Source organism: Danio rerio, chromosome 2, assembly GCF_049306965.1.
Source record: "Danio rerio strain Tuebingen ecotype United States chromosome 2, GRCz12tu, whole genome shotgun sequence".
NCBI classification, from domain to species: Eukaryota; Metazoa; Chordata; class Actinopteri; order Cypriniformes; family Danionidae; genus Danio; species Danio rerio.
The window spans coordinates 13,651,747-13,795,925 of record NC_133177.1 but is presented as its reverse complement, the minus strand read 5'-3'; the positions used below and the strand labels follow the sequence as shown (position 1 = coordinate 13,795,925).

At 37.2% G+C, this 144,179-nt stretch overlaps 2 protein-coding genes across 14 annotated transcripts; both read left to right on the top strand.

Annotated features, from left to right (window-relative positions):
* The first annotated feature begins 26,734 nt into the window (after positions 1 to 26,734).
* Positions 26,735 to 108,434, top strand: vps4b (vacuolar protein sorting 4 homolog B). Of its 12 annotated transcripts, none has more exons than XM_073913982.1 (15): positions 26,735 to 26,929; positions 65,728 to 65,839; positions 65,958 to 66,058; positions 71,948 to 71,971; positions 96,666 to 96,777; positions 97,348 to 97,495; positions 97,875 to 97,933; positions 98,065 to 98,184; positions 98,771 to 98,927; positions 99,210 to 99,358; positions 102,741 to 102,822; positions 105,222 to 105,441; positions 106,612 to 106,752; positions 107,206 to 107,316; positions 107,409 to 108,431. In XM_073913982.1, the coding sequence occupies exons 1-14, from the start codon at positions 26,768 to 26,770 to the stop codon at positions 107,305 to 107,307; spliced, it is 1,689 nt and encodes a 562-aa protein (XP_073770083.1). In that variant the 5' UTR covers positions 26,735 to 26,767; the 3' UTR covers positions 107,308 to 107,316; positions 107,409 to 108,431.
* Positions 108,435 to 109,672: 1,238 nt separating this feature from the next.
* On the top strand, positions 109,673 to 140,185 carry kdsr (3-ketodihydrosphingosine reductase). Of its 2 annotated transcripts, none has more exons than XM_073914333.1 (10): positions 109,673 to 109,792; positions 111,700 to 111,789; positions 112,268 to 112,324; positions 112,424 to 112,489; positions 112,618 to 112,713; positions 121,791 to 121,982; positions 122,070 to 122,153; positions 122,269 to 122,352; positions 126,750 to 126,851; positions 139,136 to 140,185. In XM_073914333.1, exons 2-10 carry the CDS (start codon positions 111,739 to 111,741, stop codon positions 139,253 to 139,255), a joined length of 852 nt encoding a protein of 283 aa, XP_073770434.1. In that variant the 5' UTR covers positions 109,673 to 109,792; positions 111,700 to 111,738; the 3' UTR covers positions 139,256 to 140,185. The 2 variants fall into 2 exon arrangements, with proteins under 2 accessions (XP_073770434.1, NP_957433.2); NM_201139.2 differs by having other exon boundaries at positions 109,678 to 110,096; positions 139,136 to 140,183.
* The last annotated feature ends 3,994 nt before the right edge of the window (positions 140,186 to 144,179 follow it).

The window sequence follows — 144,179 nt, the reverse complement described above, 5'->3', positions numbered from 1 at the left end:
AGGTGATTTTAATTTCATAGTCAATACCTAATAACTCATCCTATGTTGTATTAAGTGGAGTTAATAAATAATAAAATTCAGTTAAGATCTCTGAACAATTAGATTTTTGTTCACATCAGATTGGGACTTCTTATTGATTGCCTTGGCCTGTGTGGAAACAGTAAGTATGATTAACTGTAGTTTGCACAAAAACTAATTGCATAGTGCTTGTTGATCAAAATTAGTCCATTTTCAATCATTTTTCTGTGTAAGCAATTAAACTAAAAATGATCCATTTATGAGGAGCGATTCATATACAATCATGGGTAACACTTTACAATAACAGTACATGAATAATGATGTATTAATATGTAAACTAAACATTACCTTATTATGAATTAATGAGTTAAGACATGCACTAATCATGAAATAATTTTAACTACAACATGAGTTCATGTTTGAATAATGGCTACCTTAATTACTTGTTTGTACATGTTGTTAATTAATGTATTAATTAACATTTAAGTTTAGGTTAAATGTAATCAACATGAACTCATGAGCGGTTAATGTATAATTATGTTGTGACTTTACTTGGAGGGGCACATCATCATGAACTCACCCTTAACTACTCATGAACTCCTGAGTTTAAACTGGTAATGTTGATGTTGACAGAAAACTTTTCTATTGTTATTCAGTGTTAACACACTAGACAGACGTGGAGTTCATAAGGAGTTCATGAGTAGTTAAGAATAGGTTAATGAGGATGTGCCCCTCCAAGTAAAGTCATTATATAATTATACATTAACTTATCATGAGATTGTGATGGTTAAATTAAGGATAAACTAATGAAGTACTTTGTACATTAATTAACAAACAATCATGTACTAACAAGCGATTAAGGTAGCCGTTATTCACGCATAAACTCATCTGACTTGTTGTAGTTAAAGTTCATGATCAGAAAATCCCTTTACTCATCATTAATTCATAATAATGTTTAGTTTACATATTAATACATCATTATTCATGTACTGTTATTCTAGTGTTACTCAATCATGTGTATTCCATAAATATCATACATTTACATTGTTTGCAATATTTGCTAAATGGACCTCTAATTGCAATAAAATTTGAATCACCCCATTAACCTATCAAGTGTGGGAGCATATACATATCTTTTTATTTTAGTTTGTTTGAGAATGGAGGATTTTAAAAACCCTGTAGGATCAACCAACTGAAGGAGCATACTCGAGGAAGAGCAACACTTTACATTTGTAAATTTAATAAATTTAATACATTTGTACAAACAGAAAATACTGTATATATACAAATATTCTTTTTTTTTGAGTGTATATTTGACTCTTCTTACCAAATAATTGCTCCACGACATGGATTTTCTAATACCATCAATACCATAATAAATCAATTATATGTGCCCGAAATTTAAGCTATGCGACCTCATAATATACTTGGGAACATTTAATTGTTACTGCATATAATGGTTGTAGCGCGACCTGTTTAGATTTTTTTCTAAAAATGTGCTGAATCGCTCTTCCCTGCCACTATATTGTTTCATATTAGCTGTCAATCACAGAAGGCTTTCCACTAACAAATGACTGGGAGCTTTTTTTGACTGCCGGGAATGCAAACGGCTGAAGAGTGAAAAGCACACGGGATTGCAAACCCCACTTAGTTATAATATTAATAATAATAAAGAAGCAAATGAGAGCGATCATGAAATGTGGTGAATATTGATCCGCCAGCTGAGACCAATCAAGTGTTTTCGGAGAAGGCACCCAAATCTCAATGCATTGCATTCACTGCGTGTTCAGCGCAAATGTTCGCTAAATGTAAAATCTAATACTGTAAACATCATCGCTAAAGAAGCTCGCCTTAACTGAGTTTACACTAAAACTGCAGCTCGTTACAAAAAGCGGTATTGGTCCGATGATCATTGCGAGAATCCTGCTCTGCCTGCTCATATATTGGGTCAGCTGACTCGCCTGCTTTCCACAAACACAGAAAAATGAAGATCAGCTTTTAAAGCATTTAAAATGACACAGACCGAAAACAAAACCTTTAAAGAGTGGCAGAAGTGAGACTTTTCTTACTTTCTTTTGTCATCCTTTTTTGAGATGTATATTATTTTGCTATTTAGTTACTGATGACTGTTTTGCAGCTTTCAGCATTGAATTGAATCATTTATTGTAATCTTTCATTTGTTTTGTAGCAGAAATATTATTTATTATATTGACATGTATATAAAAACAATAGTTCAAAATAAATATTTCTTACTGCAATGCTTCATATTTTAAATAATTCATAATTTTATAGCAGATAACTCACATTCAAGCACATTGTATAGGCAGCATTTAATGAGAAATGCAATTCATTGTTACTATTATTGTCATTTTCATCATCATTAATATTCTATAATTATTAGACATACATATTGGAATTATTGCATACAAATATCAATGTCATCTCAGCATTAGTTAGATAGTTATTTCTGGTTTTTGTTAGTTTTGTTGATGTTGTTTTAAAATACAATAAATCCCTTAAAATACAATTTGCAATGGTGCTCATTCATTTTTGGTGGGTGCTCCCAATTTTTTTCTGGTGCTCCTAAATTCTTTTTGGTGCCCCTAAATATTTGAAGTTGGGAGCACTGGTGCTACCAAATAAAAAAGTTAATTTCGAGCCCTGTTACTTTATATCTTGTAAATAAAAAAGTAAAACATATTGGTATTAGCTTTGCCTATGGTAGGCAAAAGGGTTAGTGGCCTTCAAATGACTAATGAAACATTGTGAAGAAATGTCTGGCCTGTAGCCTATACTATCTAAAAAAAGATGAGTGGAGTGTCAGAACCAGACGGAGAGACAGAGGCCGCTGTAGTGGAAACTGCAGCAGGGCATTGACATGGAGCTAGATGGCTATGTTCTGATGGTAACGGCGGACAGTGACTCTGATCCACTGGAGTGGTGTCGTCTCCAATGTTCCCACTTCCCGTACATTAGCCGTCTGGCAAAAAAATCCCAGCCACAAGCTCACCCTCCAAGCCTGCTTTCAACTCGGGGGGCAATATTGTAACAAGCTGCAGGGCATCACTGAAACCAGAAAATGTTAACAGGCTGGTGTTCCTGGCAATGAACTCGGATATCTAGTTTCATCAGAGTTCAGATGAAGAGAGAGTTTTAGTGAAAAGTACACATTATTACACTGTTCTTTTGTTATTACACTGCTAATTATTGTTTTGTTGTACACTGTTAAGTAAGATCTTTAGTTTTTTGCAAAATAAATATGTTGAGAATGCATAATACTCTCCCATGTCTTTTTTTGATAAAGATACCTACCATTTACTTATTATATTATAAAAATATTTAATTTATTCACATACTAAAGGGACACGACAGGCTACTCCTCCCAAAATGTACCAAAAAGAAAAAGCTTATAAGCTTATTATACTGTGATATTATACCGTCACCGTTTGTTCAAAAGATGAAAAATACTGTGATATTATTTTAGGTCACATCACCCACCCCTATTATTTAGACAACCTTAGTTTCCATGGTTGATTGTCATGATGAATAAAAGTTCAGCCAGTGTGACACACAAAATGACAAAAATCCTTTTTTTTTTTTTTTTTGGTGGACTGGGCCAAATCACTGACACATTAGCTGCTTTTCCACTATCGTGCCAAACCGTTCTAAGAACACTTCGATACGGTTACGGTTGTTTCTCCACTGAGCCTGGAACGGCGCGGCACGATTACAAACCGTTCTCGGCCCGGAATTCTCAGCACGGTTAGACAACCGTGCTGAACTGTGCTGACAGATTCTGTGTGTTGACGTCGCGACTCGGTTGCTAAGCTACCACAGCTGGCTCAGCAGAAGCGTGCTAGTCATCAGACATCCTCAATAAACTACAGTACATTTAATATAAAATAATGATCCAGGTCTAAACGATACAGTTTGAAAAGGGTTTTAAAACCATAGAGCAGTATAATAACTCATCACATTCTTACGGAGATATATTATTCATTAAAGTTATTATTTTATTGACTTGAATACAGACCTACTTCGCCTGCCTGAATGTGAGTTTATTGCAAACAGCGCTGTATTTCACAGCACAAAACTCGCTCTGATCCGGGAGAGACATGCCAGCGACTTGCGCTGCTGACTTTTTTTCCTGCTGCGCATCGAATAAAGCAAATAAAGTCACGCCTAGCATCATCGATGTCCAAATTCCACAACAACATCACTATATCCATGGAACACGAACTTTAACCACGAGGAAATATTTGCACTTTTTAATTCAAAGCCAGGACAGCTTGTTAATTTTGTTCTTGGTGATCTTTAATATAGCTACGCAAATATTTTCTAAAACGTCAAGCAATAATCCGCCTACAGCTTGTTAGTTAATTATGAACACAAAAATAATTATAATAATAAAAATAAATTGATCAAAATAAAAAGAAAATAGAGCAGCATTTTGCTAAATATAATAGTGCTTTACATGCTTTAAATCATGCTATATATGTGTTGTTTCATATTCGTTTTTATTTCACTTGCTGCATTCGTTATTTAATGTTTGAATAGTAAAACAAATAACAGCCATCGCTTAATTGGTTTCATTTTACCGTCAAAATGTAGTATATTATATATCATTATCAACTTTTGATATAAAAACGCGGTGTAATTTAATTAATTGTTAAAAATGAAATAATTTATGTGCTGTATTTTTATTAGTGAACGTGCCCGCTCACCTTTGACAAGGCCTGTCCAAAATGATATTTCTTCCACTATAATACAAATGCACTATTATTGTTGTCTTATCATTGTTTATTTTTCTGTTATGTTCAGAGATTTTAAATATTATTTATTTCCCCAATTATTTTCAATCATCACGTTACATTTTGGTAATTTTCCCTCCAAATAAAATTTAGCCAGAGCTGCGCAACATATAAATAAATAAGGGTGCACATGTACCTATATTTAGCACCCCTATTTGATAGAGCGGCATAACAGTGTTTAGTCACATGGTTGCTTTGGCTTCTATGAAAAAAAAAAAAAAAAAACTAGTTTCGGCTCTTATTTAACTTTAATTGAACAAAGGGAGCCTTTTACATTGCGTTACCAAGGCAACTACTGATGCATTTTGTGTAATGTTTTAAAGAGCTTTGTCGCAGCACGACAGTGGAAAATGAAACCGTATCCGTGCTGTCTGGCCCAGTTTGGCACGGAATGGAACAGTTCTGTTTAAAAAACGATTCAGCACAATAGTGGAAAAGCAGCTTATAACTAGGTTTTGAAGCATGTGTGAAATGTTTTGGGTATTACATTTTAAAGTTCTAAAGTTCCAGAAAACGGAAATGACAGTTTTACTCACAGTTTAGAAAATGTTAAAGGTACAGTACACTGTAAAACCTAAAAAGTTAAGGTAACTCAAACAAATTGAGGAAACCAATTGCAACAAACCATTGAAGTTCAAAAACTAATCCTAATGAGTACTGTAAACTCAATCCATTTAAGTAAACAAAGCAATTTGAGCACAGTAAAACCCAAGAAATGAAGAGAACTCAAACCAACTGAGTACTGTAAAACCCAATAAGTTGGCTTTCTGCACATCTTACTCAGATGAAAAAACAGTTACGTCACAACCGCTCGCATAACCGAGTGACATGTGCATCACAGAGGCCAGCCTTACTAGGTGTACGCAAAGCACTTGATTTGCGGTTCAAATTTAATCCTGCTGCCAATCTTCAATATTAGGATACATTTACACTAACACTTTTGTTCTGCACCCGGGTTCATTTGAAGTCATAGTACGGTACGTTTAGCTAGTGTGAACGTGTCTTCTGAACTCGGATGTGCACCGCGAACCGTACCCGTGACTGCCAGGAAGAGGTGACAATTGAAGGGTTATATTGAATTTGATTACGTTTGGTTTGCTTGGTTTGTGCTTACAAACTCTGAGGTTTTCACATCATTACATCTTCTCAACCTCTTCAAGTTTGCCATTCTCCCCTATGCTTGTATGAATGTGTGTTTGTGTTAGGTGTTAGTTTATGTTAGATTAGTCAATAAAGTTTAATTTTGTATAAAGAAAGGTGCCTGTGTATATTAATGAATCTAGTGTCTTAAACTTTGATCTTGCTACCCTGCTCAAACTTTGTTGATAGCATCGCTGAACGATTTGTTTGTTCGGATCAAAAGGGTCGATTCATTTGAAGCCCCGTTCAAATGAATCATCCTCCCACTAAGCTATTCCGCTATATAATGTTCCAGAAAGGTACGCGAACATTGAAATCTGAATCATAACTCGCAACATTATAACGGCAGGAAAGACGCGGGAAGAATACCCTTGAGCTAATTTACTACAGTAATAATGGTGTAGATATGCGAGCACTTTAATCTACATTATAATTTGTTACAGATTATTAATGTGGATATGCGTGCAGGTTAATCTACATTATTATTATAATTTGCTACATGTTTATTTGTGGAGAATAAACAAAGCATGAAATATGTAATTTTACAACTGTATAGTATAGTAATGTATTTATATATATTTATATATATTGGTAGTTTATATTTAGCTTATATTTGTATTGGTAGTTTATATTGAAATAAAAATAGTGAAATCTTCATTAAGAGTTAAATTTTTTTTGCTGGAGAAATCAGCTGTGATGATGAGGTGAACACCAAGGAAACAGTAGATGAGTAATGACTGCTCCTCCATGACACCGGGGTACAAGTGATAAAAGTCTAATCTATGGCAAAGAACTGCAAATGAGCAGAATTTATAGCAATTTATCGACAAACTCACGCCTCGTTCTCTCACTCTTCACAGCTGTGGTTTGTTGGTCAAATGACAATACACAATAAGAATTTGCTGTTTTCACATTAACGAATATTTTCATACTGTCTTGCCAAAATATTTTTAAAAAAAACATTTTATGCTTAGGGCCATTTGATATTTCAGTTATCTGTGTTTTTCTGTTAATATGTTGTAAATGATTTTAGCAAATGGCAGCATTAAAACAAAGAATGAAAAACTTAAGTGGGTCTGGATACTTTCTGTATATATATATATATATATATATATATATATATATATATATATATATATATATATATATATATATATATATATATATATATATCCTGTTTATAATGATTCTATTGAGTAATACTAGAAATATATTTTCAGATCTTTACAAATATTTGTTGTTTTCCAGCCCAACTGTGTTTGTATACATCTTGTAGTAAACATTGCACGTAAGAGATCTGTGTCTCTGTCAGCAGTCAAAAGGTTAAAGTTTCAATTATATTTTTTCATCAGCTTTTTTACAACAGACTGAAAAACCAATGCAACAATAGGAGATATTATGTGATTAATTAAGTGTTATTGATTATTGATGATAAACACGTTTAAACAAGCAGAATCACAGAAAGAACACAAAACTACATTGATTCAATTTGACTTTTTCTGTCACACGGCTATACAAGTCTAGTTACATATTCAGAAAATACTAATTTTATTAGCAATCACCACTTTGGAAAACAGTGTGAAATTTAATTGACTTTCCTGATAATGTTACAGCATGTTAATACTTTTTAAGATCATTTTAAGACGCACAAAAGGAAATTTAATACCAAGAATAAATAGTATAATTTTATAGTACCGATTTGCAAAAAAAATAAAAAATAAAAACACAACAAATTTATCACAATCTGATTATTTAATTTACTTGGATTTGCCTATTTCAATCTGGCTGACAAATAGAAATAGATTTATAGCTTCTGTAGCGTACTACTTCGAAATGAGAGTCAAACACTACAATTTTACACCTGTATAGCACAAGACAAGGCAATCAAAAGCAATTGATTGCCGATCACAACACTGTGTATACATTCGTACGATCTAATTCGTACAATTTAGTACGATTTGCTTATCCCCCAATGACGGTTGGGGTTAGGGGTGGGGTCAGGTGCCACGCCTCCTTTTTAAAATCGTACCATTTCGTACCAATTAGCCACTAAACTGGCAAAACGTAAAATACTTACGTTTTCTCGTGAGATCAGGCTGGTATATCCCATAGATTCATAGTCTATGTACTTAATAACATGGATAAACTTAAATATGTTATTAAGTTATACACAGACATAATCTTTGTTCTGCAAGTGAAACAACTAATGAATGGCGTAAAAATAAAGAAAGAAGAAAGAAAATAATAAGTAATAGACAGACATATAAAATAAATTGCTTAAATAAATTTAATAAGTAAATATAAAGTAATAATAACACCAAGCTGATAAGCCATTTCAGCTCAGAAATCATCCAGAATCACGTCTAGCTTACCCCATCTATTTTCACAGCCATTCAACTTGTAATTTCACTCGATATAAATTAAGGGACTCCTTTCAAAACCTTTGGCTACTCCTCAATGCTCCTTGCACTACCTTCAGTTTCTTTATATCTATCATTTAAGTTTTCTATAGAAATTAATTGGAAAAATCTGTGGAAATGCACCAGCAGTGCCCCTTTTACTCTTTCAACCCCTAAGCCTTTTCTAATCCTTGGTCCTCAATCCCTCCAAGTAGTTCTATCATAAGGTTTCCAGGTTGCCACTGCTAGCAGCAATCGCCCGATGTAAATGGACGAAAAAAAGCTCCTGCTGGAGATGCACTCCTTATTACGCACCACTGCTAGCACAGTGAGTGCTCCTATTAGAGACGCACACCTTTATACGCTCCACTGCTAGCGCAGTAACTGCTTCTACGGGAGACACACACCTTATTATTATGCACCACCACAAGTGCAGTAACCGCTCCCACTGGAGACGCACACCTTATTATGCATCAGTGCCAGTGCAGTGACCGCTCCTACGGGAGTCGCACACCTTATTATTATGCACAACTGCAAGCGCAGTGACCGCTCCTACAGGAGTCGCACACCTTATTATTATGCACCACTGCCAGTGCAGTGACCGCTCCTATGGGAGTCGCACACCTTATTATTTTGCACCACTGCAAGCGCAGCAGTCACTCCTACAGAAAATGCACACCTTATTATTATGCATCACTGCAAGCGCAGTGACCGCTTTTACAGGAGTCGCTCACCTTATTATTATGTACCACTGCCAGTGCAGTGACCGCTCCTACAGGAGTCGCACACCTTATTATTATGCATTACTGCAAGCGCAGTGACTACTCCCACGGGAGACGCACACCTTATTATGCACCACTGCAAACGCAGTCACCGCTCCTACAGGAGACACATACATTATGCACCACTGCAAGCACAGTGACCACTCCTACGAGTTACGCACACGTTATGTACCACTGCAAGCACAGCGACCTCTCCCACTGGAGACGCACACCTTGTAACGCACCACTGCCAGCGCAGTGACTGCTCCCATGGAGACACACACCTTTATAATGCACCACTACAAGCACACACCACTACAAGTGCAGACACTTGAACACTCAAACACTTACACACTTTTGCTTCCATTTTCCATGACCGTTAGATTTTACTCACTTTCACAACAGTGACTATTCCTAACAATGAGTCCACATGAGTGGCATGAGCCCGTATCTATATTGAGTCCCCGCTGCATATAGGACAACTTATGCTGGAGGCCAGGTATATATGGCACCATCATAGATCACCATTACAACAGCGACTGCTCTCAATCGAGCTTGCGTATACGTTACATCGCTGACAAATGGGAACCACACCAACTAGAGCATATACATTGCATCAATGACAAATTAGCTTTAACTCCATCAATAGCCAATATTCATACTGCATCACAGTATAGCTGCATAGCAGCAACAGCTACTGCTCCAACAGGAGCCCACATATTACAACACTTCACTATCGTTCACTGCCACAGCAGTGAAGGTTGCTGGCTAAGTTGCTGGAGCCCACATAAACATGCATCAGTTAAGACCATTGCCTCGGCAGTGACAGCTCCCCTTAAAACCCACATATACATTTAAATAATTTTAGATCACTATAACAGCAGTGACTACTCCCACGTGAGCTCATAAATAGTTAAATTATCATAGATCACCATCACAGCAGTGACTGCTCCCACAGGGGCCCATATACACATTAGATCATCATAGATCGCTGCCAAATCAGTGATTGCTCTCAGGAGCCTATATTCACACAAAATCTTTATAGATCAGGATAGATCATAGATCTATCTGCATGAGCTGCATGACCTCACATATACTTTGCTTAGTACATACACTTCCATATCCACACTTCACTACCGACATACCCTCCGTATTTAGTGCCGAAGCAGTAACCACTACTGTTGTAACTCATATATACTTCTCTGCCACAGCAGTGATGGCTCCATTGAAACAATATAGATCGCTCTCACAGCTGTGACCAATCACATATACATTTCATAATCATAGATCACTGCCTCAATTGTGACTGCTCCCTCTGGAGCCCATATACAAATCACATCACATAAATAATCATCATAGCTACCCCTGCTCCCACAGGAGCTCACATACAGTCCAGATTACACCACTGCAGTCTGCCCCCACAGAAACCCACATATACAAATCTTCAGCAGTGACCACTCCGGTTGGAGCTTACATTCAGTTCCAATCATCGTAGATATAGAAATCTTATCACACCGGAGCCATTTTTCTCTCTTTCCCAATGCGGTACAGCACCCCTCCAAATTTTCAAGTGTGGCAAATTTTGGGGGGTCCGTGAAATCTGTCTGGCTGCTGCTATAAATTGCATCTTGAGGGAGCATTCTGGAGCCGGGCTAGGCATTTTCTTTCCATTATTCCATTATTCTGACTATCTTTCTTTATCCTAATAAGGGCAATAACATGAGTTAGGGTTTCATCCCGAGCTCAGAGCCCTCTCCCCAGACAGCACCCCAAATACTCATATTCATATTCAGTCAAATATCTGTGAGTGTGAACTCGTGAAGTGATGTTTTATAAACAAATTGCTGGAAGGGCACGATCAGTCTTTGATGAGGCTAATTCATCACACACACAATCATACTATTATCCAATCAGCTCAGAAGCAAACCCCTATAAATGGTCAAACACGTCATACCTCCATTTTCTCTCGACTACAACGTCCCTCCACCACCCCAGCTCCACACTATTAAATCAGATACCTATTTAAATCTGAGGGGGGAGTGTTCTGGAGCCGGGCTAGACACTGCGCTTGGACCCTATCTCTCTTTATCCTGATAAGGGAAATAACACGAGTTAGGGTGTCTTGCCGAGCTCAGAGCCCTCTCCCTGGACAGCACGCCAAATACGCATATACTATTCAGTCAAATATCTGTGAATGTGAACTCGTAAAATAGTGTGTCAAAACAAGCAAACCATACATACAATTTTAATAACTTTTTTTTACAAGCTTTAAAAACTTAAATAATTAACTATAAAAAACTGTAAATATCAATTTTGTAAAACTTTTTTTTGTAAAAAAAAATGTTGTCTGTCTAGGGCAGTGACCTCACCACATTTGGTCTATAAATACATGGAGAACTTACAAATGTTATTGTAAGGCAGACAATCAGAACACAAATTTTATGCTGCAGTGCATGTGTAACACAATGAATAAATATATTGCCTCACAAAGGAAATGTAAATAAGAAGAATTTAGCACCAGATTGCTTCTGACACTAACTATATATTGAAAAAAGAGAGCGCAGTTTTAAATTACGCCAGCAGATGGCGGTAGAGTAGCGTGGTAAGGTGCAAAACGGAACTCTCACTAAATCTCGAGAAAATAAGATATTTTTATTTATTTATTAATTTTTTTATTAATGCTTAAAAAACAACATTTAGAACAATACAAAAATAAATGGAGGAAAAGAAAAAAAAATACACACACAAAGAAAATAATAATAATAAAAATAAAATGTCAGGGGTTTACAGAACAAAACATGTACAAAACAATGTGTATATATACATACTAACAGAGAAGGGCCTTGTGAAATTACACGATCTTGAAGGTTTCAAGTAAAAAAGCGGTTTTAATGGCTTTTTTATTAGTGCTTTGCTTTATGATGTTTGTATAGTGTTTTAATTCAATTAGTATAGCAGGATAAAATGGTTTTTGATTATTAAATTTGCATCTGTGAATATGGTACTTTGTAAAAATTATCAAAAGATTAATGACATAAGCTTCCTTCTCTATATTTTTGTTGTAGATCAAAAACCCAAAAATAACATGTTGGTATTCTCAACGGAAATTCGGCAATAATTTTTAATTTATGAAATTGGTCATCTCGTACCATATTTTCTTCGTGAACTCGCAATTCCAAAACATATGCGACACAGTTTCTGGCTGTGACAAACAAAAAGAACAGTTTTGATCTATATCCTGTCTAAACTTGGAAAGAAAATGTTTGACAGGGTAAAATTTATGCAGAATTTTAAATGAGACCTCTTTAAATTTGTTTGTAATAAAGAATTTGTTAGGCAATGACCATACCTTTTTCCAATTTAAATCCCTGATGAACCCAGACCAATACGAAATTATGTAGGGTTTAATAACTATAAGTGACTGAAATAAGGAACGTATGGCTTTATTTCGGTGAGAAGGAAAACTAATTTTCCCACATAGTGTATCTTTAGGGTGTAACAAAGAAATATTTCCTGAATAAGAGTAACTTTTACCTAGTGAGACAATACATAGGGGAATATTAGCAAATACTATTGCAAATTCTTAATGGGATACATACTGTAAAAAATAAAAAGTTGAGTAAACTTAAAATTTTAAAGCAACCGGCTGCAAAGAAATTTTGAGTTTACTCAACTTCAGTGGTTGAAGTTGTGCCAAATTATTTTTTTAAGTTGACTGAAATGGCTGGTTTAAGTCATGACAACTTTCAAGCCTAAGTTCATCTAACTTGTCATTATGAGTTTGCCTAAAATTAAACAGGGGTTGAGTAAACTGTAATAAATGAGTTGGCACAACTTAACAGAAGTTCAGTTAACTCAAAGCTGTGCAGCTGGTTGCCTTAATTTTTTAAGTTGATTTAATCTTTATCTTTTAATTCATAATTTTATGGAAATCTTATATCTGCGCTTCTCAAACAAATACCTGTATGACTCTAAGTATGAAGTTAAGAGATAACAAAACACACTATAAAACACAAAAAATATATACAAAGAATATATTTATTGACAATTCTGCAAACAGTTTTCTGTCCAAATGAAATGTACTGCAGTCCAGAGAAGGAAAAGAGGCAACAAAAAGGTAAATCCTCAAATCCTATATTGCCTTTTAAGTGCTCGAGTTAAGCAAAAGTAATATTTAAAATGCTTGCACTATCAACATTTTTTTCAAAGTGCAAGAGTAATTAGTTTTGTCACGATATTTTAATTTTGTTACCCATCAGTTCTATAATTTTAAAAACGTCCATTTCCTGCTAACATTTGAGCGTTGTTGACCATGTTTTAAACACTGTTATATTGCCATTGTGTTCACATGCTCAACAGAAAAGACTGATTGGGCGTGAAGATCATCAGTTCACCAAACTCACTGCTGTTTACTGAGTGTAACCACAGATACAGGGACACTTAAGAATTTCACATTGATCAACTGGTCTGTGTATAAGCTGACACAAGTGTGTGTGTGTGTGTGTGTGTGTGTGTGTGTGTGTGTGTGTGTGTGTGTGTGTGTGTGTGTGTGTGTATCTGTGTTGCACTCCATGAACATCAGTGAAGAGCAGTGAAATGGTGAACTTCTCAGCCAATCACAGTCATTTATGTTGAGCGCTTGAACACAACAGCCAATCTATCAATTGGTGGGAAATGGATGTTTTTAAAATTTGAAAATGTAAAATCAAAACTGAATTTAAGTTTGGTGACAACACCAAGAGTAACACTATTTCAGTGTACAAACAAATGCATTCAAGGCCAATAAACACTTTCTGAATAGTTTCAAAGATGTGTTTCAGTTCTTTGGGGTAGTTCATAATGAGGAAATTAATCAAACCAAAGAGGAGAACAACAGCTGTCGGAAGATCTTTTCCAGCACGATTTGCTCTTCCAGAACCACAGACAGGCACCTTACATTTAGGTTGGTCTGAAGAGTGGCAACATCATCTTCAACAGTGCTAAGGATGTCCATCTCCATCTCTATTGTGCAAGTATCTTCTGGCTCTGTGTCCTGCAGTAAAAAGAAACATAAAAAGAGGATGAAAAACTATTTTTACTGCTAAATCACAAACATCTCCAAAAAGCAAGGTAAAAAAAAGAAAAGGCAAAGCAACTTAATTTGGAAACTGAAGGTAGTAATGTCAGTAACACAGTCATTTATATACCTTCTATTTATAAAACATTTCAGGTAACACTTTTATAATAATGAATCATTTATTAAGCATTAGCAAATAGTGAATTGATTATCTGTTAAGCATCAACTCTACATGAATAAACATTAGTAAGCTATTTAATAAGTACTAGTATCTAATAAATAAGTACTAGTATCTATTAAATAGATACTAGTACCTAATGAATAAGGACTAGTATCTAATACATAAGTACTAGTATCTATTAATTAGGTAGTAGCATCTCAGTAATAGGTACTAGTACCTAATGATTAACTACTAGTAGATAAAAATATGCACTAGTCACAGCTGGAATACATACTAGTCAAAACTGAATAGTTGATATCTCAATTAGAGATCCCATAGAAATGAATGGGAAAATTTTTAATTCATTACGAGTAACAACAGAATAGTTACTAGTCACTATTAAAATAAGTACTAGTAACTAATAAATAAGAACTAGTATCTATTTAATAAGTACTAGTATCTAATAAATAAGTACTAGTAACTAATAAATAAGTACTAGTAACTAATAATTAAGTACTAGTAACTAATAAAAAAGTACTAGTAACTAATAATTAAGTACTAGTATCTAATAAATAAGAACTAGTATCTAATAAATAAGAACTAGTATCTAATAAATAAGAACTAGTATCTAATAAATAAGAACTAGTATCTAATAAATAAGTACTAGTAACTAATAAATAAGTACTAGTATCTAATAAATAAGTACTAGTAACTAATAATTAAGTACTAGTATCTAATAAATAAGTACTAGTTAGTACTTAATGGAAAAGAACTAAGAAAATGGATAAGTACTAGTAACAAGAAAATAGATACTAGCACGGGCTATAGAATAAAAGTTAAAACGGCTTGCCATAGGTCATCAGCTATTGTCACATTAAACCAGATGCTCAGACCCCTGAGAGATGACAGGTGGCACCACTTTACAATTGAAGGGCATTAATTATGGTTATTCACAGGTTAGTCATTTTGATCAGAAATTCCCAACATGTTTTAATTATTAAAAATGAAATTTGCTTTATAATTATTGTTGCAGCACCTGTTTTCACTCCCTGGTCAGCCGGACTCAGTCATGGTTGTTCTACTAAAGACTAAGTGATGAAAATGTAGCATCCTTTACAGAGGTGAAAACAGTGCTACAAACTTTTCTTTTAGGGAACAAACTGTTTTGTAACTTCAAAGATTAATTACCTGCATGAATTCCAATATTGCACACAAAAAGAGAAACTCCATGGTAAACTCCATAAAGTTTAATATGCCCCCCTTTAATCAGTGATATGATTGAATGCTAAATAATTACTTGATTGTCCAGTTGGTCCAGGGCGGTTCTTATTATCTCTCCATATCGCCCACCACATGATCCATAAAACTTGATAGCGTATTCATCCGAAAAAGAGAAGATATCTTTGAGGTTGGTTTGAGTAATCCTGTAAAACTCAGCATAGACCTACAAACAGACCATAAAAAAATGAATAGTATGAATTGTGAACAATGGTTATACATTTTAATAAACAATCTCAAATGCAAACTTGCCTGAACTCTCAAAAACATGCAGGCCACTGTTTTCGGACATCAGCTACAGGAGGTTAAAAAAATCAAATAGTCAGTAACTGCAGCAGACTGTTAATGTGCTAATGTCAAATGTGATTTTAATGCACCTACAGTCTTTAAAGTGCAGAAGCAGTCTGCGAACAAACAAGGCTGCTGCCAGGATGGTCCTTGATAGCGATGTAGTCTGTAGTGTAACTTCTCAGCTACTGTTTACAAATTTGCAAAACTTACACTGCATTCCAAACCTATAAAAAAGTAAATAAAAATGTAACATTGCAGGTCAAATTGTTTTCATAAATTAAACTGATGTTTTTAAAAAGCACAATATAAAATAAATATTGCAAACATAAAAAGAGAAGATTTAAATAATACATACATACATGTTACTTAACTCATAAATGGTTAATGTATGCCAAATAAATAATCATAAAAACCACAAGCTCCTGGAATACTATATGTACACTTCTAGTGACTGTATATTTAAAGTTGTATGCTAAATATTATTTTGAAGTGGTTTTAATGTTATCGCATTGCTGTTTTAATACAGACACAACAGGGTTAACAATACAGTGGTGACCGGCCGCTCAGATATGTCTGTTTGCAACAACAATATTTCACTACATTTCCCTCCAGTTTAAGAAGCAAATTAACGTTAAACAGTCCTTCAAATGAAGCAAACTTCACAGGTGGCTAGCTTGTTAGCCCGAGCTTGTCAGAAATGATCTTCACACGATGTAACTTAGTTTTTTGGGAACATAACATTACATTTTACTTTAGATTTGCACGCTATTTAGATTAATTTTGACAATAAAGCTAAAACAAAGCTTACCTGAATCAGGAGATGGCAGCTGCTGCTGGTGAGAGGACACCTCGTGCAAAATGGCACCCGAAGACAGACTGAGCATGTGCAAAGACGGGAAGTAGATGATCCAGTGAAGAACTCAAAATGTAAAGTCTGCTCAACTTAAGTATTTACTTTCATTGAACAAACCAGTTTTAAACCTTCAGTTAACTCATTTTTAAAAGTAAACTCAACACTGGGCTCAAAATATGTCCACCCAACTTACAATTTTGATTTGAGTTAGCAATTTGCAAGTTGGATTTTTTACAGTGCAGGAAAATTAAAGTGTGATAAAAATTCTTCATAAGTCATTAAGTAACCTTGGGAATTTAGTACCTGTCCCACCAAAAAAATTCCCTTTTCAAACCAATTTTTTTAAGAACAGGCTTTTTATGTTTGTACAAAATGTTACAGTTGTTCAAAATATAACATTGGTGTGGAGAGAAGTTATCTTGGTATACTAATTTCCAAGCTAAAAGAGCTTGTTTGTGAAAGGCTGAGAGTTTAATTGGAAGTTTTTCTGCTTAATAGTCACACAACAGCAAGAAAGGAAGACCACCCATTCGGTCAAATACAACTTTAGGGACTATATTCCAAACTGAGGAGTAATTATTTTAGAAATATTTTAGCCATTTAATTTTAAAGGTATTATTTAAAGTAGAAAAGTCTAAATAGTCTAAACCACCATCTTTGTATGAATTAACTATCACAGACTTTTTAATATAATGCACTCGGTTTTTCCATACGAATTTTATCATTATTTGATCGATTATCTTGTTTATTTTATTATCTGTATGTAAACAGAAAGCTATGTATGTCAGCCTAGAAATTCCTTCTGCTTTGGTTAATGAGACATGGCCTCTTAATGAAAGATCTCTTTGTAACCATCTGTTTAAACGATTTTTAGCAATTTCAATAAGCGGATTAAAGTTAAGTGAGACTCTATCATTTTCATTTTTTAAAATAGTAATGCCTTAATTTGGAATGGTGGCAATGAATTTGTCTTGACAATATTTTAATGAAAATAACTCACATTTATGCAAATTGAGACATAATCCGGAGGCATTGGAAAACATTTTTGTTAAATTAACAGCTGATTGGATCTGGTGGCTATTCTTCAAAAAAAGGGCAGTGTCATCAGCTAGTTGACTTATTAACAAGCTTTTTTCATCAATCTGTATACCCTCTAAAGGACTCGACTTAATAAAATTGCAAAATGTTTGAGCAGCAACAAGAAAAAGATAAGTTGACACTGGGCAACCTTGTCTCACGCCTCTTTTTAAACAAAATCTTTTAGTGAAGCCTTGACTTAATATCACAGAGCTATTGCCATCAGTATATAAGGTTTTTATTGCATTACAAAACTGTGAACCAAAGCCAAAAAGATTTAAGCAATGAAAAATAAAAGGATGTTCGACAGTGTCAAAGGCTTTAAAAAAACCTAAAAACAAAATAAAACTGTTATCTTTAATTAGGTCATTGTAATCAATTAGGTCAAATACTAGTCTTATATTATTAAATATAAGTCTCTTGCTCATTAAACCAGATTGATTTTCATCTATTATTGAATCAAGTACTAATTTAAATCTTTGAGCATAAATAAGGGCAAATATTTTGTAGTCATTATTCAATAAGCTAATAGGTCTCCAATTATCTAAAAGTAATAAATCTTTCTTAGGTTTTGGGATTAAACAAATTACTCATTGAGTAAAAGTTGGAGGTAGATTACAGCGATTTAAGCTTTCACAGTAAACTTCAAAAACAAAGGGAGTCAAAATATCAGAAAAAAGCTCATAAAATTCAGAAGTAATGCCATCGTTACTTGATGACTTATTAAGTTTTAAGTGTTCAATGGCTTCTTTGATCTCATTAGTGGAAATTGGAGATTTCGCATAACGTTTTGTCTTCTTGACTAATTTTCTTCATATTACCTAATTGTTTACAGAAGGCCGACATAATAGTTTCATTATATGAGGAAGAATAAAGATTAGAATAATAACTGAAGCAGAAATTTGAAATTGTATTAAAATGATCTGTGATGTTACCATTAATATTTTAATGTGATGTTACCATTAACATTTTAACTTAAAAATTGAATTTAATTTCGCTCTAGACTTTTCGAGTTTAAAAAAGTAAGCGGACATCTGTTCGCCGTGTTCCAACCAATTCTTTCTTGACCTTATAAAAGCTCCTTGGGCTTTCATTTTGTACATAATATCAAGTTGAGTTTGTAGATCAGTTAAGCGCTGTTTTTCTAAAAATGAAATGTTATCAGGGGGAATACTGGAAATAGATAGAATGTCTTGTACAAGTTTTTCTTCTTTAATTCGTTGCGCTTTAGCTAATGTGCTGCTAAACTTTCTCATATAATTTCCTATTTCAAATTTTATAGGTTACCAATTACTACTATTTTTTTTTCTTCTTTAGCTTTATTCCAATATAAAGTTATCTGTCTTTATAATTCTTGTTTTACCTCATTTAGTAAAAGTAAAGAGCTATTCATTTTCCAGTATAAGTTATATTTCATATTTAAGTTAGGGGAAAAATTAATATTGATCTAAATCAATTTATGGTCAGTTAGAGGGGTCGAACTAATTTTGACATCAATGTAATTTTTATCAATACTATTTGACACTAGCCAAAAATTAATTCTGGACCGTTTAGAACAGTGGTTACCAGACTTGTTCCTGGAAGGCCGGTGTCCTGCAGATTTTAGCTCCAGCCCTAATCAAACACACCTGAACAAGCTAATCAGGCTCTTACTTGGTATACTTGAATCACCCAGGCAGGTGTGTTGGAGCAAGTTGGAGCTAAACCCTGCAGGGACACCGGCCCTCCAGGACCGAGATTGGTGACCCCTGGTCTAGAACCATCTTTATTGCTCCAAGTGTATTCTAAGTCAGCTGGGTGTTTTTCCCTCCATTCATCAATAAGGTCAAATCAATTCATAAACAATTTTAAATTAGAATTCAGCACTGAAGTTTTACCAGGAGGCCATCTGTCCCTGATCTCATTTAAGACAACATTAAAGTTGCCTCCTAAAATTAGGAAAGCATTAGGAAATTTAGAAACCCAATAAAGAATTATTTTCTCCAAAGTGATCAAAAGAAGATCGTTATCAGGTTTGTTGTTAAACCCATAAACATTAACTATTATAAATGATATACTGTCACATTTTAAAATTAATAATACAAAATGACCATTTTCATGACACTCTGAAAACAAAACTTTACCTCTGAAATGATTCTTTAAGCAGGAGACCCCAGCCGAACGCTCTGAACCGTGAAATAGCCAGTCATCCATCGCCCCATTGTGACCGCCAAAAAATCTCATCTGTAGTAATAGAAGGTGACTCTTGAATAAAAACAAAGTCAGAATTAAAACGTTTCGTAAATAAAAAACAAGGCCTTACGTTTAACATTATCCCTTAAACCCCTGACATTCAAAGAAACAATAGAAAGTTACATAAAACTTATAACATAAAACTTATAACCTACAATTTGTGATTGGAATTAACGAGAATTACAAAAGATCAGTAACGTTATTGTCAGATGGCACCATCAAAAAGTCTTTAAGCGCAAATAAGCAAGTATTTTGTCATACTGCTGAGTTCGTCATAATAAAAAGGTGGATTCCCGGCGAAATCCTCGAGGTGAAATTACACACAAAAGAAAGTCCTTAGTTGCCCATAAAGATTTATTGATGATTATTTTTAAAGTCCTTAAAGAGGTAATTAAAGAGAGGCAATTAACAAAGCCTGTCGAGGATGAATTAAATGTCGAGGATGATTTCTCCTTCTCCCTTCACAAAAGCTTTAGCTCCTATAAAGTAGGCTATTTTCCCAGCCTTGCATGCTTTTTGCACCTCCGGTTAGAGTTTCATTCTTCTTTCATGGGCACTTTTAGGAAGGTCTTCTTTGAAACGCATCTCTTTTTCCCGCAAAATGGAAGAAGTTTTGGCGGCTTTCCAGACAGCATCTCTGATGGTGCGCGAGGTGAACTGGATAATGACGTCTCTAGGTTTGTTGTTGTTGCCATTCTGCGCTGGTCTTCCAAGACGATGAGCAACATCGATACTTCCTAATAGGTTTTCTTTCTCCGTAGATAAAAGTGTCTGACAAATTTTAGCAGCTTCGTTGTGAATATCCTCGCTAATCTTCTCTGGAACACCAACAAGCCTGAGGTTACGTCGCCTTGTGTATGTTTCTACATCTTCCAGCCGTCTTTGCATTTGAATTACTGGTTCCTCAACTCGAGTTATTCGTTGTTCTAGGTGTGTCACCTTTGTCACTACAGAGTGTAGTTCAGTAGACATGGTGTCAACTTTTTTGTTCAGATCGAAAATCTTCTGTTCAATTTTGTCAGAGCGCGAGTTGATCAACAGCAATATGCTGTCTAGCTGGGAAGCAATGTCAACGCTTACATTTTCACGAACCTTTACTTTAGCAGCTGGAGATTTACTTGGAGTGATGGGTAAACTTGGAAACTCCTCTTCGGTTATACAAAACGAATCCTCCTCGCTCATAACAACATAGTCGTGGCCGCCGCTAACCAGAGAGCATGTGCTATTACTGACAGTCTTAACTTTTTCAGAGAGAGCCAACAGTCCACGCTTTCGACCCATAGTAAAGCCGGAGCTAATTAGCAAAATTATAATGAGGGAGTGCAGCTATATAATTCAAAAAAGCTTATTTGCGGCATTTATAAAAATGTTTGGTGCCTTAGCGCAAAATTACGTCTACTCAGGTTGCCATCTTGGAACAACCCCCCTCGAGAGAATAAGATAGTAAGAGTTGGAGGGTGATGACGAGGAGGCAGTTTGGCAACAGCTTATCTGTGACTGGAGAGTGCATGGTAGGAGGTAGCTTAGATTCCGGAAGCATTCCGGAAATGGAGGAAGAAATGGAGGAAGAAATGTCAGACGCGGATGAAGGGGGAAATTCAAAAAATTAATGGATTACAGTAGTAGAAAAACGGAAAAGAAACAGAAGCTGGAGTAATACATCTAAGACTGACAGTGAGAATGGAATGCATCTGACAAGACGAAGAAAAGAAGAATTTAAGGTAGTGATGAAACTCGATTCTGGTTCCTTTAGCTTTATTAATCTGCTGAAGATGTCTAAAACAATCAAGGAAGAGATAGGATTGGTAGAAAGTGTTAAAAAGTTGAGAGACGGCAGGCTGCTAATATACTGTAAGGACAGCAGACAACAAAAAAAGGCTGTAGAAATTAAATCTATCATCGGGCAAAAGGTGACTTGTAATGTACAGGAAGAAAAGAAATGGGTTAAAGGAGTAATCACTGGCATCCCTACCGATGTTACAGTCGAAAAGATCAAACAAGGCCTTACAGGTGCTGCTTTAATTGATGTAAAAAGACCTAAATGCACCAGAAATGGTGAAAGGGTAAGATAGTCTTTCAGTAATGATTCACTTTAATGAAGACAAACTGCCAAGTAAAGTATATCTGGGATTTGTGAGTTATTCTGTGAGGTTTTATGTACCTCCCCCTTTAAGGTGTTATAAATGCCAATACTGCGGCAGCAGTATGCAGAGGCAAGCAGAGATGTGCTAAATGCGGAGGAGAGCATGAGTATAGTAAATGTGGTCAAGGAGTCAGTCCTAAATGTTGTAACTGTGGAGGAGAGCTAAGAATTCAAGATTCAAGAAGAAATGTCATACTCAGAGGCCTTAAAAAAAGTTGGAAAGAGTGTAGAAATAGGTAACAAGAGCAAAGAAATCATTCAACAGAAGTCGGAAATGGATAAAGAAAATAAAAAAGAGAGATTTGAGATCAAGAGCAATGCTGCATTTATTACTTTTTTGGCTGAAGTAGTGAACTGTTCAGCACAGACGAAAAGTCGGACTGAGAGAATCAGAATAATAATTAAAGCAGCAGAATCTGCTATCTAGAGATTGAGGGTATCTCAGTGGATTTGATAAATGAGAAATTAAAGATGCAGATTCCATCCTCTCAGCAAGTATGTGGTGGCTTTTAATAGTGTTATTAATATTACAGTGGAATGCGAGAAGCTTAATAGCTAATGGGCAAGAATTTAAAAAAGTAATTTCCAATTTAGAAAACAAACCAGATATTATATGTGTTTAGGAAACATGGCTTAAACCACAGTTAGATTTTGTACTACAAGGGTATGTGGTTACTCGGAAGAATAGAAAACAAGGTAATGGAGTTTGGGAAGAGTGTTGTAGTATTAAGGTAATTAATTTTTACAATCCACGTTAAAAAATTATGTAAAGACAAATTAGAAGTCATAAGAGGTAACATTAGTCAGAAAGTAGTATGGTGTGGTGATTTTAATGCTCACAATACTTTATGGGGATATTTACCAAATTGGGGTGGACATCATCAACACTCTGATAGAGAGAATTTTAAGATGGAAATTTAATGATGCTAACTGGGAACTATTTAGAGATGTGTGTCATGATAAAATGTGTGAAATGGTCAGTGACAATGATAACATAGAAGAGTTAAATGAGAAAATAAGTGAAATATTAAGAAAAACTGCAGAGGAAGTTACTGGCAAAAAGAAAAATGTTAACAATAAAAAAGCAGTTCCTTGGTGGAATAAAGAATGTAGTAATCCAGTTAGGGAGAGAAATAAAGCAATAAAGAAAGCCAGGAGATCTGTATTGCTCAATGATTTTATTAATTATAAGAAAGCTCAGGCAATAGTTAGGAGAGAAATAAGAAAAGCAAAAATACTTTACTGGAGAGAATTCTGTAATAGAATAGGGGAGGAAATTGAAATTAATGAAGTTTGGAATATGATCAGAAGGATGGGAGGAATTCAAAAAAATAATAACATTCCAGTTTTAGTTAGTAATGAAAAAATAGCAGTTAATAATAATGATAAAGCATAAATGTTGGTGGAATCATTTGCAAAAGTTTATAATAATAAAAATATTTCAGATGACATGAGAAAAATCAGGGAACAGAAAATTAGGGAAAAATTTCATATATATGAAAAGAAGGATACATCAGGAAGTGTATTAGACTCAGAGTTCACGTTATATGAGTTAAAAAGAGCTATCACAGGGGTTAAACATACTTCTCCAGGAAAAGATGACATATGTTATGAGATGATTAAACATCTGTCAGCTGTATCTTTGAACACCATTTTGATTTTGTTTAACAAAATTTGGGTGAAAGGAAGTTTGCCAGCAGATTGGAAACATTGGGTTGTAGTGCCAATAGCTAAACCTGCAAAAGATCATTCTCAGCCAACTAGTTATAGACCTATTGCACTGACATCAAATTTATGCAAAATTATGGAACGGATGGTTATGGATAGATTGGTTTTTGTGTTAGAGAGTAGAAACATTTTTTCAGCATGTCAAAGCGGATTCAGAAAAGGGAGAAACACAATGGACTCAATCTTGTGTTTAGAAAATGAAATTCAAAAAGCTCAAATTGGGAAAGAGGTTCTTGTGGGAGTGTTTTTCGATGTGGAAAAAGCTTATGATATGTTGTGGAAAGAGGGTCTTCTTTTAAAACTGGAAAACATGGGAATAGATGGGAGAATGTGCAATTGGATTCTGAGTTTTTTTATTTGGTAGAATGATTCAAGTAAGAGTAGGGACTGCATTTTCTAAGATTCTTCCAATTGACAGCAGACCTCAGGGAAGTGTGAGTAGCCCAATTCTGTTCAACCTAATGACATCTTTCAAAATATTGAATTAGGAATAAGAAGATCACTGTATGCGGATGATGGAGCGATATGGAAAAGTGGACGAAATGTTACATTTGTTGAAAATAAAATGCAAATAGCAGTGAATGAAGTTGAGAGTTGGGCTAATAAATGGGGCTTTCGGTTTTCTGTTGCAAAAACGCAAGTAATATGCTTCTCAAAAAAGAAAAATGTATGGAACTCGGTTAGAGCAAGTAAATGTAATCAGGTTTTTAGGTTTATGGATGGATAATAAATTAACATTTAAAAATGTAAAAAAAGGAATAAATGTTTTAAGGTGTTTGGCTGGAGTTGAGTGGGGAGCCAGTAGTATAGCATTAAAAAGAATTTATAATGCTGTGATAAGGTCAAACATTGACTATGGGTGTATAGTATACAGTTCTACTAATAAAACATTGATTAAAAAGATATAAGTCATACAAAATCAAGCTCTGAGAATTTGTTGTGGTGCTTTTTGATCTTCTCTGGTGGCATCATTACAAGTTGAAATGGGAGAGATGCCATTAGAACATCGAATGTATCAGCTGAGAATGAGATATTGGATAGGAATAAAAGGACATTTGGAAAACCATCCTGTTAGACGTCTTTTAAAAGATTGCTGGGTGTATGTGTACAAAGAAGTAGCAAGTTTTGGTTGGGTAGTAAGAAAGGAAATAAACAGTTTAGAATGGAAAGATCTGGAAGGTACTCCATCTGTTGTTATACCAACAATTCCCCCATGGGTGTTTCCTATGCCAGTAGTAGATCTGCAAATTCACGAAAGAATTCAAAACAAGGAGATAATTATTCCAACTAATTTATTAGTTCAAGAATATATGCAATAGCATTATTATTCTGTATTACAAATCTTTAAAGATGGGTCGAAGGAACCTAAGGATGGAAGAACTGCTGCTGCTGTATATATTCCACAATTTAACATCAAAATTGCAAAGAGATTATCAGATCACGTGTCACGTGTTTACTTCTGAATTATTAGCTATTATTATAGCACTTTAATGGATTGAAAAAATTCAACCAGAACAAGCAGTAATTTGTTCGGACTCAATGGCTGCACTTAATAGCTTTGAAAGTGCCAAATCTGAAGCTACACAAGATTTAGTATTTTAAATTTTACAAAGTTTTTTTCAGAATTAGGCAGTTAAGAATAATGGTTTAATTTCTCTGGGTACTGGCACATGTGGGTGTAGATGGGAATGAGGAAGCTGATATGCTAGCAAAAAAAGCTTTAAATAATTTGCAATGATTGCAGTCGAAATATATAAGAAATGGCAACCGGTGTGGAACAAGGAGACCAAAGGAAAACATCTATACCAGATTCAGGAATTTGTAGGAAACGGGAGGAAAAGATACGGATATAGAAGGAAAGATGTCATCATAACAAGATTAAATTACAAAAATAAATTACAGCTTGTATAAAATAGGAAAGCATGAATCAGGGAAGTGTGATAATTGTGGAGAGTTGGAAACAGTCAATCATATAATTTTAGAATGCCTTGCTTATGAAGGAGAGAGGTTTGAGTTAATACAAGAATTAGGACAGCTGGAAGATGAGGTAATTTCTTTGAAAGTCTTGCTAGGAAATGGGCTTAGACAATCAAGAATTCATGAAATATTAATGAAACATTTGGGAAATATAGGAATAATGCATAGAATTTATTTTTTTATTATTATTATTATTTTTAATTAATTATTATAATTATATAGTCATTTAATTTATATATAAGTGTTTTCTTTCTACCCCAATTATGTACAATCCACACTCCAGATCAGTAGGTGGCGGTAATGCACCTATTCGTTGGTTTGCCAAACCGCCATAAAACACCAGAAGAAGAAGAAGTGAGAGTTGAAACAGGTGTGGAATAAGGAGACCAAAGGAAGACATTTATATCAGATTCAGGAATTTGTAGGAAACGGGAGGAAAAGATACGGATATCGAAGGAAAGATGTCATCATAACAAGACTAAGGATAGGCCATACGTCATTAAATTACAGCTTGTATAAAATAGGAAAGCATGAATCAGGGAAGTGTGATAATTGTGGAGAGTTGGAAACAGTAAATCATATAATTTTAGAATGCCCAGCTTATGAAAGAGAGAGGTTTGATTTAATACAAGAATTAGGACAGCTGGAAGATAAGGTAATTTCTTTGAAAGTATTGCTAGGAAACGGGCTTAGACAATCAAAAATTCATGAGATATTAATTAAATATTTGGGAAATATAGGAATAATGCATAGAATTTAGTTGTTTTTTTTTTTGTTTTTTTTTATATATAATTTAATATAGTCATTTAATGTATATATAAGTGTTTTCCTTCTACTCCAATTATGTACAATCCACACTCCAGATCAGTAGGTGGCGGTAATGCACCTATTTTTGTTGGTTTGCCAAACCGCCATAAAACACCAGAAGAAGAAGAAGAAGAAGTGAGAGTTGATGCATGCAAAACACAAGTGCCGCTACTAAGACAATTAATTCATGTTTTTCAGGTAAGCTGGTGAGAAATATAAGAGAATAAGTGTGTTAATGTTTTGTATGGTTATATGTATAGTTCCCAGCATGTGTGAAGAAGTGAGTGAAGCATATATTTGTTAAAAATTCACCATGTTATGCATTGATTTAGAAGTTTGCATGTGTAGTATGGTTTCATGTGAGGACACGTATGTTGTTTATTAAGTTGTTGTTCAAAGTAATACTGTAATAGAATAAAAAGTAATAGTGTACTGAATACATACTAATGCAATGTTAAAAATAGTACTGTTTGATACATATAAAAATATAGAGAGAATAAGATAGTTAGAGTTGATGCATGCAAAACACAAGTGCCGCAATTAAGACAAATATTTTATGTTTTTCAGAATAAAACAATCATCTTAAATGTGCAACTGCCCACTGTGAGTTCATTACTGCACTCTGGGAAGTGTTACACATGCTCGGATAGTAATAAAAAACTGCTGTCAAAGTGCATCTCATTCTGTAAAACCACAACAATATTATCTTTTTCATCAGTATAGACAAAAAGATTTCACATTGTTCTCATAATCATAATCTTGAAATAAACTCACTGGTTAATTAGTCAAATGAAAACAGAAAGAATCATTTGATGATTTTATTTTTCTTGTCATAACAGTTTTGAGAATAAAACGGGAGAAACTGAGATAAAACAGAGAAACTAGCATTAGAAATGAAAATACAGAGAGCTCAAATGAAGCAAATGCTTTTCTCCACAATGTAGTGGAGGGTCAAACAGTGAGGGTCAAAATGTGTTAGCTATGAAAATTAGACATGATAATTTGTGTCCAAATATTGAAAAAACGTCTACATATTGAAAACATGTAACACATGGTTACATATGTTGAAAATGTGGAATTGTTTTTCATGAATCATGTTCATTTGATAAATATAAAATTCAAAATCAACATTTATTACAAATTGAAACTGTCTTGATTGTCTACAGTCATGTTTAATGTGTGTGGCAGCAGCATCATTGATTTCCTATAACCCTGATTTTAATCTGTTTCTTAACAACAAATTTCTGGCTGATTTTATGCTTGTTTCGAGCATGTCTCTTTCCTCTCAATAGTGGTACTTAAAGCGTGTTGTTAGTACCCAAAATTAGTACTCTAAGGTACCTATATGTATCTTTTGAAAAGGAACTGCCACAGTGACAGCTCCTGTACCTTTATTTCTGAGAGTGTACTTTTAAACTGGAATTTTCAAAATGTTTGACAGATGTTAGATAGATATAAAGTGTGTAAATGTCATAATTGTGTAAAATGTCTATTATTACTTCACTTTTAACTGAAAGTTTTAAAGAAATATTTATTATTACATAACTTTACCATTTAGCTCCATGATTCATTAAAGAGCAGAAACATTGTCTTTGTCACTCCTTTTTAATTGTATTAAAATATACACATACTTGTGCACCTAGCCTGCTGTTTTGCTTGAAATAAAATATGTGAAAGCATTATAATGTATAACCTTCTATGACATTTATTTATTCATCCATTCATTCATTTTCCTTTGACTTAGTTCCTTATTTATCAGGGATAAACTGTAAAAAAAATTTAATTTTCACCACTGTCATTTCCACCACGCTGCCCAACGTGGTGGAAAAGACAGCATGCGGTGGAAATGACATTTATGGTTTCAAAACAATCAATATGGATTGCAAAATTATAAGGGTTGAACAATGACACTGAAACACTGGCCAATTGTGTGTTAAAGGTTTTATGTCTAAATTTGAGCAGCTGGTGGCCAATCTTCATTGATTTCACATATCACCAGAAAGAGCAGAGCTGCTCAAGTCACTGCAGAATTAAATGTGTACTGCAACTCTCCTGTTTCCACCAAAACTGTTGGTCGGGACCTCCACAGGGTCAATATACATGGCCAACTGCTCACTCGTGCCAATGCCAAACGCCTGTTTCTATGATGCAGCAGCCAAAATCATGTGCTGTGGATAATGTTAAACATGTTTTCTTCTCTGACGAGACCCACCTTCACTGTATTTACCACATCCAGTAGTGTTCTGGTGTGGAGCCCCAAAGAAGCATCCCACCAAGACTATTGATGCCCAGAGTAAAACATGGGGGGAATCAGTGATGATTTGGCCTGCAATATCATGGCATTCCCTAGGTCCAATACTAGTGCTAGATGGAGCATCACTGCCAAGGACTACTGACGTATTCTGAAGGACCATGTGCACCCAGTGGTTCAAACATTGCATCCTAAAGGCGGTAGCATGTATCAGGATAATTATGCAAAAACACACACCACAAGACTGGTGACTGAGTGGTTTGATGAACATGAAAGTGAAGCTGAACATCTCTCATGGCCTGGAAAGTCACCAGACCCAAATATTATTGAGCACTATTGTGGGGGAATGAGTCAGGAAATGTTTTCCTCTAGCAGCATCACGTAGTGACCCTATAAACTATTCTGCAAAAAGAATGGCTCAAAATCTCTCTGGCCGCCTATGACAGCAGGACTGTCATTCCTGAGATGAAATGATGGTATATTGTCCGCAAAAGGAAGTCCGACACCATACTTACTAATTATTAATTTGTTCATTTTCTTTTCGTTTCAGTCTCTTTATTTATTAGGGGTCACCACAGCGAAATGAACTGCCAACTTATCCACCTTATGTTTTACGCAGCCGATGCCCTTTCAGCCACAACCTATCACTGGAGCACACCCATACACTCTCATTCACACACATAACCTACAGTTAATTTAGCTTACCCAATTCACATATAGCGCATGTGTTTGGACTGTGGGGGAAACCGGAGCACCCGGAGGAAACCCACGCAAACACATGGAAAAAATACAACTTTTACACAGAAATGCCAAGCGACGCAGCCGGGGCTTGAACCAGCGACCTTCTTGCTGCCTCAAGACAGATTTATTCCCACAGCATCTCTGTCTGAGTGGATAGGACAAAGGTAAACCAAGCTAAAAAACTAAAAAGTGTGACAACAACTGAAACTGCCTGAAAAACTGAAACTGAAAAACCATGTGGACTTAACATGTAGCTATTATTGAAAATGGATTTGTCAAACATCTTACATGTTTGTTAGTTCTTTAAAAACGTTACTCACAAATTTGCAAACGTTTTTTATACCTTTAGCTCAGAATACATTTTGAAATAAACACAGAATTTTGCTTCAAAACTTCTTACAGTACATTCTTACTCATCACAGTTAAAATGAAAATGCATTTAGGATGAATACCATTTAAATGATTATATTGAGTTATACACATTGAGCACATCAGTTCGATTGGAATAATATATTTTCAATTTAATTTAGCAATTTATAAAGTGTTAAAAATTTTATGTAATTTACTTGTTAAAAATATTGTTTAACATGGCAAATCAATTCTTGTATTTAGGCCTTCATTGTACATTACATTGCAAGTTTGCACCAAACTACGCTCATTTGTGAGGGATTTTACTTCTTACAAGTTTCGACAGAGGGTGCTGTTTCTTGTTTTTTTCAATCATTGTCATGTCTGATATGTGAGTCGAGTGGGTGTTAACAACACTGTCAGACTCCATACTGTCAACGCCAGAAGTACCGAAACTGAGAGCGCGGACAGACCTCAAACAAGACAAATAAGCGCGACATGGAACCTACAAATCTACAGGTAAATATATTTATGTAGAAATCATGAACGGCTTAAAACAAGACGAAGTGTTGCAGTTTGTAACATAGTTTATTGTCGTGATTTAGTTTGTTGTTTGAAACAACTTTCAAGTCAGCTTTATTGTCATATTTTTACAACTGATAGATTGTGTTAAAGCCGCTTTACATAGATGAACAGAAAAAATAAACAAAAGCCGTAGCTACAAATATTTAAGACACTCACATAGCCTATCAGGCAGACCTGGTTGTAGAATGCTGGTGTGGTTAGTGACATGCCCCATGTTTTAAAACCCAGTGAGCTACCTTCTTAGACATCATGACGTGATAGACTTAACTTTCATGTGATGCTTACAAACTGCGTTGGCTGGCAGCACCATTTTTTTTTTATCTGCGGCCAAACTAACCCCAGACATAAGATTTCTAGGATCAGCTCGGAAACTCTGTTCAGAATATAAATGTAATCAGAGATGGCAAAAGTACACATATCCTTTTACTTAAGTAGAAGTATATACTCATGTTTAAAACAACTCTGGTAAAAGTTGAAGTACTGACTACACTTGTACTAAAGTAAGAGTAAAGAAGTACCGCCTAAAAAAATGTAGGCCTACAAAAGTAAAAAATACCCATTTCAACCACAGTCCAAAGACATGCGGTATGGGTGAATAATAGGTAAATAAATGGGTAGTAGTGTGTGTGTGTGTGTGTATATATGAGTATATACCAATGCTGGGGTGCATCTGGAAGGGTATCCACTGTGTAGAACATATGCTGAAATAATTGGTGGTTCAATCGGCTTTGGCGACCCTTGATAAATCAGAAACTAAGTTTAAGGATAGTGAGTAATAAGGGTAGCTATACCGAGATCTTACATCCTATTGATACAATAATATAAACTAACTTGCATTTTAAATTTTCTATATATATATATATATATATATATATATATATATAAGGAAATAAACTGCAGTGCACAATTTTTTATGAAATATTTGATTGATATAGGACTATGTACAAATCTTTACAAAAAAGCACTATTTTTGGTATTAGAATGAAAGACAGAAGCCTGTGCAGTATGATCGGAAGCATACAAAAGGCTTAAGCATTAAACAGCATGTTTTTGAACTGGAATATGTCTCTCTTGTTTACCTGTGATCCGAACGAGTAAAAGATGTCTTATTATTCTGTAAACAGGGCATCATCAATCATATTAAATTCGCAGACTCCCTTTGTCACATCTACGTAGTCATCCTAGCCTTTCTCATAGTAATCTTCATAAACTAGCCCAATTACAGCAGCATGCAGTACGCAGGCACACAATGAGAAAAATAGATTGATTGAATCCAAAATGTGTTCATATTGCGCAATGAAAAATAATAATATAGATCGTGCCACCAAACACATGAAAACTAAAATAATTAGCGTGGTTTAAATAATGTGAGGAGTAGAAAGTACAGATATTTGTGTAAAAATGTAAAAAGTAAAAGTAAAAAGTTATCAAAAAATAAGTAGTGGAGTAAAGTACTGATAACAGAAAAATCTACTTAAGTACAGTAACGAAGTATTTGTACTTAATTACTTCCCATCTCTGAATGTAATATAAAAAGAATATGTCACTCTTAAATACTTACCGGTTATTTGACCATGGATTTGAAAGACCATTTAAAGTGAGTCCCTTAGAACATTTATGTACAGTGCTTCAGCCATATAATCATTGGCATAGTCATATATGATCAAGATAGGGTAATGACAAAACACATGGAGATTCAACTAGAGATTTATGCTTTGTAAAATAGTTTATTTAAACATGAAATGCATGATTATATTCGTTTCATTTATATGCAATGCTCTTTTGATGTTTAACTTACAAAACATATGACAAAAAATATAGTTATGGTAGTTTTATTAAATATTATTAAATACTACTGAGCAGGGCTGCATATACGTTTTTGTGGCATAGGCAAAATGCATTTTTGTTTCCCCACCTTAAATCATCATTGAAGGGATGTAAAATTACTGTATGTGCAATAGATACCGGTAGTTTAAACAAACTGAAGTACATATTTTACTTTTTTTTTTTATCTTAATATTTTGTTCTTTAAACAGCCTAGGCCTTCAATTGGCCGAATGATAAGTGAGTTGGACTTGTTATCCAAAGGTTGCTGGTTGTTGGTTGTTGGTTCCCATAGTGAAAAGATAGTGAATGAACCGCATTCTTTCCATTTTTGATACCCAGCTGAGGTGTCGTTGATCAAAGCACTTAACTATGAAGGTATTTTGGTGCAAAACTACCAAGCAGCTAGGGCTGGGTGGTATATTGAGTTCTGGGGATAGATCGATATGATTCCTCAACGCGATGCGAGATTATCCAATATCTTTTATATATCTTTTATATATCTATATGGTTTGAGGCCTCACATGCGCATTCTGCATAAAACAGGCCAATTCTAGGTAGCATGCAAGCTCATTCATTTTCTTTTTGGCTTAGTCCCTTTATTAATCCGGGGTCGCTACATCGGAATGAACCACCAACTTATGTAGCACGTTTTTGCGCAGCGGATGCCCTTCCAGCTGCAACCCATCTTTTGGGAAGCATCCACGCACACTCATTCACACTCATACACTACGGACAATTTAGCCTACCCAATTTACCTATCAGACCGCATGTCTTAAAACTGTGGGGAAATCCGGAGCACCCGGAGGAAACCCACGCAAACGCAGGGAGAACATGCAAACTCCATACAGAAACGGCAACTGACTCAGCCGAGGCTCGAACCAGAGACCTTCTTGCTGCGTCGTCGCATGCAAGCTCCACCTGCACAAATGTGTGCATGTGCAAATAAATGAGAGGACTTGTTCTCGAGTCATACAAAAGATTTGTTCAAAATGAACGAATCTTTCAGGAACAATGCATCATTACACGAGACATGGAGGAACATGCAGTGCTGGTCAGTAAAAAGAATAACAAGGGTTTACTTATCTGGAAATGGTTCGGATTTAAAACTTCTGATGAGCTACAAAAACAGCCCATCTGCAGGGAATGTTAGAAATCAGTAATATCAAAATGTGGAAGCATGTCAAGTCTGTTCCACCACTTACAGCTTTACCATAAAGTAATGTACGGGGAGTATTTACAACAATACTACGCAGGCTTATCTTTTACCCAAGGTGTGCCTTCTGAAAAAGAAAGTAGCAAGGGGCACGATATAGTGCGTCAACGTATCAGATTGTTAACGACATGATTCCTATTGCAATGGTGAAAAAAGAGGGTTTTGAAACCTTGCCAAAAACCATTGACCCAAGATACAAGCTACCTAATTGCAATTTATTTATATCAGAAGCTCTGCTGCAAATGTACATTGAGGTCATAGGGAAGCTTTCCGAGTCGCTTGCCAAAGTGGCTCATTTCTTACTAACTGCAGTTTTATGGCCTGACTTCTTGCTTTGTTTTCAATGGTTCTGTTTAGATTGTTATTTGCACAGTATAAATTTGCATAGTGTTAAGCAGGAAAAAAACCTGTACTGTATTTTTTAAAGATTTATTTTAATAATTTTATAGCTTTAATTTCATAAGATTTTTTAGCATTTAAAGTTTTGTGCAGCTTATAGTGTTAAGCAGGAGATACACCTGTACTGTATTTTATTTATCAAAGATTTTGTGTAGCTGCTTTATTTGTTTTGCAGCTGTTTAATTGTAAACAGGGAGATTAATCCTTGTTTTTGAAATATATTTTGCTCAAAAACGGTTTAATAAAAGTTTAATAAAGACTCTCAAGTAACTGGAAAAAATACTGGAAAAAAATACTAGATTTTTATCATATACAATTATTCCTTCTAAAATTTGTAGTTGCAAAGAACAGCCCCAAATGCGTATCAGTAAATTTTTACTCAGCAAATTTGCAAATGTGTATGTAATTTTTTTTTCTTCAACAAACACAACATTTACAGCTTTTCAAATTTTTTTTTAATGCAGGTCCACAAATCCTATTAGACGAATCACAATTAAAGAAACTCATCCATTCATGTTCTTTGCTACTACTGCTGCAGTGAATATGGTGCAAAACACATTCACACACCTGCATCCTGTGGAACCGGTATGCATCGAACCGAATCAGCAAATGAATTTCAGTGCCTATTCTGATGCCATCGGTGCTGCGACAAGAACGTAAAGCAGGTCGCGCACCGTCGCGAAATGCAGCGCCATGCATTTTAGAGTTCGCAAGTCGCCCAGCCACGAATCAGGACACTGTTCATGTTTCTGCCGCACCACAGAGCGCCATCTGAATAGTTTCATTTTAAATAACATACAAATGTGCGTATGTACTGTATGTATATTTTACAAGCAAGGATTCTGACACACCAACATGCAGCAGATGCTTTACAAAAGTTGCGTGTAAGGGGGGAACACGTCAAACTTATGAAATGTGAGGGCTCATGGAATCAACTTAAAGGTGAGGAATGGACTGTCTTTGACAGCTTGTGGCATCATCTGGCACTTTCAGTGAGTATGTTTACATGGACACCAATACTCTGATTTTAATATGTTTAAGACAATAGTCTGATCAAGAGTCTACGTATACAGTGATTTTTAATTATCTTAAAGGACCGCAGACACAAACTGCAGAGAAAACATTTATAGGCTGGTGACGCAATGACGTTAATGGATTTATGTGCTATAACATGTAACTGGAAATCATGAATGTAATATTCAAAAAGCAACTCATGTAAACACCTGAATCATATTATTGTCTTATTCAGATTAAGGGAAATCATTAGATCACTGATGTTTATGTAAAAGTCACAAGCCCTTAACCCAGAAAAATTTTTGTTCCCTGATTTTGATGACAGCCTTTTCTTAGGTTCTCAGGTTAGTTGTAAGTTAATGTAATGTTAATAGCATAATGCAAATCTTGCATTCATGCTAACAAACAAATGATCAAAGAAATATATTAATGGAATTTAAATATATAAAATATGAATAGATGTTAGTTTTAAACTTATTATAAAATATTTATATTGTTAAATTATAATGGTTAAAATATTTTTGTTTTGGTCAAATAATTTTGTGCCTAAAAGCGGTTCAGGCACCGGTTTGGCTTAGCATGATTTAGCTTATTGATTTAGCACCGGTATCGAAATAACCACCAACGATACCCAGATCTAGGTACCCAACAGTTTTGTCTGTAAATTCGCAATTTTTGGTGCAGGTGTGTGAATTTGTTTTGCAATATATTCACTGCAGCAGTAGTAGAAAAGAACATAAGTGGATGAGTTTCTTTATTTGTGATTTGTCCTATAGGATTTGTGGACCTGCACTGAAGGATTTGAAAAGCTGTAAATGTTGTGTTGGGTTTGTTGGAAAAAAAAAACACATTTGCAAATTTGCTCTGTAAGTACTAATTTACTGATAAAACACATTTGTGGCTATTCTATACAACTACAAATTACACTTTTACAGCTGCTTAATCTTGCACCAAAAATACCTTCATACCTAACCCATAACTGCTCCATGGCCACTAAAAGCAATTGTTGCCCACTGCTCCGGGTGTATGCTAACTATGTGGGTGTGCTTTCACTTCTCACTCAAAACAAATTTGAGTGTGTGCATTTGGGTAAAGCCATACTCAATTTTCACTATTTTCTTAGTTTTTTAGCATTTCATTCATTCATTCATTCGTTTGTTTGTTCATTTATTGATTCATTCATTTTCTTTTTCTTTTTTTTGGCTTAGTCCCTTTGTTAATCAGGGGTCACCACAGCCGAATAAACTGCCAACTTATCCAGCTAATTTTTTACATAGAGTTGTCTTTGAGTTGCCTTTCCAGCTGCAACTCATCACTGGGAAACACCAATACATTCCTAATCTTATGGTGAACAATTAAACCACTCAAAAAGCCTACACATAAAAGGCTGTAATCAAGATCTTTATTTTTATTTAGTTTTTTACTTTTACTTAAGTACTTTTTTGACAACTGTACTTGTAATTATTTTATTAGTAATGTCACACTACTTTTACTTGGTTACAAACTTTTCAGTTCTCATGTCACCTCTGGTGATATGCAAAAATATGCTTACTGGTGGCCTTCTCTTTTTAGCCATTTCTGCTATTTTTGGTCATTTAACAGTGACAACTGTGGCACCTATGGTCTGATTTTCAAAAAACATTGCATACTGATTAAACAATATGTCATATTTGCTCACTTTTATTTACAGGCATGTAGGTGCATTTAGACCGGCCCATTTTTATGACCCTTTTATAGATATCTAAAGGGAAAAGTTTGTTACTTATTGATTTAGGCTGTCCAGACATTTATACAACCTGGGGTTTGTTGAGCTTAAGCAAAAGTCCTAGTACTAATTTGCAAAAGTTGCTTTTTTTAATAATGCTGACTATTTAATAAATTATTTGATTCAAAGTGATTCATCTTAGTGGTGTAACGGATCATAAATATCACTGTTTGGATCACATTATGATTTTTTAAATAAGTTTGGATCAGCAAAGAAGACCCTTTTCACTGTGATGTCGCTTCACTTCCCCATCGGCAACACAGTGTATTTTTAGTTCCGGTTCACCTTTGAATGAATGGAATACTTCCCTGAAAAATGCACAACTAAAATATTAACATTGCACATTGAAAATTAAGTATTATCATACTTTTTAACTATTAAAGTATTGGACGTGTCCAAATGTTTCTCTTAATGTTGAACCCCTTTCTTAATTTAAATATGATAGTTTAAGGTTTTAAGAATAGGAATGTTATTGTTTATCAAGAAAAGTATATGTCTGCAACTTTTTCACGTATTATTTCAGTTTATTTATAATGGATTTTTTTTTGTTTTTTGCTTTAATGCTACTATGAATATAAATGTATATTGTTTAAAAAGTAATCTTCTCATATTATCTGGTAAGGAAGCATTTGTCTATGAATCCATTAATGTTTTTTTCAGTTTCTCCATTTGAATAAATTAAGACCGTTAGACAGTGTCCTGCTGCTGCCTACTGGGTGGTTTCAATTTAATACACGTACTTTCATAATATTAATAATAATACTGAACAAAATGCAGTCTTATTATTGTAAGAAATTGCATTTGAAATATAGCCAAAAAGGCCTCTTCGCTCTTTAATGACCAAAATAAAAGAATACAAATGTACTTGGCATTTCTTTAGCCGCCATGTTTGTCATCAGTCGCAGCGATTAATATACTCCTCTGCGAATCGTCAGTCCGATGTAGCATCAGTCTGAAACGACAACATTCTTGCTAATTAAGGCTGGGCGATATGGCAAAAAAATTATCACAACAGTTTTTTTCATATCAGTCGACATCGCAATAAATGTCATATTATCACAATAAATGTCATCTTTATATATATCAATGTTTAAAAGATTTTCACCATACCAATCACTTTGTGCTGCTGATTTAACACATTTTGTGAAATGTTTTAGCTGTCTGACAATAAATAATAAAATAATAAACAAAAGAACAATCTTATTTCAGCATTTAATGTTCAAGTTTTCGACATCCAAAGACATTACCTTTTTGTTATTGGATATTATTGTTCAACATCAGATAAAAAAATAATAAAACAAGTAAAAAAATTTGGAACAAGTAAAAGTTGAGTTAAAGGTGCAGTAGGTGATCTTCCGCAATGCTAACAGCTTAGCATAAAGCTGCCGTCTAGAGCCACGCTTCCTTAAACACGAGCACAGCAAAAGAACCTTCACTCATGTGTCAAAAGCGATTAGTGCTTGTCCGGGGGCGTGCAAGCGAAACTGACATGCTATTTCAGAGTGAATATTTAGAGTTGTATGGTGAACAATATAGGGAGAGACTAGGCAGAATAGCGGTATTTACTTGTGTTTTGTTGTTAAACTAATTAAAATCTACATTATAGATGCTGTAAAAGGTCCCTTATGAAACTGAAAATAGTCTTATCAATCTTTCACTGGAAGATTTTAGTGGCTAAACAAAACATCTGTGGAGATATAACCCATTTGTAACAACAACATCTAACTTTACATCAGCTTTGCATGAAGCTAAAACAGTTTTAAAACAGAACATTACCTTGACTAAGAGAAATCCTTCAGCCATTGTGTCATCCTTTCTCTAGCGTGCAAAAGTAACTCCAATATTGATTCAGGTTTTTAAAAAGTTTTGATTCAGCTGGTTTTTACTGATCGCACGCGCATGTGCGCATGCTGTCTCTCCCTCTCTCGTGAACTCGCAGCACAAACGGCAGTCGGCGGAGCTGCGTACAAAAGGCTGCGCAGTTGTTCAAATCAGCATTTATTGACAGACAGTTTGGCCTATACTTGTTGCAATTGAGAGATGTCGGCCCGACTCTATTTAATTGGATGAACATAAAAATACATATAAAATAAAAATAAATATAAATACATTTAGATTATTTACTTTAATCATTACTATTAAACTGTGAAGAGACTTTTAGCCAGCACAACAAAAAAAATGCTTCTGAAGACAGTCACCTACTGCATGTTTAATTGTGACAGGATTTTCAGTTTTGGATGAACTCTCCTTTTAATGGTGAGTATGGTGAATTTAGGGTGAAATATTCTTTAATTTATTTTATTTAGGGATGCTAACGACTACTTGATGATGTATTGATTGTCAACGACCCTTTAATCGACAGACCTAATCGATGACTGATTAAACATGGACATTTAAAGGTTTAGTTATGCTTTAAGCTGTGAGACACGTCCACACATTACATAATGAAGTGTGTGCAGTTTACGTTACTTATGGAATCACTCTCTTGACATTGCATATTGCAGGATGCATAAAAAATGCATGTCTGTTACATCTGCGGGTGTTTTAACCTATTTTATCTCACAAACTGGCACAAATAGGCCTATGCAGTTGAAATGTGTCGAGCCTCTCCATTCACAAGAGTTTCTGAGCACTCTCATCCTTTAGACCGAGTTTATTCTTCTGAGGTGACCTATGAATACTATTAGTGCTGCAAAAAGTTTGTAAAGACTGTCTTGCTCTTGCTGTACAACCCATGCTTCGTTTATGAATTAAACTGAAACCGTGAAAACAGTGTAATGGATGGTTTTGAGGCTAAACCATATATTATAGTGGACTTGTTTCGAAGCTCTTTACCTTAGTGGTATTCGTTCATCTTGTTTATGTTGTAGATAACTGACCAACAAAATATACATCAAAATTAAGTTATACTTATACACAACAAAATTAGTTGCAAAAAGATCAATTTTCAGACAAAAATATATAAAGTGTTTATATTTTTAATTTATGCCCATTTAAACAACTACGGGTGGATGATGCTTCGCTCCGTGGAATAAAATTTGCCTGCATTTTTAATATGCCATTATTTTAACATTTTTGTCTTAAGCATCTAATTTCTCCTCAGTGATTATGTCCTCTAAACGGTGTTCACAACTATTTTTACAGTTTTTTTTTTCCAATTGTTTACACACATTTTCTGTAAGCAGGTTTCATATTGTCAGAACTCACACAAATCACAAAACGTACACACATTGGGCAAAACCCTTAAATTCTTCTGCAAAATTGTATTTTGTTTTCAAATGACACACACAGACGATCACATCAATAGACATTTGTAAGAACAGTTGAACACTGATGTGCTTAATGTAAAACACTATGACTACTTCTCTATTCATCATAATGACTTACTGTCAGCCTTTTTTGTTCAGTCTTACACTTACTACAGACAGAAGTGCATTGTAAAATATTTCAGAATATTGTTTTAATACAAAACACACAAATACATGGTACCAAATATATTGTACTTTAATTTTCCTACAAAAACAGTGCACACATAATGTGGTCTACATATACAATCAGCAGAAGTATTTACTAAATACAGTTACAGTAAAAAAAAAATAAAAAATAAAAAATAAAAAGCTATGCTGCATCCTTTCTTCTGTTTCGGTCGGGCCACAGCACCTCATCCACATCACAAGCAATGTTTTCCCTGGCCAAGCAGCGGGGGAAATATCGCCTAGCATGGCGAATCCAGCCATGAAAAGAATCAACTGCTTTATCTCCACATGCATCTTCCATAGCTTTCTAAAAGGGGTATATGCGTGTGTGGATTTTAGTCATATACTTTCCATCTCTTGGCAGAATATGGAGGGAGAAAAACAACTAAAAAACGTGGGTGGGCAGGCAGTGAACCAGTTATGAACCAGAGCATCCCGGTGGAAACTTATGTTGTCCCAAATGACAACATACCTGAGCTACTCTGGGCCCTCTGTCTGATCTGGTGGAATGAGTGTGTTGTGTAGGATTTCCAGGAATGTGATCAGATGGGCAATGTTGTAGGGCCCAAGTGTAGCATGGTGATGCATGACACCGTGATTGGTAATTGCTGCACACATTGTGATGTTCCCACCACGCTGTCCAGGGACTTCAACAATGGAACGCTGGCCAATGACATTCCTTCCCTGCCTTCGCCTTTTTGGGAGGTTGAATCCAATCTCAGATAAACTGGTGCTCCACTACAGCCACCTCTAGATCAAGCACTCTCTGAAACACACAAAAGTAATACAGATTTGGAGTGGTCACTATTGTGAAGCACAATTAGTATGATTACTGTACAGTACTGAAATATGTAGACTGTAATTTATACAGTGTTTAGAGTATGCATCACTTGTGGGATTGTATGGGACTTACTTGCACATAGTTATATCGCAATTCTTTAACTCTTTCTGAATTGCGTTCAAATGGCACCCTGGAGACCTGCTTCATCCTCAGACTATTTCTGTTTTTTGTATTTGGCGTAATGTTATGGTGTTATTTTCTAGAACCATGTTTATGATTTCAGTCTCCTGTTCAGGAGACAGAAGACGTTCCCGACCACCTTGTGTTGGTAATCTTTCAGTTCTGCAATACTAATAGTATACTGTAAAATACTGTAAATAGCTCTATTGTATTGGAAAACAAAGTAGGAATACATTTTTCAAATACTTGAAACATACTTTACAGTAATTTTACAGTCTACAGAACAGTTCACAGGCAATACTGTACTACAGTAATGTATAGGGGTGTAACGATTTATTGTTGTAAGATTTATTTATGCAAAAATGTCACAATATGCATCGTGGCGTTATGACGATTTGATTACTATATGACATCCGTTTTCTCTTATTAGTTGAGTTGTTTGCACGTGAGCTACGTTCCACCTGCTGTCGCATGTGAGTTCAGATTGCAGCAGCAGTAATGTTAGCGGACCAAGATGAGTGGAGCTGAAATAGAAGATGGCCCATCCTCTCAAAATCAGACGTCTGGCAACATTTCGGTTGTACAGTCATTGCTTTAGACTCGTCCGCTTTTTGACACGCATACTGGGTCAAACATCCTAAGTTTTAAAGTCTTCACAGTGACTTACATACTTTGCACAGCGACATGGATACCTCCTAATGGTGTTGAAAGAGTCACATACTGTATTTATAAGGTACAATTCACCCTAAAATATCATTCTGTCTTCATATAATGATGTATTGGCGTCCGCAAAATCACACATACCGTGAGCTGTTACTACAGAGGGCGGACTATGACACGCGTGTATGGCAAGCCGTTTTAGCATTTAAACCTTTGTTCTGACTATCCATAAATATATTTAGAGATATCTCTAATTATATTTTGACTAGTCATAATTATAATTCGACTAGTCAGAATGACAATTAGAGAGATCTGCAATTACAATTGTACTAGTACGAAATCAGATTCAGTGAACAGAACCTGCAGGTTGTGACTAACAGGTAATAAAGTAGTAAACAACATTCAGTTTGTGGAACAGAGTGATCGTTCAGGAGCCGCGTGGGAAGTATGAACAGCACTTAGCAGTGGAAATATAACCGAAAACGTGCACATTATTTAAACAATCATATCGCATTTTAGAGTTATGATTGCGACGAGCATTAACCCTTTTGAGTACAGAGGTACACAAAAATGCACGTCAACATGATACACTTGATAGCACCGACATCAGCAACGCCGAAGAAATAGTAAACCTGCCTAAACTGCTGAAAAGAGCCACGACTGTCCTGTGTAATGAAAAGACGGCCACCCTGTCACTCATCATGCCCAACATGAAGACAGCCATCCATAAAAACCTCACACTGCAAAAAATGCTTTTCTTACTTAGATTTTTTTGTCTTGTTTCTAGTCCAAATATCTAAAAGTTCTTAAATCAAGAAGCATTTTCTAGACAAGCAAAACATATTGTCTTGTTTTAAAAAATAATATGCCAAAATGAAGCGAGTTTTTCCTTAAATCAAGCTAAATAATCTGCCAATGGGGTAAGCAAAATAATCTTATCACAAATCGAAAAACAAGATTATTTTGGCATATTATTTCTTAAAACAAGACAATATGTTTTGCTTGTCTAGAAATTGCTTCTTGATTTAAGAACTTTTAGATTTTTTGTCTTGTTCCTTGTCCAAATATCTAAGTAAAGCATTTTTTGCAGTGCAGACAGATACACATAAGTTCAGGATTATCTTATACACCTGCTGATTACCTGGAAATGTGGATTTGTTTTTTGCACACACAAAAAACGCAAGTGACCAAGCAAAGCCTTAAGTTCTTACTGTTAAATTCAATTGAATAGAAAGCTTTTTTTTTTTTTTGCACCTTTACTTAAATTGTTCCTTAATTTTGTCTCTGTCGTTTCAAAAATATTTTATAAGAAGTTTTTAAATTGTTTTATTTTCCAGAGTCAGGCCTGTTTAATTTATTTTCTTAAAGAAGGTTCAGTTTAACAAGTTGAAACAAAAGAAATACATAAAAAATTGTTTACTTGGTAAAATTTGCATTTCAGTTTAATTTGTAATTTTTATTCCAAATATCGTGATACATATCGAATCGTGAACATTATATCGTGATACACATTGTATCGTGAGCTGAGTGTATCGTTACACCTCTAGTAATGTACTCATTGAGTACAGTGAGATTTCTTACCTATTCTCATTTCGGAAAGTCCGGATGATAGATGCTACAGAGTACTTGCTCAAATTTGGCTGTATTCTTTGCCCAGCCTCCCTCATTGTTAGACCATGGTTAACCACATGGTCAACCAAAGTGGCTGTTATGTCATTAGAGATTATGTTCCTTGGCCTTCCTCGTCCTCCCCGTCCTCCTCCTCTTACTGTCACTCCTCTGGCCCTGCCTCTGTTTACAACATTGGCATCCATTGCTCCAAAACAGGAGAGTTCATCTGTTGCCCTTTTATAAGGCTCCAATTTCTAAATTGCAATCATGTGTGACAGGTGTTAACCTATGTGATTAGTTATTATGCAAAGTAGGACAACTGACTTTACAATTTTGACAGTCTGTTCCTTGTGAAAACAAGAGATTTTTTGCATGAAAATTGTGCCTAATGTAGAGAATTGTGTGTAGTGTTTTGAAAAAAGTGTGTTTTAAACCTGCAATTTAAATGTAAAGCAGGAATTGTGCTTGTAGTTTAGCAGGATTGGTTCAGGGGATTGGTGCATCGGTTACATGTTGTAGTCATTGTGTCTGAAGTACAAGTAATTGTGTGTAAACAATTGGGAAAACCTGTCATCAAAAGGCGCTAAGCTCTCCCTGAAAAGTCACTAAATGTTGCTAGATTGCATGATATGCCAATTTGCATATTACTGACTTCATTACGTTCTCCTGTTTCTGTTTGTTTAACAGCCTATGATTAATAAAGGGGTACTTATATTTGCACTACACTTTATGTAAAGCTGGGCGATATGGCAAAAAAAAATTATCATGATAATTTTTTCATATCAGCTGATATCGATATTTATCACGGTAAACGTAAAATCTTTATATCTATCAATTTTATTAGATTTTCAGTATGCCAATTGCTTTGTGCAGCTGATTTAACACATTTAGTGAAATGTTTTAGCTGTCTGACAATATAAATAATAAAATAATAAACAAAAGAACAATCTTAATTCAGCATTTACCGTTCAAGTTTTTAACAACCAAAGACATTACAAGTTATGGGATAATATTGTTTAACATCAGAAAAAAAAAAAAAAAAAAACCCGGTTTGGAACAAGTAAAGACGACTTACGAGTCAGTTTTGGATGAACTTTCCTTTTAATGGCGAGTATGGTTATTTTAGGGTGAAATATACTTTAAAATATTTTATGTAGGGATGCTAACGATTACTTGATGATCTGCTGATTGTCAACAACACTTCAATCAATAGACCTTATCGATGGCTGATTAAGCATGGACATGTAAAGGTTTAGTTATGCTTTGCGCTGTGTCCACGCATTACATCATCAAGTGTGTGCAGTTTACCTTATGCATTCACCCTCTTGACATCACATATTGTCACAAATAGGCCTATGCAGACTCTCATTTTACAAATCACGCATCACAACGAAAACATGTGGGGAGCCTCTCCACACAGCGAGCTTCTGAACCCTCATCCGAGTTTATTCTTCTGAGGTAACCCAAGAAATCAATCAGTGCTGCGAAAAGACTATACAGCTTATGCTGCTCAGACCGCGCTTAGTTAATGAATTCAAATTGAAAATAGTTTAATGTATTTTTTTTTTGGTGCTAAAGCATGTTACCCGCGGACTTGTTTTAAATCGCTTCACCTCAGATGTTATTCGTTTTTCTTGTTTATGCTGTAGATCAGGGGTTCCCAAACTTTTCAGCCCGCGACCCCCAAAATAACAATGCCAGTGACTCGCGACCCCCAATATCCTCTGAGGTGGTTATAAATACAGAAACCTTGCATGCAATGACGCAGACACACCAATTAAATTTGTGTCAGTGCTTAAAATGTGCCAGAAAGTATAACCTGATGTTATAAAATCAAAATGCATCTGACGCTATTGCTGCCTTTAATATAATGTAATTACCCCTGGGGTCGCAATCCAATAGAACTAGTAAATATAAGCTACTATAGTAACTATATAGTATATAGTAACTATAAACAACTATTTTTATTTTCAGTATAGTTATGGATAAAATATGTTAATTCTTATGGTTTAATAAAAATAAATAGATTTTTGGAAATCACCAGGCGACCCCCCTTCATTGCCCCGCGACCCCTCGGGGGGTCCCGACCCCCACTTTGAGAACCACTGCTGTAGATAACTGACCAACAAAATATACATCAAAATTAAGTTACACATTATATAAAATGAAATTCGTTGCAAAAAGATACATTTTCAAGGATATATACATTTATATATATTTTTAGTTCGTGCCTGCCTTAAACAACTGCTGGTGGATGATGCTTCGCTCCGTGGGAAAAAAAAAGATTTAAATAATATTACACTGCTGTTGTAAACGTCTGTCATATATTTGCTGCATTTTAATATGTCATTATTTTAAAGATTATGTCTTAAGCATCTGATTTCTCCTCACTGATTATGTCCTTTAAATATATAAAGGCTGACTGTTTTACCGTCGGTGAGGAACAAAAGTGGTATTACAGATTTCAAAACAAATATCTTAATATTAAAAAGAAAACATAAGCCTGACAACAAAATATCCTATTAATGTCTTATCAAATATCCTTAAATAATGCAGCTTGTAGAGCAAGCTTCAAGTGTTCATTGAGATGTGTTTGAGATTGTGTTGTCTCTCGTGTCTTTCGTCTGTCTTTTTGGGGTTTTTTTCTCTTAAGGCACAGCTTTCGTAAATGATGACATGAGACTGCTGGGTTTAACAGGACTTGTTTAGGTCTGTAATTTCTTAGCATCTTCATAAGGGTGGTGTTATTTTAAATGATGAAAAAGTACCTTAAGACTGAGGTCTAGTGACGTTTCTTGTCAACAATGTCTGTGACTTTTTTACCTTATTTTTTTCTTACTCCTCTAAGTACAACTTACACTGTATGGCTGTAAACTTGTACGGCATGCGGCATCTGAAAGGGCAGGTACAGTTAAATCTCGCGCGATAACAGCTTCAGCAGCTCAGGATCCTGGTTCAGCTGTCATAGTTACCCAGCTGGTGGAGATATGGTGTGTTTCTCCATGCATGCAGGTGATGGGAAGTGTCGCTCCACTACTGTTACTGAGGAGCCAGAATCCAATACTGCACGGATCTTCAGCTGACTTTTACTAAGTGCAGTGGGGCTCCTGGTAGCATTGAGTGATGTATGATGCAGCCAGCCATCCATGCCCAGGGCCCTGGGTACTGTGGTTCTGTGGGCATGGGTTCACCGATGGGGAGGATTGTAGCTGTTCTGCTTATCAGACCGGAGATGCCCTCTGACAAGCGTCGATCCGTGGGGACCCTGCGGGCTGTTGCAGATGCTCGCTCTCCAGCATACCGGGCAACTGAGGCTTCTGTCAGCTCCACAGCCTCAACTACTTTGGCTAACCTGGCCAGCTTTAGCATACTCATGGGGCGTTGGAGTGGCAGTGCACAGAGCAGGCGGTCGATCACCACTCGCTCAGCGACCTGGACAGCGGTGTTGTTTCCTGTAAGCAGCCAGAGATTGGCCAGACACGGGTAGAGAGCTGCACATTATATGTCTAATGCCAGAATTGCTGGGCTGCATTAATAGGAGTCAAACCCACTCTCGCCAGTATCTCTCTCTTCAATCATCATTTGGAGTTTTCAGTGAATAGTATGCCCGCTGAGCTTCACCCGTGAGGAATGGAGCCAGCAGCCATGCCCATTCCGCTTTGTCCCACAGCTCGCTGGTTTCGATTACCTTGAATGTGTGCAAGTATGCTTTGATATCATTCAGGTCGCTGAGCTTCGTGAGATGATGGTGTGCTCTCTGTGAACTTCGCAGTGATTCGATCGAATGCTCTATCCTTTTCAGTCAAGTGGTGATTTTCTCTGCGAGCTGTTGTTGTTTTAACATTACGTCCGTAAGCTGCTGGATAATTTCTTTCATGCTAACGGAGCCCGAGAGAGCAAGTTTGATGACTGACTGCAAAACAAACAAACGTTCGAGGTTACTAAAGTAACCCTTCGTTCCCCGAGGAGGGGAACGGAAGCACTATAAGTGGATTTGATTGTAAAATCCACGCATTGGGAGGATTCGGATCAGAAGCCGCTTGTCTGGAGAGTATTGAACGGGCCAATGAATGAAATTAATTGGCAGCGTAAGCTTGCGCAGGTGTGCGACATCTGCAATTATCTCAGCATATAAGCACACCTGAAGCCAGCAGACGCCATCCTTTTAAGCTGAAGAGACTTTCAAACAGCTAAGGGACAGTCATTATGGCGACGGAGTATAGTGCTTCCGTTCCCCTCCTCGGGGAACGAAGGGTTACTTTAGTAACCTCGAACGTTCCCCTTCGGGGGGAACTTCAGCACTATAAGTGGATTTGATTGTAAAATCCACGCATTGGGAGCCCATTGAAAGCGCCATAATGACTGCACCTTACCAACACCCCCGATGAGGAGATAGTCAAGCAAGCGTGACGCACCCACATCATGGGGGGCGCGGTCCTCCAACGTGTCCCTGGCCCTAATTTATCCTACTTCAACAGAAGTTTTACGGATTTAGATATATTTTTTGGGAAGTCGTGAGCATCTAGATAATTCTAGGAAATACGACAGTACGTTGGGAAGCGTGCAATCCCGATAGGGAGGACGCTGCGGAGGCCATCCGTTACCCAAGGGAATAGATGGCAGAATTTACATATGGACTAGCCCTAAAAAGGGGGAGTACGCATAGCAAAAGAGTGGTTAGCGGAGAGGGAAGACACGGGTCCGCCCAGGGGGGGGACTTAACCGTGGCGGAATAAGCATATGGGATCGCCTAGTGGGGATCACGCATAGCAGGCACCTATACCCAAAACGCGGGCTGACCAGCGGGCAGACCTACAACGTAGTGGGCCAGCAAGTGACTCCTCCGCTGAGTCAGTGCTGGGGGCCACGGAGGAATCTGCAGGGCTCACCTGACGGGGAACTTTACTGACAGATAAAAAAAGGCGCACGTACCTCCGTGTTAGGGAGAATGGCGCAGCAAGCGTGTTTCAACACCCTACCGAGTTGTCTCCTCAATCACCAAAGGGTTACCTAATACCCTTGAGGAAACCGGCTCCACTCGCAGATTGTAAAACCTTGCAAATGTGTTGGGTGTCGCCCAGCCCGCAGCTCTACAGATGTCTGTTAGAGAGGCGCCGCGTGCACGCGCCCAAGAGGATGCAACGCTCCGAGTAGAGTGTGCACGAACTCCCGGGGGACACGGCTGACCTCGACTCGAATAAGCGAGTGAAATGGCATCTACAATCCAGTGGGATAATCTTTCTTTCGATACGGCACTTCCCTGCTGCCGACCGCCATAACAGACAAAGAGCTGCTCAGATGATCTAAAATTCTGAGTACGGTCCACATAAATGCGCAGAGCGCGAACTGGACAAAGTAAAGAAAGGGCTGGGTCTGCCTCCTCCGGGGGCAGCGCTTGCAGGTTCACTACCTGATCTCTAAAGGGGGTGGTAGGAACCTTGGGCACATAACCGGGGCGGGGTCTCAGGATGACGTGAGAGTAATCCGGCCCGAATTCCAGGCACGAGTCACTGACCGAAAATGCCTCCAGGTCCCCGACCCTCTTGATGGAGGCCAACGCAACCAGCAGAGCTGTCTTCAGGGACAGAAATCTTAGAGATACTGATTCGAGTGGCTCAAAGGGATCGGATCGCAGACTCGTGAGAACGAGGGCGAGATCCCAAGAGGGCATGAGAGGGGGGCGAGATGGATTAATTCGCCTAGCACCCCTAAGGAACTGGATGACCAGGTTATGCTTTCCCACGGTGCCGCCAGCTACAGCGCTATGATAAGCGGAGATGGCGGCCACGTAAACCTTGAGAGTGGAGGGCGACAGCCTGCTGTCCAACTTCTCTTGAAGGAAAGAGAGCACAACACTAATCTGGCAATTTCGGGGGTCTTCTCTGCGAGAGACGCACCATTCAGTGAATAGACTCCACTTCAGGGCGTAGGCGCGCCTCGTGGAGGGGGCTCTAGCCTGAGTGATGGTATTAACCACCGCAGTCGGTAGGTTACCTAAGTTTTCCTCGCGTCTAGGGACCACACGTGGAGGTTCCAAAGATCGGGGCGAGGGTGCCAGATGGTGCCCTGTCCCTGAGAGAGTAGGTCCTCTCTCAAAGGGATCAGCCAGGGGAGGGCCGTCACGAGGAGTGAGAGCTCTGATATCCAGGTCCGGTTGGGCCAAAGGGGCGCAACTAGCAGAACCTGTTCCTCGTCCTCCCTGACCTTGCACAGAAACTGCGCGAGCAGGCTCACTGGGGGAAACGCATACTTGCGCATGCCCCGAGGCCAGCTGTGGGCCAGTGCATCCGTGCCGAGAGAGCCCTCGGTCAGGGAAAAAAACAACTGGCAGTGAGCGTTCACGGGGGAAGCAAACAGATCGATCTGGGCCTCCCCGAATCGCGCCCATATCAGCTGAACAGACTCGGGGTGGAGTCTCCATTCTCCAGGGCGTAACAGCTGTCGTGAGAGCGCATCGGCTGCACGATTGAGCGTGCCTGGGACGTGAATGGCGCGCAGCGATTTCAGCCGCGGGTGACTCCAGAGGAGCAGACGGCGGGCGAGCTGAGACATGCGGCGAGAGCGCATACCCCCCATGCGGTTGATATACGCCGCCGCCGCAGCCATACTGTCCGTCCTGACCAGCACGTGTTGCCGCTCCAGCACCGGTAAAAAGCGGTGGAGAGCGAGGAACACTGCCAACAGCTCTAGGCGATTGATATGCCAATGCAGCTGGGCACCCTTCCAGAGGCCCGCAGCCGCATGCCCGCGACACACGGCCCCCCAACCCGTGTTTGAAGCGTCTGTTGAAACAACAACATGGCTGGACGCCTGTCCTAGAGGCACACCGGCCTGTAGGAACGAGGGGTCGTTCCAAGGGCTGAGGGCGCGGCGACACAGCGCAGTAACCGAGACCCGGTGTGTGCCCGCGTGCCATGCGCGTCTGGGGACCCGATCGTGAAGCCAGTGCTGAAGTGGTCTCATATGGAGCAACCCGAGCGGCGTGACGGCGGCTGCGGATGCCATATGCCCCAGGAGCCTCTGAAAGAACTTCAGTGGGACCACTAGTTTGCTGTCGAGCTCCCTCAGACAGTTCAGCAACAGGCGAGCGCGTTCCTCGGAGAGGTGCGCTACCATGGTGATCGAGTCCAGCTCCATCCCGAGAAAAGAAATCCTCTGCACGGGGGTGAGTTTGCTCTTTTCTCGGTTGACCTGAAGCCCCAGTAGGCGGAGATGCCGAAGCACCTTGTCCCTGTGCATAATCAATTGCTCCCGCGAGTGGGCTAAAATCAGGCAGTCGTCGAGATAATTGAGTATGCGAATGCCCGCGAGCCGAAAGGGCGCTAGGGCACCCTCCGCGAGTTTGGTGAAGACCCGCGGAGACAGAGAGAGCCCGAAGGGGAGGACCTTGTACTGCCACGCTCGACCCTCTAACGCAAACCGCAGAAATTGGCGGTGGCGTGGAAGAATGGAGACATGGAAATACGCGTCCTTCAGGTCTTTGGCTGCAAACCAATCCCGAGGACGAACGCATTGGAGAATGCGCCTCTGCGTGAGCATTCTAAACGGCAGCCTGTGCAGACAGCGGTTCAAAACGCGCAGATCTAGGATTGGCCGTGACCCACCGCTCTTTTTGGGTTCGATGAAGTATGGGCTGTAAAACCCACTCTCCATCTCGGCTGGAGGAACCGGCTTGATTGCACCCTTCGCCAGGAGGGCAGCAATCTCCTCTCGCAAGACAGGGGCGGACAGGGGGTTGACCCTGGAGAAATACACGCCCGTAAACTTGGGGGGCCGTTTCGCGAACTGAATCGCGTAACCGAGTCTGATTGTGCGTATGAGCCACCGCGAGGGGCTGGCCCGCGCTAACCAGGCAGGCAGAGCCCTCGCTAATGGAGTCATCGCTACAATCGCTGACGTACCAGCGGTGGGGCAGCGCGGAGTGGGTGTGCTGATCCGGGAAGCACGAGGGTCCCGCGGAAGAGCTGGAGGAGAGCGATTCGCTCTGGCTCCGCACCCTGACTCCGGAGAGGGGGCTGGAGGGCTGAGGGAAGGGAGACCGTCCCCCCAGCGCTCGTGAGCCACTGGCGAAGCACGTAGAGTCTGCAAGCCGGAAGGCAGCGCGTCCCGGACTGGCAGAACTCGTGCAGTCACATCCGGGGAAGGGAAAAAGTGCTCTTTTACTGATGTTTTGGTGGCACTGAAAAGTACCGTTGTTATCGGGCCCCGCCCTCCAGCGGGGAAAGAGCAAGTTTCCTCTTCTCCGGATGGCCTGTCTCAGGGACGCTTCGCAGTCCGTTTACCGGACTTAATGGCGCCCTGGGCAGGAGGGGCTGCCTGCTTTCGAGGTGAACGCCGCGCCCGCTTGGCCGGAGGCGCAGGCGGGGGCGGGGCAGCACTCGTTGGCGGGCGCCCTCGGCGAGGAACAGCGGAGGTGGATGGCTCGGCGGGCGGAGCGGGCTTACGGCCACGCCGATAGATGACATTGCCCATCGCATCCGACTGCTCTTTCACCGCCTTGAATTCCTGGGTGAATTCACCGACGGTGTCGCCGAACAGGCCAGCCTGGGATATGGGCGAGTCAAGAAAGCGAACTTTGTCAACGTCGCGCATATCGGCCAGGTTTAGCCAGAGGTGGCGTTCCTGAACCACAAGTGTGGACATCGTCCTCCCCAGCGCACACGCGGCGGACTTAGTAGTCCGAAGAGCATAGTCGGTCGCGGTGCGCAGCTCATGTAATAAGCTTGGGTTGGACCCGCCCTCGTGCAGCTCGGCCAGCGCCTGCGCTTGGTAGCGCTGGTAGGTGGCCATCGCGTGCAAAGCAGAAGCAGCCTGGCCCGCAGCCTTATAAGCTCTGGCTCCGAGGGAGGCAGACAACCTACAGGCTTTGGACGGGAGGCGGGGCAAACCCCGCCACGTAGAGGCGCCGCGCGGACAAAGATTGACCGCGATAGCGCGCTCCACTGACGGGATCGCCTCATACCCCCTGGCAGCTTCGCCGTCAAGGGCGGTGAGGGCGGAGGCACACGCAGCACGGGCAGAGAAAGGTGCCCTCCAAGACTGCGTGAGCCTACTGTGCACTTCCGGGAAGAAGGGGACGAGAGGCTTCGAAGGCTTCGCCTTCTGGTCCTCTACGTAGCACCCATCTAGTCGGTCCGGCCGCGGAGCTGGGGGATAAACCATCTCCAACCCCACGGCCGAAGCAGCCCGGGAAAGCACGGCTAACATGTCCGCTTCAGGATCCGATTTGACAGCGCTCACCTGCCCGGAGGGGGCGAGCGGGTCCGGATCTTCGTCGGACAGTGAAAGCCCACCCTCCGATGCCGCGGAGGACATCTGATCTCCGGTGTCAGCGAGTGTGAGAGCTACCATCTGGTTAGACGGATCACTCCCACTACCCGAAGCTTGGATGGAGCGCCGTGAGGAGCGAGAGGTCCGCGAGCCCGTGGGCGGCGGATTATCTCCCGCTGAAACCCTCAGATCTGCCCGAGCGCCCGCTGCTTTTTTAGAACAGGAGGCAACTGGGGTGGCTCGCTCTCTTACGAAACTTAGCCGCGATCTTAGCTGTGCAACGGTCATGGCATCGCAATGACGACATGAACCGCCCGCGAGCACCGCATTAACATGCTGGACCCCCAAACATGCAATGCAGTGATCGTGTCCATCATCCGGAGCCAGGAAACCCCCGCATCCAGAAACGCACAGTCGGAGCGCCATCCTGAAAAGGACGTGCTGCACGACTGTGTTGCTCTTTTAGGAAAGTTTGCAACAATACGCACCGCTCTGGAGGACCGGACCCAAAGAACCGCAGGCAAGGGAGAAACCCAGCTCGATCGTCTGCCACCGCAAAGACCCACTCTGGACCGGGAGACACACTCGTTCGCTCTGAAGTGCTGATCAGCAAGAGGAACCCTCATCGACTCACTCAGAAAGGATCTGAAGCGAAAAGGATGGCGTATGCTGGCTTCAGGTGTGCTTATATGCTGAGATAATTGCAGATGTCGCACACCTGCGCAAGCTTACGCTGCCAATTAATTTCATTCATTGGCCCGTTCAATACTCTCCAGACAAGCGGCTTCTGATCCGAATCCTCCCAATGCGTGGATTTTACAATCAAATCCACTTATAGTGCTGAAGTTCCCCCCGAAGGGGAACAAGTGTTAGCAATTGATGAAATCCACCGTTTTTTTTTACCTTAACTTCACTCCTTCTTCAAGCGCGCATTCTCCACCAGTGTAGCAGGGCGAAGTGAAGAAGCTGTGAGTGAACAGACCCCGGAGAACATTTATAAAGTGAAAAGTGATCAACGTGCCAAAGTGCCGGTAAGTGAGCAGGTGTCTTCATGTTGTTTGGTATTTTCTTTGTGCAGGGTGCTCTAGTGTAGCACACACTCTGCTCTTACTGGTGGAATGTGCAATCGGTTGGACATAAAAAAAGCCATCAAGTAACATAATTCACAAATGTCTGCAACAGAATGCTCAATTGTCAGGTTGCTTAAACTGTCACATGTCAGTGCATGTCAAAACTTATCCAGGGCCCAAAAACAGACCCCTAGGGGTTAATGTCACATTTCCTGTTGCCCTTACTGGTGCAGAAGAAACTGTCACTATCCTTGCTCTAGTCTGCCCAGACTCACAAGGACCTCAGCAGTTCCCCATAATCATCTGTACCAATGTTTCTTTCAGTGACTGACCAATGGTGAAGATACTAATATCACATGCAATGCCCACTCACTAAAAATTTAAACACACCTGGACCCCACAACTCTTGCTGTTGACCAACCTGAGGGTCAAATAAAGTGGAAAGGCCCAGGACTGCTTAATGTTCCATCACAAGGTGAGCAATATACTTCATGCAATTTGAGTCTGACAAACCCTTGAGGGAAGATATCTTTCTCATTGAAATGTCTGTTGATTCCCTTTGTATTGGACTGCTTGTCCCCCTGTTCTACCTACTTAATCAGTAGTAGATGTGAAAAATTTTAGGATATTCAAAATGAAACCAGCAAGGCACTTTTAATTCCTCCAGGGACTGTAGCTGCCCATATACGTTTCTTATACATTTCTACGTTGGACAGACATGTGTGTAAGTATAGAGTATAGACCGTCATATTGGGGTGATCTAAACACACCCAGTGCGTGTTATCAATTTAACAACAAAAAAAGGTTGACCAATTGGAGCGGTTTTTAGATAGACTGCAACTTGACGTAGGAGTGCGGTCCCCCCACCCACCATTATTGATTGACAGGCACGCGCCACCTAATCCTCAGTTTGTCGTTTCACGTCCGCCATTTTCAGCGTGTGTGTCAAACCAGTGTCACTAAAGGAACACCCTTGCTCTATTTTCAGATGTAAGGCTTAAGGCTCAACACAAGATCGGCATTCACCACATGATCGCTCTAATTGGAATTATTGTTTCTAGCGAATGAGAGAGAGAACTTTGTGCTGTCTGTGTCTGTCTGTGTGTGTGTGTGTGTGTGTGTGTGTGTGTGTGTGTGTGTGTGTGAGTTTGTGAGAGAGAGAGAGAGAGAGAGAGAGAAAGCGTGATGTCTGTGTGTGTGTGGGTCACTTGCTTGGTGCTTATGTGTGTGTGTTAATACAGACAGCTTGTTATAGGCTGTCTGGACTCTGTATAGCTGGGTGGTTTTCGGTTTTGTTTCCCCCTGCTCTTTAGCGGGAACGGGCACGGCGGGTAGAAAACGGGACGGGTCGGGCAGCGGGACAACAAATGCTATATATAAGTGAGAGCGGTTGAGTTCGGGCTAGAACCTGGCGGGAGCGGGATTCAAAATTTTGTCCCGCACAGATGTGTACCACAGAGCGCCATCTGAACATGCGAATGTCCGTGTCTGGTGTGCCGTGTCGCGTCTCTAAGCGGGTCATCCAGTGCCTAAGTCAAAGTTAATTCAGTGTGCGTGGTTATTAGTCTCGGTGTACAAGCTTGGCACTTTAAACTAGCACACAGTTGGCTGTAAAACTATACAAAGACACAAATAATTGTGTACTCTCTGCTTGGTCTGTGACCCTGACGTCACCCCAGAAAGTTCCCCCCAGCCTGCTCGTACCACTTCCCATTATAAATGTGCCCATCCAGCACATTGAGATGAATCTGGTAGGGCTGCTGCCGAAGTCCGCCCGAGGCCATCAACACATCCTTGTCATCGTCGACTATGCCACCAGGTTCCCAGAGGCGGTTCCCCTCTGTCAAGCCAAGGCAAAAAAACATCGCAAAAGGGCTGGTCCAGTTCTTCAGCTGACTGGGAATTATATCTGAGAAATTGACTGAAGAGGGCACACCATTTATGTTTCAGCTGATGACCGACCTCTGCCGACAGCTCAGGGTAAAACAGCTCTGCACATCTGTCCATCACCCACAGATAGACGGGCTGGTTAAACACTTCAACCAAACCCTCAAATAGATGCAGCGTCGAGGTGTCGCAGAGGATGGACACAACTGAGACCTGATGTTAGCGTACATGCCCTTTGGGATCAAAGAAGTACCCCAGGCCTCCACGGGGTTCTTTCCATTTGAATTATTGATATCAATAACTCCTCTTGCTTGAGACTTTACCTTTTAGACGTTATTCTTGTCGGCACAATATAGGTTTATTGCATGTGGGCTACGAATCAGATTATGAACAATGATTTAGAGCATGCTTTAGAGCATGCTTTACCTTGCATCATTTCTGTAATGTTATTTATTTATTTATTTATTTTATAACAATTATTTTAACAAATTATGCCTCTGTACCCAAGTAGCCTACATAAGTTATTTTACATTTTATATAAAAGTTAAGAAATAGGGGCCTAACAAAGACCAAAGTATAATGCTAAAATATACGTACAAACATATGTGTTTATTGTTTAACTTTCTTTGTTAAAACAAAACAATGGCCTGTATAATCTGAATTTTCTTCTCTTTTTTCCAAACAACACCTTCAGTGACACCTTCAGTTCCCCTGCTTTGCTGAACTGATGTTTTCTCGTGTTGGCTCAGCAAGTCTACCTTCATGTGGATGAAATGGGATAGTTGTAGGTAGACGCAAATTGCTGTGTGTGGCCAAGCCTCCGGCAAAATGACATATACAATCATTAGGAATATGCTTCCATAACAACAATTGGTCTGCAAAATCTTGTGGACTCTCTGCTCTCAAATTATTAAACTTTATGCTATATATATTTATATATATAACGCGTTAAAAAAAATTAACGCAGTTGCAGTTTTTTTTTAACTTCCTGTTGTGGTGGACGTGTGTTCAACATGCAATAAATGTGGATAAGACCAAGGAAGCACTTTTTAAAGGCAAGTTTCAGTATAAAACAATTAGTCGCATCACCAGGCTCTCCAAAGTTTCATGCAATTTCGGGTGTTTCATTTTTAACTTTCGACTTCTGTTGTAAGTTGATACCGCATGGTGAACCGAAAGAAAATCCTCCGCATTTCGTGAATCGGTTGAATTTTAATAAGAGTATTATCTTAATCATATTAAAATCGGAGTATTGGTGTCTTATGTAAATGTACTTAGAACGTCTCTGGTGAAGTCGCGAGCTGTCAAAGACAAGGCATTACTCTGCCTTTCAGCATGAGCCTTCCAAGTTTAGCGTGTTTCTTCATTAAACGCAACAAAAGTGTATGCTTCGCGTTGTTGTGTCAGAATCCTTGTGAAATACAGTAATACTTTAGGACGCTTAGTTTAAGCAAATTTGATGAATGTGATCATGCGTGTTGAATCTGAGGGGAGTTGCTCCAGTATGGAAGGCCGTTGGGGCCAAAACGTCTGCAGCGCGTTGTGTCTGTGTGTGTCTGTGTCAGGCCCGTTGAGGGGTGTCAGGGGTGGAGTCAGTGACATATCTGAGTAGGGGCGAGAGGGGTGTGCAATGTATTTAACGACCGGTTTGCAAGAAATTATCATTCATTTGCGGGCATTTGGGAGTCTCTGTGCACTTGCGGGATACTCCTAGTCTTAGCAACTGGATAAATGTAAAGGAGGATTAAGCAAAATTGTTTCTACTCTATAACTAATGTTCTCAACTCACAGCAATAAAACTTTACAATGAGTGCAACAGTTTGTATTCTATAGTTTATTATTATAATTTTTCATTTTCCATATCTGCAATTCCTGTATTTTGGCTTTTTTTTTTTTGTAGTCCACTTAGAATCCAACATGCAAATCAATGTTTTCTTTCTTGGCATTGATTCTTTTGAAATTTAAATGTCATTAACATGCCTGTGTTTTAATTTCTGTAATAAATATGGCTGTCAAGCCAGGATCTTGATGGTTTATTGTGGGTATGTTGTGTACATGAAGAAATCTGTTACAAGTTAAACAAAAATTCTATTAAACAATTATATTTTGAATTTAAATATTTTTTGTCTTGCGTTTACATTAATTTCACATTTAAATAGCCAAAATGACAAGTTTCAGTATTTTAAATGTGATTAATCGCGATTATATTTTTTTTAAAGGTGCGATTAATTAGTTAATTTTTTTAATCGATTGACAGCACTAATATATATATATATATATATATATATATACATATATATATATATATATATATATATATATATATATATATATATATATATATATGTTTATGACAAGCATTTGATGTTTTTTCTTTCATAGTTAACACATAGTGTTGTGCATGAAAATAAATGTTTACAGGGCCAGTATAACTACTATAGCTTATATAATGTTGAATATAATGCAAGAAGAAATCTCATAATGACAAATGTCTAATTTTACCAGTGAAAACAAATGATCTAATAATGTTGTCAATGGCAAGTGACAAGCACATGTCCTAAACATAATAATTCAACTTTATATTTATGAATAGTTGTATTCAGATGTCATCATTTTACTGTGAATTAACAAACAGGACATATTGAAAGTCTCTTTAAGTCCATCATAATGACTATACAAAATTTATCATTTTAGGCAACAGTAGACCTACACATAGGCCTAATATTATTGTTGTTTTACCATATTGTCACCTTGGAATTATAAGGTTCTATCTAACATTTTTGTCCAAATTTCGTTATTAACATATTCTTATTAAATTACAACCTACAGTATTTACACTGTGGGATGTTTTTTATAAGTTATTTACATTTTAAGACTTAAAAAAAAAAATTACTCAGATACTGTTTGCTATATGAATTGCAAAAAATTTAAAGCTCAATATCTCAAAATATTAGACCACAGATAGAACCTTATAATTTTAAGGTGACGATACATTTAAGAATTAACGATAATAATAGCCTACTCATATTAACCCTTTTACATCTAAAGAATCGTGAGAAAATCGTGATGTTGTTGTTAAGCAAAAAAAAAAAAAAGAGAAAAAAAAAGTGATTCACATTTTAGCCAGAATCGTGCAGCCCTACTTTAAACTAGTTTGCATGAAAGCCATATAATTAACTTAATGACAGTGTGTGCTGGGTGCTTGTGCACACGCATAATCCAACAAACAAACGAACATACACATACATCTAATTGAGGTAAAGTTGGTTTTATATTCGCACATTCGTACAATGACAGCTTGTTACATGCTCCCTACACACAATTTTTTTACTTGTTCAATCTACTTATTTAAAATGAGCTGAAACAACACAATTCTTGAGAGTTAATTGGGACAACTTAATTTTTTTATGTCCAATCCACATAAATTTGTTGAAAGTGTTAAGTGGCCTTAATTAATTTGTGTTTGGACAACATGAATGAATTGTGTGGAAACCTGCATTTTTTTCAGTGTATGTTGTTTACCATGGTACTTTAAATATTCGGTCTGAAATCGCATGCAAGTATGACTTGAAAACAACATTAGCACTATTTATTTGACTTTGAACAATGTTGTACTTTAACAAGCATTGGCTGCTTATATGATTTCCCTATTTAGAATTTGCAAACAAATATTTTATTAAGAAGTCAGAATATGCGAATATAAAATCAACTTTACCCCAACATACATGCATGCCGTTCCATTGTTTAGCTTAGTTTTTATTTAAGTCAATTACATGGTTGATCAAAGTTAGTTTAAAAGTATAATTTTGATTTTTGTATATCCACAAAATATAACAATAAAAAATACTCTTCAATTATGCCACAAAATAAAGTTTTAAGAGATTTTCTAGTGAGAATATAGTTAGATCAATTTGCCTAGCCTAATAATTTGATTCAAAAGAGGCATTATTACACAAATTTAGATTTTCAAAAATATTTATTAAAGGGATTTTATAAAAACAACATGTTAAAACTAAACAGAATAAAATGTGAAGGCTTAAAGTTGATAGGAAATCAAAAAATATATATATTTTTAATTACAATAGCCAATTTATGAAGCAATGCATATTTAATTGATATGGTACTTTTAATAGGATTAGTATGTTTATTATACAATGTAAATTGCGGAAATTCTGCTATATTCTAGAGCTTATGCAGCATTAAACGTAACATTAACATAAAGCCAATATACATGCAGATCCTCCCTCATCAGAGCAGTGGTAGAAAGTAGACAAAAGAAACGTGTAACTGGGAATGTGACTGGAAGCACTCCAGGTGTGACTGGGAATGTCTAATTTATCTACCTGATCAGATTGATAAAATTGCATATTAATTACGTTAGCAGCAAACACGTAATCTCTGTCTGTCTGTCTGCCTGTCACTGCTAATACAGTGGAGGGGCTAGAAAATCTAAAAAGTCAAAACTGATGACAATTCAGACAAATATTACGCTGCAATGAGTAAAACTAGTTAGCAAAAAAATTGCAAATGACCATGGAATATGTGAGATAATCAACAGCTTGGTGTGCATTAAAGGATTTTAATGTCTTCACTTCGTGGAGCCAATGCAGGGCTTACCAAGACCACACATCCATACACACAATACAAACTGTTGAGAGCCAATCTAACTATATTGTATAACAGGCAAACAATATTTTCTAACAATTGCATGTCACAATTTTGAACAAATAGTGGTAAAAGTTCAATTAATTTCTTTTCAATTTACTCATTAAGTGATCACAACACTTTGACATGCCTTGCTTTTTACTTGCCCATTTGTCAAGTATTTTAATCAAATGAAGTTGACCTTGCTAGATTGTTTTTCAACGGAGATGATTGCAATATGGGTCAAGCGGCCATTGTGCATATTTGAAGGAAGGTATGCTTTTATAGGTTTTATTTTGCTGAAAGATATTTCAGCAGTGGCAACGGTTAGTGGTATTGTTAGGAACACTATTAATGCCACTGACAAATTATGAAAGACCTTTTCAAGATTTTCCTGCTGCATAAAAGTCAGCTTGTTAAAAGCTCTTTTGTGCCCTTTAAGGATTCGGCTTGCAGAGTGATTTCCTGAATGATGTCTCTTGAAATGTCGCTTGTTGTTAGTGCATATCTTGTTGCAGATTCTTTTAGTTCTTCTTTTGTCATAGTCTTCATCTTGATTAAAAAAACTTAATTTGACATGACCAATATTATTGAATATTAAAAGTTTTTAGGTTGCTATGTCAACAATTACATTAAAAAAATTACACCTAAATTGCTTTACAGGGTCTTCATCATCTGTGATGTCTGGTTTCATCATGGAATATTTTTTTTCCTTCTGAGCTCACTTCAGTTGTCATTCTGCCTGCTACAGACATGGATTTTTGATATCCCTTTTCTCTATACTGTACCAAAAAGTATTTCGGACAACTAATAAGTGTAACAGCTGTGTCCAAAGACACATCTGCAGTGTGTAGTGCCTTGCTTACATGTGTGTTCTCTGCCAAAATGTCTTATCAAATTACCAAGCACACAAGAATTTCCATGCTCGCAATTTCTTTAGAGAGTAATTTAGCCTCTGATGCTATTTTACCATCTTTAGCCCCTTATTTCAAGTTTTTCCAAAGCATCAACGGCTCCCCAAGCTGTAAGCGCACAGCTTTAACAGAATCCAGTTTGGCTTCCTACCTGGGGTCACTCAGTGGCTTCAGTGTAATTTTCACAAATTCTTTCAGAATGTCTAATCTCTGGACTGATGTAGAGAAGATTGCGTACAATCTCTGGAGAGCCCCTTAAAAAATTTAAACAGTCTCTGTTAGAGGATGCTGCATCACATAAAAGCAGATTAAGGCTGTGCCTGCAACAAGGAATTAATAATGCCTCTTGGTTATTCTCTAGAATTAAGGCTTGGACACCTTTTTTGAATCCCACTCATATTGGAGCCATTGTCATAACTCTGCACACAACAGTTAATTAATTCCAAACCTAAATTCTGCCCATTTACTTCAATCAGATTCTCTGATAAGCCCTTACCAGTTGTGTCATTCACAGCAGTGAAGCTAACAAATGATTCATGTATACTTGCTTTTTTATCTTCAACTATGTGGACACATCATATAATAACAGAAGTTTGTTCCTGTTTTGAAATGTCAGGAGTGCAATCAAATTCAACAGCAAAATATTTTGCTGCTTTAATGCATGTGTAGCAATGTTTGTTTGTAGGAGGGGCAGAAGAAGACAGGGTCAGTGATATAAGGTAAAGAATAGTTATTTTTATTGGATAAATGCAGCCATGACAACACTGCAGCTCTGTGTGTGCTCCTTCTCTTCTGCTCAAGAGGGGTGTCTCTCTGGCCCAATAACTAGAATAAACAGGTGTTTTTTATTATTTCTGATTGGCCCGCTGACTAGCCGCCAGGCTTTAAGCATGCTCTCCCCCTTCATTAAGTGTTTAATCATGCTTACCTCTCCACATACACCCACTACCCACCTAAGGCCAGGGAGCCGTCCGGCTCAGCACCGGCCGTTCCACTCCCGCCACCTCCTTGGAGAAAACCGCCTCAAACCCCGCAAAAGGGAAGAGCAAAATCAGGCGCATGCAATAGCGGCCCCAGCAAAGTATAGATTTTACTTGGTTGAAGGCCTGTTGGCACTGCTCTGACCATTGGATGGTATTCGTTTTTAGTGAGATCAGTCAATGAGCTGAAGAGAATTAGGAACAAAACGCCTGTAATATCCTGCCAGTCCCAAAAAGTGTCTTACCTTTTTGGTCTTAGGTCTTGGACATGTTGCAATAGCTGCATTCTTATCAATTGGGGGCTGCACCTGCCCGTGACCTAACGTAAGTCCAGATACTTTACCTCTACTCGTCCAATTGCATACTTATTTGCGTTGGCCCTGAGCCCGGCCCGTCTCAGTGCTGACACTACTGCCCTCGTATGTTGCATATGCAGCTGTCAATTATTAATGAAAATGAAAATGTTATCTAAATGAACAGCAATATATGCTGAGTGGGGGGACGAGTATTTCGTCCTTCACCTGCTGAAATGTAGCCAGTGCCCTGAACAGAAGTGTTACAAATTGGTGCAATCCAAACGACAACGTGAAGGCTGTTTTTTGCGGGATATTGGAGTTAAGGGGATCTGCCAATATCCCTTTGTCAATTTCAATGTCAATATGCAACATTGCATATGAGTCGAATTTCGACACAGCATTAAATTTTTGATAATCCACACAAAACCTGACCAAGTCATCGGTTTTGGGTATCAACACGATCAGGCTGGCCCATTCACTGTGGCATTGTTCTACTACACCAATTTTCAGCATGTTACTCAATTCTTCCTAAATCAATTTTTCTTTTGTTAAGGTAGGTGATATGGCTGGGTCCTAACAACCACGCCTGGTTTGGTCTCGGTATGGTGCTGAATCAAGTTAGTACGACTAGGCAAGGGTGAGAACACGTTAGAATACTTACGTTAAAGGTGGCAAATATTGATGAGCTAGCTCGTTGAGAGATGGTCACCGCCGGTGACTAGAGGGCCTGGCTGCTGTCAGCCAGTGCTATCTGGACCCAAGTCATCCTCGTTGGTAACAAGCCTAGCCAGCATCACCTCCTCTGGCTGCCTCCACTGCATGAGCAGATTAATGTAATATATCTGACATGAATCAGCCCTGTCCGTACACACTACATCGTAATCAAGATCTCTGCCGGCATTGGTCATCCTTTGGCCATCCAAAACCCCTCTGGGCTGTCTGCCCTAAAGAAGGTCGAAGGGGGAAAACCCTATGAAGGCCTGGGGAATTAAATCGTTCCATCAGCCCATTTGTTTGTGGGTGATAGACTCTAGCGATTTAACACCCAACAATCTGTAAAGTTCGCGCAATGTGCATGACATAAACGTGGTGCCTTGGTCAGGGAGAATCTCCTTAAGGCATTCCCACTGGGGAGATTATATGAAACAGAGCTTCTGCAACACTCTTTGCAGAGATGTTAACCTTGGATATAAATATCACGGTTTCATGGAATCACAGTTTTGAGACTTCTCTGAAATATATATTTTGTTAAATGTCTGGGTAAAAAACAAATCCTTTTTTTCCCTTTTGTACACAATTTATTTTATTTTGAGAGACATTTAAAATATTTTGAAACAGTAAACATGTTAGGCTAAAAAATTCAAATTAATTACCGAACTCTGCTGCCTTCATTTGTTTTAAAATCACAGATATTTTTACAATTTAAAAATGGCATCTAAAAAACAAAAAAAAGTAAATAAAAAATCTTACTCATACCTTACGAACGGTTAACAGAAAATCCACATACCCCCACCGTCTGCCTCACCCGTTAGCCCAGACCTTTCCACTACACCCCCACGGCTAGCGAGACCAACCGATTGAACTGGAGAGAGGCATGGTTTGCTACTCTACCTGGGAAACGTCCCTGCCATCCTGCACCAGCAATCTGCATCAGGCGTGATGGAGCTGCTAGGCGAACACAAAGGGCCGACTGTTTTCTACCAATTCAAGAGACCGGAAGCGCTGATGCTGCTCCTCTGGGTTGCAGCCGGCCCGCTGGAGAATGGCTCGCTTCAGGTGAGAGTGCTCCACGAGATTCAGGGGAGGTAGCTGCTGTGTGGCAAATTGGGCTTCGTCTGAGAGCAGCGGGATGACTTGTACGGGCCACTTGGCACGTGGCCAGCCACATACCTCCACCATCTTCTCAAAAAGATTGAGGAACACTTCCGGGTCGTCCTCAGACGCCATTTTTTTGTAAAGCGATGGTAGGGTGGGTGGCAGATGTTGGAGTGGGCCAGATCTCCTGGGACAGCAGAGTCCGTTGCTAATTCCTTCCAAGAAAGATAAGATTCTATATGATGGTTACTTGTTTTTTTTTATGATGCTGTTTTCAAAAGACACTGCCTGTTGTGTGCAAGCCCAAGCATTTGTCACATGCTTTGGCTCCAACAAATAATTTGCAAATAATGAAAATGAATCCTTGACTTTTGCTGTCTTCGTTTGTTTGAAAAGCACAGATTTCTTTACAATTTAAAACAGCCTCTTTGGATATATTTTCTGCTGGAGATACTGGTGTCTTAAAAAAACGAAATAAAAAAAAATTACACATACCTCAAAATGGTAGAGCAGAAAATGTTGGTGGTTTTAAAACCTTGACTTTTCTAAACCATGGTATACCTTGAAAATGGTTATTGTCCCATCTGCAATGTAAGTTTTTCTCTGTGTGTATATGTGGGGGCAGTCCTACCTGTTCTTTTCACTAGCTCTATATACTTTTTCTTGCTCTCTGTCCTTACCATCTTCATGACTAATTAAACAAAACAGATGGTTTCTAACATTTAATTTGCAAAGACTAGAATAATGTAATTTACAATGTTTCTTAAAATAATTTAAAAAATATATAAAATCCATATATATATATATATATATATATATATATATATATATATATATATATATATATATATAAATATAATAAAGATGTAAATTAATTAATTGTATTTTGGGGCTGCACAAAGTACCTTAAAGAGATATTTGCTCAATTTCTCTCAGCCTCAGGTGGTTTCAAACCTTTGAGTTTCTTTATTCACCATCTAATAAATTTAAAATGCAGCCGTTGACTTCCATATTATAAAAAACAAATCATATGGATTACAGGTTTCAATGGTTACAGGTTTCAAGCAAAAAAAAGTGTGTAAATGATGTGTGAGTAGAAGGGTGAGTAAACTTTAAGATGTACACATCTCACATTTCATGATTATGTTTTATGTCTTACATTTATGAGACAGGAGAGTTAATATTTGGTAAGCACAATTGCACATTTTACAGTTGCACAATTTAAACTAAAATTGCACAATTACACATTTTATTTGCTCTATTTTACAGAAAGCCATAGCTATAGCTCAGAAAGCTTCAGAGGAGGACCAGGCTGGACATTTTGAAGAGGCTATTAAGTCATATCATCATGCGGTGAAATATTTTCTGCATATAATAAAACGTGAGTGCACATAATGGCATAAATGTAGAATTATTTATAACTATTTCCCATGACCTCTTGTAATTGTCTTTTGTTTTAATTAATTTCTCATTTAACTCATCTGTTTTAATACATTCAGGTGAACCGCAGGGTAAGGAGGGTAATCAGAAGATCAGAGAAAAGTGTAAGCAGTATCTCGACAGAGTGGAAGAGCTTCAAGACTATCTTGATAAGAAAGAGGTTAATATAAAATTATTATTGTCTCTGTGTATTTATGAAAACATCTAAGCAATCTGAAGCAAAGTGATTTAGCTTGGCTCTAAAAAAACATTTGACATTATTTGCAAAGTTGTTCTGTTTGCTGATCATGTTAAGTCTTGATAAAATATGTGTTTATGGCAATTCATTAACAAATACTAGGCATTAATATGTCTTAATGTTTCTTTTGTCAAACTCATTTTTTACCTACTCTGAGATAAGTAAGCACTGAAGCATGGTGGTGGTAGCATCTTTTTGCAACATTGACTAGAAAATATTCTAAAAGGGTACTGAGCTAAATAAAAATAAATCTCAAACTTTTGGTTTTGTGCACTAAACTATAGTTAGATGGAATATTGACATTTTAGCCGTGTTTACAAGTCTCATTTTACAAATTCTCATTTTCACTTACTGCTTCTAAACAAAATGACTTTAAATACTGTAATATGTGTGCCTCACACAATGAGGGCTCTAAACGTTAAGGTTCCACTGAAAGGAGAACCTCAGCATGTTGACATTAATGGCATCCATTCATATTTTAATATTGATGATTAGTAGGAAGTAATAGGAAGGAGCTGGATCTTCCTGAAGGTCCTGTGCATGATTTCTTCTGCTGTCACAATAAAAGATAAGAAAACACAAAGCACCAGACTGCTAAACATTATTGGTGACCAAGCCTTAGAAATCTGCATGTTTGGGTTTGCAAAAACTAATTATAAGAACAACTGTAAAGCAAGGGTGTAGATTTGCTTGATTATTGACATTGGTATGCAACACCCACCAACCCAATCACAAGCTCTCTTTTAAGCTTTTAAAAAACATGAATAATGATATGACACAATAATCATTTAATCTTTATTGTATTGATTATTTTATTTTCTAAATCGTTTTCCAAAATTAAACCAAACCAAATTGAATTTCAATTAATTGCACAGCCCTTGTTATCATCATGATGAACACGATGCTAAGAGACTTTACACTTTTCTTTCAAAAGTTTCTCCTTATGTCCACAATTTTTTTTTTTGAGCTGCCAGGCCTCCATTTTCAGATCTTTCAGTTTTGCTTCCTCATAGATAATAAAAACACACCTTTGAATATCCTCTAATCTCTGCCACAAATGTTTATAGATGTAGAGCTCAGAAACAGTTACCCACTGCCAGTGGTGGAAAGAGTACTGAAAAAGCATACTCAAGTAAAAGTGCCCGAAAATGTTGTATGAGTAGAGTAAAAGTACCTGTTGTAAATATGACTCAAAGTAGGAGTAAAAAGTAGCCCTTTTAAAAGTACTCATAAGTGAGTAGTAAGTATTATGCTGTTAAAAGTTGATGCATTTACATGTAATATGTGGATGTGTGTGTGTAAGCCTAACATTCTGTAGTGCATTTAGTTATTGCCCAGCAGGCAAACAATGTCATAAGATGCTAATATTAGGTTAGATTTAGGTTGTGATGCAGGTGACCAAAATTCAATGTCTAGCCAGCATTTAAAGACAACACTATATCCAATAATGACATCAAATTATGTTGATATTTGGTTGATTTTAGGTTGTTAGAAAGTGACCAAAATCCAATGTCAAGCCAACATCTTAAACCAACATCCTATTGATGTCAAATACTGACATTTATTCATCAGTTATAACAACCAAAATTCAACGTCTGATAGATGTCATGGTGGTAAGGTCGACACAACGTCAAGTTGTAACATCATTAGATGTTGATATTTGGTTGGATTTAGGTTGGACGTTGGACATTGACATCAGGCTGACGTTGAGTTCTGATGAAAACCCGATTTTCATTTCCAAACAAAATGCAGCGTCTCCACGACGTTAGGGTACAATTTCAATCTGACGGTATGTTGATGTCTTGTGCCTGCTGGGTGTTTAAGGCCATTTCAGTCAACATACAGTAAATATCCATCATCTTCTCATCAGTGACATGCATCTAAACCAGGGGTGCCCATACTCGGTCCTGGAGGGTTGGTGTCCTGCAAAGTTTAGTTCCAATCCCAATAAGACACAACTGTGCTAGCTAATCAATCTTATACTAGGCTTTCTAGAAAAATGCGTGCAGGTGTGTTGAGGCAAGTTGGAGCTAAAATCTGCAGAACATCGGCCCTCCACGATTGTGGCCGTTTCACAATATGCGTTCTTCAGTGGTCTTGCGTCCTCGTGTTCTCGTGTAACATCATCATCAGCTGCCAAAGTTCAGTTCCAATACTCAAGACGGCAGGAACAGAGGATGCGTGAAACTTCTCGGATGTGATCTTGATATCGAGGACGCACCCATGTAGACTTTAGCACCAAACTCGCTCTGGAAGTCCCATAAGTCATTGCGACTGGAGGTGGGAAGAGCAGCATTTTATCTAGATTTATTATTAAAGTTCAGAGATTTAACTTATTTACCTCAGGAGTTTCCCTAAATGAAACAGTAAAGGTAAACATTACAATGGACATCTTAATAAAGGAATAAACACATTAAGGGTGTTTGTTTGCTGAAATTTGTATTAAAATCAGTTTTATTTATATTGTGCAGAGTATATTGATAAGGTTTTTATGCACAGTATTTATTTTTAAAAGGGGTAAAAACAAATCTTTGTATGAATGCTGTAATGTTTAAATAATTTACCATTTAAATGCGTGAAGGTCCTGTGACCATCAGGAAGAACGCAGCATCTCATTTCTCAAAGGACGCATTCTTTGCCCTCGTGGTCTCCCGAGTTCGTTCTTCCGAGGACACCTGGCAAGACCAGTCTCCACAAGAACACAAGTCCGTTCTCTGCGTTCTTGGAATTAAGAAACAGCCTGTGTTTGGGCATCCCTGATCTAAACAGTCTCTGGGTCAATCCGTGTAAAGATTTTGAACATCTTCTTGGACACTTTCAAACAGTTTGCTGCAATGTAAAGTGAACGTCTTGAAGTAGTTCATTATGATGCAATTTACCTTCTATGTATGATTTGATTGGACAGAAATTACAGGACTGATTTTTCTAATTCCCATAGACAAGAAAAAATAAAGTAGTGAGAGTAAAAGTATAGAAACTGCACTAAAAATGTACTCAAGTGAGAGTAAAAGTACACATTTTTAAAACTACTCAGTAAATTACAATTCCTGAGAAAAAGTAATTACAGTAATTTGAGCATTTGTAATTAGTTACTTTACACCACTGCCCACTGCACAGATATTGCTTACACCACGAGGCATGACTGGCATACACAACCAGCTCAAAATAAAACAAAACCATGATAAGGGTGCTGGTGATTGTGTGTTCATACAAAAAGTTGCACAATGGACTTCGACAACGGGGTTTGAAGTATGTGAGGCATCAAATTCTTAAATGGTGGAAAGTAATGGTAAATAACACAGACACAATAGAAGACATCTAATACAGACCATGAACACACACCTATAGCAGTGAGATTAGACTTATGAACTGAGACTCTTTATAATGTATTAAGTTGTTAATAGAAGAGTGTTGAAAAAAGTCAGTAAAGCTCAAAATCTTTATAATAACGTTTATTTCAATACAAGCAAATGCATTAGGAACACTATATTTTTCATTCTAAATTAAAACATAAAGAGAAAAATGGTTAAATATATTATTACTTTACAGGAAGTGAAAAACAAATATAAGGCTCTTTTTAGCAGTGTCTACATTTTTGTTACAACAAATCAAAATAAATATTTGCTATAATAATCTGGAACTCCTGCAGGATTTTATTCCAAGGTACACACAAATCCACCACAGCCCCGCCCCCTTCCGATGGCTAAGTATTCAAACATTAAATAACGAATGCATCAAGTGAATTAAAAACGAATATTTTTTAGAATTTCGCAAAGTTCTGCTCTTTTTATCTTAGTATTTTTATCATTTTATTCTTGTTGTTTTTAATATTTTATTGTCTTCATAATTAAAGCTGTAGACAAATTCCTGCTTGACATTTTAGAAAATATTTTGTGCAGCTACCCAGTATATATTAAAGATCACCAAGAACAAACAAACAAAAAACACAAAAACATGTTACATAGCCCCATAAATGTCCAACTTCTATTTAACTGAATGGTAAAAAAAAATGATGCTCATTTTATTTTTATAAAACATTTTATTATTTTTTTTTTAGTAAAAACAATACCATGGATAAGAATCCATATTTATTTTATGTATTTATTAATTTGACGTGTTTATTTGGTGCAAATAAATGCTATGATTTAACTTATACAACAGTAGGCCTACCTTGGACCTACAAGCCGTCTGGTTTGACTGTAGTGCAGTTATTTCCTTGTTGTTTAAAGAGTCTGCAAATTCATGTATAAAGGGTAGGATTGTGGACATCAATGATGTTAAGCGTATCTTTATTCGTTGCGCAGCAGTAAAAAAAGTGTTTCAGCAGTTCATGTAGCTGTTGGTAAAGTTCTCAGAGCGAGTTTTTGTGCTACCAAATACAGCGTGTGCAATAAACTCACAGTCAGGCGAAATAAAGGTCTCATAGAATGTTAATCAAATTAATCAAGCTCTAGCCACGAATAAAATAAAAGGCTATTTTATTATTTTAAGATTTTAGACGACAAGTTAGTCATTTTGATTACACATGGTTATCTAAGTCAGTGAAATAATAACTTATTATTAAAAGTTATTATTATAGTTTTAAAATGTGGTGTTCCAGTGATTCTCTGCCAGAGACTGCTCTATGGTTTTAAAACCCTTTTCAAAATGGTATCGTTTAGATCTGTCTTATTTTTTATATTAAATGTAGTGTAGTTCACTTGTGGATGTCTCATAACTAGCGCGCCTCCGCTAAGCTAGTTGTGGTAAGTTAGCTTGGCAACTGAGCCGCGACGGCAACACACAGAACAGAATCTGTCATCACAGTTCAGCACGGTTGTCTCCGTGCAAAGAATTCCAGGCAGAGAATAGATTGTAATGGTAAAGCGCCGTTCCAGCCTCAGTGGAGAAACAACCGTAACCGTACCGAAGAGTACTACGATTTGGAACGATTGTGGAAAAGCAGGCAGTTGTAGTGTATACTGTTTAATAATCAATTTAAATGATGTCACAAATAAATAAATAAATAAATAAAAAGTGGCATTAATTTCCGCCCTCTCATGGTAGGTACTCACAGTGCGTATACAGCCATACGACTGCAGGCGAAACTGACAATAAAAATTCTGTTCATTTTTATTTATATAGCACATTTTTACAATGCATATTGTGTCAAAGCAGCTTAGCATAATTCTAGTAAAATCCAGATTTGAGAGTTGAAGTTCAGTTTAGTTTAGTTTAGTGGGGTTTAAATTTCACTGCTTCAAACACTTAAGAGCAAATCCACCTAATCGCAGCTCCACAAGTCCTGATCTGAGCAAGCCAGTGTCTTGTCAGTAGCAAGCCACTTCACCAATTGACGATAAGGTCAAGAAGAGGTTCTCCTATTACAGGTAATTCTTTCAGTAATTTTGTTTGAATAGGGTCTAACATGTAGCTGGTTTAGAACCATTTATAAGTTTGTCTAGCTCTTCCTGTTCTATGGTTTTGAAGCACTGTAGATTATTTTGATTTAGTGGAATGTTTAATGATCTGAAGTATAAGGTGGTGCAGAAAGTTTACAATATTCTATTTTCTGTCTGAAACCTTCTATTTTATAACTAAAAAAGCCATCTCTACTGATATGTGGTGGTACATTTTGTTCCAAAGATGACCGATTATTTGTTAATTTAGCAATTTAAAAAAAAATATATGGGATTGTTATGATTATTTTCTATTAGTTTGCGGAGGTGGTCAGCACTGGCGGATTTTAGAGCTCTCCTATAGTTGGACATACTATTTTTGTACGCAATTCTAAAGACCTCTAATTTAGTTTTTTTTCCACTTACATTCCAGGCCACCAGTTGCTGCTATGAGAGTGTGAGTATGACTATTATATCATGGTGTAGTTTTATTATATCTAGCCTTTTTTAATTTAATGGTTTCAACAGTGTTTAGTGTGTTTGTAAAGATCTATACTGCTGGTTACTACATCAAGGTCATTTGCGTTTGCGGCTGCATTTAGAAATAAAGAAAGATTTTGTAAGTTATTTGTAAATTCATCTTTAGTGAACGGATGATAGTTCTGCCAGGGTGATATATCTGTGCAAATCTGCTAAATTCAGGTAAACAAAGCTTATAGTTAGAGGTAGTGGTCTGTTATATCATCACTTTAATGTCTACAATAATGACCTCAACTCCATGAGACACAATTAGATCTAATTTTAAGCGATGAGTTGGACCAACAACATTTTGCTTTATCCCAAGTGACTGTAAATCTGCAAATTTGAGCCCTAATGTATCGTTAGCGTCAACTATGTGGATGTTAAAGTTTCCTACAATTAGTATTTTATCAGTTTTAACTATTAAGTCTGAAATAAAATCAAAAAACTCTTTTAGAAAATTGACATACGTTCCTGGGGGGCTGTGAATAACAAGAAATATTATGAAATATTTTTCATAATATTTTCATAGTACATTAAGCACCAATACATCAAAAGAGTTAAACATAAGTCCGTTTCTTTAATTAACACTAAAAATATCACTAAAGATTGATGCAACTCCACCACCACAACCAGTCTGACAAGCCTCATGCTTATATAAGAATCCTGAAAGAGTTGCTTCATTTCAACTAATATAGTAGTTTTGTTTCAGTGAGACACAGTGTATTATGATTATTGACTGTTATTATTCCACTCATAAAATTGCTTTAGGTCCTAGTGACCTGATGTTTAGGAGACCAAGCTTTAAAAAAATTTATATTTTCACTGTATTTTATTTCTTTTTTTGCAGTTTTTCTGGTTTGATTCTTAATAGATTTTTTTTCTTAGAGCACATAGTAAGTTTACTTCTTGATTTAATAAGAGGCTATGGGGTTAGCCAAATATACATTACTGTGATTTAAGTGCGACAAGCAAGAGTCTATATGGCTAAAATGTGGATTTTCACCCACTAGTCAGACAGAGCTAAGCATCCTGAAGATGTCTTACAGAAATTCAGCTCTATAGCTATGCTGGGGTGCAGCCCGTCAGCACGAAAAAGCCTAGGACGCTCACAGAAAAGATTCCAGTTATTGGCAAAAAGCAACCAAGTACTGGCCAATATACCGTCCAATATTATTATTAATGTACATTTATTATTTTAAATAACTAACAGAAATCAATCTAAATGTAACTTTAAAACAATGTTAAGAAAGACACAACTGGAGTGATATGCTAAGATCACTTAAGAAATATTTTGCATGAATATTAATGACAATTCTATAGAATACAAAACATACATATGTTTTATAAAATTATCTGTTGTCTTTGACCCAACTCATGGCCGTGAAAGTCTTACCTCCCTGACTCATTATCCCTCCTTTCTGCTACATACCCATGCTTAGTCAAAATAAGATCATCATCATATAAACTTTAGTTTTGTCGACTTGCTTAGCTGCGTGCCAACACCTCAGCATAAAAATTGCATCAATTACTCTGGTTTCACTGTACATAGACACGCATAGGTATTGTGAACTAAACTTTTAAGGCATTTAATAAACATTTGGTAAGCATTTTCTGATGAATACAGATTCATTATTGATATCTGCACCTTTTGGTGTTTGCTTTCCACTACACACGTGAGCTGGCAAACGTCCTGCATATGCAAAGTGTTCATACAGATATTTTACTATTGTAAAACTAATCAAACATTTTGCATATCTCATTACAATACTTCTGCATAATTCTATTTCTGTTTTAAAATTAAGCCAATTAAATTAAATTTTGATTACAAAGGTATTGTGTGAAAGTTGGAGAAAATGTTTATATTGTAGATGGGAGAATGTGTTTCTGTAATATGTTTTGTGAAAGTATTGTGAAATGTTTAGCAAAAAAATATATTTTGATTTATGTTAAAGTATTTTTTATTCTTTATTGTGAATGGAAAAGGTGCATTTACACAAAATTAAGCTTTTTTAAAAAAAACATTGTTTAAAAATGTATTTGATGTTTTATATTTACTGAAAATAAATTGATAAATTTTGGAGATAGTAAAATGCCTTTAAATAGTTCATGAAGGAGCACATTTGACACTGTTAAGGTACGAATTGTCTTGTCACTGTAGAGGTACCTTCATGGATCAGATTTGTACCTTTGATGAAGGTACAATTTTGTATCTGCAGGTTTAAAAACCAAAGGTACATTTTGGTTTCCCATGGTACAAATTATGGCCTTAAAGGTACAAACTGCAAGGGTACAAATTTGTTTCTTTGCCTTAAGGTACAATTTTGTTTCATAAAAAGTACTGCCCCAGTGACAAGGGTTTGTACCTTCTTTAGTACAACATTGTACCATTTTTTCTGAGAGTGTGGAGCAGAGCAGCATGTGAGGCGCGCGGGAATTGCTTTCTGTGTGTATGCTACAGTTTGATTTCACCAGCGTAGTTTCAGTTGCACATAGAGAGTAACAAGCTTGGCATGCAAAAGACACTGCTTGTGAATGGCCCATAGCAGCTTTATTCTGGGTTTAACATTCTAAATCAATATACTTGCATAAAGTAAATGGCATCTCAAAGATTTTAGTATGGTTAGTTTTTTTTTCTCCCCGTCACCATCTCCCCTGTGCCACCCCCCAACAAGATGCTGCCTTGGGTTATTGCCCATGTTGCCCATGCCTAAAGCCGCCACTGTTAATAGCCATTCATGCCGATCAAAAAGTCTACTGAACCTTTCATTTCCTTAGTGGTAAGTGGGAAGTGGTCCAGAAACAAGTCCATCTTTAGGATCTCAGTTTGCTCAGCAAAGTGTCGTTCGTCCCCATGTGGAGGATGACAACTCTGAAGCTCTCCCCAGTGCTCAGCATAGCGTGTACCTTAACAGAAACATCAACACGAGCACTGGGAAAGCAGTGAGTGCGTACATTGTTACCTTTAGTAGAAGCAGCGCGGATGTGGTGAACAATGGAGTCACCGATGATTGCCACATAGCGACCCATCTCGCGTAGGGGGGTGAAGTGGTTCTCTGTGGGGTTCTAATAAAAAATGCTTTCTTATAATAAAAAAATATTTTGCTTCCTTCTGAACGACTGCACTAATATATGTTGTGTAACCATGGTTTATGTGTTGCATGGAGACAACCTCCTTTGAAGATGTAACCAGAGATGTATAAAGTACTAGAGACCCATATTTAAGTAAACGTACAAGTATCAAAAATTGACTTGAGTAGAAGTTGAAGTGCTCTTTAAGCACCATACTTAAGTGGAAGTACTAAACTATTCAACATTTTTTGTACTTAAGTATTGCTAGTAGTTTATTTCAAAATTTACTAAAGAACTCAAAGTAAAAGTACAAGTATTGTGTATTGTAGTTATTAAAGAAAGCAGTCAAGATACACTAATTGTTTTGTTTATTTTAAATATCTTTTTTGGGGCACTTGATTAAGCAGAAGGAAAAGAAACATGGCTTACGATACTGTTTTTCTCTGTAAATAGTTTCTATGTTACAAGAACTCGCATCGTCAGGCCCTTTTACCTGAAAATCCCTTCACTGATGAGATAATTCAGCATGTTCACTCACATACATTCTCTCTCTCTCTCTCTCTCTCTCTCTCTCTCTCTCACACACACACACACACACACACACACACACGTACACTGCCCTGCACACACCTAAATGTACACTCTCTCCCCACTCTCACACATTCATACACTCTCACACACACAGTTCTCTATCTCTCTCTCACACAAACACACATTTTTGTGAATTGTGGGGACATTACATAGGTTACAATTGTTTTTATACTCTACCAACTATACTTTCGATAACCCCAAATCCAATCTCTAAACCCAACCCTTACAGGAAATTATGTGTACTTTATGAAAATAAAATGAAAATATTTAGTGTGATTGAATTTTATACATAATGTCCACATAATTCACTATCTCCTCGTAACATCTGTGTAATAACCGATGTTGTTATACATATACATGGGCACACGCACATATAAATACACTCTTTTTCACTCTCATACACTCTCTCTCTTACACATACACAGACGCACACACAGGTACAATCACACTGTTTCTCTCTTACACACATTATTCACTCTCACTCACACACAAACACACACTCACACTTTGGGAGATTTGAATTTTGATTGATTGGTTAATGCCACAATAAACAGGAGTTCTGTCTTCTGGAAGCACTTGTGAAACTAAACTAAAAAATCTAACTAAATCCTGTTGCACTAATTCACTTGATTTTGATTTTATGGCTTATGGCTATGATTTAGTATTCACATTTTTTAATTTTTGATTATGTTTTTAATTAAATTGGTCTTACACTTCATATTTTCTGTAGTATATTTATTAATTCTTTATTAATACTTTTACCATAAACCAATATCTCAACCATTTAGTGGAGGCTGATATTTTAGAAATTATGGGATGTGTTGGAAAAAAATGCATTGATTGTGTTAACTAGCGACATTAGGAAGTAAGAAATGCAATTAAAAAAATTATATTGCTTTTGTTTTGGTATGAAAGTTAAAAGGTTATTTGTAATACAGTTTTGTTCTTTAATACAGCAGTCAGATATATAAACTGTACCCTTAATTTGATCTGCTCAAAAAAATATAAAATACTCTTTCTGACAGTATCAAAAAACAAAACTCATGCACAGAAGACAGCATGAGCATTTACAGCAAATAAACTAATGTCAATATTATCCTGCCTGCTTTTTAAGCGCTGACAGGCGAGGCCTTACACGCCTATGATTGGTTATTGTCCTCAACAACAGAAAGGGCTTTAGAAATGAAAGCGCTGTTCACCGATGGAAGAATACGCGGTTATTACAGGTAATAGACACAGTGGAGAAAACTTGCACATCAGGCACGTTCGTGTCTGGATCCACAGCTTTAACAGCCAAGAAGAGAGGAAAAGTTACCTTACTAACAGGCCAGCGGGTGAAATGTCCAAAGTGAGAGAGAGAGAGGCAGAGGTGAAGTTTTACAGAATTTCTCCCAAATAGTGAAATAGCGGCTCATGTGCTGTGCCGCCTTCACTCGCCATCGCGCCTCCGTCCTTCGCCATAGTATTGCCACATCGCGCATAGGAGTAAGAGTAAAAGTATTAAACTCATGGAAAATATGTACTTAAGTAAAAGTGGAAGTAGGAGAAAAAACAATACTTCAGTACAGATACTGCCTTTTAGTACAGTAGTTAAGTAGTTCTACTTCGTTACTATACATCTCTGGATGTAACACACACTAGTGCTGCATGATTAATCGAAAAAAGATCACGATTTCAATTCGACCCTACACACGATCTTAATTCAGCTTTTCTACGATTCAGCAAATTATATTTTCAAGGTCAGGAGAGAAGCTTAAAGGCAGTCACACAAGTCTTCACATGAACATAAACACCTTCAAATGGCGTTCAAAGTGTCACATACTGTATTTATAAGGTATAATTCGCCCAGAAATGTCATTTCTGTCTTCATGTAATGATGTATTTGCGGCCGCGAAATCACACATGAGCTGACCTCGAGCAACCGAGAACGTGTGCGAGTGCATGCAGACGCCAATGACAGCTACGTTAGTGAACCGAACCTGCATAGGCTGTGAATAACAAGAAATAAAGTTGTAAATAACGTTTAGTTTGTTGCACAGATTTGAGAGCCACGCTGAAAGAATGATTTGCATGTGTGTGTTTTATCACAGTGCTATACAGACTTTCAAACTAACACTTTTCAGGACCACACTACAAATGAAGGGGTATGAAAATTTTTCCTGTCTGCTACAGCAACACCATAGCTGCAAACGTGAGCAGGGAGACCCACAAATGTAAAAAAGGACATTAATAGGGATTTTTTGTTCAAATTTACAAATGATTTATTACATTTACATTTAGTCATTTAGCAGCTGCTTTTATCCAAAGTGACTTACAAATGAGGGAAAGGAAGCAATTTACACAACTATAAGAGCAACAATGAATAGGTGCTGTAGGCAAGTTTCATGTATGTAAAGTGTAAGAAGCAAAGTACAGTTCGCGGTGGAGCGTTCATTAGGTTCATTAAAGACCACTCGTTCTGCTGCGTTCTGAAGCAGCTGAAGAGGTTTGATAGAGTTAGCTGGAAGCTCGGCTAGTAGAGAGTTGCAATAGTCTGGAGAGAACAAGAGCTTGAACAAGGAGTTGAGCTGCATGTTCAGAAAGGGAGGGTCGGACCTTTCTGATGTTATAGAGTGCGAATCTGCAAGATCGAGCAGTTCTAGAAATGTGGTCAGAGAGTTTGTGGTTATGAGAGTTTAGTTGGTCATCAATCGTTACTCCAAGGCTTTCCACCATTTTGGATGCAGTAATGGTTGCCCTATCCATCTGGATTGAAAAGTTATGATGTAGAGTCTGTCACGGTCGTGGTGGGGAAAAGGAGCGAGGACTCAGGTGCAGCAAATAATGGGTGTTTATTAACAATAAAATAAAAACAAAAAGGCAAAACAAACAACCCCGAGGGGGAAAACTCTAATAAAACAAATTAACGAACAAACAAACTTGACTGGACTGGCAGGACAAGACAGGGCTGGACACAACAGGACAGGAAACTATCAACGACGAACTGGCCAAGGACTGAAAACATGAGGGGGGTTATAAAGCAAAGTAAATTGACACACAGGTGAACATGACAAACTAATAATGAGTTCACAAGGAGGGTGGGACTAGACAATAGACGGGAGAGCGCATGACACAGAGCGACAACACAAGCCATGCGCTCACATAAAACATGACAAGAACATGCAGCCAATGAGAGAACCATAGACTGTAAAATATATGGACGTAGTATCCGTGACGTCACCCATAGGTTTCTAAAGAGCGCAAAAGAAGCCACAAGTAGGCACGGCCAACTGTCGCCATTTTGTTCGCGCGTCATCACACCGACGGCCGGATACCAAACAAGGGCAAAGAGGCGGAGAATGAGCGGAGATTCAGACACCTGCTGGCATTTAGCTTGGACCTGGTTCAGACACACTTTACTTTGGGAGAACGCTTAATACTTTATAACCTGTGACTCGTTTGTGTTCTGACCACTTGTGCTTGGTTGTATACTATATCAATAAAATGTTTAAACTTTTAAAAACACTGCTGTAATACACTGAGCCACTAAACATTGTTCTTATGACGTTTTTCAACAGGAGGAAAACGCAAATTACTTCCAATTACTTCAGATATAGTCTGTGTTAGTTAATGTAAGACTATTGATGAAATCCAGCATAACACTGTATGACAACGCTTCAGATGACTGTTCTAGAGCCTACAGCTAATCAATTCGTCAGATTCTGGAGTGCATTACAGCTCTAAATATAAATATAAACAATAAATGATCTTAAATAAAACAAATACATGTATAGCGATGGTATATAAGTATATAACTTTACTCACATGGGAAACGGAGGCCACGTGAATGGTTTGTGAGCACAATTAACTGACCTCAGCATGCCATGCCATCTAATAATTGTAGGAAACAAGTCCAAAAGGCAGTTGACTGTGTAAAGCCACATAAAACAACACAGAAATACGATAAATATGCCGAGTTCAGTGGCTAATCTGCAGGATTCAGCTGAGGTGACGTGACGGCGACCAGCGAGACCTAGCTGTCAATCAAGTGGCCACTCCCTTAATTATGCAAACTTAATATAACTTAATATAAAGGAAACGGATGAGTTATAAAAAAATTCACCCCCCTCACAGTTGTCATGAAGGGTGATATTAGCTGTATTAACCAAAATCTTTTTTTGTACCAGGCTGTAAACACCCTTTTTTTCTGCTGTAAAGTTGGCCATTCTAACAGTGGGCTCAGTTGAAATTTGCTCTGTTTTGGAGCCAGGAGCGGCCAGGACTAGCTAAATTTCGGATGAATTGCAGTTTTAGTTACTTCCTGAGGGAGAGTGGGAGGTTGCCGCTTGGAGAGAACTCATTAACCGCATGTTCATGACAAGACAAGCACAACACTGAAGCACACGACAAAAGCATGTGACCACAATGTAAACACAGAGCCATGTGCTTTGACAACAGACGCAAGACACGAGCACATGATGAATGAAAACACTCACCGTGCGCTCACACACGCAACGTGCATGCTTCATCCCAGCGCCAAAACCGAAACCGAAACCAACAAGACTGAAACGCTGGGAATGAAACACCACGCTGCTGACAGACGAAAACACAAACACGAGTACAAGAGCGCACAGGTCTGAGGGATGCAGAGCGCACACAGAGACAAAAACAGGACCAGACATGGGTAGTGTCCGAGCTCTGCCACCGAAACAAGAATTTACAAGACCAGAGTGGCAGAACCCTGACAGAGTCGGGTTGCTAGAAACTTCAACCATTTACGTTTTCGCAAGGTTAAGCTGAAGATGATCACATAATGACATAATTAACACATTTCTTGACTTTTGTTTATTCCCCACTGTATTTAAGCAGGCTAGGGTAACCCCACTGCTAAAGAAACCCAACATGGATCAAACGCAACTTGAAAACTACAGACCGGTATCCCTGCTTCCATTCATGGCCAAGATTCTCGAGAAAGTCGTGTTCAATCAAGTCCTGAACTTTCTTACTCAAAACAACCTCATGGACAACAAGCAATCTGGCTTTTTTTTGCATGCAAAGATTGGTCCATATTTCACCAGTTAGAGCTTGATGAGGCCACTGACACAATAAGTGATTATATTACCTTCTGTGTGGAAAATGTGGTGAAAAAAAAGGATGTTGTGGTTTATCCTAACAACAAGCCCTATATTACAAAGGACATTAAAGAGTGTATAAATAAAAAAAGCTGGCATTTAGAAATAGGGATAAGGCTGGATTGTTAGTGGCACAGAAGGAGTTAAATTATTATTTGAAAAAAGCAAAAGAACAACACAGGCAAGCTATGGAACATAGCTTTCATACTTCTAACTAGGGCTGGGTATCGAGTTCGATACTTTTTAAGCACCGACCGAATCATCTCGATACTATCGAGTATCGAAAAAATAATCAGTTAATAAATCTATATGAAACAGCACATTAAAAGTCACGTCTCGCTTTCAGTTTCGGGGTTAGGCACGTTTTGCACAATTCCGATTTGTTGCCCATATCAGATTTTTTTGCTTGTCCGTTTACACGTTCATTTAAGCCCTGCACACAAGTGCACTGCGCTCTGGCACACTGATAGTGTGAGTACAACCTAAATGAACATGTAAACGGACAAGCAAAAAAATCTGATATAGGCAACAAATCGGAATTGGGCATCAAGACCTGACAGTGTAAACGGGGTTTGTGTATCTTATTTAAATGTCCTTATCCTTGGCTGCATTAACAGTTTAGCTTTAATGTTTTCTTCACATTAATGTTATAGTCTCTGCTCCTGCTGAAAGATGAATGCCACAGGATTGTTACAATTTTATTTTTAAAGGTTTGTTGCCTTTTTCTACTGTGGAGAAAGATTAGATTTACTGGATATGCATTTTTCAATGCCCGTTAAAGGAACCAAAAACAGTCAAAATGAGTCCATGTGATATAAGTGGTTCAATCATAACTATATGAAGCTGCGAGAATACTCCTGTGTGCAAAGTAAACGAAAATAACTTTATTCATTGATTTATCTATGGGAGGATCAGAAAGCTCTTGGATTAAATCCAAAATATCTTCATTTAAAGATAATTAATGACAGAATTAAAATATTTGGGTGAACTAAACCTTCAAGCAGCAGTAAGCCTCACAAATACTTAAAATTGATCGACTTAAAACTGTTTGAACTTTATAAAAACTGTTTGCACTAATATATTGTGTTAACTACACTTTGTTCATTTTGTTTGTTTGTTCCTTTGTTTATTGGTCTTAGAGATAAGCCTGCTGTAAAAAGTGTCCCAAACATCCTGAAAAAATAAAACCAAAGTTTCTCAGAGATTATGAATTATTTAACCTTGTTAAAATATATTTCTTAAAATAAAAGTATCGTTTGGAACCGGTATCGAATTCAGGGTATCGGTATCGAAAATTTTGGAACAGTACCCAGCCCTACTTCTAACACAAGGAAACTTTGTGAAACAATGAAATTGGTCACTAATATGGACCCTGCTAAGAAACATATTACAACATTGGATAGTTTACAAAGAGCAAATGAATTAAACGACTTCTATCTGAGATTTGAGACACAAAATGATTTAGGAAAATGTGATAGCATGTTACAATTATTACCTGATACTAAAGATACCCCCTCGGTAGAAGTAGACCCAAGTGTTGAAAAGCATTTTTTTAGACGCTTGCGCACCAATAAGGCTACTGGGCCAGATGGGTTCAGTGTTTTTGTTAAAAAACTGTGCTGAAGAACTTGCAGTAGCATGGTGTCCTTTATTTCAGCAATCTTAAAATACCAACAATGTACCAGCTCTGTGGAAAAGTCTTATATAACACCAATTCCTAAAAAACCTGGTGCTAGAGCTAATAACGAACTCCGCCCTGTTGCTCTAACTTCCAATGTTATGAAGTGTTTTGAGAAATTTGTAACCTCAGTTCTGGAAAAAGAGGTAGAGCCACTCTTAGACGCATGCCAGTTTGCCTATAGGCAGAATAAGAGCACAGAGGATGCCGCTCTTAGCATTGTTCATCTTGTGTCCAAGCATCTTGAGAATACTGAAGCTTATGCTGGTATTTTATTTATGATTTTAGTTTGGCATTTAATACAGTGCAGACACATCTACTTTTAGAGAAGTTGCATAACATGGGTGTCAGTACTTTCTTAATTAAATGGTTTTACTCTTTTTTTAAGTAACAGAGTTCAGCAAGTAAGGGTTAATAGGACATTTTCTGAAGTCAGATATACTGTAGTAATACAGGAGTGCCACAAGGTTGTGTTTTATCGCCTGTGCTTTTCGCCTTGTACACGAATGATTGCAGGAGCACACATTTTAATAATTATATTATGAAATATGCTGGTGACACTGACATTTTAAGTCTCTTACACAAAGACATGGACCTATCATCCTCCCACAGTGAAATCTATCATTTCACTCAGTGGTGTGATATGAACTGTCTTGTGTTAAATGTAAAAAAGACACAAGAAATGGTCCTTGACCCACGAAGTGTTTCTGAACACAGGCCTGTGATCATTAAAGACACAGTGATACAGCAAGTCACATATTACAAATACCTGGGGTTTTATATGGACAGTGTTTTTTGTTGGAGAACACACATTGAGAGTTTATGCACACAACTACAACAGAGGCTTTATTTTTTAAGAAGGCTGAGATTGTATGGGGTGGGTAGCCATATCTTGCTTGTTTTTTATCGAGCTATGTTTGAGAGTCTTATTCGCTATGGAATCAGAGTCTAAAATGAAAACCTGTCTGTTCAGTTGAAAAATAAATTGGTTCATATGCAAAAAACAGCCATGAAAATTACAGGCATAAAACAAAATGAGCCCATCAAGACTCTTTACAAACAGGCGGCTATAAAAAGAGTGATACGTATTAGCGCTGATTCTAAACATCCCCCTTTCAGTGAATATCAGCTGTTACCATCAGGAAAAAGACTGAGAATGCCAATGTGTAAAACTAATAGACTGAAGCTTTCGTTTGTTCCTACCTCAATAAAACTGTTGAACTCTACCAATAACACTGCTCCTGTAGTACGCTAGCACTTGACTGGGTTCTGTGTTTCATATATTTATACTTATATACGGTCTTATTCTGTAAATAATGTATGTTCTTAACTGTCTGTTCTTAATTGTTTTGTTTTATTTATATTTACTGTCTGTTTAGACAATGTTGTAGCACCTTTTTAGCCCAAGACAAATTTTCTCTCGGGGACAAATAAAGTTTAACCTAACCTAACCTAAAAATCAAACTATCAATTGAACAATAATAAACAAAACAAGAAACTAAGGCAAGGTACAGGAACACAGCACATGAACAACATAGCATACAAAAACAAACGTCTCAGTAATAACAAACGGGTGCAGGGTGTATAAATAGTCCAAATAATCATTAGTGACAGGATTCAGCTGTGTGTGTAATCAGTGGAAGTGAAACCTGGTATGTGTAGTGGAATGAAGGATTTGTAGTTCATGATTGCAGCGATCCCTGCAGTCCTCAAATCTCTAGTGATCATGACAGTACCACCCTTCTAAGGAGCGGGTTCCAGATGCTACAAGACAATCCCAGATGGAGGTGAAGCGGAGGCGGAACAGGGGGAGGGATGGAGGGTCTGAAACTTGAAATTATAATAAAACTGTAACAGAACACAGTGAAGAAGCAGGAACAGGAGTTGCAGAAACCCTGAAGCATGGATCTGCAGGGAACCTAGAGCATGAAACTCAGGTTGATCTGGAGCATGGAGCTGCGGAGGACTTGGAGCATGGAAATCAGGCAGATCTGGATCATGGAGCTGCAGAGACCTGGAGCATGGAACTCTGGCGGATTTGGAGCATTAAACTGGAGGACCTGGAGCATGGAAATCAGGCAGATCTGGAGCATGGAGTTGACACTACTGTGGCAAAACCAAATGAAAAAGCAATAGCAAAAGCAAGCAAAAGAGAAACTTTGAACAGAATGTGAATTGGAGGTGCTCCTGTCGGAGGCAGACTGGAAAAATTTTGCAAGTTTGTCCTCCAGAATTAATAACAAAAGAAAAAATAGAGTGTGGAAAGTTTAGCTTACATAATTAACACAATGGGGTCTGAACATCACACTATGAGTGAATTAAAAAAAGAAATAGTCCGATGTAAAGGTGAAAAATTTTGTAGTGTCTATTTAGGCTGAGGGCAAATATAGTAATTCCCGCCTGTTTGATTGACAGAGACAACAAAACTAAAGAGAGCGGACATCAGCAGCAAGAGTGGCGTAGCTCATAAAGCGCATGGCAACATGTTTTGACACTATCAATCATGAACCCTGTTCGAATCCAGCGTCTGATGAACACATTCTTCTTTTTTCCCCCCGCTACATATCAAAATTTACCTACTCTTCATTACAAGTAGGTTCGTTAATAAGTGTGTATTGTGTTAAGTGCATTTGAGCATCACATATTTTTTGCACAGTTCTAAAATGGAAATGTTTCAGATTCACGTTTGCATATACATGTTCAGATAGTGCCTTTATAGCAATGTGCTTGTAGTCGATTGCTCCAATTACATTGGGAATGTAAGGTCCACCCAGTTGGTCCAATGACGGTGTCCACTGGTGGATGAAGGTTCACTGCATGTTCGGTCTTTCCAGTGCACAATATTGATTTATATTAAACTTAGCTCATATCTGACTCCAATTTTAGTATGAGGTGGTTTAGAATATTAATATATTTATCCTCGTTTTATCTGACTCCAATCATAAAACATTAAGAAGATTATATCAATATGTAATTTAGATAAATGTTTGAAACTTTGGTCTTCACTAGTAACTATTACATCCGTTCATTCGGGTGCTCATGTCGCTCAGAGAAATAGCCTCGGCCGAAGGCGTCCCTCACGGTCACACTCTGGTCAGTCTTGAATATTAAACAGAGGTAAATTGACTAATACTTTAGATGGCCGCTACCAGCGCGCTCGTTCTAAAATACTTTAGTTAGTCCCGCTTAGGTGTACACCTTTGAGTTAAGACAATCATCATTTCTAATTAGAGGTTAGGGCATTAATATAAATGTACCCGACAACTGGACTCTATAGTAACTTTGGTTTTCACCAAGCCCATGGTTTCCCATATGAACTTAATTTAGAATAATATTACCTTCAAACAAAGGTCGGGTACCCAATCTAGGTTAGTCGTGCAACACCTTGTTGACCTAGACGGAAGTTATCGCCCTTTCCACCTAAGTACACATGAATCAATATCAAGAGTCAGCCGGATCCCTAAAACACAATTAATGTGCCCAATGCTCCATCTCAATTGGATTTTAGTCCGTCTACTGACCTGACGCAAGACGTGCGGAAATAAGGATACAGCGTAATCTACTTGAATTAATAATTACAGAGTGAGCAAAATATGGTCAAACATTACAATTTATTAGTCAGGTAAATGTATTATGCCAATTCAATCAGTCAATTCATAAATGATCAATACAAAACATCAAATTATCAAAGATAAATCCAAGATGAAAGATGCATACCTGACTTCAAAAATATACATAACTAGGAGCAGGCTCCATGTTATGGGCTGATCTGGTTAAGCAGAATCGCCCTGAGTCTTTCTCAAACCTTACCTTAAATAATCCAAGAATTCCCTCAAGGAAGGGGTGTGTGTGTATAACAAAAGGAAAAAGTCACACCCTTCACAGTGGTTCAAAAGATGCCTGAAGTTATATATTTATTGTGTTGATTATGTCTGTTTCTGAGAGAATGAGACCATTGTACCAATCACACTGAGACATTTCAAATGATATCAAACATGATAGTTAAAGTCAGTTTGGTTAATCTAGAACATTCGAACATTGAAATGACCATATGCGTGAGTTGGGGGGATGAAGCTGAGTTTCAGCATACTCAGATGCAAATGCAGCAGGAACTGGTTTTTCCGGCATTCCCCCCTGGTGGGTTGTGGAGTCCATTGGCCCTGTTTTCAGCTCATGTTTTGAATTGTCAAAGACATCAAAAATATTTGTAATATTTCAATTCTTACAGGAAAAACGGCAATCTCTGCAAGTTGCGCTTTAATGTTTGGCTGGTCAACTGTATGGTATGGAAACCTTATATACCTGCTAGACATGCGGATGATCCCATCCCTTACAGCTGTCATTGCACGGCTAAAAGATACTTTGTAGTGTGCAATTTAACACAATTGCCTCTAGGAGTCACCAATGGAAATAAAACGAACACACACAAGAAATGCACATACACTAGGCATGAAGTTGGCGTGGACCAACGCACATTCTCACGTTCATTTCATCATTAGTAAATCCAAACATGAGCGTGATTCCTGGCATACGCAAAGTTTTTGTGCGTACACAGCGTTGATACATGAGGCCCCTGGAGCATGGAGCTGCAGAGGGCCTGAAGCATGGAGCTGCAGAGAGCCTGGAGCGTGGAGCTGCAGAGGGCTTTGTTTAGCAGGTAGTGGTGGCTCAGACAACCCCAGTGAGTCAGGAGGTTCTGGTTCAGGAAGCACTAGCAGTTCAGACAACCACATTGGGTCAGGAGGCTTAGGATTAAGAGGGACTGGTGGTCCAGACAACCCAAATGGGTCAGGAGGCACTGGCAGTTCAAACAACCACAATGAGTCAGTAGGCTCTGGATCAGTAGTCACTGGCGGTTTAGGTAGCACCAGTGGGTCAGGAGGCTCTGGATCAGGAGGCACTGGCGGTTCAGATAACCCCAGTGGTTCAGAAGGCTTAGGGTCAGAAGACCTGGAGGTATCAGATTGCTCTGGGAGCACTGAGAGGTCACAAGGCTGTTCAAGGAACTCAAGTGGTGGCTCTGACTTTTTGTGGGACTTAGGTGGTGGCTCTGACAGCACTGGGAAGTCACACAGCTCTGGCAGCCATTCATGGAGCTCAGGTGGCGGTTCTGACCTTTTGTGGGACTCAGGTGGTTACTCCGTCCTTTCATGGGACTCAGGTGGCAGTTCTGGCCTTTCTTGGAACTCAGGTGGCAGCTCTGACCTTTCGTGGGACTCAGGTGGCAGCTCTGGCCCTTCGTGGGACTCGGGTGGCGGCTCTGGCCTTTCGTGGGACTCGGGTGGTGGGTCTGGTGGCACTGGGGTGTCACACTGCTCAGGCAGCACTGGGCAGTAACACGGCTCTGGCAGCCATTCATGCGACTCAGGTGGCAGCTCTGGCCTTTCGTGGGATTCAGGTGGCAGCTCTTGCCTTTCTTGGGACTCAGTTGGCAGCTCTGGAAAATCACAAGGCTCTGGCCACCGTTCATGTAACTCAGGTGGCAGCTCTGGCCGTTTGTGGGACTCAGGTGGCAAGTCTGGCCTTTTGTGGGACTCAAGTGGCATCTCTGGCCTTTCCTGGGACTCAGGTAGTGGCTCTGGTGGCACTGGGGTGTCACACGACTCTGGCAGCTTTTCATGGTATTCAAGTGGTGGCTCCGGCCTTTCGTGGGACTCAGACAACTGCTCCGACAGCACAGGGAAATCACACGGCTCTGACAGCTTTTCATAGGACTCAAGTAAAAGTTCTGGTGGCACTGGAGAGTAACACGATTCTAAAAACTTTTCATGAGCCTCAGACGACTGCTCCGGCAGCACTGGGAAGTCACACGGCTCTGAAAGCTTTTCGTGGGACTCAAGTGGCAGCTCCGGTGACACTGGGGAGTCACATAATTCTAGCAGCCTTTCGATTGGCTCAGAAAAAAAACTGATCGTGAATTTGACCATCGGGGACAGGCACGGAGCTTAAGTTAGGCTCTCCTCCTCTTGCTCATGGATTGAACAGCAGGTCCTGCAACCAAAAATTCCTACCGTTCACCTCTCAACCCTTTCTCCTGGGGGTTTTCCTCCTCTACATATGAGACTGAGAAGGTAGAGCCCGACAACAAAAGTGCAAACTCCATGTATAAATATAAACTCCAGTCCTTCTCAAATGCTGGTGTGTTAGAGCGAACTGGGTCTGAGAGTCCTCCTTGATAAAATATCATCAAACACAGATTGCTGTTGCTGCATCTCGAAGCCAACCGCAAAAACTCCTTCACATAATGCTCGATAGAGCGATTACCTTGACAAAGTTTGACAATTTCTTCATCTGCTGTATCCATGTTGACTGAGTTGTTCTGTAACAATATACTGAAAAGACGGATACAAAAAGTTAGGATCCAAGTGCATTTAATGGTAACGTGCGGTAATAGAAAAACTAAAAATACCCAAAAATCAAAATAAAAAAATAACAAGAAACAAACAAAACAAGGAACTATGACAGATAAACTAGAACAAGACTCAAGACTATGGCAGAATACAAAATACTTCATGGAACAACATACCAACAAGGACGAACGACAAACTGACAAACAATGGCTGAATGGGTGTATAAATAGTCCAGGAAATAGACAGGAAACGGAGACAGCTGTGAATAGCAAATCAGTGTAAGTAATACCGGGTGTGTGCGCGTGTTACGTATGGACTTGTAGTTCTTTAGCAAATGTAGTTCGCCCTTGGAGTTCATAGTAAACTACAGTGCCATCTGGTGGTAACAGACAGTCATTACAGTAACAACAAATGGGTGCAGGGTGTATAAATAGTCCAAACAATTATTAGTGACAGGATGCAGCTGTGTGTTTAATCAGTGGAAGTGTAACCTGGTGTATGTGTAGTGGAATGAAGGGATTTGTAGTTCATGACTGAATTGTAGTTCACCAGTGATCTCTGCAGTCCTCAAATCGCTAGTGAGCATGACACGTGTGTGTGAAGAAGGGGAGGTGAGAAAGGCAGTGAAAACCCAGACAGCAGCTGAAATCTCACAGTAGTTCTTCAACAACCCTCTGCCCTTTGTCATTGTAAATTAATATTAGCTGCTTCAGTCCACCATCTATATTATCAGAATGATGAAGATGAAACCAAGGTGGACATTTCAGCAAGACAATGATCCAAAACATTTACATTTACATTTTTACATTTAGTCATTTACCAGATGCTTTTATCCAAAGCGACTTACAAATGAGGACAAGGAAGCAATTTACACAACTAAGAGCAACAATAAATAAGTGCTGTAGGCAAGTTTCAGGTCTGTAAAGTCTAAGAAGGGAAGTATTAGTAGTATTAGTATTTTTTTTTGGGTACAGTTAGTGTGATATTCAGAGAGGCAATTGCAGATTAGGAAGTGAAGTGGAGACTAAATAGTTGAGTTTTAGTCGTTTCTTGAAAATAGCGAGTGACTCTGCTGTTCTGATGCAGTTGGAGAGTTCATTCCACCAACTGGGTAGATTGAGCGTGAGCGTTCGCGAAAGTGATTTCTTCCCTCTTTGGGATGGAACCACGAGGCGACGTTCATTCACAGAACGCAAGTTTCTGGAGGGCACTAAGATCTGCAGAAGTGAGAGCAGATAAGAAGGAGCAAGGCCAGAAGTCACTTTGTAGGCAAACATCAGAGCTTTGAATTTGATGTGAGCAACAACTGGCAGCCAGTGCAAACGGACTAGCAGCGGAGTGACATGTGCTCGTTTAGGTTCATTGAAGACCACTCGTGCTGCTGCGTTCTGGAGCCATTGAAGAGGCTTGATAGAGTTAGCTGGAAGCCCAGCTAGTAGAGAGTTGCAGTAATCCAGTTTGGAGAGAACAAGAGCTTGAACAAGGAGTTGAGCTGCATGTTCAGATAAGAAGGGTCGGATCTTTCTGATGTTATAGAGTGCGAATCTGCATGATCGAGCAGTTCTAGAAATGTGGTCAGAGAAGTTTAGTTGGTCATCAATCGTTACTCCAAGGCTTTTCACCATTTTGGATGCAGTAATGGTTGCCCCATTCATCTGGATTGAAAAGTTATGGTGTAGAGTCGAGTTGGCAGAAACTACAAGCATTTCCGTTTTTGCGAGGTTCAGCTGAAGATGATGATCTTTCATCCAGTGTGAAATATCCAACAGGCAGGCTGAGATGCGAGCTGGAACCGAGGGATCATCAGGATGAAAAGAGAGGTATAGCTGGGTATCATCAGCATAGCAGTGGTAGGAGAATCCATGTCTCTGGATGACTGGTCCTAGAGATGATGTGTAGATGGAGAAGAGAAGTGGCCCAAGAACAGAGCCTTGAGGTACCCCAGTGTTTAGATGCTGTAGGTTGGACACCTCTCCCCTCCAAGACACCCTGAATGACCTGTCAGAGAGGTTAGATCTAAACCATTGTATAACAGTGCCCGCAACGCCCAGTGACTCGATCGTAGATAGCAGGATCTGGTGGGTGACAGTGTCAAAAGCAGCTGACAAGTTCAGCAAAATGAGGACTGATGATTTAGAGTCTGCTTTAGCCAGTCTGAGATCCTCCACGACCGAGAGCAGGGCAGTCTCAGTTGAGTGGCCTTTCTTAAAGCCGGATTGCTTGTTGTCCATTAGATTGTTTTGAGTAAGAAAGTTCAGGACTTGATTGAACACTACTTTCTCCAGAATCTTGGCCATGAATGGAAGCAGGGATACTGGTCTGTAGTTTTCAAGTAGCATATGGTCCAGGTTGGGTTTCTTTAGCAGTGGGGTTACCCTAACCTGCTTAAATGAAGTGGGGAATAAACCAGAGTCAAGAGATGTGTTAATTATGTGAGTCAGTGTTGGTATGACTGCAGGAGAGATGGCTTGCAAGAGATGAGAGGGAATGGGATCGAGTGGACAGGTGGTTGCATGGCTAGATAGCACGAGTTTGGACACCTCAGACTCAGAGAGCTGAGAAAAAGAGGTGAGTGTGTGTGGTGTTGGTGGTGTATCTTGCGTGTTTGTTGTAGGTGCAGCAAATTGAGCACTGATTTTTGCAGTTTTGGTGCAAAAGAATGTAGCAAAGTCATCAGTAGTAAGTGTGGAGGATGCGGGTGGAGGAGGAGGATCGAGGAGGGTGGAAAATGTTTTAAAAAGTAGGCGAGGATTAGTGGCATTGTTGATTTTCAGACGGTAATATGTCTGCTTTGCAGAAGTAACCTCAGCTGAGAAAGAGGACAGAAGAGTTTGGTATGTTAAGAGCTGTGCAGGATTTTTAGTTTTCCGCCAAATTCTCTCTGCAGCCCGAAGTTTTGAGCGATGCTCACGGAGAGCATCCGAGAGCCAGGGTGCAGGAGGACTGGCACAGGCTGGCCTGGATGCAAGAGGACATAATCGGTCTAGACATGATGCTAGTGTGGAGCAGAGTGTATCAGTGGCACTGTTCGAATCAAGTGCAGAGAGTTTGCAAGATGGAGGAAGAGAGTCTGAAACAATGGTGGATAGTCTATAGGTTGAGAGAGATCGTAGGTTTCTGCGAAAGGTTACCAGTGTTGGAGTGTGTGGCAGCTCAGGAGTAATGTGGATGTTGAGAGACAGAAGGAAATGATCGGATATTTGTAGTGGAGTTACTATTGTTTGATCAGCGAAGCAGTGTCATGTGTAAATAAGGTTTAGCTGATTACCTGATTTGTGGGTAGCAGAAGTAGGTGCTCTTTTTAGGTCAAAAGAGGCAAGCAGAGTCTGAAAGTCTGCAGTTTGCGGTTTCTCAACGTAAATGTTGAAGTAACCTAGCACCAACAAGGGAGTGTCAAAATTAGAAAAAGATGAGAGAAGAACATCCAGTTCATCTAAGAAGTGACCTAATTTACCTGGTGGGCGGTAGATGACAACCACATTTATGTAGAAGGGGTGGATAATGGTGACTGCATGAAATTCAAAGGAGCTGATTGTTGGCAGGGACGGTATCAGAGTAAATTTCAATTCTTTGGAAATTAGTAGTTCAGTCCCACCCCCTCTCCCTGTCTGACGAGGAGTGTGGGAAAAAGAGAAATTAGCAGAAAGAGTAGCATGTGTAGCAGTGTCCTCCGGCCTCAACCAGGTCTCAGTTAGAGCCATGAGATTATAGTCAGAATATGTAGCTATGGAGGTAATAAAATCTGCCTTGTTAAGAGCTGATTGACAATTCCAGAGGCCCCCCCGAGTCAAAACAAGGGCCGAAACTGAGGCGGACGACGCGAAACCGTCTGCGTTCGCTACACAAGCTTTTATAGTAACCAAGGAAACAGTGGCTAAACACTTCTAGTATTATACACAACTGAAAGCAAGTTTAAATGTCCTACAACTTTAAACAAACAGCTGAAAACAAGCCCTCTAACCATACACAACAACTGAAACAAGTCTTAAATGTACTTACAGGCTGCTGGTCTCGATGGTAAAGTGCTTCTCCTGCCAACTAAAGCTAGCGTGCTCACTATATAGTGGTTACCTGGCGTTTGGACACGCCTCCCGTGTCAAAACAAGGGCCGAAACTGAGTCAAGGAAAAACAAAGTCAAGGAAACTCACAAATGGTTTCAGAGAAAAAAAATCAAGCTGTAGAATTGCCCAGCCAATCACCTGACTTGAATCCAATATAAAATGAAAATAAAGTTCAGATTTGTTTAATGTTTACACTCTGTTAAAGCCTGAAAAATTAAAAACTAAGCAATTCTTGTGACTTCATTCTCCATGTGAGAGGTGTCTTTAAGCTGCCATTCATTCATTCATTGTCTGTAGTGTAGGCTAAATTATGTGTAGTGTATGAGTGTGTATGGATGTTTCCCAGAGATGGGTTGCAGCTGGAAGGGCATGCGCTGCGTAAAACATATGCTGGATAAGTTGGCAGTTCATTCCGCTGTGGCAACCACAGATTAATAAAGGGACAAGCCGAAAAGAAAATGAATGAATGGGTCTTACATGACGGTAATAGTTTAATTATGATGATTACTGTCAATGTCTTTACTGCACTTCAATAATCAGACTAAAATAGGAATATTTCACAAATTTTATTTCTATTTTTGTTTACAAAAATTATGACTTTAATCATATCTATTCCGTTGCATGGTTACGAACCGGTTAATTTGTGTAGCAGCAACACAAGCAACCCTTAAACTCCGGTAAAACCCGGTTGCCATTGCCAGGTGTGTGCAAAGCACTTGACGTGCAGTTCAAATACAATCCTGCCTCCAATCTTTAGTTCAATCTAACATCTCAACTCACGAGACAACTTTTCACCTCGACGAAAAATCTCGTCGTGATTTAGAGCCGAGATCTTATCACATCCCTAATATATATAGGAGGCATGCCACCAGTGACTATATACAGCCATACCGCACTGCTATATTGCTTTTATACAACAGTTCGACAGCATAATCGTGTATATAAAAAAGAAAATCAAACACAGAGAGTCTAAAAATTACTTTGTATGAGAAACTACTTACTGCTACTTACTACTTACTGATTACTGTTGTGTGTGAGATAAGGAAAAACTCTAAACATGTGGGCATTTATTCTTTCTTTTTACTGAACTAGTCTGCAGGAATGAAAACAGGAGGCTCATTAGGAACAAACAGATGGCTAACCAAAAAGTAACTCAGGGTTATACAAACAAAAAATACATACATCCCTGATATGTGAATCCCATCTAACACTCAATACACATAAATTACTATGGTATAAATACAGCACTATAACATACAAAAGAGAGAGGTCAACTTGACTTTACATTGTTGCCTGAAAAGCCTCAAAAGTACATAATGTTGTCCAACAACTGGAATATTTGTCAAACTGTTGTGAATTCATTCATTTGCTGTCACTCTATTTGGGCGAAGTAATACACAGGGGTGAGGAGGCTGTACAAGTGCAGTTATTATGGGAACATTGCAACAGCTATCAGGCAATCAGATTCGAGAAACAGACAGAACTGTTGTATAAATATAACTATATCTTTGTTTATTTAAATGAAATTGTCAATCATCTTTTTTTTTTTGGAATTTGCCCATATTACATTTTTTTGGAAAGAATTCTGTTCATTTATGTGACTCTCTTTTAGATAATCTTTCTTTGTTATACAATAATGTTTTTTTTTAATTGTGTTAATAAAGTAAAAGTTTTTTTTTTTTTTGTCTGTAAAGTCTGTTTCTTATTTTTTTGTTCAAATATTGTCAAATATTATTTGGATACAATCTCTACATTCAGCAATGTAAAAGCTTTAAAATCAATAAGACTACGTGAATAGTATTGTCTCTTTTCTATAATATCCATCTGACTGTATTCTATCTGACCTTTTAAACATCACTGTGATCATGCTTTGAGATAGATTTAAAATTACTATTATAATAAACTATTATAATTAATATTATCCCAGGAATTATTTTTGTTTCTCTTTTTTTGTTGTGCTCTGTTCTCTATATTTTGTTGCTATAGGGTTTATACCTTTTCTGTTTATATTTGTACTCTTGTCGAACTTTGCATAGTTAAAAAAAAAAAAAAAAAAATAAATATATATATATATATATATATATATATATATATATATATATATATATATATATTTTTAATACACACACACACACACACATATATATATATATATATATATATATATATATATATATATATATATATATATATATATATATACATATATATATATATATAGTTGAAGTAAGAATTATTAGCCCCCTTTGATTTATTTTATTTATTTTTTTTTTTTTAATATTTTCCAAAAGATGTTTAACAGAGCAAGAATATTTTCACAGTATGTCTGATGATATTTTTTCTTCTGGAGGAAGTCTTATTTGTTTTATTTTGGCTAGAACAAAAGCAGTTTTAAATGTTTTAAAAGCCATTTTAAGGTCACAATTTTAGCCCTTTTAAGCATTTTTTTTCTCGATAGTCTACAAAACAAACCATCATTATACAAAAACTTGCCAAATTACCTTAACCTGCCTGGTTAACCTAATTAATCTATAGTTAAGCCTTTTAATGTCCCTTTAAGCTGTATAGAAGTGTCTTGAAAAATATCTAGTAAAATATTATTTTCTGTCATCATGGCAAAGATAAAAATGAATCAGTTATTACAAATTAGTTATTAAAACTATTATGTTTTTAAAAAATCTCTCCGTTTAACAGAAATTACAGGAAAAAATAAACAGGGGGGCTGATAATTCTGACTTCAACTGTAACAGCCTATATATATTTACCAAAACATGTTTATGTAAATCTCTTTCTTTTATTTTCTTTACCTCTCTTTTCTTTCTGGCAGCTAATGTTAAGGTGCCATGACTATGTAATATCTATTGTTCCTGTGCCTGTGGCATTACATTTAAAAAGCCAATGCAAAAAGTTTTAGGGCGCGCCAAATGGGTGTTTATCACACGAATGACGCATGACATTTTTAGAACACGTGAGCGTGGAGACGGAAGTGACATTCGACGTTTCAATACGGAAGTATTGTTTTTCATCTTACACTCAGCGATCTCAAAAATATAGGTAGCAAAACGGATCAAAACTTTACAGTTGTTGTAGTTTGTTTGTAGAGAGCGTTTGTTATTATTTGACAGCATAACGCAGTCTTTATATTTCCGAAACACGTAGTTCGTTTTTTATTTTTTTCAGCCCCTATGGCTGCCAACAACAACTTACAGGTAAGTTGACAAACAAAGAACGTCAAACCGTTGATTTGATTAAGATAAATGAACGTTTTTGTCCTATTTAATCAAACATTTGAAAGTAATAATTTGTATTTGATGCGGGGAACTAACTTACTTGCCAATGTGTTGCCTTCACCATTTTGTTTTCTGTAATAGCCTAAATATACTAGCATACCTAGGCATAACGTTATTAAGTGTGGTGTTCGCTTATATTTTAAACTGCGTTTTAAAGGTTTATAAGAAAATGACTTTAGCAAGTTAAGATGAAATTACCTAACGATGGCGTTTATGCCTGCGGTTTAACATTAGCTTTAGATTTGTTGTCTTGTGCTTATGAATACAAAACCTGTTCCAAATTTAGTTCTTGGCCTTATTCTGCTGAAGGCATTATAGCTTTGAAGGATATGTGTGTAATGGTCAAACGTTGTTATTTCATGTAATCATGACTAAAATGCTCAATACCACCCATGTTATGACAGTTTGTTGGTCAATATCTTTAATGTATTTTTTTCTCAAATCCATTCTGAAATATATCTGTGATGTTTACCTCTAGAAAGCTATAGATCTGGCCAATAAGGCATCTCAGGAGGATAAGGCTGAAAACTATGAGGAGGCTCTGCGTCTATACCAGCATGCTGTTCAGTATTTTCTGCATGTTGTCAAATGTAAGTATGTTGAAGAAGTTGATTTGTTCATATTTATGCTAATGAATTATTATTGTTTTTAAAATGGACCATCCTAAATTTATTATTAATATATTTATTTATTATCACATCATTTATCAAAGCTCTAATCAGTCATAATGTTTGAGTTTAAGACAAGACATCTTGAAGTGAATCAAGTAATGATCATACCAAACTTTATTACCGTTTAAATGATTAAAACCTTCTTGCTTGCATTTGAGTAAACTTGTAATGTGATCCTTTTAAAAAGTGATCCATATTACAAGTCTCTTAATATGCCATAAAATTAATGTTGATCTAAATATGGCTAACATGATTTTGTGGTTTTCTTCTGTAAATCATGATCAAACAGAAAAAGGAATATTACAAGACACATTTTAGAAAAAAAAGCACCATTACACTAGTTGTTTTGGTGCTAAGAAAACATTTTGACCCAGATATATATTGCTGAAGAGTTGAAAAAAGTTGAATTTAGTATGCTAAGCAGAATTCATCAAAGAGTAAAGGATTTCAGTGATCTTAATACTTTAACTCTCTGTTTTTTTCTTCAAGATGAAGCACAGGGTGATAAGGCCAAACAAAGCATTCGTGCCAAATGTGCTGAATATTTAGACCGGGCTGAGAAACTGAAGGAATACTTGAAGAAGAAAGAGAAGGCTCCAGCGAAACCAGTAAAGGAGTCCCAGTCTAATGACAAAGGGTGGGTGCTGTTGGTTAATAACTGGTTTACTAAATACAAGAAATCTAAACTTATTTTCTGTAAATTAAATCACAAATATTAGCAGCTTAAAACAGCATCTAATCTGGCTAGTTTTACATATATGTAACTTCTATTGTGGGTTATCATGATTATGCAAAGCCATATTGGTAAATTTGTAGAGACTTTAACACCTGAAGAGGGTGAAAAAAAGCTATAGGACAACAAACATGCTATGCTGCTAGTCTGTCTTAAATTTTAGATGAAGCCTTACATTATATATAGCGACATATTTTACAAAATTATAAATCATAAGTTTTACATGACTTTTATTTCTTGTGTGTGTGTGTGTTATATACAAATTTACATTTTTTAACTCTAGGAATGAAAGTGATGGAGAAGAAGACCCAGAGAAAAAGAAATTTCAGAATCAGCTCTCAGGTTTGTTATTGATGCAATAAATGAATGACTAAATATCAAGTAAAACTACCTTTTTTGTTACAGTTTTTACATTTCTTATGCGTGATACCTTTAAATCTCTGCTGAATTCAAATCCATTTTCTCCTATACAGGAGCTATTGTAATGGAGAAGCCAAACATTAAATGGAATGACGTGGCTGGTTTGGAGGGGGCCAAAGAGGCTTTGAAAGAAGCTGTCATTCTGCCAATCAAATTCCCACATCTCTTCACAGGCTAGTGACTTTATTCATTCATTTTCTTGTCGGCTTAGTCCCTTTATTAATCCGGGGAAGCCACAGCGGAATGAACCACCAACTTATCCAGCACGTTTTTACTTAGAGGATGCCCTTCCAGTCGCAACCCATCTCTGGGAAACATACACACACATACACACACACACACACTTCATACACTCATACACTACTGACAATTTAGCCTACCCAATTTACCTCCGCATACCACATACCAAATGTCTTTGGACTGTGGGGAAACCGGAGCACCCGGAGGAAACCCACGCGAAAGCAGGGAGAACATGCAAACTCCACACAGAAACGCCAACTGAGCCGAAGTTCGACCCAGTGACCTTGCTGTGAGGCGACAGCACTACCTACTGCGCCACTGCATCGCCCTCTAGTAACTTTATATTGCCTAGAAAAACTTTCGTAAAGTTAAGTTCATTGTTTTGAAATGTAAACCATATTTTTAAAGGGATGATTATTAGCTGTGGTTTTATACTAAACTGCAACAGTACTGATCCCCTTTAGGAGGGACTTGCATTTAAAGCAAAGACCACTAAAATGCAATTTGTTTCTGTCTTAGGTAAAAGAACTCCATGGCGGGGTATTCTTCTCTTTGGGCCTCCTGGAACAGGCAAATCTTACCTGGCCAAAGCAGTAGCAACAGAAGCCAACAATTCCACATTCTTCTCTATTTCGTCCTCAGACCTGGTATCTAAATGGCTGGGAGAGAGCGAAAAGTGAGTCTTATTAGAAATGGTGCTGGGTACAGTTACCTGTTTTAGCATGTAAAGCAAGGGACAAAATTTACATGCTTTTGCTGAAAAACAGCACTGTATTATAAAGTTGAAATGTTCCAACATCATAATAAATCATAACATGTCATAACATAACAAAATTAGCAATTCAGTTTAATCACAAAGTATATGGCATACAGTACAATGATGATAATAAAAATAGGTACCATGCTCTTATCTTGGTGACATGCAGTGTTTAAACAGATCTTTTTCTATCTCCCTTAGGCTGGTGAAGAGCTTGTTCACATTGGCTCGAGAGCACAAGCCCTCTATTATCTTCATTGATGAGATCGATTCACTTTGTGGCTCCAGAAGTGAGAATGAAAGTGAGGCAGCACGCAGAATTAAGACAGAGTTTCTGGTTCAAATGCAAGGCAAGTTTATTTCAATATCTATCTATCCATTTGGGATCTATTTTTATATATATATGGTTTGAGCTGTTAGAAAGGCAACAAATAATCACTCGTTACAACCGAAAAGACCACACCAAGTGCCACTCCTGTCAGCTAAGAACAGGTAACTGAGGCTACAGTTTGCAAGGCTCACCAAAACTGGACAAAAGAAGTTTAGAAAAACATTGCCTGGTGTGATGAGTCTCAATTTCTGCAGTGACATTTGGATGGTAGGGTCAGAATTTGGCATTAACAACATGAAAGCATGGATCCATCCTGCCATGTATCAATGGTTCAGGCTGGTGGTGGTGGTATAATGGTGTGTCGGATTTTTTTGCCACACTTTGGGCCCATTAGTAACAATTGAGCATTGTGTCAACACCACAGTCGTAGTCTGATGGCTACTTACAGCAGGATAACGTGCCATGTCATAAAGTGTGAATCATCTCAGACTAGTTTTTTGAACATAAAGATGAGATTACTTTTCTTAAATGGCTTCCACAGTCATCTGGGGCCTCATGTAAGAAGACTTGCGTGGAAATCTTACTAAAACATTGCGTACGCACAAAGCTGTAAATGTGCGTACGCAGAAAAAAATTCAGATGTATGAAACACTGCGTACGCCGAATCTCACGCATATTCTTTTGTACATCTGAATGAACATGAAACTGAGCGCAACATGCACGAGCACAAAACCCCTCCCTGCCTCCTCCCCGTATGAATATGCTAATGACTATGCTAATGGCAAAACCCAACGAAAAAGCAACGGCAAAATCAAGCAAAAAGAGAAACTTTGAACAGAATGTGAATTGGAGGTGCTGCTTTCGGAGGTAGACCGGAGAAAAGCGGTGTTATTTGCAAGTTTGTTCTCCGGAATTAACAACAAAAGAAAAAAATAGAGTGGGAGAGTTTAGCTGATACGGTTAACACAGTTGGGTCTTAACATCGCACTGAGTGCATTTAAAACAGAAATAGTGTGGTTTATAACTGAAAAATGTTGCAGTACCTTTAGCAGTCTCAGTGGCGCACCTCATAAGAAGCATGTGATCATGTACTGACATGTTCGAGCATTAACTCGGCTCGAATCCAGCGTCTAATGAATTCTTTCTTTTTTTCCCCGCTACATATCAGATTTTGCCCACTATTTATCAAGAGAAAGACAAGTAGGAATCATCAATAAGTTTGTGCATCATATTTTATTTGCACATTTATTGAATGGAAATGTTTCTGATTCACGCATGCAAATTCATCTTCAGATAGTGTCTTTATAGCAATGTGCGTGCAGTAGATCGCTCAAATACATTGGGAAAACAGGCGACCGCTGCAAATTGTGCTTTAATGTTTAGCTGGTCAACTGTATGGTATGGAAATCTTACATACCTACTATATGAACCCGTCTCATACAGACGCCATTGCAAGGATCAGACACTTTGTAGAGAGGAATTTAACACAACTACCTCTAGGAGTCGCCAATGGAAATAAAACAGACACGCACAAAAAATGTGCGTACGCCTGCCAGAAAGCTGCCGTGAACCTGCGCACATTCCCACTTTCAGTTCATTGTTAGTAAATCCAAACGTGAGCGATTCTGAGCGTGAAACCTGGCGTACGCAAAGTTTTTGTGCGTACGCAGCGTTGATACATGAGGCCCCTGGTCTCAATCCAATAGAACACCTTTGGGATGTGGTGGAATGGGAGATTTGTATTATGGATGTGCAGTCGACAAATCAGCAGCAACTAGGTGATGCTATCATGTAAATATGGACCAAAATCTCTGAGTATTATTTCCAGAACCTTGTTTAATCTATGCCACAAAGGATTAAGGCAGTTCTGAAGGCAAAAAGGGGGTCCATAATAGCCGTGCAATATTCTGCAATATCAGAACTCCTACAGCCTCTCTACCCTTTGTGTATTACTCCGCCCACATACAGCCAGCAAAAAGCAGACACGACAGATATCAAGTTTAAAAGATGCACGCTCAACTGTGTAACTGTCAGCTTATAATTTGAATCCGGAAGAAAGTAGTTCCTCATACAAAAGGGTTTTTGAGACTCTCCATGTTTGATTTTGTTTTTATATACACAATTATGCCGTCAAACTGTTGTATAAACGCAATATCACACTCGTAGCAGGGCGATATGGCTGTATATCGGCCTCGTGCCAACGCACGCCTCCCACCAGTGCCGATATACAGCCATATTGCACTGCTACTCGTGTGATATTGCTCGTATATATTATACACTCCATGTCATGAACCGCCACTCTAAACGTGACAGGTCAGATTAAGTGACGTTCAATCCTTTATGTCATGGTAAATTCCTGTGTCATGGTACACTGGACTAGGTCAAAGGTTCATGGGAATATGCCCAACCAGTCTACATGTGTTTCATGGACTTGAAGAAGGCATTTGACCATGTGCTTTGTGGCATTATATGGGAGGTGCTCACATGAGTAGCAGTGCAATATGGCTGTATATCAGTACTTATGGTAGGCATTAGTGTCCCATCAGTGATGATATCCAGCCATATTGGACTGTTAAGAATGTGATATTGCATTTATACAAAAGTCCGACTGTATAAATGTGTATATAAAAAAATTATATCAAACATGGAGAGTCTAAAAATCTGTTTGTATGGGGAACTACTTTCGCCATTTATTCACATCTGCAGCTGATGTCAGCACAGAAACCATTACTAGTTTCACCAACGTCACTTTAGAGCTAGTATTTGAATAATTCTCTAACGTAATATCTGAAATGATGTCAAAACAGATATATATGTGTGTGTGTGTGTGTGTGTATATGGGCATAATTATTCATGTAGTAAGATGAGTCATTTGATCACTTGTCTGCTTTCTTTCACTCGTATAGAAGCATTCAAAAGTGCATTATCATTTGTAATTGTTGCAAAAGTGTTATATGTGTAATTTATGCTAATTATTTTGGATAGTTTCAGGCAGGGCAAGAGAAGCATAGGCAGAACTGTGGTTGCAGAGATCCTTGTTCAATTCCCATCTCTGAAAAACTGTTTATAAACAATTACTTCTGCATTGATATGATGGTGATGATATGAGCGCATATTTCCAAAAAAAATAAAAAAAATAATAATAATACAAATAATTTAAATCTTTCTCCATCTTGCTGCCTTAACCGGCCTGCTTGGCAGTTTTGTTTAGTTTTTTTTTTTTTTCCCAGAGGCTTTTTAAACTGGATATTGATATTGGAATTAAAGAATTTTTCTCACTTGATTATGTTGATATAACTTGCCCATTTTTAAAAATGTGTTCATAAAATTTGACTAATGTAAGATTTAAGAGGTTATTTCACTTTATAAAATATCTAATGCTGATATATGGATTTTTTTAGGTGTTGGCAATGACAATGAAGGAATCCTGGTACTGGGAGCCACAAACATCCCCTGGACATTGGATTCTGCCATCAGAAGACGGTAATGATTTTTATCTATTAATGAATTAATGGGAAGTTTTAAGAGAACAGCCAGATATACAAGTCATCTGAATAAAGTCAGAGTGAATCAGTTATGTTGTAATGACATCACCTGAGTCACCTCAACTAAAACTGGTTTTTCAAGTCATGTATAAGCCAGAGAGCAGAAATAAATGTGAGTCATGTGGAATGCTATTATGAAAGAGCTATGAGTCTCGTTTTATTTATATATAGTTGTTGTTGTTGTTTATGTTGTTGTTTTTTAATATAAAATATGGGTATGCATTCTCTCACTGATGAATGAGATAATCTGACTCTCTTGTCTTGTCACTTGACCCTCAGGTCTGATTTGTGCATTCATGTGTTTTGGATGCATGGCAGGATGTTTGGCTGTCAAAGCTAGCTTGCAATTGCTAGCCTCTCTGAAATTACCTAGATATATTAACAATTTCCTCCAAAATTTCTAAAATCATTTACGTCTTATTACATACAGAGTGGCATAAAAAGACAAATGGTATCCAATTTTGTTCATCAGACATTTAGAATTTTGCCCCAAAATGTTGTTTTTTTGCGAGGTTTATTAACTGCGATTTATAAAGATATTACCTTTTTATAAGCACTTATAAAATGATTTATTCTTACATCCTTAATCAAACCCAACTACTGCCGTAACTAATAATAAGCAACTAATTACAATTTTAGTTAATGTTTTTTTAATAACATGAATTGTACGTTAAAATAAAGTGTGACCTCATTGATATCTTTACAAAATGTGGTATGCAAAGTTCTGAAAGCATTCAGTTTTGGAGCATTGCACCACCTTGTGGTCATACGTTATAAAGGAATTTAAAAAAATGCTAATCCTTAGTATATTTCTGTCATATTGATTTGCTTTGAAAAATCCATTTTCACCAAGTTTGCCTCTGATCATCTTAGGACAATGGCGAAAAAAAATTGATGGATTTTTTTTTTTTTTTTTTTTTTTTTTTTTTTTCAAAATTCAGTATTGTTTTGTGTGTTGGCCTGATGCCAAACCACATCTGAGATTGTGCATTGGTTAAAAATAATCACATCAACTTTCCAAAATTGTTATTGTCAATTAGGCCTGCACAATATATTGTTTCAGCATCGATATCACAATGTGATCAATCGCAATAGTCACATTGCGAGTTTATGCAATGGTGAATCTGGATTATAATTTATCACTTCGCAAGTGTTTTTGACGCCTATGACTGTATGAGAATTTTAAAAGCATAAAGACAAAAGAAATTGTACCATTTGAAAAAATGAATTACAATTTATTTTATTGAATTGTTCACACAAGACTATGCAATATTATTTCACCTTTAATTATTGAATTAATGTATGCTGAATACAGTTAGACTCAACAAAAAACAATAAAATGTTTATTTTGTTTTAATATTTTTCTTTATTAAGTTTACCTATGCTTGTAGATCTTCAATTGTTTATTTTTTTTCCAAATAGTTATTCAAGTAATCTAGTGAAATTGTATCCATAATCGCTATATATATATATATATATATATATATATATATATATATATATATATATATATATATATATTGCTGAATAATAACATATTGCAATATTAGATTTTTTCCAATATCGTGCAGCCCTATTGCCAATGCACACTGACCACACCACATAAATTTGACACCTTTCCCAGCATTCTAAACCATTAATTTAAAATCTAACAAATAGAATATATTGATATAACAAATAATCAAATGCCTAATAACCTTGCAAAGTTATCGCCTGGGTCAAAGCAACAACTTAGCCACCAATTAAGACAATGCAATAGTCAGCTAAACATCCTTTCCACTTCCTTTAGTTTTTTGTTTTTAGATTGTCACTCAACTTCATCTTCTGACCATGCTAACAAAAAATTTGAAATCTATGTTGACAGGCAATTTTTTTTATTATTTATGTTAACAGATTTGTGGCATGATACCAAACTGTATCGGAGGCTATATTTGCCGTTTTCATGATTTTCTGATGTTTTGATAAAATTTTTTAATCAAATATTATTCAAGTTAAATGGTTAGTTATTCATACCCTTGACAAATTCTGACTTGAAGTTTTGTTCAAATGTAAATAAAAGCTGAATTTTTTTTTTTCCACAATGATGCCTCTTGTACATAGTCTTGTTCATATTTTGGGAGAAGCATGTGTAATTTTTGGACAAAAAAAACTTGTTGGTTGAATAAAAGCAACTTCAAAACTTATTTATGTCAGAGTAAACAGACAAACAGACTAACATACTAAATGTCAATACTCAATACTCAATACTAATACATTATTAGCATAGATAAGTATAGCATACTCAATGAATCCTGTAAGTCTGTTCAGTTGCCACTTAATGCTCTGTGTTTTGTTTAGATTTGAAAAACGTATCTACATCCCTCTACCAGAAGAGCATGCTCGCAGCTTCATGTTCAAGCTGAATCTGGGCACCACGCCTAACAGTCTCACCGAATCCGATTTCATGACCCTGGGCAAGAAGACAGATGGTTACTCTGGTGCTGACATCAGCATCATTGTCAGAGATGCTCTCATGCAGCCTGTCCGGAAGGTTCAGTCTGCCACTCACTTTAAACAGGTTAGTCCTGTGAGACGTTGCATTCATGTTTTATAGGGGCGATATGTAGATCACCTTTAATTTAGTTTCATTAAGTGAACTGGAGCCAGCAGCTTATTGCTCATGCTAGCACTTGTGCCTGTGTAACATTATGGTGTGGCCATGATATGTGTGTAGTAGTAAATATATTTGAGTCAAAGTAATGAAAAAATGATACTTGACTGACCATGCCTGTATTTATTTGATCCAAAGTACAACAAAAAAGTACCATTTTGACTTTTTTACACTGTAATTAAAAACATTTTTCTATTTCATATATATATATATATATATATATATATATATATATATATATATATATATATATATATAGTTGAAATCAGAATGATTAAACTTGCTTTTAATTTTTTTTTTCTTTTTTAAATAGTATGTCGTTTTCACAGTTTGTCTGGTAATATTTAAGTTCTATTTGTTTTATTTTGATACTAGGATAAAAGCAGTTTTTAATGTTTTAAAAACCATATTAAGGTCCAAATTATTAGCCCCTTTAAGCTATACAAATATTTTTCATATTCTACTGAACAAACCACTGTTATACAATGATTTGCCTAATTACACTATCTTGCGTAGTTAACCTAGTTAAGCCTTTAATGTCACTTTAAGCTGTATAGAAGTGTCTTGAAATATCTAGTAAAATATTATTTACTGTCATCATGGCAAAGACAAAAGAAATCAGTTATTAGAAATTAGTTATTAAAACTATTATGCTTAGAAATGTGTTGAGAAAATCTTTCCTCAGTTAGAAATTGGGTAAAAAAAATAAAACAAAAAAAATAAAAAATAAAAAAATAAACAGGGGGGCTAATAATTCAGTAGATTTCATAATTTTGACTTCAACTGTATATATTATTATTCTTTTAATTTAAAGAGGTTGGGAAATCAGGAAGATGACAAAGAACCACTCCTGAGTGATTGCATAACTAAATAAATAGTTATATAAATATAATTTGCATTAGATTTTTCAGACAATTATATCCAAAGTGATTAACATAAAAAGTCTAGACTTTTTTTTTTCATGAACTGATGATAAAAAGGGACTAATACATATGGAATATGCATAAAAATAGACACTAACATATTGAATCTTACATTAACTGTTTGCCATTCTAACTGGAATTACCATTTCATTAGGTACGGGGGCCATCAAGGAGTGACCCAAATGTCATAGTGGATGACCTCCTAACCCCTTGTTCCCCAGGGGATCCACAAGCTAAAGAAATGACATGGATGGAAGTTCCAGGAGAGAAACTTTTGGAGCCAATTGTTTCCATGGTGAGCTTTTATATATCGTTTTAGTTCCTTTTTTTTTTTATTTTTTTTTTACCTTGTCTGAACACACTATTTGTGATTTGTTACTTTCAAAACAATCTTTTATTCTGTATAATATATCATATACAATAATTCTTTATTTACTGAGTTCAAGTTTTGGCTTAGAAATAAGAGTGAGCAGTATTTTTAATTTACAATAATAGTATAATTGTTGTTTTAATGATGTGTAAGCAGACATTATTAAAATTATTTTACAAAGCTATTTTGCAGAAACAGATTCCAAATCTATTCACTGTGTAATGACAGGAATGCCTATATTCTATAATCCTATATTTAAAATAATAAATCATTTTCATTTTTTAAACACTATTTTTTCATCATTATGTTGAACTGCAAGACTGCAAGAAAAGATGGTACTTTTATTAAGTCCTCATTATGCTTTGCTCATACTAACAGTCTGACATGCTGAGGTCCCTCTCCAACACAAAGCCCACGGTCAACGAGCAGGATCTGGAAAAGCTGAAAAAGTTCACAGAGGACTTTGGACAGGAAGGCTGAACAGAACTGGTGCTGAACCAAAGCAAAATTGAGATTGTAATGTCTTTTCTCTTATCCTTCACATGTCCCTCTCTTCCTTTCATGCTTATGTTCTTCCTCAGACCCACAAGCCCCCTCTGCTCAGGCAAAAGGACTGATGTAAACTGAAATGTGTCCATGTGAAGAAGTTTTTTTTCACATCCGTCAATAGCTGCTGTGCCTGCAAGGCTCCCATCAATACCTACTTGTGTCCATCATCCGTCTTTCAACATTAATCAGCGGCCTCAATCATATTTTTTGTTGTTGTTGCCTCAATCACATTTTTTTTGTGTGTTGTTGTTACTACCGGCCCTTCCACCTATTTAAAATTCAAGTAAAGCAGTGAGCGTTTGAGGATGTTCTAATATCTGGTTATTATATCTAATGTCTTGTTTACAGAGTCACATAAATCTGAAGGGACACTATGTCTAAATGTTATTTTCTTTTCTTTTTCTTTGCTTTATAGGCAAAGAACTATTAAGTGGCTCTTGTCTGTTGTAGCAAAGCATTTTTCATGGGTTCAGGTGTAGACTCTTCTTCATGATGCCATTCCAGATTTGCTCTGTTTTTCCTTTTATTTGAGAAAGCTGTGCAATGCTTTTTGACGTAACACTCTACATATTCTACATATGATTTGTTTCTGTGTAAAGCCTTACTTTCAGTATATTACTGTAAAAAAATGCTGTTCTTTCACTGAGATATGAGTTACATTACATGTTCAGGGGCCAATGTTGGACATTTGTAAATTCACTTGGTGAGGCTCAGCTCACAGTGTGCCTTCTTTGCGTTTTCCTCCTGTCTGTCTGTTTGTCTGTCTCAAATATCAATTACTGTTTTTATAGGAAGGTTTGGTAATAATATTTGCATACTTCATTTAGCGCTTTACAACAATATATCAATCTGCATACTGGTCCTATGCACTTATATAGGGTGTTTGGTTTGGCATTTAAAATCCTGTAAGACATTGTACTATTAGAATAACAATATAGTATGGATATGGTTTGTTTTAAATATAAGTTCAGTTAAAAAAAATTCCGGGCGGTTTGAAAGTGGTTTCTCGTTTATTTCACCATTCACATGTAAATAAAGTTGAAATGGAAAAAAAAGAATTACGTGTACAATACTGTTTTGTGTTTCATATCATAAATTCCAAAGGCAAGGACTTTCAGCTTTTTAGTACAACAGACCTCAATGAATGCTTGTATAATGACCTTGTTCTAAAATGGCATTTATTTACATGCATGCATACATACATACATATATATATATATATATATATATATATATATATATATATATATATATATATATATATATATATATATATATATATATATATACAGTTGAAGTCAAAATTATTAGCCCCCTTCAATTTTTTTTCTTTTTTTTTTTATATTTTCCAAATGATGTTTAACAGAGCAAGGAAATTTTCACTGTATGTCTGATAATAAGCCTTATTTGTTTTATTTCGACTAGAAAAAAAGCATTTTTCATTTTTTAAACACAATTTTAGGGACAAAGTTATTTGCTACATTTTTTAAGCTACATTTTTTCTCAATAATCTACAGAACAAACCACTGTTATACAATAACTTGCCTAATTACCCTTACCTGCCTAGGTAACCTAATTAACCTAGTTAAGCCTTTAAATGTCTCTTTAAGCTGTATAGAAGTGTGAAAAATATCTAGTAAAATATTATTTACTGTCATCATGACAAAGAGAAAATAAATTAGTTATTAATGAGTTATAAAAACTATTATGTTTATAAATGTGTTGAAAAAAATCGGCTCTCCGTAAAACAGAAATTGGGGAAAAATAAACAAGCAGTCTAAAGATTCAGGGGGGCTAATAATTCTGGCTTCAACTATATATATATATATATATATATATATATATATATATATATATATATATATATATATATATATATATATATATAATTTTTTTTTATTTATACTTTTTTGCTAAATTTTCCATTATGCCATTTATGCTTTTTTTGCAAAAACTTCCAGGGTAACGTTAACGTTCTCTTTCTAAGAGCAGCGATGACATCTGTTAAAGGTGGGGTTATAGAAAAGATTAATTAGATTGCTTGTTCCAATTTAAATCACTGCTAAATGCAATTGTTTGTTAATACGTTAGATACGACGCTTTCAGTATATTTGTTTTTGCATAATTTGATGGTATTTTAAATCAAGAAAGTGACAGATATTGAGTTTTCCTGTTTTTATGTACGTGTGTAGAACTGTGGAACTCGTAGTCCATTTTCTTCACGAATCGCATTCAAGCGCAGCAAACCTAGGTTTGAAAAACTACAACTCCCATAAATATCCCACCCATCCCTTTTAGTGCATGGATTCTGTGTTTTGGTTCGTATACGTTAGTGAACAGAAGGAGTTAGAATTTGCGGTTTTATGGCTTTAACTTAATATTTAACCCTTCGCAAAAGCTTCTAATAGATCACCAGGTAAGACTGTAAACCACTCACCTAAAAGCTAACAATCTTCTGTTCGCGAGACGGGAGAGTGTCTGGAATTGCAGATTTAGCCTGTGAGCTAACATCAACAGCATCAGGTTGACCCATGTCCTCTGAGGAAACTCTCGACTCCGTTCTCTCACACTGGCTTTTCTTTAACACCTGGTGGCTTCTCCTGCCTTTTATTATGCTGCTTGTAGTGGCTGCTTTTATTGTGGCATTCGTTCTGCTGTTGTACATGATATCACCGTTAATAAGCCCCAAGCCTCTCAAACTCAACGGTGCCCATGTGGTGGTAAGTTCAGATAAATTATATATAACTTCTATTAGAAAAAGCTGCATATAAAAGACATGACGTCAGAAGGAAGTAAACACGAAATTCATATTGTAAGGATGTCAGTTGGCTGTCCTTTAAGTTACCTATATCACACAAGCTTAACTTCATTGATTTTTTATAGTTCCTCTTTCATTCATAAGGTAATTTTATGAGCTAACTCATATCGAAGCTAGTGTCATTTTCCATGGAACAGTGCAAATGTAAGTGAAACATTTTAACTTCAGATGTTCATTGGATTTACAAATAATCGATTTACAGTTCACTGGAGGCCTAATAACTGCATTCTTGTAATGGTTATGCAACCTTCTGTTCCAGGGCAGTGGACCCTTTTCAATCAGGCACTGCTTGTTTTGCATTTGCTAAGGTTCATAGTTTATAATGGTCTCAAACTTACCTGGTTGTAGGTGAATGACATTTTGGGTTATCTGCAAATAATAATCAACAAATCATATGTTTTTTTTTTATAATTTGTGAAATATTTTACAAAGCTTTCTAAAAATGCCTGTATGCTGTTAACTACTACTTGTAGATCTTAAAACAGATTTGTAAAGTTTCAGTTTCTCCATCCATAAATTGAGGTCTCAATTTGGGAAATATTGAAAAAAAAAATCACAGTATGTTTGATATTTTTCTTCTAGAGAAAGTCTTATTTGTTTTATTTGGGCTAGTATAAAAGCAGTTTTTAACTGCTTGGTAAACCTAAGTAACCTAGTGAAGCTTTTAAATGTCCCTTTAAGCTGTATAGAAGTTTCTTGAACAATATCTAGGAAAATATTATTTACTGTCATCATGGCAAAGATAAAATGAATCAGTTTTTAGTGATGAGTTAATAAAACTATTATGTTTAGAAATGTGTTAAAAAAAATAGTATTTCCGCTAAACAGAAATTGAAGAAAAAAATAAACAAGGGGGCTAAAAAATTAGGTAGGCTAATAATTCTGACTTCAACTGTGTGTGTGTGTGTGTGTGTGTGTGTGTTGTGTGTTGTGTGTTGTGTGTTGTGTGTTGTGTGTGTGTGTGTGTGTGCGTGCGCGTGTGTGTGTGCGCGTGCATGTGTATGTGTGTTATATTGTATATATTATAAATCTTAAAATAGGCTATGGTTATATCTCCATAAAGCATAAAGCTCAATATATCTCCTAAAACCCAAAACATAAATCAAAATCTACACAAGTATTGGTTACTGAGCATAAAATGAAAAATTTGCAATCTGAAAAAAAAAGTATTAGATATAAAGAATTACATAAAAAAAAAACATTAATTTCATAATGGATTTTCCCCCATTTTCATGTTTATTGTTTCAATCAAGATTAGAAAATTTGTAAAAAATATTTAAATTTAAATTTCTTAGGTCATATACTTTATCCCATGGGTGTCAATAATTGTAACCATGACTATAAATGCAGTAACTACTGTACGAGAACAGATGTACCTATAGTTTATATAATTGCTTCTTTTTTTAATTGGTTCCTCTGGTGTTATAACTCGCTCTGACTGAGGGGTATTTTACCTAATGATGTGCGTGCCTTGTTTGCAGTAAATCTGCTTTGAATATCATCAGGTAACTGGAGGCAGCAGCGGGATTGGGAAGTGTATTGCCATGGAATGTTACAAACATGGTGCCTTCATCACCTTGGTGGCACGAGATGAGGTCAGTCACTTGCACGTATCTGAACATAATTTGTCAGTAACGGTTTACATGACATCCCAGCCCCAACCATTTCGATTTTCTAATGTTGCTTAGGCTACATTTACGTGAATACAAAGTATAATTTTGTGAAATATAAATACTTTTTGATATTTTAAAGTTTTATTCCCTTTTGACATAGCAAATGTACTTTATCATTATCATTTAGATTTAATGATTTGGTTTATGTTTATAAAGTAATGCTACTAAATGTTTTAGGTAAATATTGGATTTTAAATAAATAGAAAGTTGGAAAGAAAATATTTTGTATAACTTTATACATTTAATTTAAAGCTTCCTTGCTCAATAAAAGTATCAATAAATAAAGAAAGAACATTCCCAAAATTTTGAACAGTAGTGTTATTTTTGTTGCATGTGGTCTTACATTTTTGGTGTTACAATTTGAAAACCATTTACCACTGTGCTCATATTTTTTCTATAGCACAAATTGGTTCAGGCTAAGAAAGAAGTGGAGAAGTTTGCCATAAATGATAAGCAAGTATGTATGTCTTTAACAAAGGATTTATTTATCTTTTTCTTTTGGACATTACACTCAAATTAACTCAAACGTTTGTGCTGTTATTATGATCACCTCTAGGTGGTTCTTTGCATTTCTGTTGATGTGGCGAAAGACTACAGCCAAGTGGAGAGTGTCATAAAACAAGTATGTTTAACAATTCATAAAATCCTTTCGCCATCTTTTTCTGTGTGAACATTTAAACTCACCCATGTTTATGAACATAAACTCTTATTATTCTTTCTTCAGATAGTTTGTTTGTGTTTGCCATACAGGCTCAAGAGAAGCTGGGTCCTGTGGACATGCTGGTGAATTGTGCCGGGACATCATTATCTGGGAAGTTTGAGGAAGTGGAAGTTGACCATTTCAAGGTGATATGTCTGAATATACCTTATAGCCAGACAAATTCTTTTCTGACATCTGACGTTCATTGACATCCAAATATTTTTAATTGAATTATAACAAGGATAAGCATAGAGGTAGTGTTGTTGGTGATGTGCTCATGTGGTTAAGTAATCATGCACCTTAGCAGTTAGAGGGAGTCTGAATAAATGGAGTTGTTTGGTATACATTAGGAACAACTGATTGTCAGCTGATGCAAGCTTGACTGAGGTTTTTGCCTGAACCAAGGCCAAGTTGGATTTCAGTTAGAACAGGGATGTCAAACTAAGTTCCTGAAGGACCGCAGCCCTGCACAGTTTAGTTCCAACCCTGCTCCACCACACTTACCTGTAGGTTTCAAACAAGCCTGAAGGACTCAATTAGTTTGATCATGTTAGTTTAATTATGGTTGGAACTAAACTGTGCAGGGCTGAGGCCCTCCAGGAATTGAGTTTGACATCCCTGAGTTAGAATCACTTTCTCTCAAATAAGTTTAATTGAATTAAAGCAAAAATAAGCATACATTCCTTCCTTTATTCATTCATTTTCTTTCGGCTTAGTTCCTTATATATCAGGTGTCGCCTATATTTTATCCAATTTTTGTCAATAACGCATTAATAACTACAATAATAAAAAAGTGCATTCTTAGTGGCATCAAGTCTAATACAACCAGCATGGTTTCCGCTACATTCATTCCGCCACGCCAAAATTGATCCTGCCACAGTTACATTACAGCTTTTCATTCAAAACATTCTGTCCTGTCCTGTTTTTTTGTTTTTGTTTTTTTTAAAGCAGGTGATAATCATACCAAAACATATTAAAAGGTAAATTTTAACAGCATGAAATTTTCTGTACCCATAGTAGTTCCGTACATCATTTGTTTAACCCTTTAAGGTTATGTACTGACTGACTGGTTGACTGACAGGTGCGTGATGTGTGAGACCAGCAAACATGACATATTGCTGTTTCACTTTACTTCAGGACGCATTTATACCGCTCTGTAAACATATTGGAAATATTCATAAATATTCCTAGCAAATCTAATAAATGTTGGAGACATACTTGTTACATAAATGCACTTAATCGCACTTCAGCAGTGTTTATTTGAGAAGCGCACAAGAAGATCTAGCAGCGCATATTTAAGGGGGCGTGCAAGAAGTTTTGTGCACGAGCAGAGGAAATCGGCGTGCAAGCAAAGGGATTCGCATGTTTTAGGCTATTACATGAATGCGATCTCGGCTTGTAATACTGCACTCACATCATTTGTCCTTGAAATAACGCCACAGGTAGTTGGTTAGATTGGTGTAAAAAAGCCACAGCTGGAACAAATCCTAGAGGAAACACTGACCAGCATGGTGCAATTATTGATGTAGTTGGAGAAGCAGACCCTCAATAACTTTGTTCCAGATGCAAATATAAGTGAACCTAGACAAGTGCATATGCAGTATTTTAAGTGATGTGAGAGAAAATTGATGTGAATTTGATGTGAGGAAAATTGATGTGAGGAATTTGTAGACCGCTTTGGACGGATCGATAGGCTGAATTGAAAGAGGGTCCTTAAGGAATAATTTCATAGTGATGTTTAATTGTTTAATTGCTTTTAGAAAACCGATAGATCGGTTTTCTAAAACATCTTCTTTGATGCGATTAGGTTTATCATAAGATTGCTGTCTAAGGAAATTACCAGAAACTCAATGGTATATGATGGTCCTATTTAATTTTTTTTCTGAAAAATTATTGTCCAACTTATCAAATGTTTCTTTCAGCATATTAATACATCACTCAAGTTGGTAATTTGGCAATTTGGTAAAAAAAAAAAAAGAAACATGAAAGCAGCTTATAATTATTTGAAGGTATTCAGTAAAGCACTTTCGATAAGGCATTATTAATATGCCGACTGCTACGACAGTCGAAAGTAAGTCTGACTACATTATTTTTCACCATATCAAGTGAGCATGTTAGGGTTTTTTTTTCCAAAAACTGGTAACAACCAGTACAGCGAAGAGACTGCAACATGTTTTGATGTTTTGCACATTTTGCCGTCAGTTTTCAGGAAAAGCAGACAGGTCAGAAGCCTTATTAGTTTGAACACGCATAATAACTTTTAATTTTCATTAACCCAGTTCAAGTGCTTCTGGTGAACCGTATGCAGTTACAAAATCAGCTCTTTAAGGTCTGTTTTCTTTAAAATGATTGTCTGATTGATATACGATATAAAGTAGGTTTCAAAATGTATGAGAAGTACTGCATTCAATTCCATTTTCCCACATCATGACCTGAAAATATGGACATTTATTTTACCACAGTATTTTCAAAGGAATTTCTGCGCTAGCCTGCTGTTACTTCTGGCACTTGCATTTGATTGGCTTTTCAACTCCTTTTGCACTCAAACAACTAAATGAATGCCAATAATAAGTTGATATGGGATCTCAGTACCACACCGATGTTGCACATCCCAAAGGTGCTCTATTGCAATGAGATCTTGTGACTGTAGAGGCCATTTGAGTATAGTGAACTCATTGTCATGTTCAAGAACCCATGTGAGATGATTTGCACTTTATGACATGGCGCGTTATCCTGTTGAAAGTAGCCATCAGAACCTGGGTACACTTTGGTCATAGTGGGATGGACATGGTCAGCAACACTATGGTACTAATGGGCCCAAAGTGTGCCAAGTAAATGTCCCCTACACCATTACACCACCACCACCTTCCTGAACCATTGATGCAAGGCAGGATAGGTCCATACTTTCATGTTGTTGATGCCAAATTCCGATTCTACCATCTGAATGTCGGAACAGAAAGCAGGCAGACCAGGCAACATTTTTGCGATTTTTCTATTGGGCAATTTGCATGTACGAATTGTAGTTTTTAGTTTCCTGTTCTTAGCTGACAGGAGCCCATCTGTTTCAAAGTTCGACATGTTGTGCATTCAGAGATACTCTTCTGCATACCTTGGTTGTAAGAATGGCTATTTAAGTTACTGTTGCCTTTCTATCAGTTTGAATTGGTCTTGCCATTCTCTTCTGACCTCTGTCATCAACAAGGCATTTGCTCCCACAGAACTGCCACTCACCAGATATTTTCTCTTTTTTTGGACCTTTCACTATAAACCCTAAAGATGTTTGTGCATGAAAATCTCTGAAGATCAGCAGTTTCTGAAATACTCAGACCAGCCTGTCTGGCACCAACAACCATGCCACGTTCAAAGTCACTTAAATCACCTTTCTTCCCCATTCTGATGCTCAGTTTAAACTGCAGCAGATTGTCTTCAACATGTCTACATGCCTAAATGCACTGAGTTGCTGCCGTGTGATAGGCTGATTTAGAAATTTGCATTAACGAGCAGTTGGACAGGTGTACCTAATAAAGTGGATGTGTATATAAGTGTATATAGCTGCAGTGTCACTAGAGTTTGAGCATGCAACGTTCTATAGTACGATGCTGCAAAAAGGGGCGCGATTTAAACAAGATGATTTAAACATTTTTAAAAATGAGCGATTGGTCAATATTTTTAACATCTATCCAGAAAGGTCGTGTTTTGGTACTTGATTGGTCTCACACAGTCAAGTGATGCAATTTTGCAGTTCAGAGTTCACCAAGCTTGAACTTTTCCAACGCAGCGAACTGCGAAACTTGCAGTCTGATGCATTCGTGTGCGTATGAAGCCTATGGGGATAAAACTCCAGTGTGATCGCAGGTTATGACAGTACTTTGTCAGCTGTTTAAGTGTAATAAGAGAGCCTAGACCATTTATATACAAGCTTGCCACAGTATAAAAAAACAATACATTACTAGCCATATATAATGTAATGTAATATTCCAATTTTGAAATTTAAACTGTTCCATATATTTTTTTTAATTATTGAAAAAATAATTACAAATTAATAATACAGCTAAGTGAGACACTTTTTGTCAAATAATTTAGAACCGCAATAAAATACTTGTACATTTTCCATACTGCTCATTTTGTTTGTGGAACACTTAGAATTTTGCTCATTATACATTTATTAAGACTCTTAATATTTAAATTCTAGATTCACAGTTTTATTTAAAATTTTTAAATTATTTATTTATTTTGTTTTAAATTTTGTTATCACTATTATGATTTGTAAAATTGTCAGTTGTATTTAAAGAAAGGTTATTTGAATAAAAAGTGTATGTGTACAGTTATGTTTGGCTTTTGACACAATCTAAAATATGTGGCTAAGAAATAGCTATTAACTTTTTTTTTTTTTTTGGTTGGGCCAGTGAAAATTTTGGTAAAGATTTGAATGAACCTGATTGGGCCAGTTAAACTAATTATTGAGTTGAACCCTGAGGTGAATGTGATAGATCAAAAGTATATATTTTTTATCATGAGTGTGAGTTGTAAGTCATGTTACATTGGATGCTGAAACCCAGGACAAAGAAGTGCACACTGCGGCCTCGCTGCTGAGGAGGAAGAAATGTGTTGCCACCAGCTGATTTTTGTCTCTTTTTCACTGCGTGGTACAGTTCAGTTTGCTATGGTGTGGGTCACATTTATGATGCTTGTGTCTCCACTGTCAGATAGTACTGTTTTGCTTGGCGTGGGGTACGACAGACGTCATATTCTCTGCAGATCAGTGATAATGTGAAATATCCTACCGTATTGTTTGCAATCATATAAAATAAATAAATACACAAAACATTTATGAATACATACTGTCTCCGAAATGAAGTGAAAAACGTCAGTGCAAATCTCTCATATGTATCTTTATTCTTCACCAGCACATGTAACCACTTGTTAAAAATTAATTTCATCATTCTGAGTTTATATTAGTCCAAAAGGTGATGATAATCATTAAACATCAATTTGGGTTGCTGAAAGAACCATTTACCTATAAGTTTTTTTTGTGCTTTACTCATGTTTGTTATTAAAAGATTGGGAGAAGCGGCATTTCAATAATCACTCGCAAAGTATTATAATGAGCTCAAGTTTTTATTTCAAATATAGACGAGCGGCAAGCACACGCAAATACAGAGTAGACCATATATAAGTAACATGGCAGAGAAGTTGAAACTCTGTATGCACAAGAGGGGAAGGCATGACATTGGCTAAACAGTTTGTCAAAAAGCTATTACAAAGAGGGATCATAAATACATGTTATGAGTTATGATGCATAGAAAAATAAAAAATAAAAAGATTGGGGACCATAGACCAGAAAAGAAACTAGATAAAATTGCAATGTATAAATCTAAATGTATAAATAAAACCTGATAAAAGTCTTGTTGCCTATCCAAGTTTTAGGAACAACAAATAAGAACTTGACTTCTGGTTAATCAATTGGTATCAGAAGTGGCTTATAAAAAAGGCAAAGACCTCCAGATTACGCTTATTTTACCAAAATAGAACATGATCATGCATTAATAATAATAATAATAAACTTTATTTGTATAGCACTTTTCCAACATACATGCAACTCAAAGTGCCTCACAAACAACAACAAAAGCATTAAAATAGACCACAAAAACTTATCACATATACTGAAATAAAAGCATTAATGTACACAAAATGCAAGTATATATCCACATAATCACACACACAATAGTCCTTACAGGCACACACCATACACTACATACATAAACCCACAACAAAATAGATAAAATGCGTACCACTAACAAACTTGTTTAATCATACGCAATTTTAAAAAGATGTGTCTTAACACGCTTTTTAAAAACATGAATACTTGGGGATTCTTTTAGTTCAAGGGGGAGACAGTTCCAAATTTTTGGTGCATAATGGCTAAAAGAAGTGCCGCCAGATCGCATCAGTTTACAGGATAAAATTCTAAAAGTCCAGCACTAGAAGAGCGTAGTAAACGGTTTGGATTATATTTTGTTAAACAGTCGGAAATGTAGGAAGGTGTCATATGGTGTAGTGCTTTATAAACTAATAAAAGAATCTTAAAATCTATCCTTTGGTGCACAGGCAACCAGTGTAATTCTATTAATACTGGTGTAATGTGCTCTCGTTTCTTTAATTTTATTAAAACTCTGGCTGCTGCATTTTGTATCAATTGCAACTTCATTGTAGAACCCTTAGGTAGACCAGTATAGATAGCATTGCAATAATCAAGCCGAGAGAAAATAAAAGCATGAATTAATTTCTTGGTATCATCAAAAGATAGGAAAGAACGAATTTTGGCAACATTTCTTAAATGATAAAAACATGTTTTTGTAACTTGATTAATATAAGATTTAAAATTAAGATCACAATCGAAAATAACACCCTGGTTCTTTAATTCTTTTTTTGATTGTAAACCTAAAGAACACAGTTCTGCTTCAATCCTTTCTCGCTCAGGTTTTTTGCCCACAATTAGAATTTCTGTTTTATCTTTATTCAACTTTAAAAAATTTGCAGTCATCCATTGCTTAATATTGGACATGCAGTTGGACAAATTTTCCAATGCTGCAGTGTCTCTTGGCTCAACAGAAATATATAATTGTATGTCATCAGCATAAAGATGATAATTCATGCCATATTTCTGAATTATACTACCTAAAGGAAGTATATATATTAAAAATAGACTTGGGCCTAGGATAGATCCCTGAGGAACACCATATAATATAGTGTTCTTGCGATGTATATTCGTCTATATTTACTAAGAATGTCCTTTCTGTGACATATGTATTGAATCAATTTAAAACGATCCCAGAGAGACCTACAAGTTTTTCCAGTCTGTTAATCAAAATGCAATGATCAATGAATGCTACACTTAAATCTAGAAGAATTAAAACTGATGCATTATGTTTAAGCGCATATCATTAACTACTTTCAATAATGCTGTTTCTGTACTATGACCTTTTCTAAAACCTGACTGATATTTTTCCCAAATTTTATGCTCATCTAAAAATTGATTGAGCTGTAGCAATACAACTTTTTCTAAAATCTTACTAAAAAATGTAACATTAGAAATTGATCTGTAATTATTTAAAACTGTTTAGTCCAAATTTTTTTTTTTTTTAAAGTGGCTTTACCACAGCTTTTTTAAAAGCATTAGGAAAAATTCCTGTCATTAATGAATCATTTACTATGTCAAGGACATAGTCAATCAAGCAATTTGAAACCTTTTTAAAAAATTCTAAATTTTAGAATTTAAAAATTCTATTGATTTTAAATTATTTAATAAGGACAGTAAGGTCTGACTTTGCTTATACAAAAGTCTTATCACTTAACAGAAATGATGTACATTGTAGAATATAAAGTCATGGTGCAGTGGTAAAATAATTTATATTTCGTATGACTGCCATGAGCTTTGGACGACTGTATTCATACATCTCTGTAATGACTCAAATAACTTGTTAATAAAGTCATCTGGAATGGCAAAGAAAGTGTTGTTGCAGGACTACCAGAGTTCATCAAGATTCTTTGGATTCTTCTTCAATGCCTCTTCCTTCATCTTACGCCAGACATGCTCAATAATGTTCATATCTGGTGACTGGGCTGGCCAATCCTGGAGCACCTTGACCTTCTTTGCTTTCAGAAACTTTGATGTGAAAGTTAAAATATGAGAAGGAGAGCGATCCTGCTAAAGAATGTGTTCTCTCCTGTGGTTTGTAATGTAATGGGCAGCACAAATGTCTTTATACCTCAGGCGGTTGATGTTGCCATTCAACTCTCTTACACACCCCCAAACTAAATGCAATCACAAACCATTATTTTTCCTTTACCAAACCTGACTGATTTCTGTGAGAATTTTGGGTCCATGCAGGTTTCAATAGGTCTGCTGCAGTCTTTGTAATGATAAGGATTGTTTTAAACAGATGCTTTATCAGAAAAATCTACCTTCTGCCACTTTTCCAAATGATCAACTAGAAGTCAAGTTATTATTTGTTTCTCTTACAACTGGGATGAAAGACAAGCCTTTTGTCAGGTAGCATATAGCGTACCCTAAACCCTTTGCATATTCTGTTTTTAATTTTGAAAATCGACAGTCAGTTTGCCGAGTGCGACAACAACACAACTGGTAAATCTAAACCCACTCCAAATGCAATGGTAGTGTAAGAGCTGAGTGCACCTTATATGCCACACCAATTAAGATGAAATACATGAATTCAGTATTGCAAAAGCTTGCTGTTCCCTCAGGAATCTGGTAAATTTGTGAATATTCTTTGAATGCATTTGAAATATGCTCATAATACAGGCTATGATTATATAGCAGTTTGAACACTGCAACAAGATGTCATTTTTTGATGACAAAAGACGGTGATTTGCTGAATGTCCAACATTAAATTATGCACGAGTCTAAAACGAGTGGGAGTCAACAAAAGCATGTAAACTATGAAACTTTCATCAAAGAACTGAGAGCATTCTTAAATGGGCATGTAGGTACTAGACAAGATTCATCATTTATGGCAAATACCAAGCAAAAAAAAAAACTAAGATCTTTAAGGTTTAGGACTTTTAGGTTTATTTGTGTCCCAATTTTCACCATCCTAAATCATATTTGAAAACATAATTTGTGTGTTTACATGAGTATTCAAAGTTTCACAGACTATCCCTTTTTACATCTTTGCACACACTTAAAGCTAATGTTGGCTATAACATTGCACTTTGGATTTTGAACAAGGGTACATACAATATGTAAACAAAAGGAATTATGGATTCACAAGACTGAGCATTAAGTGGAGAGGCTGTTTGCTGCCAGTTTGTGAACTATACATTTTGTCATTATTTTGTCTAATAAATCATTTTGCAAACACGAGAAGATGTCTCTTCATGATGACTCAGCGAATGGCAGATTAACATTTTTTATGTGGATGGAAATTAATGATATACATTTGGAGGATTTGACAAGATTGGTCAATTAATGACAATTAATTATGCCCCCAAACTAGCCTGTTATTCTTTTACAGTAGTAAGTCAAATGTATGTATTTTTTCTTTACAAAATGAGTACATGCAGTACTTTTAGGGTGGAGTACAAGTAGGCAAATTGGATTGAAAATGTCTTATTACAACATGAGGCTAAGTAATGATTAGAGATTTAACATTTTGAAATCAACTTACCATTTAAGCTTAAGTGTGTGCTTTCCTTTTAACAGAAAATGATGGAGGTGAATTATCTGGGCAGTGTTTACCCCACCCGTGCAGTGATCACCACTATGAAAGAAAGGCGGATGGGTCGCATCATGTTTGTGTCATCACAGGCAGGGCAGATCGGCCTCTTTGGCTACACGGCCTACTCACCCTCCAAATTTGCCTTGCGTGGTCTGGCTGAGGCCTTGCAGATGGAAGTGAGTTTGTATGCAGGACACTTGCTCTGTATCTTCTGTATGATGCAGCAGTCTATTGATACAACTTTGATTTTTGATTTTTCTTAGATGAAACCCTATAATATCTATGTTACTGTGGCATATCCTCCAGACACAGATACACCAGGTTTTGCAGAAGAGAATAAAACTAAAGTGAGCAATTTATTGTTTTGTCTTGAAAACAGTTAATATCTGACCTCTAATATTAACATTAATATGAATAGACCATTTAAAAGTAAATTCCTGTGTATATCTTTTTCTTGGGCAGCCTCTGGAAACCAAGTTAATTTCAGAGACATCTGGTGTCTCTCAACCGGAGCAAGTGGCAAAAATTGTGGTGAAAGATGCGGTGGTGAGTACATGGTGGCTCTTATGTGACAAGTTTCAAGACAGAAAAACTTTCTGCTTCTTTGATGTACATTTATTTATTTAGCACACGCTTTTATTCAAAATTACTTAGAAAAATCACTAGAAAAGCAATAATATGTACATGACTCATTCCAGAATTGTGGGTACTTTTTAAGCATTTTTCATGAATTTTCTTTCAACTGGAATGATAATGCAACAAGTGTATAATTTACAGATAAACTGAATTCATTATTAAAGTAAAGCAGAATGCTTAAACATATTGGAAACATTTGGTTCTGTTACTGATTGTTGTTTAACAAAATGCTAACCTGAAACCAGATATAACATGACATGTCTGAAACAGAATTTTATACAGTGGTTGAGTGTAACAAGCTGCAATTTAAGAAAACACATGCAATTACTAAAGCCAAATTAATAAACATTCTTTATCAGTTTGACGGCACACACGTTGCAAATTCTCAAAACACAAACAACGGAAGAAATGCTCTGCATTTTGTCACAACCCAAACAGCGGAAGAAACAGGCTGCATTTTTTCACAACGCAAACAACTGAAGAAACATGCTGCATTTTGTCACAACTCAAAAAACTGAAAAAATGCGCTGCATTTTGTCACAACGCAAACAACTGAAGAAACGCGCTGCATTTTGTCACAACACAAACTACTAAAGAAACACGCTGCATTTTGTCATAACGCAAACAGCGGAAGAAACGCACTGCACTTTGTCATAACCCAAACAGCGGAAGAAACACTCTGAATTTTTTCACAACACAAACAACGGAAGAAACGCGCAGCATTTTGTCACAACCCAAACAGCGGAAGAAACAGGCTGCATTTTTTCACAACGCAAACAACTGAAAAAACGCTCTGCATTTTGTCACAACGCAAACAACTGAAGAAACGCGCTGCATTTTGTCACAACACAAACTACTAAAGAAACACGCTGCATTTTGTCATAACGCAAACAGCGGAAGAAACGCACTGCACTTTGTCATAACCCAAACAGCGGAAGAAACACTCTGAATTTTTTCACAACACAAACAACGGAAGAAACGCGCAGCATTTTGTCACAACCCAAACAGCGGAAGAAACAGGCTGCATTTTTTCACAACGCAAACAACTGAAAAAACGCTCTGCATTTTGTCACAACTCAAACAACTGAAAAAACGCGCTGCATTTTGTCACAACGCAAACAACTGAAGAAAAGCGCTGCATTTTGTCACAACGCAAACAACTGAAAAAACGCTCTGCATTTTGTCACAACGCAAACAACTGAAGAAACGCGCTGCATTTTGTCACAACACAAACTACTAAAGAAACACGCTGCATTTTGTCATAACGCAAACAGCGGAAGAAACGCACTGCACTTTGTCATAACCCAAACAGCGGAAGAAACACTCTGAATTTTTTCACAACACAAACAACGGAAGAAACGCGCAGCATTTTGTCACAATCCAAACAGCGGAAGAAACAGGCTGCATTTTTTCACAACGCAAACAACTGAAAAAACGCTCTGCATTTTGTCACAACGCAAACAACTGAAGAAACGCGCTGCATTTTGTCACAACACAAACTACTAAAGAAACACGCTGCATTTTGTCATAACGCAAACAGCGGAAGAAACGCACTGCACTTTGTCATAACCCAAACAGCGGAAGAAACACTCTGAATTTTTTCACAACACAAACAACGGAAGAAACGCGCAGCATTTTGTCACAACCCAAACAGCGGAAGAAACAGGCTGCATTTTTTCACAACGCAAACAACTGAAAAAACGCTCTGCATTTTGTCACAACTCAAACAACTGAAAAAACGCACAGCATTTTGTCACAACGCAAACAACTGAAAAAACGCGCTGCATTTTGTCACAACGCAAACAACTGAAGAAACGCGCTGCATTTTGTCACAACACAAACTACTAAAGAAACACGCTGCATTTTGTCATAACGCAAACAGCGGAAGAAACGCACTGCACTTTGTCATAACCCAAACAGCGGAAGAAACACTCTGAATTTTTTCACAACACAAACAACGGAAGAAACGCGCAGCATTTTGTCACAACCCAAACAGCGGAAGAAACAGGCTGCATTTTTTCACAACGCAAACAACTGAAAAAACGCTCTGCATTTTGTCACAACGCAAACAACTGAAGAAACGCGCTGCATTTTGTCACAACACAAACTACTAAAGAAACACGCTGCATTTTGTCATAACGCAAACAGCGGAAGAAACGCACTGCACTTTGTCATAACCCAAACAGCGGAAGAAACACTCTGAATTTTTTCACAACACAAACAACGGAAGAAACGCGCAGCATTTTGTCACAACCCAAACAGCGGAAGAAACAGGCTGCATTTTTTCACAACGCAAACAACTGAAAAAACGCTCTGCATTTTGTCACAACTCAAACAACTGAAAAAACGCGCTGCATTTTGTCACAACGCAAACAACTGAAGAAAAGCGCTGCATTTTGTCACAACGCAAACAACTGAAAAAACGCGCTGCATTTTGTCACAACGCAAACAACTGAAGAAACGCGCTGCATTTTGTCACAACACAAACTACTAAAGAAACACGCTGCATTTTGTCATAACGCAAACAGCGGAAGAAACGCACTGCACTTTGTCATAACCCAAACAGCGGAAGAAACACTCTGAATTTTTTCACAACTCAAACAACGGAAGAAACGCGCAGCATTTTGTCACAATCCAAACAGCGGAAGAAACAGGCTGCATTTTTTCACAACGCAAACAACTGAAAAAACGCTCTGCATTTTGTCACAACGCAAACAACTGAAGAAACGCGCTGCATTTTGTCACAACACAAACTACTAAAGAAACACGCTGCATTTTGTCATAACGCAAACAGCGGAAGAAACGCACTGCACTTTGTCATAACCCAAACAGCGGAAGAAACACTCTGAATTTTTTCACAACACAAACAACGGAAGAAACGCGCAGCATTTTGTCACAACCCAAACAGCGGAAGAAACAGGCTGCATTTTTTCACAACGCAAACAACTGAAAAAACGCTCTGCATTTTGTCACAACTCAAACAACTGAAAAAACGCGCTGCATTTTGTCACAACGCAAACAACTGAAGAAACGCGCTGCATTTTGTCACAACGCAAACAACTGAAAAAACGCGCTGCATTTTGTCACAACGCAAACAACTGAAGAAACGCGCTGCATTTTGTCACAACACAAACTACTAAAGAAACACGCTGCATTTTGTCATAACGCAAACAGCGGAAGAAACGCACTGCACTTTGTCATAACCCAAACAGCGGAAGAAAGACTCTGAATTTTTTCACAACACAAACAACGGAAGAAACGCGCAGCATTTTGTCACAACCCAAACAGCGGAAGAAACAGGCTGCATTTTTTCACAACGCAAACAACTGAAAAAACGCTCTGCATTTTGTCACAACGCAAACAACTGAAGAAACGCGCTGCATTTTGTCACAACACAAACTACTAAAGAAACACGCTGCATTTTGTCATAACGCAAACAGCGGAAGAAACACTGAATTTTTTCACAACACAAACAACGGAAGAAACGCACAGCATTTTGTCACAACCCAAACAACTGAAGAAACGCGCTGCATTTTGTCACAACGCAAACAACTGAAGAAACGCGCTGCATTTTATCACAACACAAACTACTAAAGAAACACGCTGCATTTTGTCATAACGCAAAACAGCGGAAGAAACGCACTGCACTTTGTCATAACCCAAACAGCGGAAGAAACACTCTGAATTTTTTCACAACACAAACAACGGAAGAAACGCGCAGCATTTTGTCACAACCCAAACAGCGGAAGAAACAGGCTGCATTTTTTCACAACGCAAACAACTGAAAAAACGCTCTGCATTTTGTCACAACACAAACAACTGAAGAAACGCGCTGCATTTTGTCACAACACAAACTACTAAAGAAACACGCTGCATTTTGTCATAACGCAAACAGCGGAAGAAACACTGTATTTTTTCACAACACAAACAACGGAAGAAACGCACAGCATTTTGTCACAACCCAAACAGCGGAAGAAACGAGCTGCATTTTGTCACAATGCAAACAACTGAAGAAACGTGCTGCATTTTGTTACAACACAGACAACTTAAGAAACGCACTACATTTTGCCACAGCACTTGCAAATAACCACGTAACACAACGGAAATGTTTCAAGGGGACCCCAAAACATGAGGGACCCTGCTGTGTGTAAAACAGCTGTGTCTTTAACCGTTTCTTTAATCTTGTGATAAAGCACATATAATTTTGTAATTTCTTCTGAAATACTATTATAAATTACATAAAATGTAAAATAGATTTTTAGAATGAATGTTGTTTGTCTGATATACCTACTTCTGTTGCTTCACAGCAGGGAAATTTCACTAGCTCATTTGGTCCTGATGGGTACATGCTGTCAGCACTGACCTGTGGGATGTCGCCTGTTACCTCCATTACTGAAGGGCTGCAGCAGGTATGACCCATTTTCAATATTGTCATATTTGACCCCTTTACAATAATTTGTAAGGTGGACATGGGCTGGCTCCTCCCTGTTTTTTTTTATTATTATTTTTGCACATGTCTTTCATCATCCTGCTTGGCCTTTGCATCTTGAGCAAAGTTCACACTGCACAATTTTAGCCCTTATTTGCACTTACCAACAGGTTTTGTGAAATTGCAGATAAATTACAAACCAGTGCTCATTGTCACAAGTACCATATATATTTTGAATGCTATTCAATTTAAAATCCTTCTGTGTAAAATGAGTTCGGACTAAAAACATAGGGGATTATGACCTACAGCCAATGTGAGATGATGAGCTCAGGGAGGAGTTATAGACCACAGTATCTCAATAAATAATTTTTACAATTACGACAAGCAGAAACATTTGCTTGGTCAACAGCACCACAAAATTATTTATCCTTGATCTTCTCATTTCCTGACCATTTCCCCCTCCATAGCGTACAGACCATAACTGCCATCTTGTGTGTGTTCTTTAGTTATTTCCTTATCATTTCTACCATACATTTGTAACTCAGACAGAGTAGGGTAGGCCAGAATTTTAATTAAGCTGTAATTTGAAGAAGAACAGCGTAGGTTCTTGGTAAGACACCAGTGTTTGCTTACAGACAGATATGTTAGCTGATGGAAATCTTTTTATTATGCAAAATGTTTACAGAGCTTTTTGTATTGAAATAAAAACTAAGCTTCCATATCACCATATCACCAACGTTTTTGGTAAATGTTGTGGTAAGTGTAACAAGACCATAGTCTCAGCTGTGTAGAGTCATTGCAGCTGTACAGCAGAGTTAAATGCTTGCTGTGTCTTAATAAAGAATGATGTCAACGCTTGACAAGCAGTGCCTGACTCTGCACTAAGACTTGGAGACTTGCTGTTTTGACCTGTACTGTATGTGCTACAGAAGGCATATATGCACTTTAGGCAGGAACACAGACCTATCTAAGCCTGTAGACACAAGTATTTTTAGGTTAAAGACATACTAAAACACAATAAAAACGAATAAAAAACATACTACCTAAAGTATGTTTAGATAAAAAAAAAGTAAATCAAAGTTATCAAATATTAAGACAATTAAAATAAGTTTTAAAAGAATGTTTTTTTGCTAATGTTTTGTCAATACTAGCTTTGCTATTGCCTGATAAGATTTCATTAGCTGACAAATCTGTCTGTGAGCTAACACTGGTCCCTCACCAAGAACCTGCTCTGTTCTCCCCACATAAATTGACTTAAACCAGCAACCTTCTTGCTGTCAGGTGACTGTGCTAACCACTAATCCTTTGTGCTGCCCCGCCATAATAATTGTTTCAAATATTTTTCTGTTTATCAATTTGTCAGTGGAACAAACTGAATTGGCATTAAATTTTCTCATCAACAGTGTCAATACTCTATAATTTTTATAGCATTGTCAATATCATTTAAAATTAAAAGGTTTCATGACATTTTTATGAACATCCCTTCAAGTAAAGTGTTACCAAGAAGACAATGGGCTCTATTTTGACGGTCCATGCGCAAAACGGAAGGCGCAGGGCGCAAACGCATTCAGGGCGTCATAATCCATATTTTCTTGATATATGCACACACACAGAACAAGAACACACATTGGCTCGTACTTAGACAAACAAAAGACAATAAAAAAAAAAACAACAGAGAAAAGAGACAAAATAAACACAAAGAAACAACACACACATCTTAGTCACAAAACATAGTACATACAATAAAAACTAGTAAAGGTGTATAGCTTAAACCTCAGAGGGGTCACTGGATTGCTCTTGAGATGTAGATTTGTCAAATAAATCAAGAAATTGACCCCAAGTAGCCAAAAATTTTCTTGTGGAGCTAGTCCTTAAAACTCTGAGTCTCTCCATCTGAATAAAAGACATCATATCAGAAATCCAGTTCTGGAATGAGGGGGGTAACGTTGATTTCCAATTATTAAGCAATAGTCTTTTAGCAACCACCATGCCTTGCATTAAAGACGCTTGCACTGTTTGAGGGAGCCAAGATGTGTTTTGTGAAAGTCCAAAGATAGAGAGCTCGGCATCTGGCAGAAAAAGTGTATTATAAGCCTTGGAATACCAGTCAAATATGCTGGTCCAGAATCTGTTCAGTAGGGGACAGAGCCAAAAGGCATGAGCAACCGTGTCCTCTGCTATCTTGCATCTATCACACATTGGTGAGACTGTAGGAAAGATTTTATGGAGTTTGGCTTAAGTGTAGTGTAGACGATGTATGACCTTAAATTGAATCAGTTGGTGTCTGCTGTTGACTGAGCATGACTGTATTGAAGTCAGACAATTGTCCCATGTGTCTGCAGAAAGTTTGATTCCCAAATGTTTTTCCCAGGCAACTTTAAATCTATTGGAGGATACTGTAACATAGCTTTCAAATAAACACACAAATTTAGAAATAAGATGTCTGGAGTCAGGGGGGGGGGGGGTTGTAAAGATATCATAAAACACATGATTTTCTGGACAGAGTTCGAAATTGGGAATTTTGGACTTCACAAAGTGCCTGATTTGCAAATAACGAAAAAAATGTGTATGAGGGAGGTCAAATCTTTCCCTTAACTAGCTGAAGAAAGCAAAACGCCCCTCAACATCCTCAAGATCCTTGATAAAACACAAACTGTTTTTTCTCCAAGCATAATACGTTTTATCAGTCCATGCCGGTAAGAATGAATGATTCTGACAGGTTGGTGTGAATACAGAGGTCTCTGGTAGTGTTAGAGCTTTACTTATTTGGTTAAAAATTTTTACTGAGTTTTTCAACAAAAAACTCAGTTTATTTAAATTTTAGGCTTGTCCAGCTTAGAGAACAACATCGCCGTTAGGGAGGTCCTCAAAGCCAAATTGGCCTCCACTTGCACCCATTGAGGGGTCTCTGCCGCAGAATTAACTGGTGCATCCTCCAGCCAGAACATTAAAGCTCTAGTGTTAGCCGCCCAGTAATAATGTTTAAATACTGGCATTCCCAAGCCCCTTGCAGAACTAGGCTTTTGAAGATGGATTTTTGAAACTCTGTGTGGTTTATACTTCCAAATATAAGACATTATTATAGAATCCAACTCTTTGAAAAAAAAGCGGTAAGGAAAATAGGGAGGTTTTGACAAAGATATTAAAATCTGGGGAGAGAAACCATTTTAATTGAATTTATGTGGCCAATCATAGACAGGGGTAAAATCTTCCAGTTATTAATATCATTTTTAAGTTTTGAAAGAAATTCTACAAAGTTTAATTTGAATATTAATTTTGAATCTTTAGGGATTGTCAGCCCAAGATAAGTTAAATTATCCTTAACTATTTTAAATGGAATATTTTCAAGGAAGTCAGGGTCATAAATGTCAGAAAGGGGCATGAAAATACTGTTGGACAGATTGATTGTATATCCGGATATTTTTTCAAAAGAAGTGATAAGATTCAAAACAGTTGGGACTGAATGCTCAGAGTTTGACAGATACAGTATAATGTCATCTGCATAAAGGCTAATAAGAACTTCTCTGTTTCCCACTTGAAGGCCTGTAATTTCTATGTGGCGTCTTATGCTTAGGGCAAGAGGCTCAATCGCAATAGCGAAAAGGGCTGGAGAAAGAGGGCAACCCTGTTGTACTGATCGGCATAAAGGAAATTTAGGTGATCTGTCTGCATTAGTCAAAACTGAACACATGGGCTTGGCGTATATTAATCTAACCCATGACATAAACGTTTGACCAAATCTAAACCTTTGTAATGATTCATATAAATAACGGCATTCAACTTGATCAAAAGCTTTTTGTGCGTCCAAAGATAAAATTGCCGCTCCTTTTGTTTTTGCATGATTGGCATATATTGTATTAAGAAGGCGACGTACATTAAAGAAAGAGAATCTTCCAGGGATAAATCCAGTCTGGTCGGGATGAATGATGAATAATAAATGTTTATTAAGTCGCATGGCTAACACTTTAGTGATCACTTTTCTATCAAAATTTTGTAGCGCAATTGGCCTATAACTGGCTGGGTCAGTTTTATCTTTGTTTTTCTTCAGAATAAGAGAAATGTTAGCTTCGTATAGTGTACTGGGCAAAATCGTATCTTTTTTGGAACTATGTATCATCAGCAAAGGGGAGAGAACATTACTAAATTTCTTATAAAATTCATGGCCGAACCCATCTGGCCCTGCCGCTTTTCCAGATGGAAATGACTTTATGGCAGCATCTATCTCCTCCTTGGTAAAATCAGAGTCTAAATCTGCCCGTGCATTGTCACTAAGTTTAGGCATATCAATAGATTCAAAAAAGTTTGATAAATCATTATCAGTGGATGTATTATTGGAGGTATAAAGCTCCCTGTAGAATTCTTCAAAGCGGGCATTGATATTTCTGGGATTAACTAAAAGGGTGCCGTCTTTGGACTTAATACTATGGATGGACCTGGAAGCTTGAATTCCTTTAAGCTGACTTGCTAAAAGCCTATCAGGCTCATCTCCTGTTTCAAAATATCTTTGCTTCATTTTTAGATAAAGATTGTTTATTCGATGTCCCAGAATACAACTATATTCATATTTGAGTTTTATTATTTTATTATAATCTTCAGGCGACTTCGACGTTTGATATGCCAATTCGTGAGTAGGAAGAATACTTTGTATTTCCTTAAGTCGTTTCTCTCTTTCCCTTTTAGAAACAGATTCATAAGAAATAACATACCCGCGTATGACTGCTTTTAAGGTTTCCCACAGTGTGGAGTCGGAGACCTCCCTATTACCATTGGTTTCTATAAAGTCTTTTAATTTAGTATCAATGTATTCTATGAATTTATCTTGCTTTAATAAAATGGATTGAGACGCCAGGAGTAACATTGTTTAGGAAGAGAGAGATCTATAGGCATGGTAAGGGGACTGTGATCTGAAATCAATATATTGTGGTATTTGGTATCATTAACTTGTGAAATTAGCCAAGAATCAATCAAAAAGTAATCTATTCTACTGTACGATTTATGAACATGTGAGTAATAAGAGTAGTCTCTGTCAGTAGGGTGCTGGATTCTTTATATGTCAACCATGTTCCTTGATTTAATCAAATTGTTGAATACCTGTACTGATGCAATTTTAGGAGGGGGGCTAATAGATAACCTGTCCAAGTAAGGGTCTAAATAGCAATTTAGATCCCCTCCAATAATCATATTATGGTTGTCTTCATTCGGGAGCAGGTCAAAAACCTTTTAAAAGTTTGGGTTAAAATAGGATTAAAGTTACTTATTAAGTGGAATTCGACTGTTTAATGTCCCACATATAACACTGAAAAACCATTTGGAGTTTTTAATCCATCTGTTCAATAAAATACTTCTCAATATGTAATTTTTTTCTTTTTTCAGAGTTAGTAAAATGTTTGTTTGGCCATGAAACAACAGCCGTAATAGTCAGTTCTTAGTTATGTGCGGCATCAAATAGAGCCGACTGAATATAGAAGATGCCATCAATTGTACTTGAGCTTATTACCCTGGGGTGTTACCGTACTTTTCCACAAATTTCGCGTCAACGAACACCTCAGGCGCTACATCTCCATTCTGATGTATTTGCAATCTGGCCAGGTATCTCAGTGTGAACTTGACTCCTTTTTACATAGCGCTTGCATTACATCCCGAAAGGCATTCCGTTGAGACATGACCTCTGCTGTATAATCAGGGAAGATGAAAACCCTTTTGCCCTTATATTCCAGAGGTTGTAGTCTCCCGCGACGCAGAATCAATTCCTTCTTTTGGAAGTGGTGTATACGTGGCAGAATTGTGCGCGGTTTGGGCTGGAGAGACCGGTGCGCACGGTCCACTTTAACTGGGTGAGGAAAGTGTTCTTCCCCGAGGAGCTGTGGAATCAGCCGGGAGACAAAATCAGTGGGTGTACCTTCTTCCTCATCCTCCTGTATACCCACGATCTTAATATTGTGTCGTTTTGACCTGGCCTCCAGATCCATAACTTTGTCCCGCAGTTGCAAATTTTGTTTGTATAGTTCAGAGACTTTAGTCTCTAAATCATGCAATCGCGCATCAAAGTCGCTCGCCGCTGTCTCCTGATTTGTCACACGGATCTGTAGATCAGCCTGTGAAGCCACAAGTTTCTGAAAGTTGAGTTCAAAAGCATCGAAGCGATCGTTCACACCTCGCAAGATTGACTCAGACATCTCCTTACTTATTTCTTTACATAAGGCAAAAGCTGTGTCTGGTAGTATTTCAGACTTTTCAGGTGAATTGTTAGCCTTAGCTTTAGCTCCGGCGACGTCGTCGGCGACTTTTCCTTTGTGTGAGGCACTCGATTTTGGCATTTTCAAGCTTTAGCAGAAGTTTGTGATGTAAAAAAAGCGTCAACACAATTAAAAGTATTAAAGTCAAACAAAAGCACTGTAATTTAATAACTTACTTGAGGCCACAGAGAGGAGCTCTAAAAAACACGTCTATCCCAGAGACATGCGCACTAGCGCCCCCATAATCCATATTTTCTAATGTAAGGAGGGGGAAATCCGCTTTGCGCCGTGGCGCATGGTCTAAAAGGGTTGAGTTTATTTTCTTAATTAGTTATAGGTGTGTTTTGAGAATAAACCAATCAGAGTCTCATCTCCCATTACCTTTAAGAGCCAGCTGCGTTGCATTATAAGCGCATTTGCTATTTACAGGACGTAAAGTAAGTTCGCTTTTGCTCTCGTGGATAGGGAAACCTTACCGCACAGACATCAATTAGCCTATAAATAATTAATTCTGTTGTTAAGCGCAAATATTTGTTTCAAAACTGTTTCTAAATTCAGTTCTAATTTCCAGCAAACGAATAAATGAACAATATTATTGAAGTGTGGTCAAAATACTGAGTTATTTCCAAATACACCTGCTATGCCCCATATGGTCTAAAACCTGACAGGTGGACAAATCTAAGCTTGTTTTTAATAAAACAAGTATAAATATGGATATAATAAATAATACTGCTAATAATAATAACATTATACAAAAGCAAATTGAATAAACTGAAAAAGCCTCCCGAGATGAAGAAAGTAAGGCAGTGGTTTTTAAATTCATGTAGGCTAGAAATGAATATGTTTTGTAATATTTTAATCATTTATATTTATATCCTATATATATATCCTTATTATATATTCTTAAAATATTATATTCTTTTCATATGTAAAGATATTTGCATATTGCTCTACATTTTGTGTTTATTGTGTAAGCCAATACAATAGACCAATAGACCGACTTTGTTCTGGTCTAAAGAACAGACTATTTACAGTTTTTCAAAATAGCAACGCGTCTATGGGCGCACATATGAGTGCAAATGCATTTGCTATTTAAACAGTGTGGCGCAATGCCTCGAAATGACCCTTGCGCCGAGCTGAAAGTACCAAATAGCAATTGCCTTGCGCCACATTGCGCCGGGTGTATGATAGGGCAATGTTTTAAACTGGTCTAGAAAATGTTTTTTGATTTAGGATTTTTTGGAAACTTTGACTAGAGACGAGACAAAACTCTTGAGTAAGAAAATAATTTTTGCTGTGTTGATTCTACATGATTTTGAATGGTGCAAATGGTCCCATAAAGTCCCACAGTTAATAGTGCATGTTAGAGCACAAATCAATTCACAAAGTCCAAGGAATTGTTTGTAGACAGGATAATATTGAGGCACAGATCTCGGGAAGGGTACAGAAAAGTTTCTGCAGCATTGAAGGATCAAATGAGAACAGTGACCTCTATACATAAATAGATGAAGTTGCCAACCTCCAAGTCACATCTAAAAAAGGGCTGCGCACACAAAATTAGTGATCAAGAAGGAGACTAGCCCGGGAGGTGACTTAGAACCCTATGGTTACTCTGATATTGCTCCAAAATTTTTCTCTGGCGAGAAGAGAAACTACCAGACGAACACTGCAGTGCTCCACCAACAAGTTTACTTAACTGAATTATGCAAACTCGTTGCCTTAGTTCAATTATGTAATCGTTACCTTATTGCTTTAAGTACTATTTACTAATGCAGAAAAAGTGGTTTCTACTTGTACCGAGTCACATTTACTTGTGTCAATCAAGTCATCTAAATTATAATTACATATTATTTTCTAATGTTGTAAAAGTAATTCTTGCTCATATTGAGTCACATTTACTTAGGTTACTTATTAACTCACCTGAAACTGCACTCTGAGGAATGATGCTAATAAAGTTTACTTAAACTACAGTCTTAATTATGCATAATTAAATTGTATGATGACTAGTAAAAACCACAGGTGTCGGTTCATTTAACTTTCATTTAACATTTATTTTCAAAAAACAGCAGAAGCTGTTGAATAAAATCAGTATTAACAAGACAATTCTTGCAAATACACTGATCATCTCAGTAGAAAAAAATGTCAATAATAATAAGTTTAAAATGTAACATTCTTGATGCAAGTTAATTAGGCTCATTTATTATAAATGGTGTAGTCACCTTCAACCTAAAAAAAGTTCCTTTCTTTCTGAAATTGCATGTAAATAGGGCTTAGTAATATGTGTCATTCCTGTACCCCCTGGCCAAACACTATAGTCTCTGGCAGGCAAGAATCTAATCAGAACTGGCCCGAATGTATTTTGCTTTCTGAGTAAGCATAGAGTAGTCGATTTAGGACAAAGCATGGGAGAGAGAAACACCAGCCATCCTTGCATGCATGAAATATTGCACATTATGACAAGTTTTGCTTGCTAACAGACTTGTAGTATTATAAAATACTATAAAACTTCGGTGAATGACATGATCTAGTAGGTCTCTGTCATCTTTAATGTGCACGTTCATGATTTCAGGAGGTGTGGCGTTGGATGGCAAGGGAGGAACTGGGTTTCAAACATCTAGGTCTTGACATCAAGTTACAGTATTTACAGAAATAGACTTTTTAGGACCTGGATCTCTCTGACAGATTATTTGCATCTAACCCCATGAAATGTTTTGAAATGCTTCAATAGGTTTTGTGTGAATCCAAGTTCAATGCATAAATCATGACAAAGATAAAAAAAATCTAAATCAAAAGAAGACATTGTATCCTACCAATCTTGTTTATATTATTTCCGTGGCCAACGATAATAACAGAACACATTATTGGGTTAACTTTTAGCAAGGTAACAAGATCTACAGCTTGAGGCAATGACTTAGAAGCACATAAACAGGAACACAGTTCTTACAAAATCAGAACAAATATTTATTGAGTTACGCTACCATACATGAAACTAACTCCGTAATAAGCAAACAACGTACAAACGCGCACACTTACACACACACACACACACACATACACACGTACATACATAGAGGCAGTTCAGAGGATGCAAAAATTAGTTGACAACCATGCCAAATTAATTCTAATACTTCTTACAAGGTCTTAAAATAACACCTGAGAAACCACAAAAGCAGAGATTTGTCTTTTATTTAACTACTTAAGATTAATCTGCATCACATTAGCAAGAGACATTGTTTGTTTGTTACTTGCAAAATTGCTGAAGTCAATTTTCCCTCACCGGCTGGCCTCAGGGAAACACGGTGGTCCTGATTGGCTGGTGACTCATTATGATGACATCTTCGGGATTCACACGCTCGTGACTGGCTGTTGTTCTGGGTTACTGAGGTGATGGACTGCTGAGAGTCAGTTTGCCCACGAGAGAGACTGAATGCAAGACAGGCACGTGCACACATAGGGCTCAACCTGCCCTTTTTAGTCTTGGATAGAAAGTGCCCTTCCAAAATGATGAAAAGTGCCCCCGCGACACAGCCTGCACGCGCAGATTCTGTGTCGCCTAGTCATGAGTTTGATAAGTGGTATAAAATTCCAATTAAAAGCCTACATGCAGAGTTCTGTAGGAGCATCCTCAGGGTACAGAGGAACACACTCAGCAATGCATGCAGAGCAGAATTAGGCCAGTATCCTTTACTCATGCGCATTGAGAAACGAACCGTCCAACATTGGAAACATATAAAAATGAGAAATGGACATTGAAAAAAGCCCTCTGATTCAGATGGTCCTGAAGCTGCAAAGGCAGCATCAGGATACAGAAATGCTCATCCACAAACTTAAGGCCAATCAAATAACAAATGCATGAAAAGTAGAGTATCTGATTTACTGGAATGAAGCAGCTGGTAAACTTCAATGTTATTTAGACCTAAACAGAGATTATAGCACAGCAACATATCTGAGTGCAGTAAAGGACAGTAAATTAAGAACAACAATGACCAAATACAGGCTGAGCGCTCACAGTCTGACTGTAGAAACGTGCCGATACAGACAGAACTGGCAACCCAGAGAGAGCCGCATCTGCCCACACTATGCCCAGGGAGAGGTGGAGATGGAAGAACACTTCTTCACCCGCTGCACAAACTATAAGCACGTCAGAGAAACATTGTACCTCAAACTACAGAGCATTTACCCACAATTCACTGAGTAAGACAATAAAACACAGCTTCAATATTTACTAGGGGAAAAAAGCTGACTGCGTTCTTCTAGCGGCACAATACATTAATGCCTGTCACACAAAAAAAAGAGAGCAGACCAGTAAAAACATCAGTAATGCCCCTGCAAACACACATTATACACATATTAATTTGGATTAGTTAGTTTTGGATTGGCTTTGACTAATCTAAAATATATGCACAAATATTTTATTTTAAATCATCATATAGAAAATCTTAATTTAAAAGAGAGATCTGTGAGTAAATTTGTTTGTTTTTTTAGGACAACAGTATTTCCATCAGAAAAGATAATCCAAGATGCCATTTTAAATTGTAAGGAAATCAGGAAATTAGTTTTTGAAACAAATGAAGACAGCAGAAGTCAATGATTTATTTTAATTATTTATTTTTAATTATTTTGTTTACTGCTCCAATATATATATATATATATATATATATATATATATATATATATATATATATATATATATATATATATATATATATATATAAAATGTTTCTCAAAATTTGATATATTGTATTCAAAAGAGACAAAGTTTTTGTTGTTACCCAGACATTCAAAAATAAACATTGGAGCAGTAATCGCAATACAGTGAAACCGTGATATTTTAATCCAAGGTTATTAGACCTCCAGAATCTTATACCAGCTAATGCCTATGTGTGACACTATATGAAGAATGAATGGCAGTATGGCATCACAACATTTTAACAGCATGGAGTACTGCCACAGGCTGTTGGAGGAACATTCACTATTCTTCCCAGGATGTTAGACCATTTGAGACACTCAAAGGTAAATTTAGGTTTGTAATTTTAAGTAAAAAATATGATAGTATCAGTTTGTCAATATTAATTAAACATACTCTATATTTATAGGAAGGTCACATTACATTATCAATATCGGACCTAAATTACAGCTTGTTAGAAATGTTGTTTCAAGTGGAAAATATCCTCTAACCCAAGTCACACCAGCATTTCACTTATGTCAGGGACAGGAGGGCGACCAAGGGGATTATTTATTTAATAAATACATTTCTGATGACAAATAAGGTGCAACATTATAAATAGTTTTTAGGTAAAATGTTTTTTGTCTCGCTTTATATTAAGTAACTATCTCTCACTCAAAAAAAAAAAAAAAAAAATCAATTCAAACTGCTCTATTGGCATGACAAATGTAAGGTGTTTAATGTTACAAGTGTTTACATCACAGAGAACATATAAAAACAACTTATTAGCAATAATAACAATAACAGTAATGTATTATGTTTCTCTGTCTCTCCTGCGTGTCAGCACTCTGTCTCTCTCGCTTACAACTCGCTCTCTCTCGCGTGTACTCGGGTCTCTCTCGTGTGCATTTGGTCTTTCATGCGCGCCATACTAGGTTTCTCTCGCGTACATTCAGTCTTTCTGCATTTGCTTGACTTTTGTCCACTCTGGCGCATCATAGGTAGCTTGCTTAAGAGATGTTTTTCAGTGGCAGGAACGGCACGGGGAGAATCCTTGATTAAAAAAAAAAACTGGACCTCAGCAGTCTTTCAACAGGACATCAATCCCAAGCACATAGCCAAGATAACAAGGAGTGGGACAACTCTGTGAATGTCCTTGTGTTACCCAGCCAGAGCCCAGACTAGAAAATTGTTAGGAAAACAGGGAATTTATTACATTTTGGAATAATGCTGTAACATGGCAAAACATGGATAAATGTGGAGAAGTATTGTGGATACTTTCTGGATGCACTGTATGTAAGTAAATAATAATTTATTTTGTAGTGAAATGTTACAATGATTCTGTTATCTCACCCTGTACAGATTGTGACCATGGGCCTGTTCCGTACCATTGCTCTCTTCTATCTGGGCAGCTTTGACAGCATCGTCCGCCGTTGTATGATCCAGCGAGAACAGTGCAAAGCAGCTGACAAGAGGGAGTAGCACCAGCATTCCCCCCACCCATCCACCTCTATTGCCAACACTACATTTACACACATGCCTCCACACACCACCTGCAAGACATTTTTCAGTGGGTTTACAATGTCATGCACTTCAGCGACAAAGTTTCTGCTATTTTTTTCCAGTATATTTTTCATGATGTGTATTTCAGGATCCTCATAATTTTCATCAGTATTTCAAGCTCCTTAAGACATATTTACTCTTTAGCTCTCACTGCCTTATGTGCATTCTCGTATTTCAAAATCTGTGTTGTTCTCAAGCGTGCATCCACAAATGCTTCTTGCTTCAACCTGTTGGCACAATTTAATTTCAAAACTAGATGTAATTTCAATTAGCAGTTATTTATATTAATGCCATAAAGCTTGGAATCCTCTCTATTTGTCAAGAATTCCAAATTCCCTTACGTTCCATTGAGGTGAAGAGCTGTGATGTGATGTTTGTAGCCTAGCACTGTATCTCCCTGCTTTTAGACTTCCTAGTTTTAAGGTATGGACACAGAAAATCGGTGTGTGTGTGTGTTTGTCTTGTTTTGTGTGTATATTGTTTAGTTTTTTTATTTTTTGGATGAAACTGCCTGAGTCTGCCACTTTGCCTTATCTCTTTGCTCTGGCTGAGGATTTCGGAAGGAAATGTTTACCTTGTAAATGCGTGTGTGTGAGTGTAATTCTATTGTCTGCTTGTACGCATGAGTTTAGGTGACCTCAGGGTCTTGTAGAGTTCACTGAACTGAAAGATGGGTCTGGATAAGCCAATGTGGTTTTGATGGCTCGCTGGTCGAGTCACTGCACCTGTCTGCCAACAGATGGACCTGGAGATCCAAGCAGCTCATGTTTGAATAATCATAGTTAGACCTGAGTGGTTTAATGTCCACAACCCCAGAGCTCTGTTATTAAAGAATGCATTGATTGTTTACTCATTTGTTTCAAGTATTGTAGATGTTGTAAAGCTTAATCTGTTTGTACACCAAAATAGGCAATGTAGCCTCCACAAGTGAAGTGAATCACCTCGTGCTTTGCTCTGTCAAAATGTGAAATGGATGGTTAACATTCAAAATGTTTTCTGATTTAGGCCTTCTAAATTTGCTTCTAAATTTTATTGACGATGGACTAGCTAGAGAGAAAATGACATTTTCATGCTGTTACAGTCTTTACTGTCACAAGCAAACAGAGAGCATGTGATGTGATCACACCCTATGGTTATTCGAGCGCATGTTTATGCAGAGTCCATCTCTTTAATGCCTGAAAGCAGTGGTCAATTTGAAAGGGGTCAATCTGATGTCACCTTTCACAATTTTACATGTCATTGTTTATTCACCTTCATGTTGTTCCAAACCTGTATAATTTTCAGTTTTATAACACAAAAGGGATAAGTTCAGTCAAATGTTTATGCTACTCTTCCCACATACAATAAAATTGAATGAGGACAGCAAAACCCTGAAGAAAAAAAGGAGCGTAAAAGTGGTCCATGATCAGATGTGTTTTTTATTTATTAATTTTTTCTATTTTCTAAAGAAGTTTAATTGTTATAATAATATTACTGAAATATACACTCTTATATTCCACTCTTATGGAACAGGTTTTGAATAGACTGATGTAAAGAAAAAGAAAAAAATCCTTGACGTAGTGAAATATAGTTTGCTCGATTACTTTTTCATATTTTGTAATCGTTCCAATCTAGAACCTTATAATCCCAAGATGACCTATATATATATATATATATAAATATATATATATATATATATATATATATATATATATATATATATATATATATATATATATATATATATATACAGTTGAAGTCAGAATTATTAGACCTCCTTTGAATTTCTTTTTCTTTTTTTTAAATATTTCCCAAATGATGTTTAACAGAGCAAGAGCCTTTAACAGCTTAAGCTGTTTAGAAGTGTCTTGAAAAATGTCTGGTAAAATATTATGTACTGTCATCATAACGAAGATAAAACAAATAGTTATTAAAACTATTATGTTTAGAAATGTGTTGAAAAAAAACTGTTAAACACAAATTGGGAGGAAAAATAGACAGGGGGGCTAATAATTCTGACATATATAAGGAGTACACCCCTCACAGATCTCTCTTTTAAATTAAGATTTTCTATATAATGATTTAAAATAAAATATTTGTGCATATATTTTAGATTAGTCAATGCCAATCCAAAACTAAGTAATCCAAATAAATATCTGTATAACATAGTGACTACATTTATAATATTTTATTTTTTAAAAGGCTGTGTTTTCACTTAAATGTATATGCACATACTGTCATGTGAAAAAGCCTTGTCTAAAAAAAGCATTATAAGCAGAAGTTTTAGCAGTTTGTTGGCCTGTACTTAGGTGTGTGTCATTACACAATGCCTGTTCAAGAGCTAAAGCTCAGCCAAAAATGGGTCATGCAACAAGAGAAAAAGGTTGCAATAGTTTAAAAAAACTTCAGAATGAAATGCTATGAGAGCTGTTAAAAAATAAAACTTTTAAATACTCTTCAATAATGATATGAAAGATTTATAAGTGTGTACAGAAAATGATTACTTTAGGAAATAACTGATAAAAGTGGATGTACAGGCATCTGAATGAAAGGGTGTGCTAAGTTTGTCACCTTGGATTTTCTATTTTTGCTCTATTTTTGTTAAATCATGACATAGTGTGAGATATGATGTTCTTACAATTTTATCTTCCAAATTTTAAGACCTGCAAGGACCCTTTTGTATTTATTTTTTATGTTCTGAAACAGAAAACCATGAAGTTTAATGGCTTTTTCACATGACTGTAGAGATGGCTCATACAAAATCCCTATTCCCTGTCATTTTTTATTTATTTTTTTATTCTTGATATTAACAGCTGACCATTGTAGTTAGGCATTACATTCAGTATTTGGACTTTAGCAGTAAAAATTAAATCCCACTGTACTGAACTAAACTGAACTTAAACTCTGAAAAACTGATTTCAATTTACTATAATCTTCTATGTTAAGCTGCTTTGACACAATCCACATTGTAAAAGCGGTATAGAAATAATGAATCGAATTGAATTGAATTGAGCTATAAAAGCTATAAGGGTTGATACCTCCAGGTCCAACTATGACATAGACTGTATATGACTTGCGGATGTTTCGATTTGAAAAGAACACCCAAAAAATTCAAAAGTGAGAATGCATGAGTCAAAGCGACGATGTTCTCATTTGATATAAGATATTGGCTTGAGGCACACCATCCAGCACATAATATCTAGACTGTAGGTGTCAATATTGTGGGACTTACAAATGGGTTGTACCTTCTTCCGTAACACACGGACATTGTCATTTGTGCACTCAGTATTAAGCTAACATTAGAGAAAACCCTTAAAGCTATGCAAATCAAGCATGTGCTTACATTTCATTGAAATACATGAGGATACTTGCTTTTTATTTTTATTTTTTACAGATGTCTGCTATAAATTTATTTTTTCTTTTATTGACTGAAGCTAAAATATACACTGCTCAAAAAATAAAGGGAACACTTTGTAAACAACACAATGTAACACCACAGACTGTCCAGGAGTTAGTGATGGCTTAAGTCCTGGTCTGGGAGGACATCCCTCATCAGAAGAATCCCCACACATTGTAGGGAGGCCAAACAGACACGTGGTGGCCACACACACTGAGCCTCATTTTGACTTGTTTTAAGGACATTACATAAAGTTGAATCAGCCTGTAGTGTGTTTTTCCAATTTAATTTTGATTGCTACTTAAATTTCAGATCTTCATGGGTTAATAAATTTGATTTCCGTTGCTAATTTTTGTGTGATTTTGTTGTCAGCTCATTCAACTATGTAAAGAGAATAATTCATTCATTCTCTCTTTCATAATTTATTCATTCAGATCGAAGATGTGTTATTTTAGCTTTCCCTTTATTTTTTGAGAAGTGTATTTTATTAAATAACATCAAAAGTTTATGAGCAACTTTTAAAAGAAAAAACAAAAACCAAGTTAGATATTTAATACATATGTCTGTGTTGTTGTTTTTTTTATATGTATTCATTTGTTGCCAAATTTGCATAAATTTCACCTTGTGTGCCATTGGGAAAAAGAGGATGTTTTTGCTTTGTCTTATTTTCTTAAAAATGAAATAAATGACATTTGAAACATAAGTCCATGCGAGATTATTTTTCACTGTTTAAGTGTGTGTGTGTGTGTGTGTGTGTGTGTGTGTGTGTGTGTATATGTGTGTGTGTGTGCATGTGTGCGTGTGTTTTATAATAGGGTTTAATGTGACAAACACTCATTATTGTGAAGTGGTAAAAAAGTGATACATTTCTGAAAAGTCTGGCTTGAAATTGTATTCAGCCCTCTTGTGTCAATAATTTATTGAATCACTTTTTGCTCTATGTCTGTACCAGCTTAGCACATGTCAACAGTGATTTTTTTTCCCATTTGTTCATTCATTCATTTTCTTTTCGGCTTAGTATCTTTATTAATCCAGGGTTGTTACAGTGGAATGAACCGCCAACTTATCCAGCACATGTTTTACGGATTGGATGTCCTTCCAGCTGCAACCCATCTCGGGGAAACATCCACACACACTCATACACTATAGACAATTTAGCCTACCCAATTTACCTGTTCCACATGTTCTTGGACTGTAAGGGAAACCGGAGCACCCATAGGAAATCCACGCAAATGCAGGGAGAACATGCAAACAATACACAGAAATGCCAACTGACCCAGCTGAGGCTCGAGCCAGCGACCTTCTTGCTGTGAGGTGACATCACTACCTACTGCGCCACCCTCTTTTACATTTATTTATTTATTTAGCAAAACAACTTCAAATGAACAGCAATTAACTTGCTTTGACTGAAACTATTTTATTGTAGTTCGGGTTATGTTTAGGGTTGAACCTTCACCCCAGTCACAG

Coding starts and splice junctions, on each gene's coding strand:
- vps4b (XM_073913982.1), top strand. CDS start 26,768: ATGTACAATCCACACTCCAGATCAGTAGGTGGCGGTAATGCACCTATT. Junction 66,059..71,947: donor ACTATCTTGATAAGAAAGAG/GTTAATATAAAA, acceptor CTTACATTCCAG/GCCACCAGTTGCTGCTATGA. Junction 98,185..98,770: donor ATTCCCACATCTCTTCACAG/GCTAGTGACTTT, acceptor TTTCTGTCTTAG/GTAAAAGAACTCCATGGCGG.
- kdsr (NM_201139.2), top strand. CDS start 109,908: ATGTCCTCTGAGGAAACTCTCGACTCCGTTCTCTCACACTGGCTTTTC. Junction 121,983..122,069: donor CTGAGGCCTTGCAGATGGAA/GTGAGTTTGTAT, acceptor GATTTTTCTTAG/ATGAAACCCTATAATATCTA. Junction 122,353..126,749: donor TTGTGGTGAAAGATGCGGTG/GTGAGTACATGG, acceptor GTTGCTTCACAG/CAGGGAAATTTCACTAGCTC.